General features: G+C 45.9%; 5 protein-coding genes across 5 annotated transcripts in view; 4 read left to right on the plus strand and 1 right to left on the minus strand.

The window, feature by feature from the left end:
* Nucleotides 1-28,203: 28,203 nt before the first annotated feature.
* On the plus strand, nucleotides 28,204-39,113 carry LOC140377873 (protein NLRC3-like). The gene is made up of 11 exons (XM_072463480.1): nucleotides 28,204-28,305; nucleotides 29,125-29,255; nucleotides 29,389-29,487; nucleotides 30,782-30,880; nucleotides 30,955-31,012; nucleotides 31,119-31,323; nucleotides 31,410-33,195; nucleotides 33,266-33,439; nucleotides 33,603-33,776; nucleotides 37,804-37,847; nucleotides 38,415-39,113. Exons 2-11 carry the CDS (start codon nucleotides 29,140-29,142, stop codon nucleotides 38,960-38,962), a joined length of 3,303 nt encoding a protein of 1,100 aa, XP_072319581.1. The 5' UTR covers nucleotides 28,204-28,305; nucleotides 29,125-29,139; the 3' UTR covers nucleotides 38,963-39,113.
* A 7,633-nt stretch (nucleotides 39,114-46,746) lies between these two features.
* LOC140377871 (uncharacterized) lies at nucleotides 46,747-99,349 on the plus strand. Its single transcript, XM_072463478.1, has 13 exons — nucleotides 46,747-46,925; nucleotides 47,740-47,832; nucleotides 50,426-50,439; nucleotides 55,013-55,068; nucleotides 55,174-55,378; nucleotides 55,465-57,250; nucleotides 57,321-57,494; nucleotides 59,093-59,230; nucleotides 59,338-59,511; nucleotides 95,342-95,515; nucleotides 95,679-95,852; nucleotides 98,029-98,072; nucleotides 98,640-99,349. Exons 2-13 carry the CDS (start codon nucleotides 47,801-47,803, stop codon nucleotides 99,185-99,187), a joined length of 3,519 nt encoding a protein of 1,172 aa, XP_072319579.1. The 5' UTR covers nucleotides 46,747-46,925; nucleotides 47,740-47,800; the 3' UTR covers nucleotides 99,188-99,349.
* Nucleotides 93,220-95,275, plus strand: LOC140377882 (protein NLRC3-like). Its single transcript, XM_072463489.1, has 2 exons — nucleotides 93,220-93,399; nucleotides 93,486-95,275. Exons 1-2 carry the CDS (start codon nucleotides 93,363-93,365, stop codon nucleotides 95,273-95,275), a joined length of 1,827 nt encoding a protein of 608 aa, XP_072319590.1. The 5' UTR covers nucleotides 93,220-93,362.
* An 86-nt stretch (nucleotides 99,350-99,435) lies between the features above and the next one.
* On the minus strand, nucleotides 99,436-117,819 carry rrp36 (ribosomal RNA processing 36). Its single transcript, XM_072463515.1, has 10 exons — nucleotides 117,676-117,819; nucleotides 117,637-117,643; nucleotides 117,335-117,566; nucleotides 112,167-112,302; nucleotides 105,641-105,707; nucleotides 103,732-103,836; nucleotides 103,397-103,471; nucleotides 103,045-103,162; nucleotides 100,358-100,562; nucleotides 99,436-99,631 (listed from the first exon to the last, which is right to left on the minus strand). Exons 1-9 carry the CDS (start codon nucleotides 117,810-117,812, stop codon nucleotides 100,402-100,404), a joined length of 1,038 nt encoding a protein of 345 aa, XP_072319616.1. The 5' UTR covers nucleotides 117,813-117,819; the 3' UTR covers nucleotides 99,436-99,631; nucleotides 100,358-100,401.
* A 7,806-nt stretch (nucleotides 117,820-125,625) lies between these two features.
* LOC140378052 (apoptosis-stimulating of p53 protein 2-like) overlaps nucleotides 125,626-141,880 on the plus strand; it is a 22,120-nt gene continuing 5,865 nt past the window's right edge. The window contains exons 1-12 of the mRNA XM_072463682.1: nucleotides 125,626-125,719; nucleotides 129,099-129,246; nucleotides 130,332-130,415; nucleotides 130,623-130,702; nucleotides 131,655-131,766; nucleotides 135,594-135,748; nucleotides 138,005-138,118; nucleotides 139,127-139,382; nucleotides 139,462-139,586; nucleotides 139,771-140,047; nucleotides 140,240-140,907; nucleotides 141,048-141,194. Coding sequence (XP_072319783.1) covers nucleotides 130,358-130,415; nucleotides 130,623-130,702; nucleotides 131,655-131,766; nucleotides 135,594-135,748; nucleotides 138,005-138,118; nucleotides 139,127-139,382; nucleotides 139,462-139,586; nucleotides 139,771-140,047; nucleotides 140,240-140,907; nucleotides 141,048-141,194 — 1,992 coding nt within the window. The 5' untranslated portion in view covers nucleotides 125,626-125,719; nucleotides 129,099-129,246; nucleotides 130,332-130,357. The remainder of the gene's footprint in view (nucleotides 125,720-129,098; nucleotides 129,247-130,331; nucleotides 130,416-130,622; nucleotides 130,703-131,654; nucleotides 131,767-135,593; nucleotides 135,749-138,004; nucleotides 138,119-139,126; nucleotides 139,383-139,461; nucleotides 139,587-139,770; nucleotides 140,048-140,239; nucleotides 140,908-141,047; nucleotides 141,195-141,880) is intronic.

The following is a 141,880-nucleotide window of genomic DNA, read 5'->3' on the forward strand; positions in this document are numbered from 1 at the left end:
AAGTTGTTGGATTATGTAGCATATTCTGAAAACCATGTCATTCAACATGCACTCTGGGGCGGTGAGCATCAACTTGGAAATTGGCTTTGATTTATCATCAAACACTTTTGAGTTTATGGGTTGTTTCCATCATGAATATGTGTCTCGAAAAAAAAAGTCTTATGTAAGCTTTACCACAAGTTTATCTTTAAGATACATGAGCTGACTGAACGTCATGCCAGATGTTTATTCAATTTTAACACTTAAGACGATATTTGTGATCTTGTGAAACACTTTAGATGTAACAAATCGCGATTATATGTTTATTGCTCATAACGCTGATGGCTTTGGTAACCACTTACTGTTGGAATATCTCACCACACAGAGTTAAATTCCTCTGCTTACAGTTAAAGGTAGTATTGTTGTACACGTATGACAAAAAAATCAAACAATGCTGGTCTGATTCCTTCAGTCTTCAGAGTTAATGACCTGAAAAAAGGACTTTTCCACCAATTATTCTTTAGCACTGACTTACGACTGGTATTATATTAGACAGAATATATGTTTCTTGAATGAATCAATGAAGTTGTTGGATTATGTAGCATATTCTGAAAACCATGTCTTTCAACATGCACTCTGGGGCGGTGAGCATCAACTTGGAAATTGGCTTTTATTCATCATCAAACACTTGATATGAGTTTATGGGTTGTATCCTTCATGGACATGCATTATCCCACCACAAAGGTCAAAAAATGTTGTCTGGAAAAAGTCTTATGTTAGCTTTTCCACAAGTACATGGTTAGGATCCATGAGCTCAACAATCATCATGGATTTATGTATTCAATTTTAACACTGAAGACTGAATTTGTGATCTTGTGAAAAGCTAAATACGTAATGGCGAATATAGGTTTAGTGCTCATAACGCTGCTAGATTTGATAACTAATTACTATCGGAATATCTCTCCAGTGATTTTAATCCCTCCGCTTACAGTTAAAGGTAATAGGGTTGTACATGTATGACAAAAAAATCAAACAATGCTGGTCTGATTCCTTCAGTCTTCAGAGGTAATGACCTCAAAAAAGGACTTTTCCACCAACTATACTTTAGCACTGACTTATGACTGGTATTATATTAGACTGAATAAATGTTTCTTGAATTAATCAATGAAGTTGTTGGATCATGTAGCATATTCTGAAAACCATGTCATTCAACATGCACTCTGGGGCGGTGAGCATCAACTTGGAAAATGGCTTTGATTTATCATCATCAAACACTTATGAGTTTATGGGTTGTTTCCATCATGAATATGCATTATCCCACCACAAAGGTGAAAAAAATTGTGTCTCAAAAAAAAAAATCTTTTGTAACCTTTACCACAAGTTTATCTTCAAGATACATGAGCTGACTGAACGTCATGCCAGATGTTTATTCAATTTTAACACTTAAGACGATATTTGTGATCTTGTGAAACACTTTAGACGTAACAAATCGCGATTATATGTTTATTGCTCATAACGCTGCTGGCTTTGATAACCACTTACTGTTGGAATATCTCACCACACAGAGTTAAATTCCTCTGCTTACTGTTAAAGGTAGTATTGTTGTACACGTATGACAAAAAATAAAAAAATGCTGGTCTGATTCCTTCAGTCTTCAGAGTTAATGACCTCAAAAAAGGACTTTTCCACCAATTATACTTTAGCATTGACTTACGACTGGTATTATAATAGACGGAATAAATGTTTCTTGAATTAATTAATGAAGTTGTTGGATTATGTAGCATATTCTGAAAACCATGTCATTCAACATGCACTCTGGGGCGGTGAGCATCAACTTGGAAAATGGCTTTGATTTATCATCAAACACTTATAAGTTTCTGGGTTGTTTCCATCATGAATATGTGTCTCGAAAAAAAAGTCTTATGTAAGCTTTACCACAAGTTTATCTTTAAGATACATGAGCTGACTGAACGTCATGGCATTTGTTTATTCAATTTTAACACTTAAGACGATAATTGTGATCTTATGAAACACTTTGGATGTAACAAATCGCGGTTATTTGTTTGTTGCTCATAACACTGCTGGCTTTAATAACCACTTACTATATTAGACTGAATAAATGTTTCTTGAATTAATCAATGAAGTTGTTGGATTATGTAGCATATTCTGAAAACCATGTCATTCAACATGCACTCTGGGGCGGTGAGCATCAACTTGGAAAATGGCTTTTATTCATCATCAAACACTTATGAGTTTATGGGTTGTTTTCATCATGAATATGTGTCTCGAAAAAAAAGTCTTATGTAAGCTTTACCACAAGTTTATATTTAAGATACATGAGCTGACTGAACGTCATGGCATTTGTTTATTCAATTTTTAACACTTAAGACGATATTTGTGATCTTGTGAAACACTTTAGATGTAACAAATCACGGTTAATTGTTTGTTGCTCATAACGGTACTGGCTTTGATAACCACTTACTGTTGGAAAATATCACCACACAGAGTTAAATTCCTCTGCTTACAGTTAAAGGTAGTATTCTTGTACACGTATGACAAAAAATCAAACAATGCTGGTCTGATTCCTTCAGTCTTCAGAGTTAATGACCTCAAAAAAGGACTTTTTCACCTATTATTCTTTAGCACTGACTTACGACTGGTATTATATAAGACAGAATATTTGTTTCTTGAATTAATCAATGAAGTTGTTGGATTATGTAGCATATTCTGAAAACCATGTCATTCAACATGCACTCTGGGGCGGTGAGCATCAACTTGGAAATTGGCTTTGATTTATCATCAAACACTTTTGAGTTTATGGGTTGTTTCCATCATGAATATGTGTCTCGAAAAAAAAAGTCTTATGTAAGCTTTACCACAAGTTTATCTTTAAGATACATGAGCTGACTGAACGTCATGCCAGATGTTTATTCAATTTTAACACTTAAGACGATATTTGTGATCTTGTGAAACACTTTAGATGTAACAAATCGCGATTATATGTTTATTGCTCATAACGCTGATGGCTTTGGTAACCACTTACTGTTGGAATATCTCACCACACAGAGTTAAATTCCTCTGCTTACAGTTAAAGGTAGTATTGTTGTACACGTATGACAAAAAAATCAAACAATGCTGGTCTGATTCCTTCAGTCTTCAGAGTTAATGACCTGAAAAAAGGACTTTTCCACCAATTATTCTTTAGCACTGACTTACGACTGGTATTATATTAGACAGAATATATGTTTCTTGAATGAATCAATGAAGTTGTTGGATTATGTAGCATATTCTGAAAACCATGTCTTTCAACATGCACTCTGGGGCGGTGAGCATCAACTTGGAAATTGGCTTTTATTCATCATCAAACACTTGATATGAGTTTATGGGTTGTATCTTTCATGGACATGCATTATCCCACCACAAAGGTCAAAAAATGTTGTCTGGAAAAAGTCTTATGTTAGCTTTTCCACAAGTACATGGTTAGGATCCATGAGCTCAACAATCATCATGGATTTATGTATTCAATTTTAACACTGAAGACTGAATTTGTGATCTTGTGAAAAGCTAAATACGTAATGGCGAATATAGGTTTAGTGCTCATAACGCTGCTAGATTTGATAACTAATTACTATCGGAATATCTCTCCAGTGATTTTAATCCCTCCGCTTACAGTTAAAGGTAATAGGGTTGTACATGTATGACAAAAAAATCAAACAATGCTGGTCTGATTCCTTCAGTCTTCAGAGTTAATGACCTCAAAAAAGGACTTTTCCACCAACTATACTTTAGCACTGACTTACGACTGGTATTATAATAGACGGAATAAATGTTTCTTGAATTAATTAATGAAGTTGTTGGATTATGTAGCATATTCTGAAAACCATGTCATTCAACATGCACTCTGGGGCGGTGAGCATCAACTTGGAAAATGGCTTTGATTTATCATCATCAAACACTTATGAGTTTATGGGTTGTTTCCATCATTAATATGCTTTATCCCACCACAAAGGGTAAAAAAATTGTGTCTCGAAAAAAAGTCTTATGTAAGCTTCACCACTAGTTTATCTTTAAGATACATAAGCTGACTGAACGTCATGGCATTTGTTTATTCAATTTTTAACATTTAAGACAATATTTGTGATCTTGTGAAACACTTTAGATGTAACAAATTGCGGTTATTTGTTTGTTGCTCATAACGCCGCTGGCTTTGATAACCACTTAGTTATGGAATATCTTACCATACAGAGTTAAATTCCTCTGCTTACAGTTAAAAGTAGTATTGTTGTACACGTATGACAAAAAATCCAACAATGCTGGTCTGATTCCTTCAGTCTTCAGAGTTAATGACCTGAAAAAAGGACTTTTCCACCAATTATACTTTAGCACTGACTTACGACTGGTATTATATTAGACAGAATATATGTTTCTTGAATTAATCAATGAAGTTGTTGGATTATGTAGCATATTCTGAAAACCATGTCATTCAACATGCACTCTGGGGCGGTGAGCATCAACTTGGAAAATGGCTTTTATTCATCATCAAACACTTGATATGAGTTTATGGGTTGTATCCTTCATGGACATGCATTATCCCACCACAAAGGTAAAAAAAATGTTGTCTGGAAAAAGTCTTATATTAGCTTTTCCACAAGTATATGGTTAGGGTCCATGAGCTCAACAATCATCATGGATTTATGTATTCAATTTGAAATCAAATCAAATCAAATCAATTTATTTTTGTAAGGCCCAAAATCACAACAACAGTTGCCTCTGAGGGCCACAGGGAGAAATGAATCAACAATGTCTGTGGTGGAGATGAAGTCAGACAATGTCTGTGGTGGCGAGGGAGTCAGACAATGTCTGTGGTGGCGAGGGACGATGTCCCAGGGTCCTCTGTCCTTAGACTCTCCTTCTCGGCCAGGAAAAACTACAAAAAAAACCTCTTTGGGAAAAAAGTGTAGAAACCTGGAGGAGTTCCAGTGAAGGAGAGATCCGACTCTCACAGACGGACAGACGGACACGAGGGAGACTGGAGCTGGACCCACTCTTCAGGCAGATGAGGGACCGACTGAGGCGAACTGGACCCACTCTTCAGGCAGATGAGGGACCGTCGGAGGCGAACTGGAGCCACTCTTCAGGCTGATGAGGGACCGTCGGAGTCGAGCTGGACCCACTCTTCAGGCAGATGAGGGACCGTCTGAGGCGAACTGGACCCACTCCTCAGGCAGATGAGGGACCGTGGGAGGCGAGCTGGAGCCACTCTTCAGGCAGATGAGGGACCGTCGGAGGCGAGCTGGACCCACTCCTCAGGCAGATGAGGGACCGTCCACACAGGGCAGGGACCACTTCACCAGGAGAGGGACATCTGTGTCCACAGGTCCTCAGGAGTGAGAGAAAGAAAAAGAAGGCGGTGAACAGTTTGCAAGTGGAATCAAAAAATAAATATTGTTTGATAGCATAAGTAGTCAGAAGAAGAGGATAGTGCTCAAGCTGTCATACTTCCCCCAGCATAGTTACTCCTAGGGCAGCGTAGCTAAAGCTGTGGGTTTATGTTTCTGTTCCTAACTAGTCTGACCATAAGCGATTTCGAAGAGGAACGTTTTAAGCCTGGACTTAAATGAAGAGACTGTGTCAGCATATTTAACATGGGTCGGGAGCTGATTCATAACACAGGAGCTTGGTAGCTAAACGCTCTACCTCCTACAGTACTTTTAGAGACTCTTGGCACCACCAGAAGGCCGGCATTCTGAGAGCGAAGAGCTCTGTTTGGATGATATGGTTCTATAGCATCTTTGAGGTAGGATGGGGCCATGTCATTTATGGCTTTGTAGGTCAAGAGTAGAATTTTAAATTTGATTCTAGACTCGACAGGAGCCAGTGAAGAGACTCCAGCACTGGCGTAATGTGCTCTCTTCTTTTTGTTCCTGTTAGTAATCTTGCTGCTGCATTTTGAACCAGTTGAAATTTTTTTATGGAGCTTTTAGGACCTGCTGTGAGCAGGAGTTACAGTCTAATCTAGTCGTTACAAATGCATGGATAAGTTTTTCAGCATCGCTTTTAGGCTGGATTCTTCAGATTTTGGCTCTTGTTGCGCAAATGGAAATAGGCTGTTTTACAAGCTTGATTTATATGAGCTTTAAATGAGAGCTCCTGGTCAAATAAGACTCCAAGATTTCTTACAGTAGAACAAGAGGCTACACTAACATTGTCCAGTGTGACTATCCGCTCAGATAGACCGTCTCGTAGATGCTTAGGGCCAAGCACAATGACCTCAGTTTTTTAACACTGAGGACTGAATTTGTGATCTTGTGAAAAGCTTAATACGTAATGGCGAATATAAGTTTAGTGCTTATAATGCCGCTGGATTTGATAACTACTTACTATCGGAATATCTCTCCAGAGATTTTAATCCCTCTGCTTACAGTTAAAGGTAAGAGGGTTGTACATGTATGACAGAAAAATCAAACAATGTTGGTCTGATTCCTTCAGTCTTCAGAGTTAATGACCTCAAAAAAGGACTTTTCCACCAATTATACTTTGGCACTGACTTATGACTGGTATTATATTTGACTGAATAAATGTTTCTTGAATTAATCAATGAAGTTGTTGGATTATGTAGCATATTCTGAAAACCATGTCATTCAACATGCACTCTGGGGCGGTGAGCATCAACTTGGAAAATGGCTTTGATTTATCATCATCAAACACCTTTGAGTTTATGGGTTGTTTCCATCATGAATATGTGTCTCGAAAAAAAAGTCTTATGTAAGCTTTACCACATGTTTATCTTTAAGATACATGAGCTGACTGAACGTCATGGCATTTGTTTATTCAATTTTAACACTTCAGACAATATTTGTGATCTTGTGAAACACTTTAGATGTAACAAATCGCGGTTATTTGTTTGTTGCTCATAACGCTGCTGGCTTTAATAACCACTTACTGTTGGAATATCTCACCACACAGAGTTAAATTCCTCTGCTTACAGTTAAAAGTAGTATTGTTCAGGAATCCACTCGACCGTCCAAGAGAAGGCACGGAAATTGGGATCAAGCCTCTTACCCGGCGCCAAGCCGAAGCTGGGACTCCAGCACCGCACTATACATATACACATACACACATACATACCTACGCACCTACACCTCTACACCCTTACACCCTTACACACCCCCTAAAAAGAGAGGAGAGGAGAAAGGGGGGGAAAAAATATATATATAATAATAATAATAATTCAAAATAATAATAAAAATAATAAAATACAATCATAATCATCATAATAATAAATAATAAATAAATACAAATAATAATAGTAAGTACTGTATTTTACATCTATAAGAGGTTTTGGAGCGGCACCAATTATGTTCTTTACCTTGAGTTCCATATCTACAGTAATATCTGCTCACCATGATCCCTTCAATTTATAAAGTTATAGCATATCTACTTTAATGATTAGTAAGTTTATCCCGTAAATTTAGTGATCGTTTTTGTTAATCTGAAAAGCCCATGGTAATCACCATATTCCATTCCTCTCCAAAAAAGGAGCCTAGTGGGGACCAGTTTTTAACGAAGGGTCCTACAGAGCCTTTCAGGACATGTGAGAGCCTCTCCAGTGGCATTAAGGACATGATCTTCTCCCTCCACATACGAAGATCTGGAGGTTCATCGTTTAGCCATCTTTGTAGGATTGTTAGGCGGGCTGCAAATAATAAAATTCTCAAAATATATTTATGTTTCTTCTCGGAATATGTGTCTAGTCCTAAAACAAAACAATAAGGATCTGCTGGAATATTTATGAGTAGGAGGCGTTTAATTTCTGTTCGGACACATTGCCAAAAATTTTGAACTTGGGGACAAAACTATATTAGATGAGAGTATGTGCCCAAACTGGCTTTACATTTTCCACACTGTGGAGAGCTTGTAGAATCATATTTACTGTGAATAACTGGTGTCACATGAAGCCTATGGATTATTTTGTATTGGGTTTCATAAGATCTATTAGAACATGTAATTTTCTTTGCATTTAATAATACTTGTTTCCATTTTGACTCGTCCAACTGGGCTCCAAAGTCATCGGTCCAAAGATTTTTACTTTTTATCAAAATGGGTTTGACAAACATACGTTTATACAAATAGCCCAAGCTTTTCTTTTTTAATTGAGCTGCCTGTTACCACCCACCTGCTCGCCGGCAAACATTTTCTATACCTCAAATATTCTCTTACATCATCACTTTTATTTCCGTGGTCAATACCAGCAAGCTATACATCATTTTAAAGCTTATTTTCTCAACAAAACGAATATGTCATTGATTTACATTGAAAAATATGCCCCAAGAAGCAATTGCCAATAGTTTGTGAGAAAGTCTCAACTTTTACAAACGCATGTCTGTTTGCTGTTTATGATGGACGAAACGGCTTTAATTCTGTTCATCCTTCTGCTCAGTCTGTCCGTAAGGAATCGTTGAAAAACAATATCCACTTGTATTTTTCCTCAAGTTATCCGATTTCGAGATATTGTCAAGTAAACAAACTTTTCTTCGTTTCTCACCGGACGAGAATGCGCTTGTCCGCCGCATTTCTCCGTCCATAACAAATGACCTGTTTGACTTTGAATTTTTCTGTCACCGGGTTTGTTTGCTACAGCCTCCGGAGGAAAAAAATTCGGCGCTTCCGAAGCGCGCGTCCATCTTTGTTTTTAGCCCTTAGCTTCTGCTAACAGGCTTTGAGTGACATATTATTCTAGCCAATGAGAATAGCTTTCTCCTGGTAGGCGGGACAAAGGCCTTATTGAAACAGAATTCTCCCTGTTCTCGTGCGTAAGGCTTGTCAGAGCCTAGATTTTTCTGCATTTTGCGACTAGATTTTACGCATCACGTTTCTTTTTTTTTTTTCATCTTTATATGGGAAATTCATGGGTAAACTCATAAATACACATTTTCACATACATTGTTTTTAACAGTTATAATAGATATTAGTGGCCTACAAAACATCAAAATGTATGTTTTATGATCATAGAGGAGCTAAAATTGTAATAAAACGTTTGGCACAGTTGGCACATATTTGGATCACTTGTTCCGAATATACTTTTTGATACAAAAAGGTCAACAGCACCAAAATGCCTGTTCTAGAGATCTGAAACTTTACACAGTTGTTGTCAACAAGATAAAAAGCATGTACAGTGAACAGCATAAGCACACAATGAAGTATGTCATGCTCAGGACCATTACAAATTGACAATATTCAGGCGAGACTAAAAAAGGATGTTTTGTTTATGTTTGGGCTTCTGTAGTGTAGGTTCTGAAGCCCTGACAGTGTTCATGTGCACATCTGCAGAAACTAGAAGGCCTAAGCTTTCTAATGATGCATCACACTTGCATGTGGGCTGTAATATCCTCTTTTAATAAGCAATGCCATTTGGGTATGTCCAACCATTGTGCACAGGGCGAAAATAGGTGGGTGGTAACAGGTTAAGTAGAATAGTTTCAAGTTCATTATTATAAGGGCCATTTTTATAGAATGGAATCGAAAAGATAAAGCTTCTTATCTGTAAATATCGATAGAAATGTGTCTGTGGGAGATTATATTCTAACTTAAGTTGAGAAAAAGATTTTAGGTTTCCACCAGAGAAGAGGTCTTGGATCTTATATATACCGGCGTCTCTCCACATTTTAAAGCCTGCATCTGTGTATGATCCTGGAAAATCGGGATTATCATAAATGGGTGCTAAAAATGAATATTGCTCCACTATTCTGAAGTGTCTGCGCACATTTTGCCAAGTTTTGAGGGTATTTTTCACAACAACATTATCATTTAGCCCTTTTATCAAGGAATTATTATTAATAAATGGTACGGCTGAGAGTGCTGTATTTAGTCCCAGCGCTTCAAGATCCAAATATGAAGAGTCAGTATCATTTCTAATCCATTCTAGTATATATTTAATTTGGGCTGCCCAGAAGTAGTATTTTATGTTTGGTAATGCTAAGCCTCCTTTGTCAACTGGTAATTGTAGTTTTTCTAATTTCAGTCTCGGGCGTTTCCCTTTCCAAAGAAATTTCCTGATTAGTTGGTGAATTGACTTAAAAAATATTTCAGGAACATGATTAGGTAAAAGCTGCATTGGATATAACAATCTTGGCAAGATTTTCATTTTAATGACGGCAACTCTCCCGGTCAATGATAATGGAAGAGGAGTCCATCTTTGTAAGTCTTTCTTAATTTTAGTCATGGCTTGATTTAGATTTAACTCTGCTATATCATTGATTTTGGGGGAGATATTTAGACCAAGATATTTAAAGCCTTCAGATGATAATTTAAAGGGTATATATTTAGTTAGTTCGGAATAATTATACTTTCCCAAGGGTAGTGCAGTAGATTTCTCGTAGTTAACCTTATAGCCTGATAACTCTCCAAATGTGTTTATAATATTGATTAGTGGAGGAACAGAGCCTATAGGATCATTTAAGAATAAAAGGACATCATCTGCATAGAGCGAGATCTTGTGTGTTTTGACTTCAGTTTGAATTCCTTTCACGAATGAGGAGATTCTTATCATTTCGGCCAAAGGTTCCACTGCTAAGACGAAAAGTAATGGTGACAGAGGGCAGCCTTGTTTACTGCCTTTACTTATTGAAAATGGAGATGATGTCACTCCGTTAATACATATTGAGGCTTGAGGTTTGGAGGAGGTGTGGAGGAGGTGTGGAGGAGGAGGAGGTGTGGAGTACAGAAGTCTTACCCAATCAGTAAACACTTCTCCAAAGGAGAATTCTTTTAAAGTGTAAAACAAATAAGGCCATTCAATATTATCAAATGCCTTTTCCACGTCCAATGTTACTATCATAGCATCTGATTGTTTCATCTTAATATATTGTAATATGTTAATTAGGCGCCTTATGTTGGTATATGAATTCCTATTTGCCACAAATCCTGTCTGGTCATTATTAATAATTTTAGGTACTATATTGTTAATTCTGGCTGCAAGCAGTTTGGCCAATATTTTACAGTCTATATTTTGAATGCTAATGGGTCGATACGAGGCAGGGTTGTTGGGGTCTTTATTTTCCTTTAAAATCACTTTTATAGTCGCCTGTTGCAGAGAAGGAGGAAGTGTTTTAATCAAAAAGGAGTGAATATACATTTTAGTTAATAAAGGGGCAAAAATATCTTTAAATATTTTATAAATTTCAGATGGTAGACCATCTGGCCCACATGCCTTCCCTGATGGAAGGTTGTCTATCATCTTCTCAACTTCCTCACAAGTTATGTCCTTCTCACAGCTCTGTTTGTCCACCTCTGAGATTTTAGTTAACTTTATTTGTTGAAAAAAATTGTGCATTTTTAATTGTGTGCCTGAAAATGTAGATGAATACAATATAGAATAATATTCACTAAATACTTTTGCAATTTCCATATTTGCATAACAGATCTTACCCTTTGGATCTTTAATTTGGGTCATTGCTTTGTTGAGAACAGTGTTATTAATGAGATTAGAAAGATACTTTCCAGATCTATTAGCTTGTTCATATACTTTATGTTTTTGATTAAATAAGTCTTTTTCTGCATTTTGAGTTATTAGGACATTCAAAGCTGTCCTTATTCTTCATAATTTAGCCCAATTTGCTTCGTTAACATTGTGTTTATGGTCAAGCGCTGCTTGTTTTAGTTCCTCTTCGAGGCGAGTTTGTTCATTCAGTTTCTTTTTCTTTTTAGCTGAGCAATAAGCAATTATTAATCCTCTTAAATAGGCCTTAGTTGTTTCCCACAAGTTTGAAGGGTTTTGTATATTCATTGTCATTCTCTTGTATAAAAAAATGTACTTCTTTACGAATCATAGAGCAAAACTCAGAGTGGGATAGAATGGATCCATTACAATTCCATGAACATGGACCTGAAGAGTTATGGGACATATTCATATACAAAAAAATGGGAGCAGGTCTGAGATGTGAATAGAACCGATAGTACATTTGTCAATCTTTTCAATTAGGTTTTGTGGAACTAGAAAATAGTCAATACGTGAATAGGTTTTATGAGGGCTTGAATAAAATGTGAAATTCTTATCAAGGGTTTTGTCGACGCCAGATCTCAATTATGCCCGTTTCCTGAAGCATTTGACGCATAAATTTCTGTCTGGGGTTTAAAGGGGTTTTACAGCTGGGGAGTTTATCTACATTACCATCTAAGAAACAATTCCAATCACCCCCTATAATAGTATTTGTATTTCCAGATTCCACAATTAATGATGTCAATTTAGAAAAAATATTCAATTCAATTTTTGGAGCTGCATAGACATTCAGGATGGTCACAGTTTGGCCATATAATGAACCGTGTACTAAAACAAAACATCCCCCTGGATCTGATTCAATGTGTTCAACTTTAAGTGGAAGATTTTTGTGGATCAAAATTGCAACTCCTCTGCTTTTGCTATTATAAGAGGAAAAATATATTTGGCCGCCCCAGTCTCTTTTCAGTTTGAAATGCTCCGATTTTGTCAAATGTCTCTCTTGTAGCAGTCCAATGGCTTCCCTTTCCTTTTTCATAAATGTTAATATTTTATTCCTTTTTGTCAAGTTATTGCACCCTTTAATATTCCAAGAACATGTTATGACTGTTTTGACATTTACCATGAAGTTATTCTAAAACATGTGAGCTTGTTCCATCTTTTCAGAAGCCACAAATTGCTCAGTAGATCATTGGATGCCGCTTTAATAATAAAGGTCAAAATAATCCAAATATATTTAAAAAAAAGAGTAAACACAAAATTTGAAAAAAATAAATAAAATGAAAAGTGAACACCTACACCAGCCCATCCCGTTCCCTCCCTCCCCCCCCCCCCAAGCACCAAATACAGCACAAACTGACTCCATGCTGTTGTGCTAAACTATCCCCTAACATTTAGAAGAGGCTCTTGTCGACCTTTTATATTTTAAGAGTATTAGTCCAAGAACGTTTCCATTTGTTTTATTAGTATAGGCATAAGTATAAGGCCTGAATGGTCAATAAGCCTACGGTAGTTGGTATTTAATATCCTTTAGGTTTGTTCTGATAGTGTCAGTGGAGAACGAAAATCCCAGCCCCGACCTCGACACACAGGAAGAGGCCCGATGTCCGGGACCAGCACTTCCCTGGACTCACAGGAAGAGGCCCGATGTCCGGGACCAGCACTTCCCTGGACAGCAGAGTGAAACCCTCGACACTAAACAGCAGAAGCCCCACTCACACCGCTCTGAGGTATATAGAAGCTCCAACAAGTATCAGGAAAACCCCAAAGCCACCAGTAAAGATCAGATCCTGTCCAACCCATGCGCCACCCCCGGCACCAATACCCATCCAGGTGAGTCACTCAGTCATGACACCCGTCTCCAAGCTCGAAGTCTGGGACGCAATATCCCAGCAACTCATTCTATGTATACATCGTGACACACGCCTTTTCTGTTGTGCACACATATATTTTACAATATGTTATAAGTTCACATGAGGAAAAGGCTGGTCGTCCATGGTCTAATACAAACAGGAGTTGAGGGATAGGACCAAGTTGACGTTGTAGATAGTTTTTTTTAATGTTTATATATTATCGTAGGTGTGATTGTTCCATAGGTGATGGTTCACTAACCTGGGTCTGAGGCCGATACACTGTTCTGCCTCCGCAGGTGAATGAAATTGTTGATACTTGCCCCTGTATGTAAAGGACAATATGTAAAGGACAATATAGCTGGAAAATGCATAGTGTATCTTATGCCCAGTGTTTTGAGTTTCTTTTTCACCGAGAGAAAAGCTTTGCGTTTTCCTTGAACCGCTTCACTGAAATCTGGGAATACGTGGATCCGCTTGTGTTGGAACATTAAATCCCCTTTGGTGCTTGTCAGGTGAAGCTTCACTTTGTCCTGATGGATGAGAAGCTTCATTATGAGCGGGCGAGGATGTTTTCTAGCCTCGGCTCGTTCACGGTCCTGACTCGGTGGCACAGCTCCACGCGCAGCGTCTCCGAGAAGTTTTCTTTTCCGAATAAATCCGGAATAAAGCGCTGAACAAAAGCGGTGCAGTCCGTTCCCTCAGATCTTTCTGGGACTCCCACGATTAGCAAATTAGACTGCCTGCTTTTGTTCTCCAAATAGTCCATCTTCGACTGTAGTAAGGTTACGGTTTTCTCCAGGACTTTGACGTGTTTTTGCGTGTCATAGATGTCATCCTCCGTTTTGCTCACGCGTTGCTGGATTTCCGTAAACTGCTCGGCCAAACTACTCATTGAATTGTCCAGATGGTTCACAGATTGTTCAATGGTTCGTAGTCGACCAAGAACCTCTTGTTTGCTCCTGTATCGCCTGGAACAGAGACTCCAAAGTGCGTTCACCTGCCATTGATTGCGAGGACGCCACCGCAAACAGGCAGTGTAATGTTTCACCAATCAGACAGCAATAGGCTATAATATGAGGAGGATATAGTGTTGTCCATTCAATGCCTCATACTTAGCTTGTAGTCTTGTTCAAACGTTCATTTGATACAACATTTTAGGCGAGCCAAGGTGCGGAGCTCAGTCACGCACGCCCTTCACCTCCGCCATTTTAGTTAATCCGAGTGGATTCCTGGACACGGGATGAAGCCGGCCTTGTGAGCTCCGCATTTTGGATCAGTACTGGCTCCGGCATGGGTCGGGGCCGCCCTGAAGTTAATTGGGGGGGGTCCGGTGTTGGCTTGCCCGTGCGTTTGCCCTCGACACTGGTTCCAGTTGGGGTGGGCCTCAGTCTGGGATGCTAGGTTCCTCGGTCAAGTGGTGGGTACCAATGTTACAGCACCTGATGTGTATATACATGTACATGTACCGGTATATGTGTATATAGATAAGTATAAGTTTATGTAACTTATGATTATACTTGCTTTGATGTTTTGAGTGCACTATGGGGTGTCTTTTAAATGAAAAATCAATAAAAAAAATAAAATAAAAAAAAGTAGTATTGTTGTACACGTATGACAAAAAAATCAAACAATGCTGGTCTGATTCCTTCAGTCTTCAGAGTTAATGACCTCAAAAAAGGACTTTTCCACCAATTATACTTTAGCACTGACTTATGACTGGTATTATATTAGACTGAATACATGTTTCTTGAATGAATCAATGAAGTTGTTGGATTATGTAGCATATTCTGAAAACCATGTCATTCAACATGCACTCTGGGGCGGTGAGCATCAACTTGGAAAATGGCTTTTATTCATCATCAAACACTTGATATGAGTTTATGGGTTGTTTCCTTCATGGACATGCATTATCCCACCACAAAGGTCAAAAAATGTTGTCTGGAAAATGTCTTATGTTAGCTTTTCCACAAGTATATGGTTAGGATATATGAGCTCAACAATCATCATTGATTTATTTATTAAATTTTAACACTGAAGACTGAATTTGTGATCTTGTGAAAAGCTTAATACGTAATGGCGAATATAAGTTTATGGCTCATAACGCTGCTGGATTTTATAACTACTTACTATTGGAATATCTCGCCACAGAGATTTTAATCCCTCCGCTTACAGTTCTCTGAGGCAGTTCCAAAGTTCATGTTATCCTTTATTTATTACGATATTCTCAAAATCAATCCAAACAGTGCATCACTTCATATCAAAGATAAAATCCATATTCACAATATCGCATATCACATATCACAGTTCGCCGTAGGCGGTCGACAAACTGTGCTTGCCCGTCTAGCAACTCCCACCCAACACCAAAGTTCCTACTTAAATACACATTTCGCTTCTAACCGACAGCTACACCCTGTGGCCTCTCCCAACGCTGCACCATCATCAGAGATTTTGGCTCCTACTCATCGTTCCCATAATTGTTCACAGCTTTGAACAATTCTCCAAACTATCATTCCGAGGAGCCACAATTCAAATGGAATCAATAAGCACACAGAGCTTTGTGATTGGTCTCTCAATGGCTAAACATACCAATCGCACCAGCACATCTTTATCAAGAAAGACATCCAACACTCATCCCAATGTCTCCTGCTTTGAGATTCTGCTTCCTATCAGTCCAGCGTTGCCTGCAAGGGCAAAACTTACACAACTTTGAGATGACTTCTTTCTGGGATGATATACGGCATGGTGGAGAATGTACCATATTTTGTCCTCCCTTTCATCCTCCTGTAGTTATCTGCTCAGCATAGCCTTCACTAATCATTTCATTAATCTTGGCCTTATAGTAGGTGTAGAACTGCGCGTTTCTAAGAAACCCTTTTCTTGAGGCTAATTAGTCTTTGTCTCGCCACCATCACCTTATTTAGCAGAGAGATAAACTCCTCTTTAAAAGGCAGTTTTAAGCTGTAATGGCCCCCATCAAGAACTGCAGACTTCTCCATGAATCTTACATCTTTTCTTGATGGCCCCCTTTCCTTTGTGGTTCTTTCATTAAAGTCATGATCATACCGTTTCTGCAACAACTCTTCTAGCTTGTACACAGAGATTCGGTTGACCACTGCTGCAGGAATCTCATTCCCTAGACCATGATCACCTTGGAGAGGGCCATTAAATACCCAGCCCAAAACAGTCTTTATTACATAAGGCCCATTTTCTTGACTGTTTATTATTTCCCATGGTTCCAATACCTTCAGAGCGTTGCTGCCAATCTATAGGTCCACATTCGCTTGTATGCTTGGAATTTGAATTTTTGAGCGGTATGTCCATTTTTCCAAATCCTTTTCTGACACAATACAGTCATTGTTCACAGGCATTCTCTTCTGTATCAGGACGTCTGGCAGCTGGAAAAAATGACTGCTATCCAATCCTGACACTTCTAATCCCTTTAATGAGAAAGCAGGAACAACTCGTTCCTGCCCCATGGTCTGTAATAAGAACTGTGTTTTCATCTCAGTGATCTTGAGCTTGTGCATGAGTTCTTCTGAACAAAAACTTGCAGTACTGCCAGGGTCCAACCGAGCATAAGTGTTTATTAAGAGTATAAGATTGTAAAGCTTTCACGTCTTCTGATTTAACCTGTTACCATCCACCTATTTTCGCCCTGTGCACAATGGTCCAAATGGCATTGATTATTAAAAGAGGATCTTACAGCCCACATGTGAGTGTAATGCATCATTAGAAAGCTTAAGCCTTCTTGTTTCTGCAGATGTGCATATGACACTGTCAGGGCTTCAGAACTCACACTACAGAAACCCAAACATACAAAATGCATCCTTTTTTTTAGTCTCGCCTGAATATTGTCTGTTTGTAAAGGTCCTGAGTAAGACATACTTAATTGTGTGCTTATGCTGTTCACTGCACATGATGATTATCTTGTTGACAACAACTGTGTAAAGTTTCAGATCTCTGGGAACAGGCATTTTGGTGCTGTTGACATTTTTGTATCAAAAAGTATATTCGGAAGAAGTGATCCAAATATGTGCCAATTGTGCCAAACTGTTTTATTACAATTTTAGCTCATCTATGATCATAAAACATACATTTTGATGTTTTGTAGGCCACTAATACCTATTATAACTGCTAAAAACAATGTATGTGAAAATGTGTAAATTTGAGTTTACCCATGAATTTCCCATACAGAGGTGAAAAAAATATATATGTAATATATATACATATATATATATATATATATATATATATATATATATATATATATATATATATATATATATATATTATTGGTATAATAATACATATATCTAACAAAATGCGCGTCCAAAAGGCTAACAAAATCAGAAAACGTGATGCGTAAAATCTAGTTGCCTCCTGCCAAAAAATCTGGCTCATTACTGCCTTTACGCATGTGAATAGAGACAATTCTGTGTCAGGAATCCCTAAGTCCCACCCATCTTTCGAAAGCTATGCTATTTAGCTAAAATAATATGTCAATCAAAGTGGTCTACGTCATCTTAAGCACGCGCAATGTCGATGTCAACAAAGAAGACTGCGTGCGTTGGAAGCGGCACATTTTTTTTTGCTGAGGCTGTAAAAACAAACCCGTGGACAAAAAACTTCGTGGATGGTCTCATTCTGTAGCTAACAGTCTGAAGAAAAGATTGATGCCAAACACCATCTTATAAGTCAAACAGGTCATTTGTAATGGACGGAGAAATGCGCCGGACGAGCGTTCGTCGTGAATATTTTCACCAAAGAAAACATTGTTTATATGACAATATCTCGAAATTGGAACATTTCAGGAAAAATACAAGTGGATATTGTTTTTCTGTGGATTATTACAGACAGAACGAGTCCACTTACTGAAGGATTGAATGTTGATGAGGCCGTCATAATTTGCAAAGCAGTTAAGAAATTTTGATGAAAAGTTGAGACTTTATGACAAACTATTGGTAATTGCTTCTTGGGGCGTATTATTCAATGCAAATCAATGACATATTCGTTTTCTTGAGAAAATTATCTTTAAAATGATGTATAACTTGCTGGTATTGACCACGAAAATAAAAGTGATGATGTAATAGAACTTTTGAAATACGGTAATCGCCCGCAGGCGAGCGGGTGGATGTGAACAGGTTAAAGTATACAAACTGGTACCTGTTGTCGAGATAACTTTATAACCAAGAATAAGCAGCTCCTCTAAAGCCAGACTTCTTTTTTTATTAAGTAATATTTTATGATCAATTGTGTCAAAAGCTTTTTTTTTAAGTCAATAAATACACACACTGTGTATTTATTTTATCTACTGCATATGTAATATTATCTGTTCATTGCATTTGTGCCATTTATATTGTTGCTCATGTAAGAATTTCTATTTTTCTAAATGATCCATGATGAGTGGCTGCAGTGCCGCGGCGCGCGGCCGAAGCTGCCATGTTATTTTTGTGCCGGCCGCGCGCCGCGGCTCCTGAAACTGCATCGCTATTTGACCGCGTTTTAGCGCCGTTTTAAACCGTGCCGGGTTAAGGTTAGGGTTAGGGTTAAGGTTAGGGTTAGGGTTACGGTTACGGTTAAGGTTAAGGTTAAGGTTAGGGTTAAGGTTAGGGTTAGGGTTAGGGTTAGGGTTAAGGTTAAGGTTAAGGTTAAGGTTAGGGTTAGGGTTAGGGTTAGGGTTAAGGTTAGGGTTAGGGTTAGGGTTAGGGTTAAGGTTAAGGTTAAGGTTAAGGTTAAGGTTAAGGTTAGGGTTAGGGTTAGGGTTAGGGTTAGGGTTAGGGTTAAGGTTAGGGTTAGGGTTAGGGTTAGGGTTAGGGTTAGGGTTAAGGTTAGGGTTAGGGTTAGGGTTAGGGTTAGGGTTAGGGTTAAGGTTAAGGTTAAGGTTAGGGTTAAGGTTAGGGTTAGGGTTAGGGTTAGGGTTAGGGTTAGGGTTAGGGTTAGGGTTAGGGTTAGGGTTAGGGTTAAGGTTAAGGTTAAGGTTAGGGTTAGGGTTAGGGTTAGCCATGACGCTATAAGAGAAGTCCCGCGGTTCCTGAAACTGCGCGGCCATTTGACCTTTGTTAAAATGAACAAATTCTAATAAAAAATTTAAAATTTAAAATTGGGATAACAATGACTTTGGTCTAAACTTAAAAGGAGATCTCCTCTCTTGAAAATTGGTATAATTTTTACCATTTTCATATTATTTGGGAAAACACCCATTTTAAATAAATAAGTTAATATTTCAGCAGTGAACTCACTTGAATTTTTAACCAATAACATGTCAATATCCGTCCAATCTTTAGAGTTTTTGTTCTAAAACCTCTTTCACAATGTCCTGTATTTATTTTTTGTTCATATCTGATACAAACATTGAAAAAACATTTGTATTGATCCTATTATTCATTTCCTCATGTTGAATTTTTATTACCCACATTTGCTGTATCTTTTGAGTTTCTGATCACTATGAGATCAATGAAAAAAAACTTTGACAATCTTGTTTGTTGTTATCACTTTCCATGTCTTTTCCATATTGTGTCTCTGTTGTTCAAGTCACTTATGATAATATTCCTTTTTACTGTTTCTAGTGTTTTCTATTGCTTTGGTTTTCCATGGCTTTGTTTTATAAATCTCCTTTATCTTTATTTGTTGCAGGACAGTTGTTATGATGCAGCTCAATAAATCTGTGCAGGAAAGCATCATGTGCCACATCCACGTCTGTAGTTGAGTCACTTTCACTCCATCTTTGAGCACAAAGATCCTTCTGGAATGTTTCCATGTTTTCTGCCTTCTAAGTTTAGAGTGAGTCTGTGTCTGATTTCTCTTCCTAAAGACATTTTGAAACACTGTAAATACGGGCAGGTGGTCACTTCTATCACAAATGAACAGAGCCCTCCAAATGTTTCCTTCTGTTCTGTCAGTAAAAGTATGATCTATCAGTGTTGGCGTTTGCCTTGTTATCGGGCTTCTCTTATTGACATGGAATTGATCAAATCTGAGCTTGTTTTCAGTTGAAGTGGATTTACCAAGTCTAGATTAAAGTCTCCACCTGCTATTTGGACTTTGTCTGTGCCCGTCTTATTCAACATTTCTTCCATTTTCTCTTTAAAGGTGGTCACATTTGTTCCCGGTGGTCGACACACACAACTAAGCATTACATGTTTTAAACTTCACTTTCCACCGTGACACTTTCCAAAACATGATCAATAATGTGTGACGTCTGTTTTGCAGTCGTACTTCTTAATGTTTGATCCGTACACGAGGCCACTATTGTTCCTATTTGTTGTCTAAAAGTCAGAACTTGGAGATTGACTTGTGCCACTTTGTGCTTCTGAAGCCACGTCTGTGATACGGCGTCACATTCAGTTTGTTCAAAGACTTCAGAACATGTTTTATAGAGGAGAGTTTTTCCAGAGGCTTCTGCTGTTAAAGTGTGTGACTGACAAAGGCCCTTGAGGATCGACTCTGGTGTTCAATGGTTCCTCCCAGTAATATTCACATTTCATTTACAGATTGTTCTAGCAGTTTGTTTCAGGCTCAATGTCATTCTCAGTATCAGACGTCCTGTGTTCAGTCTGTGAAGAGACATGGACATTAGTCCCATTTATCATTTGATGCATGTTGTTTTCTTCTGTCTTTAGTCCATTGTCCTCAGTGTCTCTCTGTCCTCTGTGTCTCTGTCTTCAGTGTCTCTGTCTTCAGTGTCTCTGTCCTCAGTGTCTATGTCCTCAGTGTCTCTGTCCTCTGTGTCTCTGTCCTCAGTGTCTCTGTCCTCTGTGTCTCTGTCCTCTGTGTCTCTGTCCTCAGTGTCTCTGTCCTCAGTGTCTCTGTCCTCAGTGTCTATGTCCTCAGTGTCTCTGTCCTCAGTGTCTCTGTCCTCTGTGTCTCTGTCCTCATTGTCTCTGTCCTCTGTATCTCTGTCTTCAGTGTCTCTGTCCTCAGTGTCTCTGTCCTCTGTGTCTCTGTTCTCAGTGTCTCTGTCCTCTGTGCCTCTGTCCTCAGTGTCTCTGTCCTCAGTGTCTCTGTCCTCAGTGTCTCTGTCCTCTGTGTCTCTGTCCTCAGTGTCTCTGTCCTCTGTGTCTCTGTCCTCTGTGTCTCTGTCCTCAGTGTCTCTGTCCTCAGTGTCTCTGTCCTCAGTATCTATGTCCTCAGTGTCTCTGTCCTCAGTGTCTCTGTCCTCAGTTTCTTTTTCCTCAGTATCTATGTCCTCAGTGTCTCTGTCCTCAGTGTCTGTCCTCAGTATCTATGTCCTCAGTGTCTCTGTCCTCAGTGTCTCTGTCCTCAGTGTCTCTGTCCTCAGTATCTATGCCCTCAGTATATATGTCCTCAGTGTCTCTGTCCTCAGTGTCTCTGTCCTCAGTGTCTCTGTCCTCTGTGTCTCTGTCCTCTGTGTCTCTGTCCTCAGTGTCTCTGTCCTCTGTGTCTCTGTCCTCAGTGTCTCTGTCCTCTGTGTCTCTGTCCTCTGTGTCTCTGTCCTCAGTGTCTCTGTCCTCAGTGTCTCTGTCCTCAGTGTCTATGTCCTCAGTGTCTCTGTCCTCAGTGTCTCTGTCCTCTGTGTCTCTGTCCTCATTGTCTCTGTCCTCTGTATCTCTGTCTTCAGTGTCTCTGTCCTCAGTGTCTCTGTCCTCTGTGTCTCTGTTCTCAGTGTCTCTGTCCTCTGTGCCTCTGTCCTCAGTGTCTCTGTCCTCAGTGTCTCTGTCCTCAGTGTCTCTGTCCTCTGTGTCTCTGTCCTCAGTGTCTCTGTCCTCTGTGTCTCTGTCCTCTGTGTCTCTGTCCTCAGTGTCTCTGTCCTCAGTGTCTCTGTCCTCAGTATCTATGTCCTCAGTGTCTCTGTCCTCAGTGTCTCTGTCCTCAGTTTCTTTTTCCTCAGTATCTATGTCCTCAGTGTCTCTGTCCTCAGTGTCTGTCCTCAGTATCTATGTCCTCAGTGTCTCTGTCCTCAGTGTCTCTGTCCTCAGTGTCTCTGTCCTCAGTATCTATGCCCTCAGTATATATGTCCTCAGTGTCTCTGTCCTCAGTGTCTCTGTCCTCAGTGTCTCTGTCCTCTGTGTCTCTGTCCTCTGTGTCTCTGTCCTCAGTGTCTCTGTCCTCTGTGTCTCTGTCCTCAGTGTCTCTGTCCTCTGTGTCTCTGTCCTCAGTGTCTCTGTCCTCAGTGTCTCTGTCCTCTGTGTCTCTGTCCTCAGTGTCTCTGTCCTCAGTGTCTCTTTCCTCAGTGTCCCTGTCCTCTGTGTCTCTGTCCTCAGTGTCTATGTCCTCAGTGTCTCTGTCCTCAGTGTCTCTGTCCTCTGTGTCTCTGTCCTCTGTGTCTCTGTCCTCAGTGTTTCTGCCCTCTGTGTCTCTGTCCTCAGTGTCTCTGTCCTCTGTGTCTCTGTCCTCAGTGTTTCTGCCCTCTGTGTCTCTGTCCTCATTGTCTCTGTCCTCTGTGTTTCCGTCCTCAGTGTTTCTGTCCTCTGTGTCTCTGTCCTCTGTGTCTCTGTCCTCAATTTCTCTGTCCTCTGTGTCTCTGTCCTCAGTGTCTCTGTCATCTGTGTCTCTGTCCTCAGTGTCTCTGTCCTCTGTGTATCTGTCCTCAGTGTCTCTGTCCTCTGTGTCTCTGTCCTCAGTGTCTCTGTCCTCAGTGTCTCTGTCCTCAGTGTCTGTCCTCAGTATCTATGTCCTCAGTGTCTCTGTCCTCAGTGTCTCTGTCCTCAGTTTCTTTTTCCTCAGTATCTATGTCCTCAGTGTCTCTGTCCTCAGTGTCTGTCCTCAGTATCTATGTCCTCAGTGTCTCTGTCCTCAGTGTCTCTGTCCTCAGTATCTATGTACTCAGTATATATGTCCTCAGTGTCTCTGTCCTCTGTGTCTCTGTCCTCAGTGTCTCTGTCCTCAGTGTCTCTGTCCTCTGTGTCTCTGTCCTCTGTGTCTCTGTCCTCAGTGTCTCTGTCCTCTGTGTCTCTGTCCTCAGTGTCTCTGTCCTCTGTGTCTCTGTCCTCAGTGTGTCTGTGTCTTTGTCCTTAGTGTCTATGTTCTAGGTGTTTCTGTCGTCTGTGTCTCTGTCCTCAGTGTCTCTGTCCTCTGTGTCTCTGTCCTCAGTGTTTCTGCCCTCTGTGTCTCTGTCCTCATTGTCTCTGTCCTCTGTGTTTCCGTCCTCAGTGTTTCTGTCCTCTGTGTCTCTGTCCTCTGTGTCTCTGTCCTCAATTTCTCTGTCCTCTGTGTCTCTGTCCTCAGTGTCTCTGTCATCTGTGTCTCTGTCCTCAGTGTCTCTGTCCTCTGTGTATCTGTCCTCAGTGTCTCTGTCCTCTGTGTCTCTGTCCTCAGTGTCTCTGTCCTCAGTGTCTCTGTCCTCAGTGTCTGTCCTCAGTATCTATGTCCTCAGTGTCTCTGTCCTCAGTGTCTCTGTCCTCAGTTTCTTTTTCCTCAGTATCTATGTCCTCAGTGTCTCTGTCCTCAGTGTCTGTCCTCAGTATCTATGTCCTCAGTGTCTCTGTCCTCAGTGTCTCTGTCCTCAGTATCTATGTACTCAGTATATATGTCCTCAGTGTCTCTGTCCTCTGTGTCTCTGTCCTCAGTGTCTCTGTCCTCAGTGTCTCTGTCCTCTGTGTCTCTGTCCTCTGTGTCTCTGTCCTCAGTGTCTCTGTCCTCTGTGTCTCTGTCCTCAGTGTCTCTGTCCTCTGTGTCTCTGTCCTCAGTGTGTCTGTGTCTTTGTCCTTAGTGTCTATGTTCTAGGTGTTTCTGTCGTCTGTGTCTCTGTCCTCAGTGTCTCTGTCCTCTGTGTCTCTGTCCTCAGTGTTTCTGCCCTCTGTGTCTCTGTCCTCATTGTCTCTGTCCTCTGTGTTTCCGTCCTCAGTGTTTCTGTCTTCTGTGTCTCTGTCCTCTGTGTCTCTGTCCTCTCTGTCTCTGTCCTCAGTGTCTCTGTCCTCTGTGTATCTGTCCTCAGTGTCTCTGTCCTCTGTGTCTCTGTCCTCAGTGTCTCTGTCCTCAGTGTATCTGTCCTCAGTGTCTCTGTCCTCTGTGTCTCTGTCCTCAGTATCTATGTCCTCAGTGTCTCTGTCCTCAGTGTCTCTGTCCTCAGTTTCTTTTTCCTCAGTATCTATGTCCTCAGTGTCTCTGTCCTCAGTGTCTGTCCTCAGTATCTATGTCCTCAGTGTCTCTGTCCTCAGTGTCTCTGTCCTCAGTGTCTCTGTCCTCAGTATCTATGTCCTCAGTATATATGTCCTCTGTGTCTCTGTCCTCTGTGTCTCTGTCCTCTGTGTCTCTGTCCTCTGTGTCTCTGTCCTCAGTGTCTCTGTCCTCTGTGTCTCTGTCCTCAGTGTCTCTGTCCTCAGTGTCTTGTCCTCTGTGTCTCTGTCCTCAGTGTCTCTGTCCTCAGTGTGTCTGTGTCTTTGTCCTTAGTGTCTATGTTCTAGGTGTTTCTGTCGTCTGTGTCTCTGTCCTCGGTGTCTCTGTCCTCGGTTTCTCTGCCCTCGGTGTCTCTGTCCTCTGTGTCTCTGTCCTCAGTGTCTCTGTCCTCTGTGTCTCTGTCCTCAGTGTCTCTGTCCTCAGTGTCTGTCCTCAGTATCTATGTCCTCAGTGTCTCTGTCCTCAGTGTCTCTGTCCTCAGTGTCTCTGTCCTCAGTGTCTCTGTCCTCTGTGTCTCTGTCCTCTGTGTCTCTGTCCTCAGTGTCTCTGTCCTCTGTGTCTCTGTCCTCAGTGTCTCTGTCCTCAGTGTCTGTCCTCAGTATCTATGTCCTCAGTGTCTCTGTCCTCAGTGTCTCTGTCCTCAGTGTCTCTGTCCTCAGTGTCTCTGTCCTCAGTGTCTTGTCCTCTGTGTCTCTGTCCTCAGTGTCTCTGTCCTCAGTGTGTCTGTGTCTTTGTCCTTAGTGTCTATGTTCTAGGTGTTTCTGTCGTCTGTGTCTCTGTCCTCAGTGTCTCTGTCCTCTGTGTCTCTGTCCTCAGTGTCTCTGTCCTCTGTGTCTCTGTCCTCAGTGTCTCTGTCCTCTGTGTCTCTGTCCTCAGTGTCTCTGTCCTCAGTGTCTGTCCTCAGTATCTATGTCCTCAGTGTCTCTGTCCTCAGTGTCTCTGTCCTCAGTGTCTCTGTCCTCAGTATCTATGTCCTCAGTATATATGTCCTCTGTGTCTCTGTCCTCTGTGTCTCTGTCCTCGGTGTCTCTGTCCTCGGTTTCTCTGCCCTCGGTGTCTCTGTCCTCAGTGTCTCTGTCCTCAGTGTCTCTGTCCTCTGTGTCTCTGTCCTCAGTGTCTCTGTCCTCTGTGTCTCTGTCCTCAGTGTCTCTGTCCTCTGTGTCTCTGTCCTCAGTGTCTCTGTCCTCTGTGTCTCTGTCCTCTGTGTCTCTGTCCTCTGTGTCTCTGTCCTCAGTGTCTCTGCCCTCTGTGTCTCTGTCCTCAGTGTCTCTGTCCTCAGTGTCTCTGTCCTCAGTGTCTCTGTCCTCAGTGTCTCTGTCCTCTGTGTCTCTGTCCTCAGTGTCTCTGTCCTCCATCAGGCTTATTGTTTTTTTCTACAGAAATATAAAACATTGATTGATGTAAAGAGTCAAATTCATTTCGCCGTGTTTCAGACAGAGCCAGCAACGACAAATCATGATCTCAAGTCAATAAGTGCAGTATTAACAAATCACAATTATTTGCTAAACTACATACATTTAAGTGAAAGTGGAAAACACATTTTTTCCATGATTTGTTGGCATTTTAAACAAGGCATTAAAGTCGGCTTCATTCTCCTATTTATATGTCCCTTTTGATATTCAATTTCTGCCATTTGTGTGTGAATGGATCATGAAGTAAGGTCTAAATCACTTACTGAGGGAATATGTGAGAGTGACATCAACAGTTCTAAACTAAATGGAAGAGTAGAATCGCTGAAACTTGCAAAGGCATTTGAATTGGATGGTGGAGGGAGCACAAGCAGTTTCCTCACTCTTCTCTCTCTTTTGAGAGGAGTTCTTTGTGTTTCATGTGAACCTCGTCAGAGAAATCTTCATTTATAAAGATGGTTGTGCCTTTGAGGGACATTGCTCTCTTCAGTATTTCTTGTTTGTCCTTGAACTGAAGAAGTTCAATCAAAATAGATCTTGGTCGTCCAGTGGCTTTAGGTTTCCCGATCCCATGTCCTCAAATTCACTGAGCTTTGGATCTATTTTCAGATCTTCGACAGAAAGTTTCCTCACTTTGACTCTGTTTCAGTCCATATCTCAGACTATGTATCTGGAACTCCATCGATGATAATCTTCTCTTTTCTTGAGATGTTATCCATATAATCCAGTTTAGCTGTCAAGTTGTTTCAATACTCTTGGTAATCTCTAAGACTTCCAGAGATGACTTGATCTAGATCAGCTGGAGAAAACTGGAGGCTTGTTTTTAACTCCTGAATGTCTTTGGTCAGACTTGGGAGCAAACATGGAGTCCACAATCACTTGAACACATGAGCTAAAGCTTTTTCTCTTGTTGATAAAGAAGTTCTTTGAGTTGTTCCAGCAGCTCCTGAACCATAGGCAACGTAACAGAGTCGTCCTAAGTCTTTTGAGGAAAATCCAGCTCAGATATCAAAAAGCTGGAGTAGGCCTGATTCTCAATCTGCCTAATATAGCATTCATCACTGGCCATCCACTCTTCTTTTATCCAAGGTCCAGAAATATAAAGGATAAAGTCTGTACAAGTGTCAAAGTTGATGTTCAAAAGTGACTGAAATCATACAATTAATACATAAATAATAAAATGCATGTTCAGAATCTTGCTTCGGCTCATGCTGCTGCCAGACAGGAAACAGGAAGTCCCTGAGGTGAATTCAGTGTTTCTGTGTGAGAGCTGTGCCAAGTGTTCTGAGAAAGAGCCTGAAAAGTGTGACAACTGATGAGAAATGTTTGGAAAGAAACGACCACCAGAGCCTCTGTTCAGCGACATGAAAGCATCAAACTAAAGTAAAAGATACAAGGACTAAAGCAGGACTAAAGCAGGACTAAACCAGGGCTAAACCAGGACTAAACCGGGTCTAAACCGGGTCTAAACCAGGTCTAAACCAGGACTAAACCGGGACTAAACCAGGGCTAAACCAGGACTAAACCAGGACTAAAGCAGGACTAAACCAGGACTAAACCAGGGCTAAACCAGGACTAAACCAGGACTAAACCAGGACTAAAGCAGGTCTAAACCAGGACTAAACCGGGACTAAACCGGGTCAAAAACAGGACTGATCTGCTGTGTGTTTTGTCTTCTAATATAATTATATACTAGTTTTTTTCCAAACAAGGTCAAGGTGGAAAAAAAATCAAACTCATTTTCTAAAAAACAGTTTGAATTTTGGGTTTTAGTGCTGTTGTTTTTCTGAGCTCATTCATTGGTCACTGCAGCTCAGAAGCCTCAGTCCTGCTCTCAGGGACCAAAACTCTCACTGAGAAGATGAGCTCTGGAGAGGTGCTGATGGGGCGGAGGAGGGCTGCACCAGCTGAGAGCAAACTGGAGAGTCAGAGCGTCCAAACGATAGGATCAACTCTCATCTGAAAATGTGTCTTAATAACTGACGTACGAGGAGGAGGAGAGACAGAGGAGGAAACCACAACTATGGAGACTTTTGCTCTTTCTTCAACCTTTCTTCAGTTTGGAGAAGCTTTCGGAGCAACACCAAAGAAACTAAACCATGAACTGATGTGAAAATGTTCTAAAATATGAGTCTTAACGTGTTTTCAGCCACGAGTCAAAAGAGAAAAGTGAAAACAAATACTCTGGAGTGGTTTAAGCAGCAGCACATATGCCACAGTGTTGTGAGTTTGAATCCCGGCTACGACAATTTGCTGTATGTCCTCCCTCCTCTCTCGTCCCCATTTCACCTGTCCAATAAAGCCTACAGGTCCTGTCATATTTGTGTCCTCAGCAGCAGCCTCCTGTCACGCACCTGTGTGAAGCCCCGCCCACCTGGACCACAGCCAATAGAGGAGCGGCTCTGACTCACTCCAGGAAGAACACACAAACAGGTTTCTTCCTTCAGCCGCACACTTTTCTCTGGGACACTTTGGACTCTTTGGATCCGCTCAGGTTTGACTAGTTTGATTAGATTCAACACTGGCTTTAGTCCTGGTTTAGTCCTGGTTTAGTCCTGGTTTAGTCCTGGTTTAGTCCTGGTTTAGTCCTGGTTTAGTCCTGGTTTAATCCTGTGTTTCGTCCAGATTTTAGACGTAGTTTAGTCCTGATTTGGTACAGATTTAGTTTAGGCCTTGGTTTATTTCCTGGTTATAGGCCTTGTTATGTCATGAGTTTAATTATAATTTAAGATTGATTTTTACAAACAATTAATACATATATTCTGAATTATTTATTCTTTCACATTTGTTAGTCGTAGTTCTGTTTAGATTATTGACCTTTTTGTAGATTTATCCTCACTCATAATTGTCTAATTTCAGTTGTTGTTGTTTATCATTTCTCTGTAGAACTTGACTTGTGTCTGTAGGGGGCAGTGTAGGACTGATGATGTCACTTCCTCTAAACCCAAATAAATGCAGCTCAAATAAATGTTCCTGTTTTGGTCCTTTTGGTTCCCACTGAATTTGTGACTGGTTTTAGTTCAGTTTGAATCTCATATATTACAGTTTGATGTGAATGTGTTTTCTTGAGGCTCCATGAGATGAAACACTTGACTAAAGTGCAGACTGCACAGAACAGGCTGATGGCTCATGTAGTGTGTGTTTATTTCAATATAAGGACAAGTAAACAACCTGTTCATTTGTTTGTCCTTTAGTTTGATGTGACAGATCAGCACACATGTACAACCAGAACAACAGAAATGTACACACTTATTTTAGACTTTAAACCATGTGATGAGTGGGCGGGGTTAAACAGTGTGATGTCATTCTGTAGGACTCTGGACTGAGCATGGATCAGAGAGAGCACAGAGAGGACGCAGTACCTCCCACCACCAGCAGGGGAGAAGTGACAAGTGAAACCTCCATTGCACGAGATATGAACTTTAAAAAGAAACATGATCCACAGTAAGTCAGACACAATCATTAGATCTGATTATTGATGTGTGTTTATAGGACTGTTTTAGGAGTAACTGGAGTTAAGTCAAAGTCAAATGCTTTTAATCTTTTACATTTGATCTGTAATGTTTGTCTTTCCCAGGATCCACCAGAAACATCCTCGGTCTGAACCTGGTCCCAGCTGTGAGTCCCTCAGGAGTCACATGTCTAAGGACGCACCAATGACCTTCAGGACAGAGCCGTGAGTCACATCTGTGTGTTATGGGATATAATAATGACATTATAGGTATTAAAGCACTGCTTGATATTATAAGATCTGGAAGTGAGCTGCAACTACCACATAATCACCTCCGAGACACTAAACATCTTTAGTAAATGTGAGTTAAGAGACGCTGCAGGTGAAGAGGACAGAAAAGAAGACTTTACACATCTCAGTTTGAAACTTCTTTTGTAGTTTACTTCCATAAATGTAAAGAAATGTAAATATTTTTTATAAGGCATTTATGATTAAAAAGTGTCACATTTGAGACATTTTGATCTGGAAAAATGGTCAGAACCAAATGATTTGCTTCATTTTGTTTTTGTAAACATACAGAGGGAATTTTGGATTTCTGATTTACTGGATCTGTCTTAAAATGTGGTGTAAAATTCAAATTTACTTAAATTCTTGGAGTCAAAACTTAAAAGAAATCCAGCTTGGAATTAGATATCAACAAATCCTTGTGTACGATTCGTCAAAATCATGTTAAGTCCAAGTTTTGTAAAGTTTGGTGTGTGTAGGTGCTACTTTAGGCTGATCTTTGTGTCTCTGTGGGAGAAAACATTTACAGAAAAGGTCTTTGAAGTTACAATGTTCCAGAGAAATCTATGAACTTGATTTAATGAAATAATAAAACATCTTTAGGTGCAGAGTGGGCAATGTTGTTACTGCTTTTCTGTTGAGAGAGAAAAATGACAAGTCTTTAGTGAATTTTTTTGTAGTGTTTGGTTGAATATTTCAGAATTTCAAGGACATAGAGTCAGACAAGTGGAGTTCCATGGTTATTGTGTTGGTGGGTGTGGTCAATGTCCAGAGAGGGGAGGAGCCACTGTTCAGCAGCCTCACAGCAGGAGAATACAGGCTGTTGCTCAGTCTGGTGCTTCTGGTCTGTTTGGACCTGTACCTTCTCCCTGAGGGCAGCAGGTGGAGCAGGTGTGGAGCTGGTGGTGTGGCTCATGCAGGAGGTTGTGCTCTCTCTTCAGACAGCGGCTGGTGTAGATGGGACTGATCTCTGGGAGAGAAGTCCAAGCTGTTTTTACCACACGTTGGAAAACCAAACTAAAAATCCATAGGTCAGATCAGAACTGATGGCACAGTTGTAGAAGTTCACCATCAGCGTTCTGGGGATGTTGGTGCTCCTCAGTTTCTCTGGCTGTTCTAGTGTTTACTTCAACTATTTCAGTTTAGAGAGAAAATGTGTGATTCATCTAAATTGTCTTCTAAATCAGTGTTTTTAGTCAATAATTATTTTTCCACTGTTTATTAAATCCAACAGACTCGAGCATAAACCAGAATCTTCTGCAGAATTCCCCAGCTGTGAGTCCTTCAGGAGTGACCGGTCTATGGAACCTCCAATTGTTTTTGGATCAGAGATGTGAGTTTGTGGTGGTGGAAAAACAAATTAGATTGAAAAAAATATAAATGTTAAATTAGTCTTTTTGACTCCAGAGGTCCAGAGGTCTCCAGTGGTCAGCACCATCAGACACAGCTGGACTCTATATTTAAGGTCTGTCATTCACTAAAGTTTGTAAATGTTCAGATGAATGAGAACTTGTTTCACATAGATCTGACTCTGACTGCATTTGTGTTGTTTATAATGTGTTCTGGAGCAGCTTCTGGAGAAGGACATCTTCACTTTTGTCCAGAAGGAGCTGAAGAAGCTCCATAAGGTTCTGAGTACGGATTACCCAGAATGCTTAGAGCCTCTGAAGGATGAAGATGAAGAGCAGAGGAGCAGCAGTGAGGCTGTTCTGAAAATCACACTGACCTTCCTGAGGAGGATGAAGCAGAAGGAGCTGGCTGAGCGTCTGTGGAGCAGTAGGACCATTTAACACATTTAACAAGGTTCTCACCTCATTTTATATTCTCTGAGACTCAGGGTTGTGTCTGTTGTCTTTATTCAGGGACTTATTCTGGAGTTTTTAGGCAAAAACTGAAGTGTAACCTGCAGCAGAAGTTTGAGTGTGTGTTTGAGGGCATCGCTAAAGCAGGAAGCCCCACCCTTCTGAAGCAGATCTACACAGAGCACTACATCACAGAGGGAGGGTCTTCAGAGGTCAACCAGGAACATGAGGTCAGACACATGGAAACAGCCTCCAGGAAACCAGGCCCAGCAGAGACAGCCATCACATGTGAAGACATCTTTAAAGGCCCAGCTGACACAGATGGACCAATCAGAACAGTGCTGACAAAGGGCGTGGCTGGCATCGGGAAAACAGTGCTCACTCAAAAGTTCAGTCTGGACTGGGCTGAAGGCAAAGCCAACCAGGACATACAGCTGCTGTTCCCGTTCACTTTCAGAGCACTCAATGTGCTGAAGGAGAGAAGCTTCAGCTTGATGACACTTGTTCATCACTTCTTTAGTCAAACACAAGCAGAACTCTGCAGCTTTGAAGACCTCCAGGTGCTCTTCATCTTTGACGGTCTGGACGAGTGCAGACTTCCTCTGGACTTCACCAAAACCAAGGCCCTGACTGACCCCTCAGAGTCTGTCTCAGTGGACGTGCTGCTGGTAAACCTCATCAGGGGGACCCTGCTTCCCTCCGCTCGCCTCTGGATAACCACACGACCCGCGGCGGCCAATCAGATCCCTGCTGAGTGCATCTCCATGGTGACAGAGGTCAGAGGGTTCACTGACCCACAGAAGGAGCTGTACTTCAGGAAGAGGTTCAGCGACCAGGCTGATACAATCATCTCCCACATCAAGAAGTCCAGAAGCCTTCACATCATGTGCCACATGCCAGTCTTCTGCTGGATCACTGCCACAGTCCTGGAGCATGTGTTGAAAAGCAGAGAGAGAGGAGAGCTGCCCAAGACCCTGACTCAGATGTATGTCCACTTCCTGGTGGTTCAGGCTAAAGTCAAGAACATCAAGTATGAAGGAGGAACTGAGACGGACCCACACTGGACTCCAGAGACCAGGAAGATGGTGAAGTCTCTGGGAAAACTGGCCTTTGAGCAGCTGCAGAAAGGAAACCTGATCTTCTACGAGAGTGACCTGAGCGAGTGTGGGCTGGACACTGCAGCGGCCTCAGTGTACTCTGGAGTGTTCACACAGGTCTTTAGGGAGGAGCCAGGCCTGTACCAGGACAAGGTCTACTGCTTCATCCATCTGAGTGTGCAAGAGTTTCTGGCTGCTCTTCACGTCCATCTGACCTTCATCAAAACTGGGATCAACCTGCTCTCAGAGAAAACACAGAAGTCGACGATATTCAGTGTGAAAAGAAAACTAAAGCATCTTCACCAGACGGCTGTGGACCAGGCCTTACAGAGTCCAAATGGACACCTGGACTTGCTCCTTCGCTTCCTATTGGGTCTTTCACTGTCGACAAATCAGAGCCTGCTACAAGATCTGCTGACACACACAGAAAATATCTCCCTGACCAGTGCAAAAACAGCTGAGTACATAAAGAAGAAGCTGAGTGAGGATGTGTCTGCAGAGAGGAGCATCAACCTGTTCCACTGTCTGAATGAACTGAATGAGCGTTCTCTGGTGGAGCAGATCCAACAGTACCTGAGTTCAGGACGTCTGTCCGAACGTGGACTGTCTCCTGCTCAGTGGTCAGCTCTGGCCTTCATCTTATTATCATCTGAAGAAGATCTGGACCAGTTTGAGCTGAAGAAATACTCTGCTTCAGAGGAGGCTCTCCTGAGGCTGCTGCCAGTGGTCAAAGCCTCCAACAAAGCTATGTGAGTAACCTTTATTTAACAGAGAATGCTTTGATTCAACTTCTAGATTAATAATGTTGTCTCTCTCCAGACTGAGCAGCTGTGACCTGTCGGAGAGAAGCTGTGAAGCTCTGTCCTCAGTCCTCAGCTCCCAGTCCTCTAGTCTGAGAGTCCTGGACCTCAGTCACAATGACTTGAAGGACTCAGGGCTGAAGATGTTGTCTGCTGGACTGAAGAGTCCTCACTGTAAACTGGAACAGCTCAGGTCAGAGAGTTTAATATTATTCACTGTTATTACATAACTTGTTGGCAGTTACATTTGAAAATAACAACATAAAAGTGACATAAAAATAGAGAACTTGTTATTTGTGTAATTTGGATTAAATTTTACAAATTCATTGACAGATTAGAATCAAATGTGTCCTCAGACTGTCAGGTTGTCTGGTCTCAGAGGAAGGCTGTTCTTCTCTAGCCTCAGCTCTAAGGTCCAACCCCTCCCATCTGAGAGAACTAGACCTGAGCTACAACCATCCAGGAGACACAGGAGTAAAGCTCCTGTCTGCTCTACAGGAGGACCCCCACTGCACACTTGACACTCTCAGGTATGGACCTGTTCTCACTGAGATGTGTAACACCTAAGAGTGCTATTTACAGGTTAATATCAGGTAACAGTTTGTTGGCCTGTTTTAATTCGGCCACTCTCAAGATTTTAGTTTTATATTCTTTAACTGTCTTAGCTATGTAACATGTGTCTGCACTTGTGTCCTAAAGAGGTTACATGAATACATCAAATAATAGATTCAATAGCCTCAGAGGAAAATAATTGCCCACCCCTGGTTTAACGTGAAATAAAAGACCACAGACCAGGAAATAAGTTTAAGATGTAAAGTCTGAACAGGATTAACTGACAACATTTAACATGAAATACCATTTTGTTTACTTTACTACATACTCCTTGACGGAGTAAACATTCACCTTTTCGTTGTAAGTGGCCCTTATGCTTAGGGCGTTCCACATGTGGGACGTTGGACTTTTTCTTTCTTTATTCCATTTTGTCCACATCTGATAAAAGGGACTCAAAAGCTGCTTGATGTGCTGTACTTAAAAATAAAGATATATCCCACTTATTTTCAGTCAAATCAATCATTCTGGGAAGAATCAGGGTCAGCTTGTTACCCTCCAAACTTACAAATGAAAAATAGACTCAAATTAAATTAAGTATGATAATACCTTTATAAACCTTCCACCTGGACATTTTTGCTTTATTATAAGTCCCTAAAATTCATTTTCAATGAATTTACCTTCAGCTTTTAAAAATAATGGTCAAAACTCAACAAAAACTCAAACTAGTGTCAGTCAAACATCCTCCAACTCCAGCTTTACTTATTCATATATTTAACAAAGAAAACCTAGGCAGAATTTAAACTCTGATTTCTTCTGTGCAGAGCTTGTTTCTACTTTTAATTAGAGTAAATCAGACATTAGAGTCCAAAACTACAGAGTCTCAGCTTCACAAAAGCTCCAGCCGATTGTTTGTGCTCCAAAGGTTCAGGAACAGCTTCAGTTTGAAATGGGACTGTGTTTTTTTCAGGTGTTTTAGGAAAAATAAACCCTAAGCAAAAAATGACTCAGTTTTCAAGTTATTTTCAAAGTTACTCATGAAGTTTACCTTTTTTTTTTTTCTACAACCATTTGCCATAGTCACTGTGGGCCCGTGGGTCACTGTGGACCCCGTGGTCACTGTTGGCCCCGTGGGTCACTGTGGACCCCGTGGTCACTGTTGGCCCCGTGGTCACTGTGGGCCCCTTTGGTCACTGTGGGTCCCGTGGGTCACTGTGGACCCCGTGGTCACTGTTGGCCCCGTGGTCACTGTGGGCCCCTTGAGTCACTGTGGGCCTCATGGGTCACTGTGGTTCCCTTTGGTCACTGTGGGTCACTGTTGGTCCCGTGGGTCACTGTGAGCCCGTGGGTCAATGTGGACCCCGTGGTCACTGTTGGCCCCTTGAGTCACTGTGGGCCCCTTGAGTCACTGTGGGCCCCTTGAGTGACTGTGGGCCCCTTGAGTCACTGTGGGCCCCTTGGGTCACTGTGGGCCCCTTATGTAACTCTGGGCCCCTTGGGAACTCTGGGCCCCATTGGTCACTGGGTCACTGTGGGTCCCGTGGATCACTGTGGGCCCCGTGGGTCACTGTGGGCCCCTTGGGTAACTGTGGGCCCCGTGGATCACTGGGTTACTCTGGGTCCCGTGGGTCATGTGGGCCCCGTTGGTCACTGGGCCCTATGGGTCATTTTGGGCCCCGTTGGTCACTCTGGGCTCCGTGGGTCACTGTGGGTCCCGTGCATCACTGTGGGCCCCTTGAGTCACTATGGGCCCCTTGGGTAACTGTGGGCCCCTTGGGTAACTCTGGGCCCATTGGGTAACTCTGGGCCCCTTGGATAACTCTGGGCCCCGTTGGTCACTGGGTCACTGTGGGTCCCATGGCTCACTGTGGGCCCCGTGGGTCACTGTGGACCCTGTGGGTCACTGTGTGCCCCCTGGGTCACTGGGCCCTATCGGTCACTGTGGGCCCTTTTGGTCACTGTGAGCCCGTGGGTCATTGTGGGTCCCGTGGGTCACTATGGGCCCCCTGGGTCACTGGGCCCTATCAGTCACTTTGGGCCCCTTTGGTCACTGTGGGTCACTGTGGGCCCCTTTGGTCACTGTGGGTCACTGTGGGTCCCGCGGGTCACTGTTGGCCCTGTGAGTGTCTCTGCGCCTCATGGGTCACTGTGGGCCCCTTGAGTCACTCTGGGCCCCTTGGGTAACTCTGGGCCCCTTGGGTAACTCTGGGCCCTGTTGGTCACTGGTTCACTGAGGGTCCAGTGGGTCACAGTGGGCCCCTTGTGTCACTGTGGGCCCCTTGGGTCACTGTTGGCCCCCTGGGTAACTCTGGGCCCCCTGGGTCACAGGGCCCTATCGGTCACTGTGGGCCCCTTTGGTCACTAAGGGTCACTGTTGGTCCCGTGGGTCTCTCTGGGCCTCATGGGTCACTGTTGAACCCTTGAGTCACTGTTGGCCCCTTGGGTAACTGTGGGCCCCGTGGGTCACTGTGGGTCCCGTGGGTCATGTGGGCCCCGTGTGTCACTGTGGGCCCTGTTGGTTACTGTGGGTCATTTTGGGCACCGTGGGTCACTGTGGGTTACCTTGGGTCACTGTGGGCCCTGTGGGTCACTGTGGGCCCTGTGGGTCACTGTGGGTCACCGGGTTACTGTTGGTCCCCTGGGTCCCTGTGGGTCCTGTGGGTCACTCGGGGCCCCCTGAGTCACTGTGGGCCCCCTGGGTCACTGGGCCCTATCGGTCAATGTGGGCCCCTTTTGTCACTGTGGGCCCCTTTATCACTGTGGGACCGTTTGGTCACTCTGGGTCCCGTGGGTCACTGTGGGCCCCTTGAGTCACTGTGGGCCCCTTGAGTCACTGTGGGCCCCTTGAGTCACTGTGGGCCCCTTGAGTGACTGTGGGCCCCTTGAGTCACTGTGGGCCCCTTGGGTCACTGTGGGCCCCTTATGTAACTCTGGGCCCCTTGGGAACTCTGGGCCCCATTGGTCACTGGGTCACTGTGGGTCCCGTGGATCACTGTGGGCCCCGTGGGTCACTGTGGGCCCCTTGGGTAACTGTGGGCCCCGTGGATCACTGGGTTACTCTGGGTCCCGTGGGTCATGTGGGCCCCGTTGGTCACTGGGCCCTATGGGTCATTTTGGGCCCCGTTGGTCACTCTGGGCTCCGTGGGTCACTGTGGGTCCCGTGCATCACTGTGGGCCCCTTGAGTCACTATGGGCCCCTTGGGTAACTGTGGGCCCCTTGGGTAACTCTGGGCCCATTGGGTAACTCTGGGCCCCTTGGATAACTCTGGGCCCCGTTGGTCACTGGGTCACTGTGGGTCCCATGGCTCACTGTGGGCCCCGTGGGTCACTGTGGACCCTGTGGGTCACTGTGTGCCCCCTGGGTCACTGGGCCCTATCGGTCACTGTGGGCCCTTTTGGTCACTGTGAGCCCGTGGGTCATTGTGGGTCCCGTGGGTCACTATGGGCCCCCTGGGTCACTGGGCCCTATCAGTCACTTTGGGCCCCTTTGGTCACTGTGGGTCACTGTGGGCCCCTTTGGTCACTGTGGGTCACTGTGGGTCCCGCGGGTCACTGTTGGCCCTGTGAGTGTCTCTGCGCCTCATGGGTCACTGTGGGCCCCTTGAGTCACTCTGGGCCCCTTGGGTAACTCTGGGCCCCTTGGGTAACTCTGGGCCCTGTTGGTCACTGGTTCACTGAGGGTCCAGTGGGTCACAGTGGGCCCCTTGTGTCACTGTGGGCCCCTTGGGTCACTGTGGTCACCCTTGAGTCACTGTAACAAGGAGTCTAAATTATTTTTTATCTTTTACTGTTAAAAGTGATTTCCAGATGATTTGCCTCTTTGTTTGAAACAGGACATTTGTCAGACTAAAACATCAAAGTCACACTTACAGATCTAAATGATGTCTCCACATTGAAGGGCGTGTACCACAGGTTGAGAACCTCTGTCAGCTTCTACAGAACAAACCTTTCATCTCACATGAAGTGAAAATCCTCTGTGAAAAACACTGATGTGTGTGTTTCTTTCAGACTGAGGCCCAAAGGAGAACGATGGATGAATCCCATCTGGAGATGTAAGTCTGACTTAAGTCATTTCACACTGGTTAGTTTTAGGATGTTATTTCTGACACAAACAGCACCTTAATACTACACATGATTCTTATGATTGAACAGACTTTACTGTTGTTTTCTCATTGGCTCTCTCTCTTCTGTGGGCGTGGCCTCAGACTGTGTCCATCACTGAACACAGAGTTATTAAGACACTGACACAGACACAGCTGTTTGACTCAGCACAGGACTGTCTACACACAAGCACAAGTGACTGTGGATTCATATAGAGACATTTGAAAGGAGAAAGTGTGTGTCATGAAGCACTGAGGAGTGAAGCAATGTGTGTAGTGACCTCACACTGAGCTTTACTTTGTCCACTGCACCAACAAACTACTGACAATTCAACTCTTACACTCGACATGTCATGAAACACACTGGATTGGTGCAACTAATAAATATAGAAATGAGAACCATAATTAAATCCTGTACATTTGAAGACTAAATAGAGTCAAATCCTGATAAAGTGTGTGTCCACATGTTGAGACGCACAGGGGACTAACTGCTGCTGTGTTGTGTCTTCTCTCCATCAGATTTCTGTGATCTCACTCTGGATCCAAACACAGCTCACAGAGAACTCAAACTGTCTGACAACAACAAGAAGGTGACACGTGTGAGAGAGGAGCAGCTGTATCCACATCATCAGGACAGATTTGATGACTGTCCTCAGCTTCTGTGTGACACTGGTCTGACTGGTCGCTGTTACTGGGAGGTCCAGTGGAGTGGAAGTGTTTCTACATCAGTGTCTTACAGAGGAATCAGAAGGAAAGGAAACAGTTATGACAGTTTGTTTGGATGCAATGATCAGTCCTGGAGTCTGTTCTGTTCTAAAGATGGTTTCTCTGTTCATCATAATAAAGAACGCACCTCCCTCCCTCAGTCCTTGTCCTCCTCTTGTGGGACAGTAGCAGTGTTTGTGGACTGTCCTGCTGGCTCTCTGTCCTTCTACACAGTCTCCTCTGAGCGACTGATCCTCCTCCACACCTTCAACACCACATTCACTCACTCTCTGGTCCCTGGGTTTAGGGTCTGGTCTTATGGCTCCTCAGTGTCTCTGTGCGCTCCGACAGACTCGCTCTAATGTGTGTGAAATAAAACAAATCTGTACAAACTTCAGACATTTATTTGAGAAGAAAACAAACTTCAGACATCGGCCTCTGTTTTGAACAAATCACTGTTTGAATCAAATATGATCTTTACAAAATAATAAAGCACAATATTCAGTGAGTGAAGAGTTTTTTTTTGTTCACATCTGATACAAACATTGAAAACACATTTGTATTGATCCTATTATTCATTTCCTCATGTTTGTTTTTAGACTCTTTTATGTCATTTGTTCATTATTACCCACATTAGCAAAGTATTTGTTGAATTCATTTGCTGTGTCTTTTGAGTTTCTGATCACTATGAGATCCTTCTAAAATAACTTTGAATATCTTGTTTGTTGATGTTTTTATTAAATGATTTATCACTTTCCATGTCTTTTGCATATTGTGTCTCTGTTGTTCAAGTCACTTATGATAATATTCATTCTCACTGTTTCTAATTATACTTATTAGTTTAGTTTTGTGTTTTTTACATCTATTTTCTGCCTCTTTTGTTCTCTGCGTTACAAGTTCTTTATATAGTACTTTTTCTTCTTTTTACATGTGTTTTCTATTGCTTTGGTTTTCCATGGCTTTGTTTTATAAATCTCCTTTATCTTGATTTGTTGCAGGACAGTTGTTATGATGCAGCTCAATAAATCTGTGCAGGAAAGCATCATGTGCCACATCCACGTCTGTAGTTGAGTCACTTTCACTCCATCTTTGAGCACAAAGATCCTTCTGGAATGTTTCCATGTTTTCTGCCTTCTAAGTTTAGAGTGAGTCTGTGTCTGATTTCTCTTCCTAAAGACATTTTGAAACACTGTAAATACGGGCAGGTGGTCACTTCTATCACAAATGAACAGAGCCCTCCAAATGTTTCCTTCTGTTCTGTCAGTAAAAGTATGATCTATCAGTGTTGGCGTTTGCCTTGTTATCGGGCTTCTCTTATTGACATGGAATTGATCAAATCTGAGCTTGTTTTCAGTTGAAGTGGATTTACCAAGTCTAGATTAAAGTCTCCACCTGCTATTTGGACTTTGTCTGTGCCCGTCTTATTCAACATTTCTTCCATTTTCTCTTTAAAGGTGGTCACATTTGTTCCCGGTGGTCGACACACACAACTAAGCATTACATGTTTTAAACTTCACTTTCCACCGTGACACTTTCCAAAACATGATCAATAATGTGTGACGTCTGTTTTGCAGTCGTACTTCTTAATGTTTGATCCGTACACGAGGCCACTATTGTTCCTATTTGTTGTCTAAAAGTCAGAACTTGGAGATTGACTTGTGCCACTTTGTGCTTCTGAAGCCACGTCTGTGATACGGCGTCACATTCAGTTTGTTCAAAGACTTCAGAACATGTTTTATAGAGGAGAGTTTTTCCAGAGGCTTCTGCTGTTAAAGTGTGTGACTGACAAAGGCCCTTGAGGATCGACTCTGGTGTTCAATGGTTCCTCCCAGTAATATTCACATTTCATTTACAGATTGTTCTAGCAGTTTGTTTCAGGCTCAATGTCATTCTCAGTATCAGACGTCCTGTGTTCAGTCTGTGAAGAGACATGGACATTAGTCCCATTTATCATTTGATGCATGTTGTTTTCTTCTGTCTTTAGTCCATTGTCCTCAGTGTGTCTCTGTCCTCTGTGTCTCTGTCCTCATTGTCTCTGTCCTCTGTATCTCTGTCTTCAGTGTCTCTGTCCTCTGTGTCTCTGTTCTCAGTGTCTCTGTCCTCAGTGTCTCTGTCCTCTGTGTCTATGTGTCTTTGTTCTCTGTGTCTCTGCCCTCTGTGTCTCTGTCCTCAGTGTCTCTGTCCTCAGTGTCTCTGCCCTCTGTGTCTCTGTCCTCAGTGTCTCTGTCCTCTGTGTCTCTGTCCTCAGTGTCTCTGTCCTCAGTGTCTCTGTCCTCTGTGTCTCTGTCCTCAGTGTCTCTGTCCTCAGTGTCTCTGTCCTCGGTTTCTCTGTCCTCAGTGTCTCTGTCCTCTCTGTCTCTGTCCTCTGTGTTTCTGTCCTCAGTGTCTCTGTCCTCAGTGTCTCTGTCCTCTGTGTCTCTGTCCTCAGTGTCTCTGTCCTCAGTGTCTCTGTCCTCGGTTTCTCTGTCCTCAGTGTCTCTGTCCTCTCTGTCTCTGTCCTCTGTGTTTCTGTCCTCAGTGTCTCTGTCCTCTGTGTCTCTGTCCTCTGTGTCTCTGTCCTCAGTGTCTCTGTCCTCAGTGTCTCTGTCCTCTGTGTCTCTGTCCTCTGTGTCTCTGTTCTCTGTGTCTCTGTCCTCAGTGTCTCTGTCCTCTGTGTCTCTGTCCTCAGTGTCTCTGTCCTCAGTGTCTCTGTCCTCAGTATCTCTGTCCTCAGTGTCTCTGTCCTCTGTGTCTCTGTCCTCTTTGTCTCTGTCCTCAATTTCTCTGTCCTCTGTGTCTCTGTCCTCAGTGTCTCTGTCCTCTCTGTCTCTGTCCCCAGTGTCTATTATGTCCTCAGTGTCTCTGTCCTCAGTGTCTCTGTCCTCTTTGTCTCTGTCCTCTGTGTCTCTGTCCTCAGTGTTTCTGTCCTCTGTGTCTCTGTCCTCTGTGTCTCTGTCCTCTGTGCCTCTGTCCTCAGTGTCTCTGTCCTCAGTGTCTCTGTCCTCAGTGTCTCTGTCCTCAGTGTCTCTGTCCTCTGTGTCTCTGTCCTCTCTGTCTCTGTCCTCTGTGTCTCTGTCCTCAGTGTCTCTGTCCTCAGTGTCTCTGTCCTCAGTGTCTCTGTCCTCAGTATCTATGTCCTCAGTATATATGTCCTCTGTGTCTCTGTCCTCTGTGTCTCTGTCCTCGGTGTCTCTGTCCTCGGTTTCTCTGCCCTCGGTGTCTCTGTCCTCAGTGTCTCTGTCCTCAGTGTCTCTGTCCTCTGTGTCTCTGTCCTCAGTGTCTCTGTCCTCTGTGTCTCTGTCCTCAGTGTCTCTGTCCTCTGTGTCTCTGTCCTCAGTGTCTCTGTCCTCTGTGTCTCTGTCCTCTGTGTCTCTGTCCTCTGTGTCTCTGTCCTCAGTGTCTCTGCCCTCTGTGTCTCTGTCCTCAGTGTCTCTGTCCTCAGTGTCTCTGTCCTCAGTGTCTCTGTCCTCCATCAGGCTTATTGTTTTGTTCTACAGAAATATAAAACATTGATTGATGTAAAGAGTCAAATTCATGTAGCCGTGTTTCAGACAGAGCCAGCAACGACAAATCATGATCTCAAGTCAATAAGTGCAGTATTAACAAATCACAATTATTTGCTAAACTACATACATTTAAGTGAAAGTGGAAAACACATTTTTTCCATGATTTGTTGGCATTTTAAACAAGGCATTAAAGTCGGCTTCATTCTCCTATTTATATGTCCCTTTTGATATTCAATTTCTGCCATTTGTGTGTGAATGGATCATGAAGTAAGGTCTAAATCACTTACTGAGGGAATATGTGAGAGTGACATCAAAAGTTCTAAACTAAATGGAAGAGTAGAATCGCTGAAACTTGCAAAGGCATTTGAATTGGATGGTGGAGGGAGCACAAGCAGTTTCCTCACTCTTCTCTCTCTTTTGAGAGGAGTTCTTTGTGTTTCATGTGAACCTCGTCAGAGAAATCTTCATTTATAAAGATGTTTGTGCCTTTGAGGGACATTGCTCTCTTCAGTATTTCTTGTTTGTCCTTGAACTGAAGAAGTTCAATCAAAATAGATCTTGGTCGTCCAGTGGCTTTAGGTTTCCCGATCCCATGTCCTCAAATTCACTGAGCTTTGGATCTATTTTCAGATCTTCGACAGAAAGTTTCCTCACTTTGACTCTGTTTCAGTCCATATCTCAGACTATGTATCTGGAACTCCATCGATGATAATCTTCTCTTTTCTTGAGATGTTATCCATATAATCCAGTTTAGCTGTCAAGTTGTTTCAATACTCTTGGTAATCTCTAAGACTTCCAGAGATGACTTGATCTAGATCAGCTGGAGAAAACTGGAGGCTTGTTTTTAACTCCTGAATGTCTTTGGTCAGACTTGGGAGCAAACATGGAGTCCACAATCACTTGAACACATGAGCTAAAGCTTTTTCTCTTGTTGATAAAGAAGTTCTTTGAGTTGTTCCAGCAGCTCCTGAACCATAGGCAACGTAACAGAGTCGTCCTAAGTCTTTTGAGGAAAATCCAGCTCAGATATCAAAAAGCTGGAGTAGGCCTGATTCTCAATCTGCCTAATATAGCATTCATCACTGGCCATCCACTCTTCTTTTATCCAAGGTCCAGAAATATAAAGGATAAAGTCTGTACAAGTGTCAAAGTTGATGTTCAAAAGTGACTGAAATCATACAATTAATACATAAATAATAAAATGCATGTTCAGAATCTTGCTTCGGCTCATGCTGCTGCCAGACAGGAAACAGGAAGTCCCTGAGGTGAATTCAGTGTTTCTGTGTGAGAGCTGTGCCAAGTGTTCTGAGAAAGAGCCTGAAAAGTGTGACAACTGATGAGAAATGTTTGAAAAGAAACGACCACCAGAGCCTCTGTTCAGCGACATGAAAGCATCAAACTAAAGTAAAAGATACAAGGACTAAAGCAGGACTAAAGCAGGACTAAACCAGGGCTAAACCAGGACTAAACCGGGTCTAAACCGGGTCTAAACCAGGTCTAAACCAGGACTAAACCGGGACTAAACCAGGGCTAAACCAGGACTAAACCAGGACTAAAGCAGGACTAAACCAGGACTAAACCAGGGCTAAACCAGGACTAAACCAGGACTAAAGCAGGACTAAAGCAGGACTAAAGCAGGACTAAACCGGGTCTAAACCGGGTCTAAACCAGGTCTAAACCAGGACTAAACCGGGACTAAACCAGGTCTAAACCAGGGCTAAAGCAGGACTAAACCAGGACTAAACCAGGGCTAAACCAGGACTAAAGCAGGACTAAAGCAGGACTAAACCAGGACTAAACCAGGGCTAAACCAGGACTAAACCAGGGCTAAACCAGGGCTAAACCAGGTCTAAACCAGGGCTAAACCAGGGCTAAACCAGGACTAAACCAGGACTAAACCAGGGCTAAACCAGGACTAAACCAGGACTAAACCAGGACTAAACCAGGGCTAAACCAGGACTAAACCAGGGCTAAACCAGGGCTAAACCGGGACTAAACCGGGACTAAACCAGGTCTAAACCAGGACTAAACCAGGACTAAACCAGGGCTAAACCAGGGCTAAACCAGGACTAAACCAGGACTAAACCGGGACTAAACCAGGGCTAAACCAGGGCTAAACCAGGACTAAACCAGGACTAAACCGGGACTAAACCGGGACTAAACCAGGGCTAAACCAGGGCTAAACCAGGACTAAACCAGGACTAAACCAGGACTAAACCGGGACTAAACCAGGTCTAAACCAGGACTAAACCAGGACTAAACCAGGGCTAAACCAGGGCTAAACCGGGACTAAACCGGGACTAAACCAGGGCTAAACCAGGGCTAAACCAGGACTAAAGCAGGACTAAACCAGGACTAAACCAGGGCTAAACCAGGACTAAAGCAGGACTAAACCAGGACTAAACCAGGACTAAACCAGGGCTAAACCAGGACTAAACCAGGACTAAACCAGGACTAAACCAGGACTAAACCAGGGCTAAACCAGGACTAAAGCAGGACTAAACCAGGACTAAACCAGGGCTAAACCAGGGCTAAACCATGACTAAACCAGGACTAAAGCAGGACTAAACCAGGACTAAACCAGGACTAAACCAGGGCTAAACCAGGACTAAACCAGGACTAAACCAGGGCTAAACCAGGGCTAAACCAGGACTAAACCAGGACTAAACCAGGTCTAAACCAGGACTAAACCAGGACTAAACCAGGGCTAAACCAGGGCTAAACCAGGACTAAAGAAGGACTAAACCAGGACTAAAGAAGGACTAAACCAGGACTAAAGAAGGACTAAACCAGGACTAAAGAAGGACTAAACCAGGACTAAAGAAGGACTAAACCAGGACTAAAGAAGGACTAAACCAGGACTAAAGAAGGACTAAACCAGGTCCAAACTGGGACTAAAGAAGGACTAAAGCAGGACTAAACCAGGACTAAAGAAGGACTAAACCAGGTCTAAACCGGGGATAAGGGTCTGGACTTCATCAGGTCTAAACCAGGAACGAGGTCTAAACCAGGAACGAGATCTAAACCAGGTCTAAACCGGGACCAAACCCCAGGACTAAACCAGGACTAGACCCCAGGATTAAACCAGGTCCAAACCAGATCTAAACCAGCTCTAAACCAGGACTAAACCAGCTCTAAACCAGGATTAAACCAGGATTAAACCAGGATTAAACTGGATCTAAACTGGATCTAAACTGGGTCTAAACCAGGACTAAACCAGGCATAAGGGTCTGGACTTCATCAGGTCTAAATCAGGAACGAGGTCTAAACCAGGACTAAACCGGGACCAAACCCGAGGACTAAACCAGGACTAAACCGGGTCTAAACTAGGTCTAAACCAAATCTAAACCAGGACTAAACCAGGTCTAAGGGTCTTGACTAAACCAGAACTAAACAAGGTCTAAACCAGGACTAGACCAGGACTAAACCAGATCCAAACCAGGACTAAACCAGATCTAAACCAGGACTAAACCAGATCTAAACCAGGACTAAAGCCAGTGTTGAATCTAATCAAACTAGTCAAACCTGAAGAGTCACAAGTCCCAGAGAAAAGGGTGCGGCTGAAGGAAGAGGCTTTTTGTCTTTGACTTTTATTTTGCGTCACTTTGACAAACTTCTCCTTTCCAGATTGACATCAGCAAAAATGATCCCACAAAATCCTAAACACGGTTTCACTTTTTTTAAAAAGAACTCAACAATATGTCATTTTACAAAACTCATCAGAATCAGAATCATGAAGAGTGCGATTAGGTTCATTAGATCTTCTGATATAATTACATAACAGTTTTTGATGAACAAAGTCAATGTGGGAAAAAAAGTCAAAAGTCATTTTCTAAAAAACAGTTTGAACTTTGGGTTTTAGTGCTGTTGTTTTTCTGAGCTCATTCATTGGTCACTGCAGCTCAGCCTCAGTCCTGCTCTCAGGGACCAAAACTCTCACTGGTTTAGTTCACTTTGTGTTTGTTTCACACTTTACACTAAAGAATCTGGGACTGAAGAGCTGTGGATGTTCTAAAACCACTCTATATATTTAAACGTGACGACGTCTTCAACATGTCAGAAAAGCAAATCCATCAACACGTTTGTGGACTGTCCTGCTGGCTCTCTGTCTGTCAATCAAATCTGTTGTTTGCAGAATAATAAACAGGCCACAATCTGCAGTAGCTCTAGACACTGGTGAAGGAAGAGAAGGTCCAAATATGAGAAGATGAGCTCTGGAGAGGTGCTGATGGGGCGGAGGAGGGCTGCACCAGCTGAGAGCAAACTGGAGAGTCAGAGCGTCCAAACGTTAGGATCAACTCTCATCTGAAAATGTGTCTTAATAACTGACGTACGAGGAGGAGGAGAGACAGAGGAGGAAACCACAACTATGGAGACTTTTGCTCTTTCTTCAACCTTTCTTCAGTTTGGAGAAGCTTTCGGAGCAACACCAAAGAAACTAAACCATGAACTGATGTGAAAATGTTCTAAAATATGAGTCTTAACATGTTTTCAGCCACGAGTCAAAAGTGAAAAGTGAAAACAAATACTCTGGAGTGGTTTAGGCAGCAGCACATATGCCACAGTGTTGTGAGTTTGAATCCCGGCTACGACAATTTGCTGCATGTCCTCCCTCCTCTCTCGTCCCCATTTCACCTGTCTAATAAAGCCTACAGGTCCTGTCATATTTGTGTCCTCAGCAGCAGCCTCCTGTCACGCACCTGTGTGAAGCCCCGCCCACCTGGACCACAGCCAATAGAGGAGCGGCTCTGACTCACTCCAGGAAGAACACACAAACAGGTTTCTTCCTTCAGCCGCACACTTTTCTCTGGGACACTTTGGACTCTTTGGATCCGCTCAGGTTTGACTAGTTTGATTAGATTCAACACTGGCTTTAGTCCTGGTTTAGTCCTGGTTTAGTCCTGGTTTAGAACTGGTTTAGTCCTGGTTTAGTCCTGGTTTAGAGCTGGTTTAGTCCTGGTTTAGTCCTGGTTTAGTCCTGGTTTAGTCCTGCTTTAGTCCTGGTTTAGTCCTGGTTTTCGTCTAGATTTTAGACCTGGTTTAGTCCTGGTTTAATCCTGTGTTTCGTCCAGATTTTAGACGTAGTTTAGTCCTGATTTGGTACAGATTTAGTTTAGGTCTTGGTTTATTTCCTGGTTATAGGCCTTGTTATGTCATGAGTTTAATCATAACTTAAGATTGATTTTTACTTACAATTAATACATGTATTCTGAATTATTTATTCTTTCACATTTGTTAGTCGTAGTTCTGTTTAGATTATTGACCTTTTTGTAGATTTTGCCTCACTCATAATCGTCTGATTTCAGTTGTTGTTGTTTATCATTTCCCTGTAGAACTTGACTTGTGTCTGTAGGGGGCAGTGTAGGACTGATGATGTCACTTCCTCTAAACCCAAATAAATGCAGCTCAAATAAATGTTCCTGTTTTGGTCCTTTTGGTTCCCACTGAATTTGTGACTGGTTTTAGTTCAGTTTGAATCTCATATATTACAGTTTGATGTGAATGTGTTTTCTTGAGGCTCCATGAGATGAAACACTTGACTAAAGTGCAGACTGCACAGAACAGGCTGATGGCTCAAACTGTCCTGCACAAAACACTGACCTTTGTCATAATGGCACGTCTTTTACTGAAGTGCGTCTTCTTCTGTGTCTCAGGATCAAACATCTTCGGTCTGAACCTGGTCCCAGCTGTGAGTCCCTCAGGAGTCACTGGTCTATGGGAGAACGAGGACACTTCAGGAGAAAGCTGTGAGTGATCTGTGTGTAATGGGAAAGTGTCATTACATTGTCGAAGTGGAACTACTGCAGGATCTTACAAGGATCTGAACGTGAGCAGAACTTACCACATATTGACCTCCCATGAATATGAGGAGTATTTCACTTGTTTCTCTAGAGTAAATCATCTCAAACTATTTGCAAAATGTCATGTTTAGAGAAAGGTAAGACAAGTTTATTTGTCGAGCACATTTCCTACACAAGGCAATTCAAAGTGCTTCACAAAACAGGAAAAAATCAAGCATTAAAATCACAAAACAGTGTAAGACGAGTGCAAAGAAAATCCTTTCAGTCTGAATAAAACTGAAACGCAGATTCCTCATGTTTAGTCCTGACTCTAGCACCAGCAGGAGGCCGGTCCATGTTTAGTCCTGACTCTGGCACCAGCAGGAGGCCGGTCCATGTTTAGTCCTGACACTGACACCAGCAGGAGGCCGGTCCATGTTTAGTCCTGACTCTAGCACCAGCAGGAGGCCGGTCCATGTTTAGTCCTGACTCTGGCACCAGCAGGAGGCCGCTCCATGTTTAGTCCTGACTCTAGCACCAGCAGGAGGCCGGTCCATGTTTAGTCCTGACTCTGGCACCAGCAGGAGGCCGGTCCATGTTTAGTCCTGACTCTGGCACCAGCAGGAGGCCGGTCCATGTTTAGTCCTGACTCTGGCACCAGCAGGAGGCCGGTCCATGTTTAGTCCTGACTCTGGCACCAGCAGGAGGCCGGTCCATGTTAAGTCCTGACTCTGGCACCAGCAGGAGGCCGGTCCATGTTTAGTCCTGACTCTGGCACCAGCAGGAGGCCGGTCCATGTTTAGTCCTGACTCTGGCACCAGCAGGAGGCCGGTCCATGTTTAGTCCCAGTGCATGTTTAGTCCTGACACTGGCACCAGCAGGAGGCCGGTCCCTGAGAACAGGACTAATGTGATGGTACTTCCTGGTTCTAGTCAGGACCCGAGCAGCAGCGTTCTGGATGTACTGCAGCTGTTTTACAGCTCGTTTGGAGAGACCAGTGAGCGGCCGTTACAGTAGTCTAATCTACTGGAGACAAACGCATGGATAAGTCTCTCTAAATCTGGTTTTGACACTATATTTTTGATTTTGGCAATGTTTTTTAGATGGTAAAAAGCTGCTGATGTTATTGATGTGATGTGGCTATTAAAGTTCAAGTCTGAGTCCATTATTACCCCCAGATTTCTAACTTGGTTTGTAGGTTTTAGAGCGAGACTCTGGAGGTGACGCTGACACTTTCTCTTTGTTTCTGTGACAAAGACGATGATTTCAGTCTTGTCTGAGTTCAGCTGGAGAAAGTTGTTTTGCATCCACAAACTGATCTGTTGGATGCAGTGACAGAGTGAATCTACTGGTCCATAGTCACCTGCCGATAGTGAAACATAGATCTGATCAGTCATTTAATGGGCTATAAGTCTAGTTCGATAGAAAACAAAGACGTTTAGTTTCTGTTGATACCCGGTGTGCAGGGAATACCCAGAGTGGGATGAATATCTGAGTTCCCGCTCCTGATTTGCAGATTGAGAATGACTCTTGGATGAGAGTCGAACCATTTCGTTTTTTTTCTTCAAAAAACAGAGTCCAGATGAAACAACTGAATATTTTTCTACAATGGAACACTTCTGGATGAATGAGGGATTACACCGACATAAAATCATGATTATAAGAAGAAATAAAATGATTCTTTGAGAATGATTTGTTACATAAGGATCTGACATTTAGCACAGCAAGTTTCAGACTAGTTTCAGTGGGACTGGGCTTTATCTTTTCACAGGAAATATGAATCACATTTCTCAGATTGGGCCTGACTCGCATTTTGTTTTTCCATCTGTGTGATGATGTGACTACAGAAATAGCACTAGGGGGGGCTCTTTTTACACATGGTTTGGTATGATTTTTAATGACTATTAAGTCCCGGCAACGCTGAGACCCAGTGAATCTTATCTATGGGAGATACCAGGTGAAAGGGGAGGGGGGATGGGTGGTGGGGCTTTTGTAGCCGGGGAGAGTTTGGGACCAGGTGAAAGGCGAGGGGGGATGGGTGGTGGGGCTTTTGTTGGTGTAGTCGGCTTGTTTGGGGAAGAGTTGATAAGTGTTGAAATAACTCTTGGTCTTGCCATATTGGGTGTGAGTGGAGCCATCTTATGGCCTGATTTGTTCACACATTCAAGATGGCTGGGAAGGCCCATGGGTGAGGGTGGAGATGGGAAGGAGAGTGAGGAAGTGGGAGTAGGTGTTTCAGGGGGGACCCAAGGATGCTGTCGGGCCCTTCAGAGATGGGTCCACGGCCTTTGATGAGGACCCTATGGGGAATAATTTGAATGACTCCTGTGCTGGCCGTGGTAGATTGTTGTCCTTCACTGGAGGCGGTGGAGGTGATTGTGGAGCAGCTGGAGCTGAATCCTTTGCTGGTGGTGGTGGAGCGGCTGAATGAGATCTCTGAAGTGTTTCCAGCTGTGAGTCCTTCAGGAGTGACCGGTCGATGGGTCATACACTTGATTTTGAAACAGAGCTGTGAGTTTCCATAAGTGTTGGATAAAAGTTAAATCAGTGTCTTTGACAGAGTGGAGCAGCCGGGTCCAGAGGTCTCCAGTGGTCAGCACCATCAGAAGTGGTCAGCACCATCAGAAGTGGTCAGCACCATCAGAAGTGGTCAGCACCATCAGAAGTGGTCAGCACCATCAGAAGTGGTCAGCACCATCAGAAGTGGTCAGCACCATCAGACACAGCTGGTCTCCATATTTAAGGTCTGTCAATCACTAAAGTTTGGAAATGTTCAGAAGTTTCAAATGTTCAGAAGGAGAACTTGTTTCACACAGATCTGACTAAACCAGGACTAAACCTGTACTAAACCGGGTCTAAACCGGGTCTAAACCAGGTCTAAACCAGAACTAACCCTAGACTAAACAAGGGCAAAACCAGGGCTAAACCAGGATTAAACCAGGATTAAACTGGATCTAAACTGGATCTAAACTGGGTCTAAACCAGGACTAAACCAGGCATAAGGGTCTGGACTTCATCAGGTCTAAATCAGGAACGAGGTCTAAACCAGGACTAAACCGGGACCAAACCCGAGGACTAAACCAGGTCTAAACCAGGACTAGACCAGGACTAAACCAGATCCAAACCAGGACTAAACCAGATCTAAACCAGGACTAAACCAGATCTAAACCAGGACTAAAGCCAGTGTTGAATCTAATCAAACTAGTCAAACCTGAAGAGTCACAAGTCCCAGAGAAAAGGGTGCGGCTGAAGGAAGAGGCTTTTTGTCTTTGACTTTTATTTTGCGTCACTTTGACAAACTTCTCCTTTCCAGATTGACATCAGCAAAAATGATCCCACAAAATCCTAAACACGGTTTCACTTTTTTTAAAAAGAACTCAACAATATGTCATTTTACAAAACTCATCAGAATCAGAATCATGAAGAGTGCGATTAGGTTCATTAGATCTTCTGATATAATTACATAACAGTTTTTGATGAACAAAGTCAATGTGGGATAAAAAGTCAAAAGTCATTTTCTAAAAAACAGTTTGAACTTTGGGTTTTAGTGCTGTTGTTTTTCTGAGCTCATTCATTGGTCACTGCAGCTCAGAAGCCTCAGTCCTGCTCTCAGGGACCAAAACTCTCACTGAGAAGATGAGCTCTGGAGAGGTGCTGATGGGGCGGAGGAGGGCTGCACCAGCTGAGAGCAAACTGGAGAGTCAGAGCGTCCAAACGATAGGATCAACTCTTATCTGAAAATGTGTCTTAATAACTGACGTACGAGGAGGAGGAGAGACAGAGGAGGAAACCACAACTATGGAGACTTTTGCTCTTTCTTCAACCTTTCTTCAGTTTGGAGAAGCTTTCGGAGCAACACCAAAGAAACTAAACCATGAACTGATGTGAAAATGTTCTAAAATATGAGTCTTAACGTGTTTTCAGCCACGAGTCAAAAGAGAAAAGTGAAAACAAATACTCTGGAGTGGTTTAAGCAGCAGCACATATGCCACAGTGTTGTGAGTTTGAATCCCGGCTACGACAATTTGCTGCATGTCCTCCCTCCTCTCTCGTCCCCATTTCACCTGTCTAATAAAGCCTACAGGTCCTGTCATATTTGTGTCCTCAGCAGCAGCCTCCTGTCACGCACCTGTGTGAAGCCCCGCCCACCTGGACCACAGCCAATAGAGGAGCGGCTCTGACTCACTCCAGGAAGAACACACAAACAGGTTTCTTCCTTCAGCCGCACACTTTTCTCTGGGACACTTTGGACTCTTTGGATCCGCTCAGGTTTGACTAGTTTGATTAGATTCAACACTGGCTTTAGTCCTGGTTTAGTCCTGGTTTAGTCCTGGTTTAGTCCTGGTTTAGTCCTGGTTTAATCCTGGTTTAGTCCTGGTTTAGTCCTGGTTTAGTCCTGGTTTAGTCCTGGTTTAATCCTGTGTTTAGTCCTGGTTTAGTCCTGGTTTAGACCTGGTTTAGTCCTGGTTTAGACCTGGTTTAGTCCTGGTTTAATCCTGGTTTAGTCCTGCTTTAGACCTGGTTTAGTCCTGGTTTAGGCCTGGTTTAGTCCTGGTTTAGTCCTGGTTTAGTCCTGGTTTAGTCCTGGTTTAGACCTGATTTAATCCTGGTTTAATCCTGTGTTTCGTCCAGATTTTAGACGTAGTTTAGTCCTGATTTGGTACAGATTTACTTTAGGCCTTGGTTTAGTTCCTGGTTATAGGCCTTGTTATGTCATGAGTTTAATTATAACTTAAGATTGATTTTTACTAACAATTAATACATGTATTCTGAATTATTTATTCTTTCACATTTGTTAGTCGTAGTTCTGTTTAGATTATTGACCTTTTTGTAGATTTATCCTCACTCATAATTGTCTGATTTCAGTTGTTTATCATTTCTCTGTAGAACTTGACTTGTGTCTGTAGGGGGCAGTGTAGGACTGATGATGTCACTTCCTCTAAACCCAAATAAATGCAGCTCAAATAAATGTTCCTGTTTTGGTCCTTTTGGTTCCCACTGAATTTGTGACTGGTTTTAGTTCAGTTTGAATCTCATATATTACAGTTTGATGTGAATGTGTTTTCTTGAGGCTCCATGAGATGAAACACTTGACTAAAGTGCAGACTGCACAGAACAGGCTGATGGCTCATGTAGTGTGTGTTTATTTCAATATAAGGACAAGTAAACAACCTGTTCATTTGTTTGTCCTTTAGTTTGTGACAGATCAGCACACATGTACAACCAGAACAACAGAAATGTACACACTTATTTTAGACTTTAAACCATGTGATGAGTGGGCGGGGTTAAACAGTGTGATGTCATTCTGTAGGACTCTGGACTGAGCATGGATCAGAGAGAGCACAGAGAGGACGCAGTACCTCCCACCACCAGCAGGGGAGAAGGGACAAGTGAAACCTCCATTGCACGAGATATGAACTTTAAAAAGAAACATGATCCACAGTAAGTCAGACACAATCATTAGATCTGATTATTGATGTGTGTTTATAGGACTGTTTTAGGAGTAACTGGAGTTAAGTCAAAGTCAAATGCTTTTAATCTTTTACATTTGATCTGTAATGTTTGTCTTTACCAGGATCCACCAGAAACATCCTCGGTCTGAACCTGGTCCCAGCTGTGAGTCCCTCAGGAGTCACATGTCTAAGGACGCACCAATGAACTTCAGGACAGAGCCGTGAGTCACATTTGTGTGTTATGGGATATAATAATGACATTATAGGTATTAAAGCACTGCTTGATATTATAAGATCTGGAAGTGAGCTGCAACTACCACATAATCACCTCCGAGACACTAAACATCTTTAGTAAATGTGAGTTAAGAGACGCTGCAGGTGAAGAGGACAGAAAAGAAGACTTTACACATATCAGTTTGAAACTTCTTTTGTAGTTTACTTCCATAAATGTAAAGAAATGTAAACGTTTTTTATAAGGCATTTTTGATTAAAAAGTGTCACATTTGAGACATTTTGATCTGGAAAAATGGTCAGAACCAAATGATTTGCTTCATTTTGTTTTTGTAAACATACAGAGGGAATTTTGGATTTCTGATTTACTGGATCTGTCTTAAAATGTGGTGTAAAATTCAAATTTACTTAAATTCTTGGAGTCAAAACTTAAAAGAAATCCAGCTTGGAATTAGATATCAACAAATCCTTGTGTACGATTCGTCAAAATCATGTTAAGTCCAAGTTTTGTAAAGTTTGGTGTGTGTAGGTGCTACTTTAGGCTGATCTTTGTGTCTCTGTGGGAGAAAACATTTACAGAAAAGGTCTTTGAAGTTACAATGTTCCAGAGAAATCTATGAACTTGATTTAATGAAATAATAAAACATCTTTAGGTGCAGAGTGGGCAATGTTGTTACTGCTTTTCTGTTGAGAGAGAAAAATGACAAGTCTTTAGTGAATTTTTTTGTAGTGTTTGGTTGAATATTTCAGAATTTCAAGGACATAGAGTCAGACAAGTGGAGTTCCATGATTGTTATTGTGTTGGTGGGTGTGGTCAATGTCCAGAGAGGGGAGGAGCCACTGTGCAGCAGCCTCACAGCAGGAGGATACAGGCTGTTGCTCAGTCTGGTGCTTCTGGTCTGTTTGGACCTGTACCTTCTCCCTGAGGGCAGCAGGTGGAGCAGGTGTGGAGCTGGTGGTGTGGCTCATGCAGGAGGTTGTGCTCTCTCTTCAGACAGCGGCTGGTGTAGATGGGACTGATCTCTGGGAGAGAAGTCCAAGCTGTTTTTACCACACGTTGGAAAACCAAACTAAAAATCCATAGGTCAGATCAGAACTGATGGCACAGTTGTAGAAGTTCACCATCAGCGTTCTGGGGATGTTGGTGCTCCTCAGTTTCTCTGGCTGTTCTAGTGTTTACTTCAACTATTTCAGTTTAGAGAGAAAATGTGTGATTCATCTAAATTGTCTTCTAAATCAGTGTTTTTAGTCAATAATTATTTTTCCATTGTTTATTAAATCCACCAGACTCGAGCACAAACCAGAATCTTCTGCAGAATTCCCCAGCTGTGAGTCCTTCAGGAGTGACTGGTCTATGGAACCTCCAATTGCTTTTGGATCAGAGATGTGAGTTTGTGGTGGTGGAAAAACAAATTAGATTGAAAAAAAATATAAATGTTAAATTAGTCTCTTTGACTCCAGAGGTCCAGAGGTCTCCAGTGGTCAGCACCATCAGACACAGCTGGACTCCATATTTAAGGTCTGTCATTCACTAAAGTTTGAAATGTTCAGATGAATGAGAACTTGTTTCACACAGATCTGACTCTGACTGCATTTGTGTTGTTTATAATGTGTTCTGGAGCAGCTTCTGGAGAAGGACATCTTCACTTTTGTCCAGAAGGAGCTGAAGAAGCTCCACAAGGTTCTGAGTACAGATTACCCAGAATGCTTAGAGCCTCTGAAGGATGAGGATGAAGAGCAGAGGAGCAGCAGTGAGGCTGTTCTGAAAATCACACTGACCTTCCTGAGGAGGATGAAGCAGAAGGAGCTGGCTGAGCGTCTGTGGAGCAGTAGGACCATTTAACACATTTAACAAGGTTCTCACCTCATTTTATATTCTCTGAGACTCAGGGCTGTGTCTTTTGTCTTCATTCAGGGACTTATTCTGGAGTTTGTGGGCGTAAACTGAAGTGTAACCTGCAGCAGAAGTTTGAGTGTGTGTTTGAGGGCATCGCTAAAGCAGGAAACCCCACCCTTCTGAAGCAGATCTACACAGAGCTCTACATCACAGAGGGAGGGTCTTCAGAGGTCAACCAGGAACATGAGGTCAGACACATGGAAACAGCCTCCAGGAAACCAGGCCCAGCAGAGACAGCCATCACATGTGAAGACATCTTTAAAGGCCCAGCTGACACAGATGGACCAATCAGAACAGTGCTGACAAAGGGCGTGGCTGGCATCGGGAAAACAGTGCTCACTCAGAAGTTCAGTCTGGACTGGGCTGAAGGCAAAGCCAACCAGGACATACAGCTGCTGTTCCCGTTCACTTTCAGAGCACTCAATGTGCTGAAGGAGAGAAGCTTCAGCTTAATCACACTTGTTCATCACTTCTTTAGTCAAACACATGAAGAACTCTGCAGCTTTGAAGACCTCCAGGTGCTCTTCATCTTTGATGGTCTGGACGAGTGCAGACTTCCTCTGGACTTCACCAAAACCAAGGCCCTGACTGACCCCTCAGAGTCCGTCTCAGTGGATGTGCTGCTGGTAAACCTCATCAGGGGGAGCCTGCTTCCCTCCGCTCGCCTCTGGATAACCACAAGACCCGCGGCGGCCAATCAGATCCCTGCTGAGTGCATCTCCATGGTAACAGAGGTCAGAGGGTTCACTGACTCACAGAAGGAGCTGTACTTCAGGAAGAGGTTCAGAGACCAGGCCGACATAATCATCTCCCACATCAAGACGTCCAGAAGCCTCCACATCATGTGCCACATGCCAGTCTTCTGCTGGATCACTGCCACAGTCCTGGAGCATGTGTTGAAAAGCAGAGAGAGAGGAGAGCTGCCCAAGACCCTGACTCAGATGTACATCCACCTCCTGGTGGTTCAGGCCAAAGTCAAGAACATCAAGTATGAAGGAGGATCTGAGACAGACCCACACTGGACTCCAGAGACCAGGAAGATGGTGGAGTCTCTGGGAAAACTGGCCTTTGAGCAGCTGCAGAAAGGAAACCTGATCTTCTACGAGAGTGACCTGAGCGAGTGTGGACTGGACACTGCAGCGGCCTCAGTGTACTCTGGAGTGTTCACACAGGTCTTCAGAGAGGAGCCAGGCCTGTACCAGGACAAGGTCTACTGCTTCATCCATCTGAGTGTGCAGGAGTTTCTGGCTGCTCTTCACGTCCATCTGACCTTCATCAACACTGGGATCAACCTGCTCTCAGAGAAAACACAGAAGTCGACGATATTCAGTGTGAAAAGAAAACTAAAGCATCTTCACCAGACGGCTGTGGACCAGGCCTTACAGAGTCCAAATGGACACCTGGACTTGCTCCTTCGCTTCCTATTGGGTCTTTCACTGTCGACCAATCAGGGCCTTCTACAAGGTCTAGTGGCACAGACAGGAAGTAGCTCCCAGACCAATCAGAAAACAGCTGAGTACATAAAGAAGAAGCTGAGTGAGGATGTGTCTGCAGAGAGGAGCATCAACCTGCTCCACTGTCTGAATGAACTGAATGAGCGTTCTCTGGTGGAGCAGATCCAACAGTACCTGAGTTCAGGACGTCTGTCTGAAGGTGGACTGTCTCCTGCTCAGTGGTCAGCTGTGGCCTTCATCTTATTATCATCTGAAGAAGATCTGGACCAGTTTGAGCTGAAGAAATACTCTGCTTCAGAGGAGGCTCTCCTGAGGCTGCTGCCAGTGGTCAAAGCCTCCAACAAAGCTCTGTGAGTAACCTTTGTTTAACAGAGAATGCTTTGATTCAACTTGAACATGAATAATGTTTTTTCTCTCCAGACTGAGCAGCTGTAACCTGTCAGAGAGAAGCTGTGAAGCTCTGTCCTCAGTCCTCAGCTCCCAGTCCTCTAGTCTGAGAGTCCTGGACCTCAGTCACAATGACTTGAAGGACTCAGGCCTGAAGATGTTGTCTTCTGGACTGAAGAGTCCTCACTGTAAACTGGAACAGCTCAGGTCAGAAACAAATACACTGGTTTGTACAATGTACTTATATTATTTAAATACTATTTACTATGTACTAATATATTCTGGATTACTGTTTCTAGACATTTTTCAACCCAAAATAACAAAAAATGGGTTAGGGTTGGTAATAATTATATATATATTTTTTTTAATGTTTAATGTTTCATTTGCGAGAATGAATACATATTGTATCTACATTTACAACTGTATTTGAAGATTTTAAAATCTTCTTTAAAACTAATGCATGAATTCTAAATATTTTCTCTTCATCATCTCGATTCTCTCTGAAATCATTCCTCTTTTCTCTCGAGCTGCAGGTTTAGAATCGTGTAGAAAAACAAAGTCATGTTTAATCGCAGGGCGTTCCACGCGTGGAATGTTGGACTTTTTATTTATTTATTCTGTTTTGTCCACATTTATAAAAGGGACTCAAGCTGCTTGATATGCTGTTTTTAAAAATAAAGCTGTAATTCACTTATTTTCAGTCAAATCAATCATTCTGAGAAGAATCAGGCTCAGTTTTCACAAAGTAAAAAATTACCTTAAAATTAAATGAAAAATTAATTGTACTTTTATATGGATTCTGCCTGGATATTTTTGCTTTAGTACGAGTCCCTTAAACACATTTTTAGTGAAAGTATCTTCAGCTTTCTCATGATGCTCATTTTAGAGTGAATCAGCCGATCCTCCAGAAACCAGCTTTACTCATTTATATACAAAGAAAATCTAGGCGGAATTAAAAATTAGAATTCCTCTGTCCAGAGCTTGTTTCTACTTATAATTAGAGTAAAACAGACATCAGAGTCTAAAACAAGAATGAGCTTTTTCCCGTGAGGGTACGCTGGTGACTGAAGCCTGTCCCAGTGACTTTAAACTCATATTTACACATTTTCACATACATTGTTTTTAGCAGTTATAATAGATATTAGTGGTCTACAAATCATCAAAATGTTTTATGATCATAGAGGAACAAAATTTGTAATAAAACAGTTTGGCACAGTTGGCACATATTTGGATCACTTGTTCTGAATATACTTTTTGATACAAAAAGGTCAACAGCACCAAAATGCCTGAAACTTGACACAAAATGTACAGTGAACAGCATACGCACACATACGTATGTCCTGCTCAGGACCATTACAAATTGACAATATTCAGGAGAGACTAAAACAATGATGTGTTTTGTATGTTTGGGCTTCTGTAGTGTAAGTTCTGAAGTCCTGACCGTGTTTACATGCACTGTATGCACATCTGCAGAAACTAGAAGGCCTAAGCTTTCTAATGATGCATCACACTCACATGTGGGCTGTAAGATCCTCTTTTAATAAGCAATGCCATTTGGGTCCAACCATTGTCCACAGGGAGAAATAGGCGGATGGTAACAGGTCATATTCATATTCAATTTGCCCCAGAGTTTTTTAAAGTCTTTTTAAGAGCTGTGACGCGGGCGAACTGTGTGTGTTGACTCGTGTACTCTAATGCACCAGACATGGGTGTGCGGTGGCCTTAAGAGATTGTACTCTCAATGGGACTTTCCTGGTTAAATAAAGGTTCCATAAAATAAAAAGTGTCCATGTGTCCTCTTCCAGGCTGAGCAGCTGTGACCTGTCAGAGAGAAGCTGTGAAGCTCTGTCCTCAGTCCTCAGCTCCCAGTCCTCTAGTCTGAGAGTCCTGGACCTCAGTCACAACGACTTGAAGGACTCAGGGCTGAAGATGTTGCAGCTCAGGTGAGTAACAACCTGAAAGTGACATAAAGATAGAGGATTTGTTAAACGTGTCATTTGGGTTTAATGTTACTAATTCATTGACTGATTAGAACAACATGTGTCCTCAGACTGTCAGGTTGTCTGGTCTCAGAGGAAGGCTGTTCTTCTCTGACCTCAGCTCTGAGGTCAAACCCCTCCCATCTGAGGGAACTGGATCTGGGCTACAACCATCCAGGAGACACAGGAGTAAAGCTCCTGTCTGCTCTACAGGAGGACCCCCACTGCACACTGGACACTCTCAGGTATGGACCTGTTCTCACTGAGATTTATAACACCTGAGAGTGCTTTTTACAGGTTGATATCAGGTAAAAGTGTGTTCACTATGGTATCCTAGATAGCAAAAAGACGTTGAATTAACGTTGATGTTACATCAGGGTTTCGGTTGAATCCACGTTGATATCTGACATTGAATCAGCCACATTTTGCTCGTGTTGATCAGCATTGAAATAGCGTAGATATTAACACATATCTGTACATTGAAACAACGTCAGATAAACTATAATTTTCAACGTTCAATCAAAGTTGAATGAACGTTAAAAAAAATTACATAGAATTATTATTTTCTTATCCATCGAATCTAGTGAAATATTTTTCATTCGATGTAAAAAAATATGTGTAAAAAACAAATTAAATTTGATGTAAAAATAAATATCTTGTCAAAAATATAATTTAATTCGATGTAAAAAAATAATAATTCAATGTGACATTTTTTTAATTCAATGTAAAAAAAGGCCCATGCTTGGTTAGGCTGCACGTTGTCTTCATATGAGGTCCATGCTTGGTTAGGCTGCATGTTGTCTTCATATGAGGTCCATGCTTGGTTAGGCTGCATGTTGTCTTCATATGAGGTCCATGCTTGGTTAGGCTGCACGTTGTCTTCATATGAGGTCCATGCTTGGTTAGGCTGCACGTTGTCTTCATATGAGGTCCATGCTTGGTTAGGCTGCACGTTGTCATCATATGAGGCCCATGCTTGGTTAGGCTGCACGTTGTCTTCATATGAGGTCCATGCTTGGTTAGGCTGCACGTTGTCTTCATATGAGGTCCATGCTTGGTTAGGCTGCATGTTGTCTTCATATGAGGTCCATGCTTGGTTAGGCTGCACGTTGTCTTCATATGAGGTCCATGCTTGGTTAGGCTGCATGTTGTCTTCATATGAGGTCCATGCTTGGTTAGGCTGCACGTTGTCTTCATATGAGGTCCATGCTTGGTTAGGCTGCACATTGTCATCATATGAGGTCCATGCTTGGTTAGGCTGCACGTTGTCATCATATGAGGTCCATGCTTGGTTAGGCTGCACGTTGTCTTCATATGAGGTCCATGCTTGGTTAGGCTGCACGTTGTCTTCATATGAGGTCCATGCTTGGTTAGGCTGCACGTTGTCTTCATATGAGGTCCATGCTTGGTTAGGCTGCACGTTGTCTTCATATGAGGTCCATGCTTGGTTAGGCTGCACGTTGTCTTCATATGAGGTCCATGCTTGGTTAGGCTGCACGTTGTCTTCATATGAGGTCCATGCTTGGTTAGGCTGCACGTTGTCTTCATATGAGGTCCATGCTTGGTTAGGCTGCACGTTGTCTTCATATGAGGTCCATGCTTGGTTAGGCTGCACGTTGTCTTCATATGAGGTCCATGCTTGGTTAGGCTGCACGTTGTCATCATATGAGGTCCATGCTTGGTTAGGCTGCATGTTGTCATCATATGAGGTCCATGCTTGGTTAGGCTGCACGTTGTCTTCATATGAGGTCCATGCTTGGTTAGGCTGCATGTTGTCTTCATATGAGGTCCATGCTTGGTTAGGCTGCACGTTGTCATCATATGAGGTCCATGCTTGGTTAGGCTGCACGTTGTCATCATATGAGGTCCATGCTTGGTTAGGCTGCATGTTGTCTTCATATGAGGTCCATGCTTGGTTAGGCTGCACGTTGTCTTCATATGAGGTCCATGCTTGGTTAGGCTGCACGTTGTCTTCATATGAAGTCCATGCTTGGTTAGGCTGCATGTTGTCTTCATATGAGGTCCATGCTTGGTTAGGCTGCACGTTGTCATCATATGAGGTCCATGCTTGGTTAGGCTGCACGTTGTCTTCATATGAGGTCCATGCTTGGTTAGGCTGCATGTTGTCTTCATATGAGGTCCATGCTTGGTTAGGCTGCACGTTGTCTTCATATGAGGTCCATGCTTGGTTAGGCTGCACGTTGTCTTCATATGAGGTCCATGCTTGGTTAGGGTGCACGTTGTCTTCATATGAGGTCCATGCTTGGTTAGGCTGTCCGTTGTCTTCATATGAGGTCCATGCTTGGTTAGGGTGCACGTTGTCTTCATATGAGGTCCATGCTTGGTTAGGCTGCACGTTGTCTTCATATGAGGTCCATGCTTGGTTAGGCTGCACGTTGTCATCGTATGAGGTCCATGCTTGGTTTGGCTGCACGTTGTCTTCATATGAGGTCCATGCTTGGTTAGGCTGCACGTTGTCTTCATATGAGGTCCATGCTTGGTTAGGCTGCACGTTGTCATCATATGAGGTCCATGCTTGGTTAGGCTGCATGTTGTCATCATATGAGGTCCATGCTTGGTTAGGCTGCACGTTGTCTTCATATGAGGTCCATGCTTGGTTAGGCTGCACGTTGTCTTCATATGAGGTCCATGCTTGGTTAGGCTGCACGTTGTCTTCATATGAGGTCCATGCTTGGTTAGGCTGCACGTTGTCTTCATATGAGGTCCATGCTTGGTTAGGCTGCACGTTGTCTTCATATGAGGTCCATGCTTGGTTAGGCTGCATGTTGTCTTCATATGAAGTCCATGCTTGGTTAGGCTGCACGTTGTCTTCATATGAGGTCCATGCTTGGTTAGGCTGCATGTTGTCTTCATATGAGGTCCATGCTTGGTTAGGCTGCACGTTGTCATCATATGAGGTCCATGCTTGGTTAGGCTGCACGTTGTCTTCATATGAGGTCCATGCTTGGTTAGGCTGCACGTTGTCTTCATATGAGGTCCATGCTTGGTTAGGCTGCACGTTGTCTTCATATGAGGTCCATGCTTGGTTAGGCTGCACGTTGTCATCATATGAGGTCCATGCTTGGTTAGGCTGCACGTTGTCTTCATATGAGGTCCATGCTTGGTTAGGCTGCACGTTCTCTTCATATGAGGTCCATGCTTGGTTAGGCTGCACGTTGTCTTCATATGAGGTCCATGGCCACATCACTGTTTTCTGACCTTACCTCTTTTACTCCAATCGGACATGATAAAATGGAGGCTGAGGTTGTCATGGTAACTGTACAGTAATTCTTTGATTGTCTTTAGTTTGGTGAATGATCTTTGTCCAAATCAGTTGCAGCACGGCCTGAAAGTGGAAGAAAGTTAAATTAGTAATGTAACAAAATGTATTTAATTGACCATAAAACATAATTACCCACTAAATAAACTAAAAAAACAGAAGCATCATAAGTTTGGCAGAATAATGAGAAAACATAAAATAAATAATACAAAGCACAAGTTGAACAGCTGCAGAGCTCAAGAAACAAGCAACACAAAAGTTTGACCTTGTAACTTGCAGGTCGTTTGTTTGCTGTTGTATGAATGGATTTAAGTGAGAACAGCATAAAAGTGAATCATATTGATGAGAAAAATAACATGTTTGTTTTAAAGCCACATTAAGCAATCGTTACATTTCCATTATTTGGTCTTCACTTTAGGCAGTTCATACATTTTCAAAAGGAAACATTTTGCCAAATCAACTAGAGAACATCAAATAATAACATATAAATGGCAAAATACATCACAGGATTGTTTTTTCTATCTGTTATTCATTTTATTTCATTTCATTTAATTTCATTTCATTTCTTTATACAGGGAAACCAATGAGAAAAGTTGTTAAAACACAACACAAAATACACAACACACATAGAATACTAAAACACAAATAAACCAATCAATACAATTAATCAATAAATGAAAACACATTTAAACATAGAATCTGAGACACAGTTACATAAAACAAGTGCATTGACCCTGAGGATAGTCCTTGACCAGAGCTTTATAAATCATTAAAAGGCATAAAATGATTTAATTAAAAAAGTCTCAGTGTTTTGTTGATGAAAGCCTTTTTTCCTGTCTCTGTGTCGACACGATGTGATTGTGAGATAAACATGTCCTGAACCTTAAACAGTGAAAACTTGAACTAATGTGCAACAAACTGGATAAATAATCAGGCAAAATGCCAAAAAGAGCTTTAAACACAAACAAAAGACAGAACTGTTCTCGTCTGTAATGAACCTCAGAGCTGAACCTCAGAGCTGAACCTCAGAGCTGAACCTCAGAGCTGAACCTTAGAGCTGAACCTCAGAGCTGAACCTCAGAGCTGAACCTTAGAGCTGAACCTCAGAGCTGAACCTCAGAGCTGAACCTTAGAGCTGAACCTTAGAGCTGAACCTCAGAGCTGAACCTCAGAACTGAACCTCAGAGCTGAACCTTAGAGCTGAACCTCAGAGCTGAACCTTAGAGCTGAACCTCAGAGCTGAACCTCAGAGCTGAACCTTAGAGCTGAACCTCAGAGCTGAACCTCAGAGCTGAACCTCAGAGCTGAACCTCAGAGCTGAACCTCAGAGCTGAACCTCAGAGCTGAACCTCAGAGCTGAACCTCAGAATTGAACCTCAGAGTTGAACCTCAGACCTGAACCTTAGAGCTGAACCTCAGAGCTGAACCTCAGAACTGAACCTCAGAGCTGAACCTTAGAGCTGAACCTCAGAGCTGAACCTTAGAGCTGAACCTCAGAGCTGAACCTCAGAGCTGAACCTTAGAGCTGAACCTCAGAGCTGAACCTCAGAGCTGAACCTCAGAGCTGAACCTCAGAGCTGAACCTCAGAGCTGAACCTCAGAATTGAACCTCAGAGTTGAACCTCAGACCTGAACCTTAGAGCTGAACCTTAGAGCTGAACCTCAGAGCTGAACCTCAGAGCTGAACCTCAGAGCTGAACCTTAGAGCTGAACCTTAGAGCTGAACCTCAGAGCTGAACCTCAGAGCTGAACCTCAGAGTTGAACCTCAGAGCTGAACCTTAGAGCTGAACCTCAGAGCTGAACTTCAGAGCTGAACCTCAGAGCTGAACCTCAGAGCTGAACTTCAGAGCTGAACCTTAGAGCTGAACCTGAGCTGAACCTCAGAGCTGAACCTTAGAGCTGAACCTTAGAGCTGAACCTCAGAGCTGAACCTCAGAGCTGAACCTCAGAGTTGAACCTCAGAACTGAACCTTAGAGCTGAACCTTAGAGCTGAACCTCAGAGCTGAACCTTAGAGCTGAACCTCAGAGCTCAACCTTAGAGCTGAACCTTAGAGCTGAACCTCAGAGCTGAACCTCAGAGCTGAACCTCAGAGCTGAACCTCAGAGCTGAACCTCAGAGCTGAACCTTAGAGCTGAACCTCAGAGCTGAACCTTAGAGCTGAACCTCAGAGCTGAACCTCAGAACTGAACCTCAGAGTTGAACCTCAGAGTTGAACCTCAGAGCTGAACCTCAGAGTTGAACCTTAGAGTTGAGTGATAATCAGAGTTGAGAGGTTTTAACACTGCTGCTGTAGAATGCATATATATAATATCACTATAATCTAGAAGTGAAAGAAATGTTTCCTGGATTCACTGTTTTCTACCAGCATCTGGTACTCGTACTTTCAGAAAACAATCAAGTTATGGAAAATCATGAAAACCATATTTGTTTGGAGTATTTGTAGATTGTATGGATCTGGAAAGTACACAGGAGCGCGGTGCTTCACCTGCCACACGCCTCAGGTCCTAAAGGACACGTGATGTTTCAAATAAGATTGTTTTCTGCAGATTGCAGACAAAAAGAGTGAGTTCTGAGTTTACAAGATCCAAGTGTTTTATGTCCCAAAGAGCAAGTTTCCTCTCTGACTGCTGTTCTTCTCGTCCTTCTCCAAGTGTTCATTCGTGCTCGTCGGCCACAGAGCAGAGATCTGTCTATTCTCACGGGAAAAGTGCAAAAAGCCTGTGTTTTCAGCCGCGCCGGATCTGTGCCTCACAGCCTCATGTTCTGGGTCACAGCGGAAGCCGGAGTTTTAAACCAGCTCGAGGCTCGCGCAGTGAAGCGGTTTTCAGTCAAAACACATACATTTGGACGTTTGGAGTGACACTACACGCCTGTCACTCATTATGAAACATCAGAAGGAAGACCAGCTCTGACTTGAATTAACACATTTTTCTATTTCAAAGTCAAAGCGTCAAAGCAGAAACAGTGAAGCTGATTCAGACGTCTGCTTAAGTAAAGGTTCTATGAGCTGTTCTCTGTGCCAGACGTTACCATGGACACCGCTCCCCGTGAGGCCCCTGAGGGTCATTACACTGCTCCTCGTGAGGCAGGTCGGCCCCTGAGGGTCATCACACTGCTCCTCGTGAGGCAGGTCGGCCCCTGAGGGTCATCACACTGCTCCCCATGAGGCAGGTCGGCCCCTGAGGGTCATCACACCGCTCCCCATGAGGCAGGTCGGCCCCTGAGGGTCATCACACCGCTCCCCGTGAGGCCCCTGAGGGTCATCACACCGCTCCCCGTGAGGCCCCTGAGGGTCATCACACTGCTCCTCATGAGGCAGGTCGGCCCCTGAGGGTCATCACACTGCTCCTCATGAGGCAGGTCGGCCCCTGAGGGTCATCACACTGCTCCCCATGAGGCAGGTCGGCCCCTGAGGGTCATCACACTGCTCCCCATGAGGCAGGTCGGCCCCTGAGGGTCATCACACTGCTCCTCATGAGGCAGGTCGGCCCCTGAGGGTCATCACACCGCTCCTCATGAGGCAGGTCGGCCCCTGAAGGTCATCACACCGCTCCTCATGAGGCAGGTCGGCCCCTGAGGGTCATCACACCGCTCCCCGTGAGGCCCCTGAGGGTCATCACACCGCTCCCCGTGAGGCAGGTCGGCCCCTGAGGGTCATCACACTGCTCCCCATGAGGCAGGTCGGCCCCTGAGGGTCATCACACTGCTCCTCATGAGGCAGGTCGGCCCCTGAGGGTCATCACACCGCTCCTCATGAGGCAGGTCGGCCCCTGAGGGTCATCACACCGCTCCCCGTGAGGCCCCTGAGGGTCATCACACCGCTCCCCGTGAGGCCCCTGAGGGTCATCACACTGCTCCTCATGAGGCAGGTCGGCCCCTGAGGGTCATCACACTGCTCCTCATGAGGCAGGTCGGCCCCTGAGGGTCATCACACTGCTCCCCATGAGGCAGGTCGGCCCCTGAGGGTCATCACACTGCTCCCCATGAGGCAGGTCGGCCCCTGAGGGTCATCACACTGCTCCTCATGAGGCAGGTCGGCCCCTGAGGGTCATCACACCGCTCCTCATGAGGCAGGTCGGCCCCTGAGGGTCATCACACCGCTCCCCGTGAGGCCCCTGAGGGTCATCACACCGCTCCCCGTGAGGCAGGTCGGCCCCTGAGGGTCATCACACTGCTCCCCATGAGGCAGGTCGTCCCCTGAGGGTCATCACACTGCTCCTCATGAGGCAGGTCGGCCCCTGAGGGTCATCACACCGCTCCTCATGAGGCAGGTCGGCCCCTGAGGGTCATCACACCGCTCCTCATGAGGCAGGTCGGCCCCTGAGGGTCATCACACCGCTCCTCATGAGGCAGGTCGGCCCCTGAGGGTCATCACACCGCTCCCCGTGAGGCCCCTGAGGGTCATCACACCGCTCCCCGTGAGGCCCCTGAGGGTCATCACACTGCTCCTCATGAGGCAGATCGGCCCCTGAGGGTCATCACACTGCTCCTCATGAGGCAGGTCGGCCCCTGAGGGTCATCACACTGCTCCCCATGAGGCAGGTCGGCCCCTGAGGGTCATCACACCGCTCCTCATGAGGCAGGTCGGCCCCTGAGGGTAATCACACCACTCCCCGTGAGGCCCCTGAGGGTCATCACACCGCTCCCCGTGAGGCCCCTGAGGCCCCTGAGGGTCAACACACTGCTCCCCGTGAGGCAAGTCGGCCCCTGAGGGTCATCACACCGCTCCCCGTGAGGCAGGTCGGCCCCTGAGGGCCATCACACCGCTCCTCGTGAGGCAAGTCGGCCCCTGAGGGTCATCACACTGCTCCTCGTGAGGCAGGTCGGCCCCTGAGGGTCACCACACTGCTCCCTGTGAGGCAGGTCGGCCCCTGAGGGTCATCACACTGCTCCCCGTGAGGCAGGTTGGCCCCTGAGGGTCATCACACTGCTCCTCATGAGGCAGGTCGGCCCCTGAGGGTCATCACACTGCTCCTCGTGAGGCAGGTCGGCCCCTGAGGGTCACCACACTGCTCCCCGTGAGGCAGGTCGGCCTCTGAGGGTCATCACACTGCTCCCCGTGAGTCAGGTCGGCCCCTGAGGGTCATCACACTGCTCCCTGTGAGGCAGGTCGGCCCCTGAGGGTCATCACACCGCTCTCCGTGAGGTAGGTCGACCCCTGAGGGTCATCACACTGCTCCCCGTGAGGCAGGTCGGCCCCTGAGGGTCACCACACCTCTCCCCGTGAGGCCCCAGTGCTCCATGATATAATGAGGTGGTCAACACCTCCTTAACTGGAGGCAGGTGTGACGGGGCCAATGCGTGAAAAGTTTAATATGAAATGTGGGGACCAGAGAGGATCTACTTTAAGTAAAGGATGAACCAGACGCTGCTGTGATCTGGCCTTGGTCCGTGGTGAGGATTAAGTCCTGAGAAGAAGTGCCACTTGAAAACCTGTCGCAAGATCCAGGAAGATTACAAAGAGGCTCAGAATAGATTTAGCTTGAACAAGTCAAACGTGTTTGAACTACAACTGTGAACTTGCTTCTTTTAGGGGAAGACTAAGCGTCACTGCGGGCCCCGTGGGTCACTGTGGGCCCCGTGTGTCACTGTGGGCCCCGTGGGTCATTGTGGGCCCCATGGGTCACTCTGGGCCCCGTGAGTCACTGTGGGTCCCGTGGGTCACTGTGGGTCCCGTGGGTCACTGTGGGCCCCGTGGGTCACTGTGGGCCCCGTGGGTCAATGTGGGCCCCGTGGGTCACTGTGGGTCCCGTGGGTAACTGTGGGCCCCGTGGGTCACTGTGGGCCCCATGGGTCACTCTGGGCCCCGTGAGTCACTGTGTCACTGTGGGCCCCGTGGGTCACTGTAGGTCCCGAGGGTCACTATGGGCCCCGTGGGTCACTGTGGGCCCCGTGAGTCACTGTGGGTCCCGTGGGTCACTGTGGGTCCCGTGGGTCACTGTGGGCCCCGTGGGTCAATGTGGGCCCCGTGGGTCAATGTGGGCCCCGTGGGTCACTGTGGGTCCCGTGGGTCACTGTGGGCCCCGTGGGTCACTGTGGGCCCCGTGGGTCACTGTGGGTCCCGTGGGTCACTGGGTCAGGTGGGCCCCATGGGTCACTGTGGGCCCTGTGGGTCAATATGGGCCCCGTGGCTCACTGGGTCACTGTGGGCCCTGTGGGTCACTGTAGGTCCCGAAGGTCACTATGAGCCCCATGGGTCACTGTGGGCCCCGTAGATAACTGTGGGTCACTAGGTCACTGCGGGCTTTTTGGATCACTGTGGGCCCCGTGGGTCAATCTGGGCCCAGTGTGTCTCTGTGGGCCCAGAAGGGTCACTGTGGGTCAATGTGGGTCATTGCGTCACTTTGGGGCCTCTGGATCACTGTGGGCCCCAAGGGTCTCTCTGGGCTCCTCGGGACACTGTGGGTCATTGGGTCATATGGGCTCCGTTGGTCACTGTGGGTCCCGTGGGTCACTGGGTAATGTGGGTCTTGTGGGTCACTGTGGGCCCCGTGGGTCAATATGGTCCCCTTGGTTCACTGGGTCACTGCTGGCCCTGTGGGTCTATGTAGGTCCAAAGGGTCACTATGGGCCCCATGGGTCACACTGGGTCACTGTGAGCCCCGTGGATAACTGTGGGTCACTAGGTCACTACGGGCCTTTTAGATCACTGTGGGCCCCGTGGGTCAATCTGGGCCCAGTGTGTCCCTGTGGGCCCAGAAGGGTCAATTTGGGTCAATATGGGTCATTGCGTCACTTTGGGGCCTCTGGGTCACTGTGGGCCCAAAGGGTCTCCTTGGGACACTGTGGGTCATTTGGGCTCCGTTGGTCACTGTGGGTCACTGTGGGTCCCGTGGGTCACAGGGTAATGTGGGTCCCGTGGGTCACTGTGGGCCCCGTGGGTCAATATGGTCCCCGTGGTTCACTGGGTCACTGCTGGCCCTGTGGGTCTATGTAGGTCCCAAGGGTCACTATGGGCCCCTTGGGTCACTGTGGGTCACTGTGGGCCCCGTGGATAACCGTGGGTCATTGGGTCACTGCAGGCCTTGTGGGTCACTGTGGGCCCCGTTGGTCAACCTGGGCCCAGTGGGTCTCTGTAGGCCCAGAAGGGTCACTGTGGGTCAATGTGGGCCCCGTGGGTCACTCTGGGCCCTCTGGGTCACTGTGGCCCCCGTAAGTCACTGTGGGTCCCGTGGGTCACTGTGGGTCCCGTGGGTCACTGTGGGCCCAGTGGGTCACTCTGGGCCCCATAGGTCACTCTGGAACCTCTGGTTCACTGCGTCACTGTGGGCTCACTTGGTCACTGTGGGCCTCTTGGGTCACTGTGGGTCCCTTGGGTTACTTTGTTTCCTGTGGGTCACTTTGGTTCTAGTGGGTCATGATAGGCCTTGTGGTTCACTGCGTCACTCTAGGCCCTCTGGGTCACTGTAGGCCCTGTGGTTCACTGCGTCACTCTGGGCCCTCTGGATAACTGTGGGCCCTGTGGGTCACTGTGGGTCCTGTGGGTCCCGTGGGTCATTGTGTCATGTCGGCCCTGTGGGTCACTGTGGGTCCTGTGGGTCAATCTGGGCCCAGTGGGTCTCTGTAGGCCCAGAAGGGTCACTGTGGGTCAATGTGGGCCCTCTGGGTCACTGTGGCCCCCGTAGGTCACTGTGGGTCACTGTGTCACTGTGGGCCCCGTGTGGGTCTCTGTGGGCCCTGTGGGTCACTGTTGGCCCGTGGGTCACTGTGGGCCCCGTGAGTCACTGCGGGTCAAGTGGGTCACTGCGGGTCACTGGGTCATGTGGGCCCCGTTGGTCACTGTGGGTCCCGTGGGTCACTGTGGGCCCTGTGGGTCAATATAGGCCCCGTGGCTCACTGGGTCACAGTGGGCCCTGTGGGTCACTGTAGGTCCCGAAGGTCACTATGAGCCCCATGGGTCACTGTGGGCCCCGTAGACAACTGTGGGTCACTAGGTCACTGCGGGCCTTTTGGATCACTGTGGGCCCCGTGGGTCAATCTGGGCCCAGTGTGTCCCTGTGGGCCCAGAAGGGTCACTGTGGGTCAATGTGGGTCATTGCGTCACTTTGGGGCCTCTGGGTCACTGTGAGCCCCAAGGGTCTCTCTGGGCTCCTTGGGACACTGTTGGTCATTGGGTCATATGGGCTCCGTTGGTCACTGTGGGTCCCGTGGGTCACTGGGTAATGTGGGTCCCGTGGGTCAATATGGTCCCCGTGGTTCACTGGGTCACTGCTGGCCCTGTGTGTCTATGTAGGTCCCAAGGGTCACTATGGGCCCCATGGGTCACTGTGGGTCACTGTGGGCCCCATGGATAACTGTGGGTCATTGGGTCACTGCGGGCCTTGTGGGTCACTGTGGGCCCCGTTGGTCAATCTGGGCCCAGCGGGTCTCTGTAGGCCCAGAAGGGTCACTGTGGGTCAATGTGGGCCCCGTGGGTCACTCTGGGCCCTCTGGGTCACTGTGGCCCCCGTAAGTCACTGTGGGTCACTGTGGGTCCCGTGGGTCACTGTGGGCCCCGTGGGTCACTCTGGGCCCCGTGGGTCACTCTGGGCCCCATAGGTCACTCTGGAACCTCTGGTTCACTGCGTCTCTGTGGGCTCACTTGGTCACTGTGGGCCTCTTGGGTCACTGTGGGTCAATATGGGCCCTCTGGGTCACTGTGGCCCCCGTAGGTCACAGTGGGTCACAGTGTCACTGTGGACCCCGTGTGGGTCTCTGTGGGTCACTGTTGGCCTTTTGGGTCATTGTGGGCCCCGTGGGTCAATATGGGCCCAGTGTGTCCCTGTGGGCCCAGAAGGGTCACTGTGGGTTAATGTGGGTCATTGCGGCACTTTGGGGCCTCTGGGTCACTTTGGGCCCCAAGGGTCTCTCTGGGCTCCTTGGGACACTGTGGGTCATTGGGTCATATGGGCTCCGTTGGTCACTGTGGGTCCCGTGGGTCACTGGGTAATGTGGGTCCCGTGGGTCACTGTGGGCCCCGTGGGTCAATATGGTCCCCGTGGCTCACTGGGTCACTGTTGGCCCTGTGGGTCTATGTAGGTCCCAAAGGTCACTATGGGTCACCGTGGGTCACTGTGGTTCCCGTGGATAACTGTGGGTCATTGGGTCACTGTGGGCCTTGTGGGTCACTGTGGGCCCCGTGGGTCAATCTGGGCCCAGTGGGTCTCTGTAGGCCCAGAAGGGTCACTCTGGGTCAATGTGGGCCCCGTGGGTCACTGTGGGCCCCGTGGGTCACTCTGGGCCCCATGGGTCACTCTGGGCCCTGTGGTTCACTGCGTCACTGTGGGCTCACTTGGTCACTGTGGGCCCCTTGGGTCACTGTGGGTCCCTTGGGTTACTTTGTTTCCTGTGGGTCACTTTGGTTCTAGTGGGTCACTATAGGCCCTGTTGTTCACTGCGTCACTCTAGGCCCTCTGGGCCACTGTGGGCCCCGTGGGTCACTGTGGGTCCCGTGGGTCATTGTGGGTCCTGTGGGTCACTATGTCATGTGGGCCCAGTGGGTCACTGTAGGTCCCATGGCTCACTGTGGACCCCTTTGGTAACTGTGGGCCCCCTGGGTCACTGGGCCGTATCGGTCACTGTGGGCCCCTTTGGTCAATGTGGGCCCTTTTGATCACTCTGGGCCCCTTTGGTCACTCTAGGCCCCCTGGGTCACTGGGCCCTTTGGTCACTGGGTCCCTTTGGTCACTGTGGGCCCCCTGGGTCACTGTGGGTCCCTTTGGTCACTGTGGGCCCCTTTGGTCACTGTGGGTCCCTTTGGTCACTGTGGGCCCCCTGGGTCACAGTGGGCCCCTTGTGTCACTGTGGGCCCCCTGGGTCACTGTGGTCACCCTTGAGTCACTGTAACAAATGAGTCTAAATTATTTTTTTATCTTTTACTGTTAAAAGTGAGTTTCAGATGATTTGCCTCTTTGTTTGAAACAGGACATTTGTCAGACTAAAACATCAAAGTCACACTTACAGATCTAAATGATGTCTCCACATTGAAGGGCGTGTACCACAGGTTGAGAACCTCTGTCAGCTTCTACAGAACAAACCTTTCATCTCACATGAAGTGAAAATCCTCTGTGAAAAACACTGATGTGTGTGTTTCTTTCAGACTGAGGCCCAAAGGAGAACGATGGATGAATCCCATCTGGAGATGTAAGTCTGACTTAAGTCATTTCACACTGGTTAGTTTTAGGATGTTATTTCTGACACAAACAGCACTTTAATACTACACATGATTCTTATGATTGAACAGACTTTACTGTTGTTTTCTCATTGGCTCTCTCTCTTCTGTGGGCGTGGCCTCAGACTGTGTCCATCACTGAACACAGAGTTATTAAGACACTGACACAGACACAGCTGTTTGACTCAGCACAGGACTGTCTACACACAAGCACAAGTGACTGTGGATTCATATAGAGACATTTGAAAGGAGAAAGTGCGTGTCATGAAGCACTGAGGAGTGAAGCAATGTGTGTAGTGACCTCACACTGAGCTTTACTTTGTCCACTGCACCAACAAACTACTGACAATTCAACTCTTACACTCGACATGTCATGAAACACACTGGATTGGTGCAACTAATAAATATAGAAATGAGAATCATAATTAAATCCTGTACATTTGAAGAATAAATAGAGTCAAATCCTGATAAAGTGTGTGTCCACATGTTGAGACGCACAGGGGACTAACTGCTGCTGTGTTGTGTCTTCTCTCCATCAGATTTCTGTGATCTCACTCTGGATCCAAACACAGCTCACAGAGAACTCAAACTGTCTGACAACAACAAGAAGGTGACACGTGTGAGAGAGGAGCAGCTGTATCCACATCATCAGGACAGATTTGATGACTGTCCTCAGCTTCTGTGTGACACTGGTCTGACTGGTCGCTGTTACTGGGAGGTCCAGTGGAGTGGAAGGGTTTATATATCAGTGTCTTACAGAGGAATCAGAAGGAAAGGAAACAGTAATGACAGTTGGTTTGGATGCAATGATCAGTCCTGGAGTCTGGTCTGTTCTAAAGATGGTTTCTTTGTTCATCATAATAAAGAACTCACCTCCGTCCCTCAGTCCTTGTCCTCCTCTTGTGGGACAGTAGCAGTGTTTGTGGACTGTCCTGCTGGCTCTCTGTCCTTCTACACAGTCTCCTCTGAGCGACTGATCCTCCTCCACACCTTCAACACCACATTCACTCACTCTCTGGTCCCTGGGTTTGGGGTCTGCTCTTATGGCTCCTCAGTGTCTCTGTGCGCTCCGACAGACTCGCTCTAATGTGTGTGAAATAAAACAAATCTGTACAAACTTCAGACACTTATTTGAGAAGAAAACAAACTTCAGACATCGGCCTCACACAAGTGTCTGTTTTGAACAAATCACTGTTTGAATCAAATATGATCTTTACAAAATAATAAAGCACAATATTCAGTGAGTGAAGAGTTTTTTTTGTTCACATCTGATACAAACATTGAAAACACATTTGTATTGATCCTATTATTCATTTCCTCATGTTTGTTTTTAGACTCTTTTATGTCATTTGTTCATTATTACCCACATTAGCAAAGTATTTGTTGAATTCATTTGCTGTGTCTTTTGAGTTTCTGATCACTATGAGATCCTTCTAAAATAACTTTGAATATCTTGTTTGTTGATGTTTATATTAAATGATTTATCACTTTCCATGTCTTTTGCATATTGTGTCTCTGTTGTTCAAGTCACTTATGATAATATTCATTCTCACTGTTTCTAATTATACTTATTAGTTTAGTTTTGTGTTTTTTACATCTATTTTCTGCCTCTTTTGTTCTCTGCGTTACAAGTTCTTTATATAGTACTTTTTCTTCTTTTTACATGTGTTTTCTATTGCTTTGGTTTTCCATGGCTTTGTTTTATAAATCTCCTTTATCTTGATTTGTTGCAGGACAGTTGTTATGATGCAGCTCAATAAATCTGTGCAGGAAAGCATCATGTGCCACATCCACGTCTGTAGTTGAGTCACTTTCACTCCATCTTTGAGCACAAAGATCCTTCTGGAATGTTTCCATGTTTTCTGCCTTCTAAGTTTAGAGTGAGTCTATGTCTGATTTCTCTTCCTAAAGACATTTTGAAACACTGTAAATACGGGCAGGTGGTCACTTCTATCACAAATGAACAGAGCCCTCCAAATGTTTCCTTCTGTTCTGTCAGTAAAAGTATGATCTATCAGTGTTGGCGTTTGCCTTGTTATCGGGCTTCTCTTATTGACATGGAATTGATCAAATCTGAGCTTGTTTTCAGTTGAAGTGGATTTACCAAGTCTAGATTAAAGTCTCCACCTGCTATTTGGACTTTGTCTGTGCCCGTCTTATTCAACATTTCTTCCATTTTCTCTTTAAAGGTGGTCACATTTGTTCCCGGTGGTCGACACACACAACTAAGCATTACATGTTTTAAACTTCACTTTCCACCGTGACACTTTCCAAAACATGATCAATAATGTGTGACGTCTGTTTTGCAGTCGTACTTCTTAATGTTTGATCCGTACACGAGGCCACTATTGTTCCTATTTGTTGTCTAAAAGTCAGAACTTGGAGATTGACTTGTGCCACTTTGTGCTTCTGAAGCCACGTCTGTGATACGGCGTCACATTCAGTTTGTTCAAAGACTTCAGAACATGTTTTATAGAGGAGAGTTTTTCCAGAGGCTTCTGCTGTTAAAGTGTGTGACTGACAAAGGCCCTTGAGGATCGACTCTGGTGTTCAATGGTTCCTCCCAGTAATATTCACATTTCATTTACAGATTGTTCTAGCAGTTTGTTTCAGGCTCAATGTCATTCTCAGTATCAGACGTCCTGTGTTCAGTCTGTGAAGAGACATGGACATTAGTCCCATTTATCATTTGATGCATGTTGTTTTCTTCTGTCTTTAGTCCATTGTCCTCAGTGTCTCTGTCCTCTGTGTCTGTCCTCTGTGTCTCTGTCCTCAGTGTCTCTGTCCTCAGTGTCTCTGTCCTCAGTGTCTCTGTCCTCTGTGTCTCTGTCCTCTGTGTCTCTGTCCTCTGTGTCTCTGTTCTCTGTGTCTCTGTCCTCAGTGTCTCTGTCCTCTGTGTCTCTGTCCTCAGTGTCTCTGTCCTCAGTGTCTCTGTCCAGTTCTTTCAGGTTTCTTGAGTCAATGGCTCTCTTTAGTTCATCTTCGTTGTGTCGGATGTAAACTTTCACATTCCTTGTCCAGGTCGCTTGTCTTTTGTCTCGTTTCCTGAGAAAGCGTCCACATTTAGCCACTTCTGTATTTTTCTTGCTTAAATGTTGCTTCATGTCGACTCTTGTGCCTTTAGTTCTCTAGATTGTCGCAGTCGGTCAATCTTTTGCTTTTTTGACTCCAGCCACAAGGACCAGTAGAGACATGTTTTGTACCTGTTTGGCCCTGTAGTTGAGAGCTGTACAGTGCAGCTCCGTTTTTGCTTCTGAAATGTTCCGGATGAATAAAGTGGACTGGATTTGAACCTGTTGATATTCCCAGGTCGCAGAAAGCGCTCATGACCACGCTCAGCTCGCAACGTAAAGCCGTTAAAGGTGCTCCCGCTCGCTCCTCGTCCGCCTCCGTCCCTCGCTGCAGCGCCGCTTCGTGAGGACCCGCTCCAAAGCTGCAGGATCGGGCCTTTGACTCTTCTGGACGGTGAATAATCAGTCTGGGGACAGAAACACGCCTCAGACCTCTTTGTTTTTCAGGGCGGCCATGTTCCCTCTTCAGTCACTAAAGGACCGCTCAGTCTGCGTCCACACAACACGTTTGCACTCAACGGCATCGCACGACGGAAACGATCTGATCATAAATGTCACTGAAAGCTGCAGATGCTTAACTGCTTTACTTTCTGTCCTTGTAGAGAGAAAAGGTCCCTCAGAACTGTAAGTGCCTCATTAGCGTTTGATTTGTGCCGGGGTTTGATGAGGCTGTTGTAGACTGAGGGGAGGTTGTATCTCAGACCATTCCTGTTTAAAGAAGGGTTTTCTTTCTTGACCAAATGGCCTACATCACTCCTTTTGCAAACCGTCCCCGCTCCTGCTTATGTGTAATGATTATATTACAGATTATCAATGCCGCTGCTCAAACCATCTCATCAGATTGAAAATGACCTTCAGATTGAAGTCGCAATGTTTGATGACACCTTTGAAACCTTTTCTACCACTGACCACTGCTGCTTGTTTCCAAGAATGTTACAACCCGGCTGTGCTAGGCTAGGCCTAAGGAGAAAGGAGACAGGAAAGTAGGGATGGGCTTATCTGGATTCTTTTTTTTAACCAATACCGATCCATATCCTTTTCGCTTATGAATAAATACTAACTAAAATAATAAGAACATATATTTATCTGCCATACAAAATAATGTTTTTCATGATTGTGTAAACATATGGCCATATGTTCTATTCCCATTTTTACCTATTTGTCTTTAAAAAACAATGACTGAATTTGAGTTTTTTTCAAGTTTCTGGCACCCTCTTGTCTCCATGGAGATGACATTGCTTTGCCTGGAATGTTCCACAGTATGCCATCAGACTTATAATTCTCAATGGAGACAAGAAAGTGAAATCACCAAATAAAGTTATAGGTCATATCTGTGGTAAGGCGACCTGCACACAGTAAAAATGTCAGCGTAAAAAATAATGTTCCAGAAATACTATTCAACATTTTTCAAAAAGGCAAGTGGGAAGAACATGTAAACTTCCCACCCCTTTCTCCAAGTTTACATTTTCTCTAAGGTTTCCACGTGTCCTGGAAAACCTGGAATTATATACTTACACATTTAATCCTTGAAAATATATTGACCCTTTTCCTCGCTTTATTTTTGAAAATGACTAGAAACTGCTCCTGCAATCGTCACAGTAACAAGAGCAGTTGAGTTTTTTGGGGAGAAGAACTCTAAAACCCACCAGAATGCAAGAAATGGCACTTCTTTAGTACAAAATGTCTTGAGGGAGGACCCCCAGACCCCCCTTCACCTCTTTCTCTCATCTGCTAGACATGACCATCACATTTATACCTCCCTTATTTTCCAGTGTTAAAAGTGTAACATAGGAAGAATATGTATCAAAACTACAGTAAATTAGTCAATATGTTTGGGTTCACAAGTGTTTTCCATCTAATTTGAGCGAACAGTGATGTTTGCCGTGTGAACTTCAGGTGATGCCTTAGACTACATATTTATGATCAAAACTATAATAAGCTGGTAATTTCTTTGTAAATGCCGTAATGACAAAACTAAAAATGTCCTGGAAAATGTGAGGGAACCTGTAATATCATCCAGCTTCCTTCAAATGTTTTGGGATGAGACAAATGTTCAAGGTCATTTCAAGCCATAAAAATCACATATTGTGGAAAAATCCTGGCAGAATGATGACGAGTGCATGGAGGAGCAGTTTTCCGTGCCCTTTTATGGTTTCTTATGCGTCCAGATAGTTCCTCGTACAATGCTGTTTCCAGTGTAAACGTGCTGCTGTGGGCGTGACCTTTCCCACGGACAGTGCACTTCTCTGTGGGCTTCCTGTGCTGCGCTCTTTGCCCTGGTGCTAGCTGCTGCCTCCGACCCTGCTCAAACCAACTCTGGAAACAACAATCCAAATTCTGTTTACGGCGTCCGAGCAAAAACTGAACCGAGCGATGGACAAAAGGACGACGCTGCAAAAAAACCTGTGACGCCAAAATATAAAAACTGTAAACAACAGGGTCAAGCCGGCGCTGTCTGGCTTTCTCTCAGCTGCAGATGTTGCGCCCTCTGCTCTGACAGTTTGGGAGAGGTACGTGGTGCTTTTTGAATGGGAAAAGAGAAGGACAGAGACGGTCACGTCCTTACTCTTCCGTTTTATTTCAGGAAAGAACACTGAAAACTTTGCGCAGGCGCATATTACACATTTCCGCCAGCCAATAGAAATAAACATTTTTAACAGGTTATATGTACATTTTTATCATTTACACTTTTTGTACTGAACACAGTCTTGACCACAATAATTAACTAAAAGGTGAAAATAGTGTCTTGTGACAAATTTCAAATCTGTGACTCGCTTTTTAACCTGTCACATACTCCCCCTCAAAATAGATGTTGTCCCCAACATAAGCATCTGAACAAAAAAATGAATGGGCACATACCACAATCATAACCAATATCAGAATTTCAATCAAGTGCATACTCCCAATTCCAATATTTTGTTTGAACAGAAAATCAAGTCTTTTACAGTGTCCATCTCACATAAGGTGCCATTGTTTATATACCTGGTATATAAAGAAAACAAAAACACAGTACTTGTGGCGAATCACAGCCTGTACCTGAAGAATAACCAATTACAGTCTCAATTCAATAATGAAGAATAAACCCAAAATCAATATGAGTAAAATGTAGACACATCAACCCAAACTCTAGGTAATTAACCCAATCAATGTATTAACATTGTCCATAAAACTCTTGAAAACAATAGGGATGTACACCGTACAACCATGGCATATTCTGCTCTGCACGAAAAGGAAATGTCATAATGTTGTGACAAGTTGGTGTACCAAGTCTATCATAGGTGAATATCTTTGGTTTCCTGTGTTCTCTTCTTGGTCGCTGAATCTCTCCATCAGTATCACTGTGGGTAGGAGAAGGTAGTAGTTGAGGTTCCTCCTCAGGTGGAGCTTCCACCAAGACAACTTCAGGCAGATGACATTCTTCTTCAGCTTCCGGCTCGTGCTCTGGCAGTGCATCTGCAGGCTGGTTATTGTCATGAGACAATTCTGTGGTCCCCTCTTGAGTATTTGGATAGTGTGGCACTAGATAATACTCATCTTCCTCATCATCATCCTCTTCTGACTGGATACTTTCTGGTGTTGTCTCGGATTGTCTTGCAGTTGTCTTCCTTTTTGATTGTAATGATGTCTCTAACGGCAAGTGGTCACATGGCAAAAGGAGATTACGATGTAATGTTCTGGAAATGCCCTTTCCTCTCTCAGGTTTCAGTTCATAAACAGGAATGTCCTTGTTTACTTGACGAACCACTGTATGCACAACGTCTTCCCAGTGACTTCTCAATTTGCCTGGACCCCCGCGTGGAGTCAAATTCCTAACTAAAACTCGATCTCCAGGTAACAGAGTAGAATACCTCAGTTTGTTGTCATACAGTCTCTTGCTCCTAACAGCAGCTTTGTTTGTATTTTCTCGTGTGACCTCATAAGCATCTTTCATACCCTGTTTCCACTTGAACATGTAACTCTGATGATCACAGTCACTCTGGTCTTGGTTTGGGGTTAAACTAAACAACATGTCCACTGGTAACCGTGGTGATCGTCCATAAAGTAAATAGAAGGGAGAAAACCCTGTCACCTCACTTTTAGTACAGTTGTAGGCATAGATCAGTTTGTTTAGTGAGTCCTTCCAATTGCTCTTTTGTTTCTCTGTAAGCGTCTTTAACATCTGAATCAAAGTCCGGTTGAACCTCTCGGCCTGGCCATTACCCTGGGGATGGTAAGGAGTTGTCCTAGAGCCAGCAACCCCACAGTACTCTTTCAATTGGGCAAAAAGATGGTTCTCAAATTCACCACCCTGATCATGGTGAAGCCTCAGTGGAAACCCAAACTTTAAAGCATAGTCATTAAAGATTTTGTCTGCAGCGGTTTTACCAGACTTGGACGTGGTGGCATAAGCCTGGGCAAAACGCGTAAAATGGTCAACAACAACAAGAATGTACTCATAACCACCCTTACATTTGTCCAAGTGTAAAAAACGTAGATGTGTCCACAGCGCTGCACCGTGTGAGCAGGTCAACATCACACTGCCGTGAGCTCATGTCATACGGGATTCAATCGCTCAGTGAGTTTGGAACGACTAAACATCGGACTCTTCTTCCTGTCATTTATTTCTATCAGGAATGTCGTCCACAACAGCGGACAAACCAGGCACAAAAATAATAGATATTTTACCCGTACTACCATGAGGCCGCGGTTATTTATTACCTGGTTTACGGATTTTTAAATGAAATATATTGCACCGGCGTTTCCGTGTCCGATCACCGGCTCCACCACGAGCGGCACGCACCACCACGAGCCGCACGCACCACGAGCGAGCGGCGCCGCTTCTCCTCCGCTGCACCGGCGTTTCCGTGTCCGATCACCGGCTCCACCACGAGCGGCACGCACCACCACGAGCCGCACGCACCACGAGCGAGCGGCGCCGCTTCTCCTCCGCTGCACCGGCGTTTCCACGTCCGAACACCGGCTCCGCGCTCCCGCACCCGCCGCCCCGGAGGTCTGTACCTGGGCGAAGGTGTGGCCCCAGCCCGCCACAGGAGCAGACACGGAGAGCGGGGCACCGGCTCCACCCGGAGAAAAGCAGCCCCATACAACCAAGGTACAGCCCCGTTTCTCTGCTTTCCCCGCTCCACAGACGGGGGCGATCTGGTCACAAAACTGGACTCAAATGCGTCTTGATTGGGCTAGAGCAACGCCGGCGTCTGGTATGTGGACTGCCGCTTCTGTCCCAACGTCTTTGTTTTGTTAGTCGTTTCCATTGTTTTGTTTTGTTCCCGCGTCTCTGTGTTGTCTTCTGTCTACATCCCTGTTCCTTAACTTCATCGGACATTACTGCACCGTCCATCGCTCATCTCCTCCCTCACTCCTGGACTATCTACTGCCCTAGCCGCCAGCTAACAGCTGGCTTAACACCTGCGGAGGTCCGTCATGGTATCGCGGGGCCTCCCTGCCGTGCAGACAAGGTCTGGGGCAACCAACGCCACTCACTCCACCAGCTTCAACACCCGGTCCACTGCTGCTTTTTCACAACTCTCTGCCCACCAGCTTCTAGTTAACCAGCCTCTAGCCACCGCCAACATTCTAACTGGATTACTCTCATCTGCTGCTACGTTCCATCTCCTCCTCGGACTATCACTCCCACGCCTCCAGGCCACCGCTCCACCAACTTCTCGCCTACTCACCTACACCGCTGCTGACCTTCACCTCCTCAACCATAACCACCATCTCCCAGCTGCTGCTGCCTCTGCAGCTAGCTCAGCTGGGATCCTTCGCCGGCCCCGCTACATCCACAGGGGCTCTGGTCTCTCCCATAACCAACACTCCAACGACGGCTCACCTATCCCCTCACTCTGGACTAGTTCCCTGTCACCCCCACCTGCCGCACTGCCAACCTCAGCAACCTCCACCCCCCCACCCCTGCGCCCCCATCCATCTCCGCGCCCCCATCCATCTCCCTTGCACTGCTGAACTGCCGCTCCCTCTCCAACAAATCACCTGTTATATCTGAACTGCTACTGGACAATAACATTGATCTGCTTCTCCTCTGTGAAACATGGCAACAGCCCCTGGACTTCTATGCTCTCAACCAAGCCACTCCCTCCAACTACACTTACACTGCCAAACCCCGCCTCTCTGGGCGTGGGGGAGGTCTTGCTGTTATTCATAAAAAATCTACATCCATCACTGAACTGAACCTCAACCTTCCATCCATCTCATCATTTGAATACCTCGCCTTCTCCCTCCCCAACTCTATCACCGCTATCCTGATCTATCGTCCCCCAAAGCCCCACCCCTCTTTCCTCACTGAATTGTCTGAACTCCTCACCATCGCATCCTCTCTCTCTGCCCGCCTCCTACTCACTGGTGACTTCAACATCCACATTGACTGCCCCAACGCCCCACTGACATCCGACTTCCTCTCTCTCCTGGACTGCTTCCATCTCACCCAACATATTGACTTCCCCACCCATACCAAAGGCCACACTCTGGACTTAGTCTGTTCCTCTCTCCTACCCATATCTAAGCCCCACCCCACTTCCACCTCCGCCGCATCGCCAAAATCCGACACTGCCTCACCCTCCCCGCTGCTGAATCCCTCATCCATGCCTTCATCTCCTCCCGCCTTGACTACTGCAACTCCCTCCTCACTGGCATCTCCTCCCATTCCCTCCATAGACTCCAAATGGTCCAAAACTCCGCTGCCCGCCTCCTCACCCACACCCGCCTCCTCACCCACACCCGCCTCCTCACCCACACCCGCCTCCTCACCCACACCCGCCTCCTCACCCACACCCGGTCCCGTGATCACATCACTCCCGTTCTCCGCTCTCTCCACTGGCTCCCCATCAAGCAGCGCATAAACTTTAAAATACTCCTCCTCACCTTCAAAGCTCTTCACCACCTTACCCCCCCCTACCTGTCTGACCTCCTCATCCCCCACCGCCCCTCCCGAGCTCTCCGATCCTCCTCCTCTCTCACCCTGACTGCACCAACATCCCGACTCAAAACTTTTGGCGACAGAGCATTCTCCCGAACAGCACCCCGACTCTGGAACTCCCTCCCCCAACCTGTCCGCCACTCTCCCTCACTCACAACATTCAAATCCCGCCTAAAAACATACCTCTTCACCCAAGCCTATGACCTCCCCTACCCCTAGCCTCCTCTACCCCATTGCCTACACTTCTACCCCCTGTTACATCCCAATCTTTTTCTCTCTACTTCTTCTGTCTTGTTCATTTTATCTGTATATTAATGTGTTCTGTACGTGTTGTCCCCCCTGTCTGTAAATACCCCCCCCATTTTTATTATGTTCAGCGTCTTTGGGTCACTGAAAAGCGCTATATAAATAAAAGTTATTATTATTATTATTATTATTGAACTTGGTGCATTCATAACAAAGTCACAGTGCTTTTCTGCCCGATAGGATTTCACTCTCTCATTGTCCATTTCACTTAAAGCTTTTTCTAGTTCACGTTTAGCTCCTGTGAAATTTGTTCCTTGGTCTGACCTGATCCGTCGCACAGGTCCACGAATAGCTATAACGCATCTTAAAGCATTAATGAACGTATCGGTTGTCATATCATCTAACATTTCAATATGAATTGCTCTACTACTTAAACATGTAAACAGAAGACCATACCGCTTGTACACTTTACGACCTTGTTTGGTATTAAAGGGTCCAAAACAGTCCATGCCACAATAAGTGAACGGTGGCGAAGGGTCGATGCGGTCGAAGGGTAGATCTGCCATTCTTTGTTGTTCAGGTGGTGCACGAGCTCTCCTACACCACACGCACTTCTGATGTACTGAGCTACTGCTTTACTTCCACCCACAATCCAGTAGCCGTTTGCTCTTATCTCATTCAACGTTTGTCCTCTGCCTTGATGTTGGGTCTTGTTATGATAATGTGCAATAATGAGACGGGTAACATCACAGTCTTTTGGAAGGACAACAGGATGTCTCAATTCAAAACGTGTGGAAGCCTTTCTTAGCCTTCCTCCTACTCTCATTACGCCGTCCTGTAGGAATGGATCAAGTTCAAAGAGTCTGTGGTTGCAGGGCAACTTCTGTTATTGAGTCAATTTGTTAATGACCTTGTCAAACACATCCTTCTGTGCAAGTTTGACTAGTGTTAACACCGCTTGTTGTCTTTCCTCCACATTTGGAGGGTCTGTTGTCTTAATTCTCTTGGCCATCCGTTTGATGCGAGCAATGACACCGACTGCCGTCGTCCATTTTGAGAATCTTGCCAAGTGCTCCTTTATGTCACTTTGCTGTGCTGACTCAGTTTTTAGCACTTGTATTGTTTTTATTTCAGGATCTCCCACCATGAGCTCTGGGGGTGTGCTTTGTTCTGCGACAATGTCTCTATCATTTGGTTTGGTGTTCGCAAAATCTGACTCTAGTGTATTAATAATGGCTGAAGGAGTCACCGGAGGAACCTTTTTAACAGACACTCTCTGACATAAACCAGTTACATCACTAGCATCTACAAGCTTAGGTGCCCCGCCCCCTACAATGCTCCAACCTAGATCGGTCCTAATAGCATAAGGCTCACTGTCACCACCAACGATGACCTCTCTGGGGGCTAGGGCTCTGGAACAATCATACCCTATCAAGAGTCCGACAGCACAGTCCATTAAAGGGGGCATCTTTTGAGCTAAGTCTGCAAGGTGTCTCCATTTACTGGCTGTTTGACGAGTAGGGATATGAGCACGCTCAAGCGGAATAAAGTCTCTGGTGTAAGCTGGGGGTAACTCAAACTTAGTGTCTGAGTAGAACCCTCTAATCCTAAGTCCTCTTACTCTTTGACTTTTCACTATAGAGTCTCTTTTGACCATAGTGGCAAGCTTTAGTCTAACTGGCTCTGTAGCTACCTGCAGATTTTCACACACTTCCTGATCAACGAAGGTGTGAGTACTTTGAGTGTCCAATAAAGCGTACACCAACGTTTCACTGTCGGAATTATTAACTGATGAGATCCACACAGGAACAATCATTGATGTGCTGCAATGCTCACACTCTCCCACCGAGCACGAGAGTGAGGTGTTGGCTTCATTTATTATGTTCTTGGAAGGGGACTTATCTGCTGAGGCGCGGTCCTCATGCAGTGGAGTTGGGTGGCTCTTTTTGCATATGCCACATGTTGCTCTGTTTTTACAGTCTTTTGAAATGTGCCCCTTTCTCAAACACGCAAAACACAGTTTGTTTTCAAATACGCACCTTTTCTTGTCGTCTATGGACATTTCTCTAAGCTTTTGGCACTTGTGTATGATGTGATCCTCTCCACAGCACATACATTTGCTTGAGTTTTGCAGTAGAAAGTCTCTATCTTTTGAGCCTTTGGATTTTACTTGCTCCGCTGACTCTACATTAGTGACAAAGGTATTTGCCTTTGTGCTTCTGGTTTCTCTGATTTGGCTGTCTACATGTGGTTTTAGGGCATACAAGGACGACACTGGGTTGCACGCAATGCGAGCCTCTTTAGAGATAAAGGACGAAAACTCTTTAAAGCTCGGGTAGTCCTTACTTTTGTCTAGTGCCTCAGTGACATAACGATTCCACCTTGACGTGATCCAATCTGGGAGTTTTGTTAGCAACTTCTGGTTTTCCTCACAGTCATTGAGCACTTGTAGACCTTTTATGTGGGGCATGGCATGACAACATGTGTGCAGAAAGTCACTAAACTCTCTTAGCTTAACATATTCCTTTCCATTTATCTTTGGCCATTTGTTAAGCTTCTCTCTAAATGCACGCTGCACTACAAATGAATGCCCATATCTATCATTCAGCCTCTCCCACGCCTGTTGATATGCCTCCTCATCCTTTCTATAGAACGTGCCTCCTAAAGTAGATTTAGCCTCTCCTGCTATGTACCTTTGCAGATAAAATAACCTGTCCGCAGGATTTGAGCACCGCCGTTCTATGAGCGCTTTGAAACTTGTGCTCCATTCTATGAACTTAAGAGGGTCACCTGAAAACACAGTGGGCTCTGGAGCAGGAAGTCTAGTGAGAGCAACTGACTCATGAAAATCCTTAACAAATGATTCACTCTGCATTGCTGGCTCTACACGTTTAGCATGAGATAATAGCTTAGCACTGCCTTTGCTATGTACAGACCAAATCTCTCATCTATCACTTTCATCTCTTCATCAGTATACACTCTCAACTTAGCCTGCATTCCCATAATCTCTTTCTGTTTTTTCAAGTTTTCTAAGTTCTTGACGTTGCACGTCAATAGCCTCTTCCATGTCATTTTCAGCTTGCTTTGCAGCTAACTCTGCAGCTACTTCTGCTCTCTTTAATGAGATACTAAGAGTTTCTGAGGGATGTTCTGAACGACAGTTACGTGAAGAAGCTCTGGTGGCTGTAGACCCAAATATAGATCTTGCATAATCATTGTCCAAAAGTGCACGTAAATTTGCCTTCACTGCCACCGCATCAAACTCTCCAGCTTCTTCAATCAGTCGGTCTCTCATTAAGCGCATTAAATCAATGTTAACAGCTGTGCATGCATCCATTTTCCTTCTTATTTCTTGACTTGGAGCTGACAGTTTTCTAATGTTATCATATAGTCCTGTTAGTTCACTGTCAAACTTTTCAACTTCATCCATCATATTGTACAAATCCTTTTCGGCGCATTCTTCTTTTAATATTGTTCGAATGTCTTTTATTCTTGTTTTCCATTTGTCATACACTGCAATGAACTTTTTTACTTTACGAGCTAGTTCTTGCTCCTTTAGCTCCAGCGCTTTTGGAGTTAAACGTCTTTTACGGGAAGATTTCCTTATTTTTGATTCAACTTTGTCTTGTTCTGGAAAACTTTCTTCCTCTTTAGCATTTGTTTCAGTTTGTGCTTGAGACTCAACTTCCTCTTCACTCTCACTTGAAGAGGACTTATTGTCTTCAGATGTCATTTTGCATTTATTGTGTCCTTTATCTTACTTTATTCATCCGTGGTTGAGTCCGACATTCCCAGTTGCACCTGACGTCGAGTTTTTCAGCTCCGCAGACGACAGACGTTGTAGCTTGTTGTAAGGCGAAGATCATGGACTCTGGCGCCGCCGTCAGGATGCGAAGGGAAGCGCAGTCACAGCCACACACGTGCGATGAATCAGCTCACGTTTTCACTGTAACTACCGTGGTTTTCTTGGTCTAAAAAAAGGACATCACGCTCCATACTGATGTTTGTGTCCAGTCAGGTTTAATTGTAGATTTGACACCATGACACCATGACACCGTGAAAACTAAACAAAAACAGAAAATGCATCAGCAATAACGAATTACAAAACAGTATGATAAACAAACATAAGCATATTTACCGTGTTCGCCAACATGTGACCATTGGTAGTTAAGTGGTTTTCTGGCAGACACTTGTCTTTTTCTTTCTCTAGCCAGTCTTTTCTTTTACCGTTCTGTTTCACGGCTTCTCTCCCCCTATCTCTCTCCCGGTCTCTATTTATACTTCCGGGGCTACGCCCGTGGTCACATGATGACTTACAACGGTAAATATCAAATTAAATAAATAAACAAATAAATAACAAACAACTACAATGATGCCTGAACCAACTTGGCGAGACATAAAATAATAATGAAATAAAAACTCCCATGAAAATAAAAGTGTTTGAAAATACTGACAAATAGCGTCAGCTACAGTGTCTCTGTCCTCAGTGTCTCTGTCCTCAGTGTCTGTCCTCAGTATCTATGTCCTCAGTGTTTCTGTCCTCAGTGTCTCTGTCCTCAGTGTTTCTGTCCTCAGTGTCTCTGTCCTCAGTGTCTCTGTCCTCAGTATCTATGTCCTCAGTATCTATGTCCTCAGTGTTTCTGTCCTCAGTGTCTCTGTCCTCAGTGTCTGTCCTCAGTATCTATGTCCTCAGTGTTTCTGTCCTCAGTGTCTCTGTCCTCAGTGTCTCTGTCCTCAGTGTCTCTGTCCTCAGTATCTATGTCCTCAGTATCTATGTCCTCAGTGTCTCTGTCCTCAGTGTCTCTGTCCTCTGTGTCTCTGCCCTCTGTGTCTCTGTCCTCAGTGTCTCTGTCCTCAGTGTCTCTGCCCTCTGTTTCTCTGTCCTCAGTGTCTCTGTCCTCAGTGTCTCTGCCCTCAGTGTCTCTGCCCTCTGTGTCTCTGTCCTCATTGTCTCTGTCCTCTGTATCTCTGTCTTCAGTGTCTCTGTCCTCTGTGTCTCTGTTCTCAGTGTCTCTGTCCTCTGTGCCTCTGTCCTCAGTGTCTCTGTCCTCAGTGTCTCTGTCCTCTGTGTCTATGTGTCTTTGTTCTCTGTGTCTCTGCCCTCTGTGTCTCTGTCCTCTGTGTCTCTGTCCTCTGTGTCTCTGTCCTCAGTGTCTATGTCCTCAGTGTCTCTGTCCTCAGTGTCTCTGTCCTCAGTGTCTCTGTCCTCCATCAGGCTTATTGTTTTTTTCTACAGAAATATAAAACATTGATTGATGTAAAGAGTCAAATTCATGTAGCCGTGTTTCAGACAGAGCCAGCAACGACAAATCATGATCTCAAGTCAATAAGTGCAGTATTAACAAATCACAATTATTTGCTAAACTACATACATTTAAGTGAAAGTGGAAAACACATTTTTTCCATGATTTGTTGGCATTTTAAACAAGGCATTAAAGTCGGCTTCATTCTCCTATTTATATGTCCCTTTTGATATTCAATTTCTGCAATTTGTGTGTGAATGGATCATGAAGTAAGGTCTAAATCACTTACTGAGGGAATATGTGAGAGTGACATCAAAAGTTCTAAACTAAATGGAAGAGTAGAATCGCTGAAACTTGCAAAGGCATTTGAATTGGATGGTGGAGGGAGCACAAGCAGTTTCCTCACTCTTCTCTCACTTTTGAGAGGAGTTCTTTGTGTTTCATGTGAACCTCGTCAGAGAAATCTTCATTTATAAAGATGGTTGTGCCTTTGAGGGACATTGCTCTCTTCAGTATTTCTTGTTTGTCCTTGAACTGAAGAAGTTCAATCAAAATAGATCTTGGTCGTCCAGTGGCTTTAGGTTTCCCGATCCCATGTCCTCAAATTCACTGAGCTTTGGATCTATTTTCAGATCTTCGACAGAAAGTTTCCTCACTTTGACTCTGTTTCAGTCCATATCTCAGACTATGTATCTGGAACTCCATCGATGATAATCTTCTCTTTTCTTGAGATGTTATCCATATAATCCAGTTTAGCTGTCAAGTTGTTTCAATACTCTTGGTAATCTCTAAGACTTCCAGAGATGACTTGATCTAGATCAGCTGGAGAAAACTGGAGGCTTGTTTTTAACTCCTGAATGTCTTTGGTCAGACTTGGGAGCAAACATGGAGTCCACAATCACTTGAACACATGAGCTAAAGCTTTTTCTCTTGTTGATAAAGAAGTTCTTTGAGTTGTTCCAGCAGCTCCTGAACCATAGGCAACGTAACAGAGTCGTCCTAAGTCTTTTGAGGAAAATCCAGCTCAGATATCAAAAAGCTGGAGTAGGCCTGATTCTCAATCTGCCTAATATAGCATTCATCACTGGCCATCCACTCTTCTTTTATCCAAGGTCCAGAAATATAAAGGATAAAGTCTGTACAAGTGTCAAAGTTGATGTTCAAAAGTGACTGAAATCATACAATTAATACATAAATAATAAAATGCATGTTCAGAATCTTGTTTTTTTCCAAACAAGGTCAAGGTGGAATAAAAAATCCAACTCATTTTCTAAAAAACAGTTTGAACTTTGGGTTTTAGTGCTGTTGTTTTTCTGAGCTCATTCATTGGTCACTGCAGCTCAGAAGCCTCAGTCCTGCTCTCAGGGACCAAAACTCTCACTGAGAAGATGAGCTCTGGAGAGGTGCTGATGGGGCGGAGGAGGGCTGCACCAGCTGAGAGCAAACTGGAGAGTCAGAGCGTCCAAACGATAGGATCAACTCTCATCTGAAAATGTGTCTTAATAACTGACGTACGAGGAGGAGGAGAGACAGAGGAGGAAACCACAACTATGGAGACTTTTGCTCTTTCTTCAACCTTTCTTCAGTTTGGAGAAGCTTTCGGAGCAACACCAAAGAAACTAAACCATGAACTGATGTGAAAATGTTCTAAAATATGAGTCTTAACATGTTTTCAGCCAAAAGTGAAAACAAATACTCTGGAGTGGTTTAAGCAGCAGCACATATGCCACAGTGTTGTGAGTTTGAATCCCGGCTACGACAATTTGCTGCATGTCCTCCCTCCTCTCTCGTCCCCATTTCACCTGTCTAATAAAGCCTACAGGTCCTGTCATATTTGTGTCCTCAGCAGCAGCCTCCTGTCACGCACCTGTGTGAAGCCCCGCCCACCTGGACCACAGCCAATAGAGGAGCGGCTCTGACTCACTCCAGGAAGAACACACAAACAGGTTTCTTCCTTCAGCCGCACACTTTTCTCTGGGACACTTTGGACTCTTTGGATCCGCTCAGGTTTGACTAGTTTGATTAGATTCAACACTGGCTTTAGACCTGGTTTAGTCCTGGTTTAGTCCTGGTTTAGTCCTGGTTTAGACCTGTTTAGTCCTGGTTTAGTCCTGGTTTAGTCCTGGTTTAATCCTGGTTTAGTCCTGGTTTAGTCCTGGTTTAGAACTGGTTTAGTCCTGGTTTAGTCCTGGTTTAGAACTGGTTTAGTCCTGGTTTAGTCCTGGTTTAGTCCTGCTTTAGACCTGGTTTAGTCCTGGTTTAATCCTGGTTTAGTCCTGGTTTAATCCTGTGTTTTGTCCAGATTTTAGACGTAGTTTAGTCCTGATTTGGTACAGATTTACTTTAGGCCTTGGTTTATTTCCTGGTTATAGGCCTTGTTATGTCATGAGTTTAATCATAATTTAAGATTGATTTTACTAACAATTAATACATGTATTCTGAATTATTTATTCTTTCACATTTGTTAGTCGTAGTTCTGTTTAGATTATTGACCTTTTTGTAGATTTATCCTAACTCATAATTGTCTAATTTCAGTTGTTGTTGTTTATCATTTCTCTGTAGAACTTGACTTGTGTCTGTAGGGGGCAGTGTAGGACTGATGATGTCACTTCCTCTAAACCCAAATAAATGCAGCTCAAATAAATGTTCCTGTTTTGGTCCTTTTGGTTCCCACTGAATTTGTGACTGGTTTTAGTTCAGTTTGAATCTCATATGTTACAGTTTGATGTGAATGTGTTTTCTTGAGGCTCCATGAGATGAAACACTTGACTAAAGTGCAGACTGCACAGAACAGGCTGATGGCTCATGTAGTCTGTGTTTATTTCAATATAAGGACAAGTAAACAACCTGTTCATTTGTTTGTCCTTTAGTTTGTGACAGATCAGCACACATGTACAACCAGAACAACAGAAATGTACACACTTATTTTAGACTTTAAACCATGTGATGAGTGGGCGGGGTTAAACAGTGTGATGTCATTCTGTAGGACTCTGGACTGAGCATGGATCAGAGAGAGCACAGAGAGGACGCAGTACCTCCCACCACCAGCAGGGGAGAAGGGACAAGTGAAACCTCTTTTGGACGATTTATTAACTTATTTAAGAAACATGATCCACAGTAAGTCAGACACAATCATTAGATCTGATTATTGATGTGTGTTTATAGGACTGTTTTAGGAGTAACTGGAGTTAAGTCAAAGTCAAATGCTTTTAATCTTTTACATTTGATCTGTAATGTTTGTCTTTACCAGGATCCACCAGAAACATCCTCGGTCTGAACCTGGTCCCAGCTGTGAGTCCCTCAGGAGTCACATGTCTAAGGACGCACCAATGACCTTCAGGACAGAGCCGTGAGTCACATCTGTGTGTTATGGGATATAATAATGACATTATAGGTATTAAAGCACTGCTTGATATTATAAGATCTGGAAGTGAGCTGCAACTACCACATAATCACCTCCGAGACACTAAACATCTTTAGTAAATGTGAGTTAAGAGACGCTGCAGGTGAAGAGGACAGAAAAGAAGACTTTACACATCTCAGTTTGAAACTTCTTTTGTAGTTTACTTCCATAAATGTAAAGAAATGTAAATATTTTTTATAAGGCATTTTTGATTAAAAAGTGTCACATTTGAGACATTTTGATCTGGAAAAATGGTCAGAACCAAATGATTTGCTTCATTTTGTTTTTGTAAACATACAGAGGGAATTTTGGATTTCTGATTTACTGGATCTGTCTTAAAATGTGGTGTAAAAATTCAAATTTACTTAAATTCCTGGAGTCAAAACTTCAAAAAAAAAATCAAGCTTGGAATTAGATATCAACAAATCCTTGTGTACGATTCGTCAAAATCATGTTAAGTCCAAGTTTTGTAAAGTTTGGTGTGTGTAGGTGCTACTTTAGGCTGATCTTTGTGTCTCTGTGGGAGAAAACATTTACAGAAAAGGTCTTTGAAGTTACAATGTTCCAGAGAAATCTATGAACTTGATTTAATGAAATAATAAAACATCTTTAGGTGCAGAGTGGGCAATGTTGTTACTGATTTTCTGTTGAGAGAGAAAATTGACAAAAAAAAAACAATTTAAAGTCTTTAGTGAATTTTTTTGTAGTGTTTGGTTGAATATTTCAGAATTTCAAGGACATAGAGTCAGACAAGTGGAGTTCCATGATTGTTATTGTGTTGGTGGGTGTGGTCAATGTCCAGAGAGGGGAGGAGCCACTGTGCAGCAGCCTCACAGCAGGAGGATACAGGCTGTTGCTCAGTCTGGTGCTTCTGGTCTGTTTGGACCTGTACCTTCTCCCTGAGGGCAGCAGGTGGAGCAGGTGTGGAGCTGGTGGTGTGGCTCATGCAGGAGGTTGTGCTCTCTCTTCAGACAGCGGCTGGTGTAGATGGGACTGATCTCTGGGAGAGAAGTCCAAGCTGTTTTTACCACACGTTGGAAAACCAAACTAAAAATCCATAGGTCAGATCAGAACTGATGGCACAGTTGTAGAAGTTCACCATCAGCGTTCTGGGGATGTTGGTGCTCCTCAGTTTCTCTGGCTGTTCTAGTGTTTACTTCAACTATTTCAGTTTAGAGAGAAAATGTGTGATTCATCTAAATTGTCTTCTAAATCAGTGTTTTTAGTCAATAATTATTTTTCCATTGTTTATTAAATCCAACAGACTCGAGCATAAACCAGAATCTTCTGCAGAATTCCCCAGCTGTGAGTCCTTCAGGAGTGACCGGTCTATGGAACCTCCAATTGTTTTTGGATCAGAGATGTGAGTTTGTGGTGGTGGAAAAACAAATTAGATTGAAAAAAATATAAATGTTAAATTAGTCTTTTTGACTCCAGAGGTCCAGAGGTCTCCAGTGGTCAGCACCATCAGACACAGCTGGACTCTATATTTAAGGTCTGTCATTCACTAAAGTTTGTAAATGTTCAGATGAATGAGAACTTGTTTCACATAGATCTGACTCTGACTGCATTTGTGTTGTTTATAATGTGTTCTGGAGCAGCTTCTGGAGAAGGACATCTTCACTTTTGTCCAGAAGGAGCTGAAGAAGCTCCATAAGGTTCTGAGTACGGATTACCCAGAATGCTTAGAGCCTCTGAAGGATGAGGATGAAGAGCAGAGGAGCAGCAGTGAGGCTGTTCTGAAGATCACACTGACCTTCCTGAGGAGGATGAAGCAGAAGGAGCTGGCTGAGCGTCTGTGGAGCAGTAGGACCATTTAACACATTTAACAAGGTTCTCACCTCATTTTATATTCTCAGAGACTCAGGGCTGTGTCTTTTGTCTTCATTCAGGGACTTATTCTGGAGTTTTTAGGCGTAAACTGAAGTGTGACCTGCAGCAGAAGTTTGAGTGTGTGTTTGAGGGCATCGCTAAAGCAGGAAGCCCCACCCTTCTGAAGCAGATCTACACAGAGCTCTACATCACAGAGGGAGGGTCTTCAGAGGTCAACCAGGAACATGAGGTCAGACACATGGAAACAGCCTCCAGGAAACCAGGCCCAGCAGAGACAGCCATCACATGTGAAGACATCTTTAAAGGCCCAGCTGACACAGATGGACCAATCAGAACAGTGCTGACAAAGGGCGTGGCTGGCATCGGGAAAACAGTGCTCACTCAGAAGTTCAGTCTGGACTGGGCTGAAGGCAAAGCCAACCAGGACATACAGCTGCTGTTCCCGTTCACTTTCAGAGCACTCAATGTGCTGAAGGAGAGAAGCTTCAGCTTGATGACACTTGTTCATCACTTCTTTAGTCAAACACAAGCAGAACTCTGCAGCTTTGAAGACCTCCAGGTGCTCTTCATCTTTGATGGTCTGGACGAGTGCAGACTTCCTCTGGACTTCACCAAAACCAAGGCCCTGACTGACCCCTCAGAGTCCGTCTCAGTGGACGTGCTGCTGGTTAACCTCATCAGGGGGAGCCTGCTTCCCTCCGCTCGCCTCTGGATAACTACACGACCCGCGGCGGCCAATCAGATCCCTGCTGAGTGTGTCTCCATGGTAACAGAGGTCAGAGGGTTCACTGACCCACAGAAGGAGCTGTACTTCAGGAAGAGGTTCAGAGACCAGGCCGACACAATCATCTCCCACATCAAGACGTCCAGAAGCCTCCACATCATGTGCCACATGCCAGTCTTCTGCTGGATCACTGCCACAGTCCTGGAGCATGTGTTGAAAAGCAGAGAGAGGGGAGAGCTGCCCAAGACCCTGACTCAGATGTACATCCACTTCCTTGTGGTTCAGGCCAAAGTCAAGAACATCAAGTATGAAGGAGGAACTGAGACAGACCCACACTGGACTCCAGAGACCAGGAAGATGGTGGAGTCTCTGGGAAAACTGGCCTTTGAGCAGCTGCAGAAAGGAAACCTGATCTTCTACGAGAGTGACCTGAGCGAGTGTGGGCTGGACACTGCAGCGGCCTCAGTGTACTCTGGAGTGTTCACACAGGTCTTCAGAGAGGAGCCAGGCCTGTACCAGGACAAGGTCTACTGCTTCATCCATCTGAGTGTGCAGGAGTTTCTGGCTGCTCTTCACGTCCATCTGACCTTCATCAAAACTGGGATCAACCTGTTCTCAGAGAAAACACAGAAGTCGACGATATTCAGTGTGAAAAGAAAACTAAAGCACCTTCACCAGACAGCTGTGGACCAGGCCTTACAGAGTCCAAATGGACACCTGGACTTGCTCCTTCGCTTCCTATTGGGTCTTTCACTGTCGACAAATCAGAGCCTGCTACAAGATCTGCTGACACACACAGAAAATATCTCCCAGACCAATCAGAACACAGCTGAGTACATAAAGAAGAAGCTGAGTGAGGATGTTTCTGCAGAGAGGAGCATCAACCTGCTCCACTGTCTGAATGAACTGAATGAGCGTTCTCTGGTGGAGCAGATCCAACAGTACCTGAGTTCAGGACGTCTGTCTGAAGGTGGACTGTCTCCTGCTCAGTGGTCAGCTCTGGCCTTCATCTTACTGTCATCAGAAGAAGATCTGGACCAGTTTGAGCTTAAAAAATACTCTGCTTCAGAGGAGGCTCTCCTGAGGCTGCTGCCAGTGGTCAAAGCCTCCAACAAAGCTCTGTGAGTAACCTTTATTTAACAGAGAATGCTTTGATTCAACTTCTAGATTAATAATGTTGTCTCTCTCCAGACTGAGCAGCTGTGACCTGTCGGAGAGAAGCTGTGAAGCTCTGTCCTCAGTCCTCAGCTCCCAGTCCTCTAGTCTGAGAGTCCTGGACCTCAGTCACAATGACTTGAAGGACTCAGGGCTGAAGATGTTGTCTGCTGGACTGAAGAGTCCTCACTGTAAACTGGAACAGCTCAGGTCAGAGAGTTTAATATTATTCACTGTTATTACATAACTTGTTGGCAGTTACATTTGAAAATAACAACATAAAAGTGACATAAAAATAGAGAACTTGTTATTTGTGTAATTTGGATTAAATTTTACAAATTCATTGACAGATTAGAATCATATGTGTCCTCAGACTGTCAGGTTGTCTGGTCTCAGAGGAAGGCTGTTCTTCTCTAGCCTCAGCTCTAAGGTCCAACCCCTCCCATCTGAGAGAACTAGACCTGAGCTACAACCATCCAGGAGACACAGGAGTAAAGCTCCTGTCTGCTCTACAGGAGGACCCCCACTGCACACTTGACACTCTCAGGTATGGACCTGTTCTCACTGAGATGTGTAACACCTAAGTGTGCTATTTACAGGTTAATATCAGGTAACAGTTTGTTGGCCTGTTTTAATTCGGCCACTCTCAAGATTTTAGTTTTATATTCTTTAACTGTCTTAGCTATGTAACATGTGTCTGCACTTGTGTCCTAAAGAGGTTACATGAATACATCAAATAATAGATTCAATAGCCTTGGAGGAAAATAATTGCCCACCCCTGGTTTAACGTGAAATAAAAGACCACAGACCAGGAAATAAGTTTAAGATGTAAAGTCTGAACAGGATTAACTGACAACATTTAACATGAAATACCATTTTGTTTACTTTACTACATACTCCTTGACGGAGTAAACATTCACCTTTTCGTTGTAAGTGGCCCTTATGCTTAGGGCGTTCCACATGTGGGACGTTGGACTTTTTCTTTTTTTATTCCATTTTGTCCACATCTGATAAAAGGGACTCAAAAGCTGCTTGATGTGCTGTACTTAAAAATAAAGATATATCCCACTTATTTTCAGTCAAATCAATCATTCTGGGAAGAATCAGGGTCAGCTTGTTACCCTCCAAACTTACAAATAAAAAATATACTCAAATTAAATTAAGTAATGATAATACCTTTATAAACCTTCCACCTGGACATTTTTGCTTTATTATAAGTCCCTAAAATTCATTTTCAATGAATTTACCTTCAGCTTTTAAAAATAATGGTCAAAACTCAACAAAAACTCAAACTAGTGTCAGTCAAACATCCTCCAACTCCAGCTTTACTTATTCATATATTTAACAAAGAAAACCTAGGCAGAGTTTAAACTCTGATTTCTTCTGTGCAGAGCTTGTTTCTACTTTTAATTAGAGTAAATCAGACATTAGAGTCCAAAACTACAGAGTCTCAGCTTCACAAAAGCTCCAGCCGATTGTTTGTGCTCCAAAGATTCAGGAACAGCTTCAGTTTGAAATGGGACTGTGTTTTTTTCAGGTGTTTTAGGAAAAATAAACCCTAAGCAAAAAATGACTCAGTTTTCAAGTTATTTTCAAAGTTACTCATGAAGTTTACCTTTTTTTTTTTCTACAACCATTTGCCATAGTCACTGTGGGCCCGTGGGTCACTGTGGACCCCGTGGTCACTGTTGGCCCCGTGGTCACTGTGGGCCCCTTTGGTCACTGTGGGTCCCGTGGGTAACTGTGGGCCCCGTGGATCACTGGGTTACTCTGGGTCCCGTGGGTCATGTGGGCCCCGTTGGTCACTGGGCCCTATGGGTCATTTTGGGCCCCGTTGGTCACTCTGGGCTCCGTGGGTCACTGTGGGTCCCGTGCGTCACTGTGGGCCCCTTGAGTCACTATGGGCCCCTTGGGTAACTGTGGGCCCCTTGGGTAACTCTGGGCCCATTGGGTAACTCTGGGCCCCTTGGATAACTCTGGGCCCCGTTGGTCACTGGGTCACTGTGGGTCCCATGGCTCACTGTGGGCCCCGTGGGTCACTGTGGACCCTGTGGGTCACTGTGTGCCCCCTGGGTCACTGGGCCCTATCGGTCACTGTGGGCCCTTTTGGTCACTGTGAGCCCGTGGGTCATTGTGGGTCCCGTGGGTCACTATGGGCCCCCTGGGTCACTGGGCCCTATCAGTCACTTTGGGCCCCTTTGGTCACTGTGGGTCACTGTGGGCCCCTTTGGTCACTGTGGGTCACTGTGGGTCCCGCGGGTCACTGTTGGCCCTGTGAGTGTCTCTGCGCCTCATGGGTCACTGTGGGCCCCTTGAGTCACTCTGGGCCCCTTGGGTAACTCTGGGCCCCTTGGGTAACTCTGGGCCCTGTTGGTCACTGGTTCACTGAGGGTCCAGTGGGTCACAGTGGGCCCCTTGTGTCACTGTGGGCCCCTTGGGTCACTGTGGTCACCCTTGAGTCACTGTAATAAAAAGAGACTAAATATGTATTTGTTTTTTCCTCTGATAAAAGTGAGTTTCAGATGATTTGCCTCTTTGTTTGAAACAGGACATTTGTCAGACTAAAACATCAAAGTCACACTTACAGATCTAAATGATGTCTCCACATTGAAGGGCGTGTACCACAGGTTGAGAACCTCTGTCAGCTTCTACAGAACAAACCTTTCATCTCACATGAAGTGAAAATCCTCTGTGAAAAACACTGATGTGTGTGTTTCTTTCAGACTGAGGCCCAAAGGAGAACGATGGATGAATCCCATCTGGAGATGTAAGTCTGACTTAAGTCATTTCACACTGGTTAGTTTTAGGATGTTATTTCTGACACAAACAGCACTTTAATACTACACATGATTCTTATGATTGAACAGACTTTACTGTTGTTTTCTCATTGGCTCTCTCTCTTCTGTGGGCGTGGCCTCAGACTGTGTCCATCACTGAACACAGAGTTATTAAGACACTGACACAGACACAGCTGTTTGACTCAGCACAGGACTGTCTACACACAAGCACAAGTGACTGTGGATTCATATAGAGACATTTGAAAGGAGAAAGTGTGTGTCATGAAGCACTGAGGAGTGAAGCAATGTGTGTAGTGACCTCACACTGAGCTTTACTTTGTCCACTGCACCAACAAACTACTGACAATTCAACTCTTACACTCGACATGTCATGAAACACACTGGATTGGTGCAACTAATAAATATAGAAATGAGAATCATAATTAAATCCTGTACATTTGAAGAGTAAATAGAGTCAAATCCTGATAAAGTGTGTGTCCACATGTTGAGACGCACAGGGGACTAACTGCTGCTGTGTTGTGTCTTCTCTCCATCAGATTTCTGTGATCTCACTCTGGATCCAAACACAGCTCACAGAGAACTCAAACTGTCTGACAACAACAAGAAGGTGACACGTGTGAGAGAGGAGCAGCTGTATCCACATCATCAGGACAGATTTGATGACTGTCCTCAGCTTCTGTGTGACACTGGTCTGACTGGTCGCTGTTACTGGGAGGTCCAGTGGAGTGGAAGGGTTTATATATCAGTGTCTTACAGAGGAATCAGAAGGAAAGGAAACAGTGATGACAGTTTGTTTGGATGGAATGATCAGTCCTGGAGTCTGTTCTGTTCTAAAGATGGTTTCTCTGTTCTTCATAATAACAAACACACCTCCGTCCCTCAGTCCTTGTCCTCCTCTTGTGGGACAGTAGCAGTGTTTGTGGACTGTCCTGCTGGCTCTCTGTCCTTCTACACAGTCTCCTCTGAGCGACTGATCCTCCTCCACACCTTCAACACCACATTCACTCACTCTCTGGTCCCTGGGTTTGGGGTCTGCTCTTATGGCTCCTCAGTGTCTCTGTGCGCTCCGACAGACTCGCTCTAATGTGTGTGAAATAAAACAAATCTGTACAAACTTCAGACATTTATTTGAGAAGAAAACAAACTTCAGACATCGGCCTCACACAAGTGTCTGTTTTGAACAAATCACTGTTTGAATCAAATATGATCTTTACAAAATAATAAAGCACAATATTCAGTGAGTGAAGAGTTTTTACTTATTTTCACTTTTAAAATTGTCTTCAGAAAATGTGATGAACAATTGAATCCTAAAATGCTCCACAGTTCAGTCGGTTTGTGGAAAAACAAGACGTTTCTCCCAAATTTGATCAAACTTCCTAAACAAATGTCTTTTTCCCTGCGGCGCCTCCTGATCCTGACTAGAATCAGACTCTGGGCCTCATTATTAAACCTCAAACCTGTTCAATCAGAATGACTGTTGAAAATGTCCCCTGAAGTGTCCGAGTCCCTCTGGCTCTGGCAGGAGCAGGTGACTGTCCCTCTGGCTCTGGCAGGAGCAGGTGACTGTCCCTCTGGCTCTGGCAGGAGCAGGTGACTGTCCCTCTGGCTCTGGCAGGAGCAGGTGACTGTCCCTCTGGCTCTGGCAGGAGCAGGTGACTGTCCCTCTGGCTCTGGCAGGAGCAGGTGACCGTCCCTCTGGCTCTGGCAGGAGCAGGTGACTGTCCCTCTGGCTCTGGCAGGAGCAGGTGACCGTCCCTCTGGCTCCGGCAGGAGCAGGTGATCGTCCCTCTGGCTCCGGCAGGAGCAGGTGACCGTCCCTCTGGCTCTGGCAGGAGCAGGTGACTGTCCCTCTGGCAGGAGCAGGTTACTGTCCTTCTGGCTCTGGCAGGAGCAGGTGACTGTCCTTCTGGCTCTGGCAGGAGCAGGTGACTGTCCTTCTGGCTCTGGCAGGAGCAGGTGACTGTCCCTCTGGCAGGAGCAGGTTACTGTCCTTCTGGCTCTGGCAGGAGCAGGTGACTGTCCTTCTGGCTCTGGCAGGAGCAGGTGACTGTCCTTCTGGCTCTGGCAGGAGCAGGTGACTGTCCCTCTGGCAGGAGCAGGTTACTGTCCTTCTGGCTCTGGCAGGAGCAGGTGACTGTCCTTCTGGCTCTGGCAGGAGCAGGTGACTGTCCTTCTGGCTCTGGCAGGAGCAGGTTACTGTCCCTCTGGCTCTGGCAGGAGCAGGTGACCGTCCCTCTGGCTCTGGCAGGAGCAGGTGACCGTCCCTTCAGGAGCAGACCTGCTGCTTTCTTAGAGAGCTCAGTGAAAGCCTCGTTGTGCGTTCGAGTGCGGCTCTGGAGGCAGTTTCTTTCTGTCTTTGGTTGCGTTCCTCTTCCTCTTTTTGCTCAGGAAGTTTTCTAGTTTCCCGCTTCTCTTCAGATCCTGGTATTTCTCCAACAACTGCAGCTTCTTCCTCTCAGCTGCAAAAGACACGATTATATACTTTATACAGAGTCTGAACCAGGTCTAAAGCCGCTCGAGAGCCCTTCTAAAGCCGCCCTAAACCCGCTCTAAAGCCGCTCTAAAGCCTCTCTAAAGCCGCTCTAAAGCCTCTCTAAAGCCGCTCTAAAGCCGCTCTAAAGCCGCTCTAAAGCCGCTCTAAAGCCGCTCTAAAGCCTCTCTAAAGCCGCTCTAAAGCCGCTCTAAAGCCGCCCTAAAGCCGCTCTAAAGCCTCTCTAAAGCCGCTCTAAAGCCTCTCTAAAGCCTCTCTAAAGCCGCTCTAAAGCCGCTCTAAAGCCTCTCTAAAGCCGCTCTAAAGCCTCTCTAAAGCCGCTCTAAAGCCTCTCTAAAGCCTCTCTAAAGCCGCTCTAAAGCCGCTCTAAAGCCGCCCTAAAGCCGCCCTAAAGCCGCCCTAAAGCCGCTCTAAAGCCGCTCTAAAGCCGCCCTAAAGCCGCTCTAAAGCCGCCCTAAAGCCGCCCTAAAGCCGCTCTAAAGCCTCTCTAAAGCCGCCCTAAAGCCGCCCTAAAGCCGCCCTAAAGCCTCTCTAAAGCCGCTCTAAAGCCGCTCTAAAGCCCCTCTAAAGCCGCTCTAAAGCCTCTCTAAAGCCTCTCTAAAGCCGCTCTAAAGCCGCTCTAAAGCCTCTCTAAAGCCTCTCTAAAGCCTCTCTAAAGCCGCTCTAAAGCCGCTCTAAAGCCTCTCTAAAGCCGCTCTAAAGCCCCTCTAAAGCCCCTCTAAAGCCGCTCTAAAGCCTCTCTAAAGCCCCTCTAAAGCCGCTCTAAAGCCTCTCTAAAGCCGCTCTAAAGCCTCTCTAAAGCCGCTCTAAAGCCTCTCTAAAGCCTCTCTAAAGCCGCTCTAAAGCCTCTCTAAAGCCTCTCTAAAGCCTCTCTAAAGCCTCTCTAAAGCCCCTCTAAAGCCCCTCTAAAGCCCCTCTAAAGCCGCTCTAAAGCCGCTCTAAAGCCGCTCTAAAGCCTCTCTAAAGCCGCTCTAAAGCCGCCCTAAAGCCGCTCTAAAGCCTCTCTAAAGCCTCTCTAAAGCCGCTCTAAAGCCTCTCTAAAGCCTCTCTAAAGCCGCTCTAAAGCCTCTCTAAAGCCTCTCTAAAGCCGCTCTAAAGCCTCTCTAAAGCCTCTCTAAAGCCGCTCTAAAGCCCCTCTAAAGCCGCTCTAAAGCCGCTCTAAAGCCTCTCTAAAGCCGCTCTAAAGCCGCTCTAAAGCCCCTCTAAAGCCCCTCTAAAGCCGCTCCAAAGCCGCCCTAAAGCCGCTCTAAAGCCTCTCTAAAGCCTCTCTAAAGCCTCTCTAAAGCCGCTCTAAAGCCGCTCTAAAGCCGCTCTAAAGCCCCTCTAAAGCCGCTCTAAAGCCCCTCTAAAGCCTCTCTAAAGCCGCTCTAAAGCCGCTCTAAAGCCGCTCTAAAGCCTCTCTAAAGCCTCTCTAAAGCCTCTCTAAAGCCGCCCTAAAGCCTCTCTAAAGCCTCTCTAAAGCCGCTCTAAAGCCTCTCTAAAGCCGCTCTAAAGCCGCTCTAAAGCCTCTCTAAAGCCGCTCTAAAGCCTCTCTAAAGCTGCTCTAAAGCCGCCCTAAAGCCGCTCTAAAGCCTCTCTAAAGCCGCTCTAAAGCCTCTCTAAAGCCTCTCTAAAGCCTCTCTAAAGCCTCTCTAAAGCCGCTCTAAAGCCTCTCTAAAGCCGCTCTAAAGCCTCTCTAAAGCCGCTCTAAAGCCTCTCTAAAGCCTCTCTAAAGCCTCTCTAAAGCCTCTCTAAAGCCGCTCTAAAGCCTCTCTAAAGCCGCCCTAAAGCCTCCCTAAAGCCTCTCTAAAGCCGCTCTAAAGCCTCTCTAAAGCCACTCTAAAGCCGCTGTAAAGCCTCTCTAAAGCCGCTCTAAAGCCTCTCTAAAGCTGCTCTAAAGCCGCCCTAAAGCCGCTCTAAAGCCGCTCTAAAGCCGCCCTAAAGCCTCTCTAAAGCCTCTCTAAAGCCTCTCTAAAGCCGCCCTAAAGCCTCTCTAAAGCCTCTCTAAAGCCGCTCTAAAGCCGCTCTAAAGCCGCTCTAAAGCCTCTCTAAAGCCTCTCTAAAGCCGCCCTAAAGCCGCTCTAAAGCCGCTCTAAAGCCTCTCTAAAGCCGCTCTAAAGCCTCTCTAAAGCTGCTCTAAAGCCGCCCTAAAGCCGCTCTAAAGCCTCTCTAAAGCCGCTCTAAAGCCTCTCTAAAGCCTCTCTAAAGCCGCTCTAAAGCCTCTCTAAAGCCTCTCTAAAGCCGCTCTAAAGCCTCTCTAAAGCCTCTCTAAAGCCGCTCTAAAGCCGCTCTAAAGCCGCTCTAAAGCCTCTCTAAAGCCTCTCTAAAGCCTCTCTAAAGCCGCTCTAAAGCCGCTCTAAAGCCCCTCTAAAGCCTCTCTAAAGCCGCTCTAAAGCCGCTCTAAAGCCGCTCTAAAGCCTCTCTAAAGCCGCTCTAAAGCCGCTCTAAAGCCGCTCTGCTGTCACACTCACAGTTGTTGAGGAAGAGCGGTGCTTGTCCCTGATTGGCTCGTTGTCTCTGTTGTCTCTTGAACTCCAGCTCTCTGTTTCTCTGCTGCTCACGGCTCAGTGTCGCCCTCTCCTGGTTCTCCTGTCAATCACAACATTTCATCTGGATTAAACATGGACACGTCCTCTAGTGAGGCTGAACCATGGACACAAAGAGACATTTGAACTGTTCTGGTGGCAAAGGCTGCAGTTCTTTAGCTCAAATCTAATGCCCTCCACAGAGAAGTAAATGTCCTCAACATAAACGTGAACAATCACAATTACAATCGGTGTAAAAGCATCACTTTTAGAAACATTTGTCCAAACTCAGACGCACCATTCTCTTCACCAGGAACTGCAGCTCCTCCTTCTTTTTCTCACTTTTGGTTTTCTTCAGCTTTTTCTTGATGACCTGCAGAAACAGCACATGATTCAAACACCTGACAGAGCAGAGTCTCATCTCTGTAGTTCAGGACTGTGACTCCATCTCCAGACACAGGAGAGCGTCAGCGCCCTCTGGTGTCCAGGAGGAAAAGGACCAAACTGAGACTGCAGTGTCAGTGTCTAAAGTGTGTGTGCAGTAGCAGGTAAAGCCTCTGCGCTCAAATGCAGACGACACATTTGTGTCGGCCACAATAACGTCTACAAACAGTTCTCAGAGTCACTCTTCACCTCTTTCTCTTGGTGCTTGATGTTGTTGATGAAGCCGTAGGTTTTCTCAAAGATGTCCGCCTTGTATTCTCCAGAGAGATGGTCAAACCTGGGGTCTCTGAGCGTCTGAAAGAACAAACTGCAGCGTTATTTACCTCATCACTAGAACTAACACAACTCACATTCATTAAAGGAGCAATGGACGATTTTTCGGCGATTTGAGAACTCAGGCAGAAGTGTACATGCCCCTCCCCCGTGCACATGCCCCTCCCCCGTGCACATGCCCCTCCCCATGCCCCTCCCCATGCCCCTCCCCCGTGCACATGCCCCTCCCCCGTGCACATGCCCCTCCCCCGTGCACATGCCCCTCCCCCGTGCACATGCCCCTCCCCCGTGCACATGCCCCTCCCCCGTGCACATGCCCCTCCCCCGTGCACATGCCCCTCCCCCGTGCACATGCCCCTCCCCCGTGCACATGCCACTCCCCCGTGCACATGCCCCTCCCCCGTGCACATGCCACTCCCCCGTGCACATGCCACTCCCCCGTGCACATGCCACTCCCCCGTGCACATGCCACTCCCCCGTGCACATGCCACTCCCCCGTGCACATGCCACTCCCCCGTGCACATGCCACTCCCCCGTGCACATGCCACTCCCCCGTGCACATGCCACTCCCCCGTGCACATGCCCCTCCCCCGTGCACATGCCACTCCCCCGTGCACATGCCACTCCCCCGTGCACATGCCCCTCCCCCGTGCACATGCCACTCCCCCGTGCACATGCCACTCCCCCGTGCACATGCCACTCCCCCGTGCACATGCCCCTCCCCCGTGCACATGCCCCTCCCCCGTGCACATGCCACTCCCCCGTGCACATGCCCCTCCCCCGTGCACATGCCACTCCCCCGTGCACATGCCACTCCCCCGTGCACATGCCACTCCCCCGTGCACATGCCCCTCCCCCGTGCACATGCCCCTCCCCCGTGCACATGCCACTCCCCCGTGCACATGCCACTCCCCCGTGCACATGCCACTCCCCCGTGCACATGCCACTCCCCCGTGCACATGCCACTCCCCCGTGCACATGCCACTCCCCCGTGCACATGCCACTCCCCCGTGCACATGCCACTCCCCCGTGCGGACTGATACAACACACACGTGCGTTTGTTTATTAGCGCATCGCATCTCTCGTCTCCCGTAGATTTCTGTCACTTCTGCGTCAGATCGAACTGTCTTTCTCCGTCTTCATTTTGCCCCGTACACTGAGGGAACTATATTATGATAGATCAATGCGCTTAGGCACGCGGAAACGTGGGGACGAGCCTGACGCGGCTGTAGGTGAGCGACAGGTGCGTTTTATGATTGACACGTGGCAGGACAAATGATTTATCCACGACACGAGGAAATATGATAAAAAAAATTGCTGAAAAAAATCGTCCATTCCACCTTTAATAAATAAAAATATTAAAGGTTGAATGGACGATTTTTTTGGCCCAAATTTAAGTCATATTTCCATATTTGTCCTGCCACGTGTCAATCATAAAACGCACCTGTCGCTCACCTACAGCCGCGTGCGGTTCGTCCTCACGTTTCCGCGTGCCTAAGCGCATTGATCTATCATAATATAGTTCCCTCAGTGTACGGGGCAAAATGAAGACGGAGAAAGACAGTTCGATCTGACGCAGAAGTGACAGAAATCTACGGGAGACGAGAGATGATGCGCTAATAAACAAACGCATGTGTGTGTTGTATCAGTCCACACGGGGGAGTGGCATGTGCACGGGGGAGTGGCATGAGCACTTCCGCCTGCGTTCTCAAATCGCCAAAAAATTGTCCATACCGCCTTTAATATATATATATATATATATATATATATAAATAAATACATACATCATGTTCAGGTCACGTCGTGCGTCTAGAGTCAAACTTACAGACTTGTTCACTGACACCACCTGACGCAGAAACGCCACAGGCTTCTTCGCCGACATTTCCATCGGTCTGAAAGACACAAGAGTCAGAGGAGCGCAGGGAACAATAGAGCGACAGAGCAGAGGGGAACAATAGAGCGACAGAGCAGAGGGGAACAATAGAGCGACAGAGCAGAGGGGAACAATAGAGCGACAGAGCAGAGGGGAACAATAGAGCGACAGAGCAGAGGGGAACAATAGAGCGACAGAGCAGAGGGGAACAATAGAGCGACAGAGCAGAGGGGAACAATAGAGCGACAGAGCAGAGGGGAACAATAGAGCGACAGAGCAGAGGGGAACAATAGAGCGACAGAGCAGAGGGGAACAATAGAGCGACAGAGCAGAGGGGAACAATAGAGCGACAGAGCAGAGGGGAACAATAGAGCGACAGAGCAGAGGGGAACAATAGAGCGACAGAGCAGAGGGGAACAATAGAGCGACAGAGCAGCGGGGAACAATAGAGCGACAGAGCAGCGGGGAACAATAGAGCGACAGAGCAGCGGGGAACAATAGAGCGACAGAGCAGAGGGGAACAATAGAGCGACAGAGCAGAGGGGAACAATAGAGCGACAGAGCAGAGGGGAACAATAGAGCGACAGAGCAGAGGGGAACAATAGAGCGACAGAGCAGAGGGGAACAATAGAGCGACAGAGCAGAGGGGAACAATAGAGCGACAGAGCAGAGGGGAACAATAGAGCGACAGAGCAGAGGGGAACAATAGAGCGACAGAGCAGAGGGGAACAATAGAGCGACAGAGCAGAGGGGAACAATAGAGCGACAGAGCAGAGGGGAACAATAGAGCGACAGAGCAGAGGGGAACAATAGAGCGACAGAGCAGAGGGGAACAATAGAGCGACAGAGCAGAGGGGAACAATAGAGCGACAGAGCAGAGGGGAACAATAGAGCGACAGAGCAGAGGGGAACAATAGAGCGACAGAGCAGAGGGGAACAATAGAGCGACAGAGCAGAGGGGAACAATAGAGCGACAGAGCAGAGGGGAACAATAGAGCGACAGAGCAGAGGGGAACAATAGAGCGACAGAGCAGAGGGGAACAATAGAGCGACAGAGCAGAGGGGAACAATAGAGCGACAGAGCAGAGGGGAACAATAGAGCGACAGAGCAGAGGGGAACAATAGAGCGACAGAGCAGAGGGGAACAATAGAGCGACAGAGCAGAGGGGAACAATAGAGCGACAGAGCAGAGGGGAACAATAGAGCGACAGAGCAGAGGGGAACAATAGAGCGACAGAGCAGAGGGGAACAATAGAGCGACAGAGCAGCGGGGAACAATAGAGCGACAGAGCAGCGGGGAACAATAGAGCGACAGAGCAGCGGGGAACAATAGAGCGACAGAGCAGAGGGGAACAATAGAGCGACAGAGCAGAGGGGAACAATAGAGCGACAGAGCAGAGGGGAACAATAGAGCGACAGAGCAGAGGGGAACAATAGAGCGACAGAGCAGAGGGGAACAATAGAGCGACAGAGCAGAGGGGAACAATAGAGCGACAGAGCAGAGGGGAACAATAGAGCGACAGAGCAGAGGGGAACAATAGAGCGACAGAGCAGAGGGGAACAATAGAGCGACAGAGCAGAGGGGAACAATAGAGCGACAGAGCAGAGGGGAACAATAGAGCGACAGAGCAGAGGGGAACAATAGAGCGACAGAGCAGAGGGGAACAATAGAGCGACAGAGCAGAGGGGAACAATAGAGCGACAGAGCAGAGGGGAACAATAGAGCGACAGAGCAGAGGGGAACAATAGAGCGACAGAGCAGAGGGGAACAATAGAGCGACAGAGCAGAGGGGAACAATAGAGCGACAGAGCAGAGGGGAACAATAGAGCGACAGAGCAGAGGGGAACAATAGAGCGACAGAGCAGAGGGGAACAATAGAGCGACAGAGCAGAGGGGAACAATAGAGCGACAGAGCAGAGGGGAACAATAGAGCGACAGAGCAGCGGGGAACAATAGAGCGACAGAGCAGAGGGGAACAATAGAGCGACAGAGCAGAGGGGAACAATAGAGCGACAGAGCAGAGGGGAACAATAGAGCGACAGAGCAGAGGGGAACAATAGAGCGACAGAGCAGAGGGGAACAATAGAGCGACAGAGCAGAGGGGAACAATAGAGCGACAGAGCAGAGGGGAACAATAGAGCGACAGAGCAGAGGGGAACAATAGAGCGACAGAGCAGAGGGGAACAATAGAGCGACAGAGCAGAGGGGAACAATAGAGCGACAGAGCAGAGGGGAACAATAGAGCGACAGAGCAGAGGGGAACAATAGAGCGACAGAGCAGAGGGGAACAATAGAGCGACAGAGCAGAGGGGAACAATAGAGCGACAGAGCAGAGGGGAACAATAGAGCGACAGAGCAGAGGGGAACAATAGAGCGACAGAGCAGAGGGGAACAATAGAGCGACAGAGCAGAGGGGAACAATAGAGCGACAGAGCAGCGGGGAACAATAGAGCGACAGAGCAGCGGGGAACAATAGAGCGACAGAGCAGAGGGGAACAATAGAGCGACAGAGCAGAGGGGAACAATAGAGCGACAGAGCAGAGGGGAACAATAGAGCGACAGAGCAGAGGGGAACAATAGAGCGACAGAGCAGAGGGGAACAATAGAGCGACAGAGCAGAGGGGAACAATAGAGCGACAGAGCAGAGGGGAACAATAGAGCGACAGAGCAGAGGGGAACAATAGAGCGACAGAGCAGAGGGGAACAATAGAGCGACAGAGCAGAGGGGAACAATAGAGCGACAGAGCAGAGGGGAACAATAGAGCGACAGAGCAGAGGGGAACAATAGAGCGACAGAGCAGAGGGGAACAATAGAGCGACAGAGCAGAGGGGAACAATAGAGCGACAGAGCAGAGGGGAACAATAGAGCGACAGAGCAGAGGGGAACAATAGAGCGACAGAGCAGAGGGGAACAATAGAGCGACAGAGCAGAGGGGAACAATAGAGCGACAGAGCAGAGGGGAACAATAGAGCGACAGAGCAGAGGGGAACAATAGAGCGACAGAGCAGAGGGGAACAATAGAGCGACAGAGCAGAGGGGAACAATAGAGCGACAGAGCAGAGGGGAACAATAGAGCGACAGAGCAGCGGGGAACAATAGAGCGACAGAGCAGCGGGGAACAATAGAGCGACAGAGCAGCGGGGAACAATAGAGCGACAGAGCAGAGGGGAACAATAGAGCGACAGAGCAGAGGGGAACAATAGAGCGACAGAGCAGAGGGGAACAATAGAGCGACAGAGCAGAGGGGAACAATAGAGCGACAGAGCAGAGGGGAACAATAGAGCGACAGAGCAGAGGGGAACAATAGAGCGACAGAGCAGAGGGGAACAATAGAGCGACAGAGCAGAGGGGAACAATAGAGCGACAGAGCAGAGGGGAACAATAGAGCGACAGAGCAGAGGGGAACAATAGAGCGACAGAGCAGAGGGGAACAATAGAGCGACAGAGCAGAGGGGAACAATAGAGCGACAGAGCAGAGGGGAACAATAGAGCGACAGAGCAGAGGGGAACAATAGAGCGACAGAGCAGAGGGGAACAATAGAGCGACAGAGCAGAGGGGAACAATAGAGCGACAGAGCAGAGGGGAACAATAGAGCGACAGAGCAGAGGGGAACAATAGAGCGACAGAGCAGAGGGGAACAATAGAGCGACAGAGCAGAGGGGAACAATAGAGCGACAGAGCAGCGGGGAACAATAGAGCGACAGAGCAGAGGGGAACAATAGAGCGACAGAGCAGAGGGGAACAATAGAGCGACAGAGCAGAGGGGAACAATAGAGCGACAGAGCAGAGGGGAACAATAGAGCGACAGAGCAGAGGGGAACAATAGAGCGACAGAGCAGAGGGGAACAATAGAGCGACAGAGCAGAGGGGAACAATAGAGCGACAGAGCAGAGGGGAACAATAGAGCGACAGAGCAGAGGGGAACAATAGAGCGACAGAGCAGAGGGGAACAATAGAGCGACAGAGCAGAGGGGAACAATAGAGCGACAGAGCAGAGGGGAACAATAGAGCGACAGAGCAGCGGGGAACAATAGAGCGACAGAGCAGAGGGGAACAATAGAGCGACAGAGCAGAGGGGAACAATAGAGCGACAGAGCAGAGGGGAACAATAGAGCGACAGAGCAGAGGGGAACAATAGAGCGACAGAGCAGAGGGGAACAATAGAGCGACAGAGCAGAGGGGAACAATAGAGCGACAGAGCAGAGGGGAACAATAGAGCGACAGAGCAGAGGGGAACAATAGAGCGACAGAGCAGAGGGGAACAATAGAGCGACAGAGCAGAGGGGAACAATAGAGCGACAGAGCAGAGGGGAACAATAGAGCGACAGAGCAGCGGGGAACAATAGAGCGACAGAGCAGCAGGGAACAATAGAGAAGGAGGGGAGCAAAAGGCCAGGGGGAACAATAGAATAGAGTGAGAACAATAGAACAGGAGGAGAACATCATCAACTTAAGAACAATCTTCACCTGGAAACAGCTTCTCTAGTTTAACAGTGTAAATTATCCAGAGGAGTTTTGTCATAAATCTGTTGAAGGAACTGCACTATTCCAGCTGCAGCTCCTCGTCGGGGACTCGACCTGGACCAGGACTAAACCAGGTCTAAACCAGGACTAACCCAGGACTAAACCAGGTCTAAACCAGGACTAACCCAGGACTAAACCAGATCTAAACCAGGACTAACCCAGGACTAAACCAGATCTAAACCAGGACTAACCCAGGACTAAACCAGGACTAACCCAGGACTAAACCAGATCTAAACCAGGACTAAACCAGGACTAACCCAGGACTAAACCAGATCTAAACCAGGACTAACCCAGGACTAAACCAGATCTAAACCAGGACTAACCCAGGACTAAACCAGATCTAAACCAGGACTAACCCAGGACTAAACCAGGACTAACCCAGGACTAAACCAGATCTAAACCAGGACTAACCCAGGACTAACCCAGGACTAAACCAGATCTAAACCAGGACTAACCCAGGACTAAACCAGATCTAAACCAGGTCTAAACCAGGTCTAAACCAGATCTAAACCAGATCTAAACCAGGTCTAAACCAGGTCTAACCCAGGTCTAAACCAGATCTAAACCAGGTCTAAACCAGATCTAAACCAGATCTAAACCAGGTCTAAACCAGATCTAAACCAGGACTAAACCAGGTCTAAACCAGATCTAAACCAGGACTAACCCAGGACTAAACCAGATCTAAACCAGGACTAACCCAGGACTAAACCAGATCTAAACCAGGTCTAAACCAGGACTAACCCAGGACTAAACCAGGTCTAAACCAGATCTAAACCAGGACTAAACCAGGACTAAACCAGATCTAAACCAGGACTAACCCAGGACTAAACCAGGTCTAAACCAGATCTAAACCAGGACTAACCCAGGACTAAACCAGATCTAAACCAGGACTAACCCAGGACTAAACCAGATCTAAACCAGGACTAACCCAGATCTAAACCAGGACTAACCCAGGACTAAACCAGATCTAAACCAGGACTAACCCAGGACTAAACCAGGACTAACCCAGGACTAAACCAGATCTAAACCAGGACTAAACCAGGACTAACCCAGGACTAAACCAGATCTAAACCAGGACTAACCCAGGACTAAACCAGATCTAAACCAGGTCTAAACCAGGTCTAAACCAGATCTAAACCAGGTCTAAACCAGGTCTAAACCAGGTCTAACCCAGGTCTAAACCAGGACTAACCCAGGACTAAACCAGATCTAAACCAGATCTAAACCAGGTCTAAACCAGATCTAAACCAGGACTAAACCAGGTCTAAACCAGATCTAAACCAGGACTAACCCAGGACTAAACCAGATCTAAACCAGGACTAACCCAGGACTAAACCAGATCTAAACCAGGTCTAAACCAGGACTAACCCAGGACTAAACCAGGTCTAAACCAGATCTAAACCAGGACTAAACCAGGACTAAACCAGATCTAAACCAGGACTAACCCAGGACTAAACCAGGTCTAAACCAGATCTAAACCAGGACTAACCCAGGACTAAACCAGATCTAAACCAGGACTAACCCAGGACTAAACCAGATCTAAACCAGGACTAACCCAGATCTAAACCAGGACTAACCCAGGACTAAACCAGATCTAAACCAGGACTAACCCAGGACTAAACCAGATCTAAACCAGGTCTAAACCAGATCTAAACCAGGTCTAAACCAGGACTAAACCAGGACTAAACCAGATCTAAACCAGGACTAAACCAGGACTAAACCAGGACTAACCCAGGACTAAACCAGATCTAAACCAGATCTAAACCAGGTCTAAACCAGGACTAAACCAGGACTAAACCAGGTCTAAACCAGGTCTAAACCAGGTCTAAACCAGGTCTAAACCAGGTCTAAACCAGGACTAAACCAGCTCCTCGTCGGGGACTCGACCTGACTGCAGCTCCTCTGACACAGGGATGGCGCAGGAGGGTGGGAGGGCATCTGAGTGAGTTACCGGTTCTTGTTGAGGCGTTTGCGTTTGGCGCCCGGTGCTGATCCGGCGCCGCCGTCGTGTTTCACCCGGTTGTAAACTTTGGTTCCGACTTGGTTCTGCAGCTTCAAAACGTCCTCGAACGACATGTGGGACAGCTCTGGACGAGAGGGACAGGTCAAGGTCAGAGGTCAAAGGTCAAAGGTAACAACAACCAGCTCCTGAGGCGATCCAAATGCGGAGCTTTAACTGGGACATTTCTGTTTCAAAAGAGTCACAATAACAAAGCCGGTGGGATTTTTTGAGCTGATATTTAGATTTACGCATTAACCCTTCGGGGTCCGGAGCTTTTTTGGCCGTTTTTGGGTACCTTCAATTTTGCCCTGATATACTACATTAAGAAATGTCGGTGTAATCCCTCATTGGTCCAGGCGTGTTCCATAGTAGAAAAAGCTTCAGTTGTTTCATCTGGACTCCGTTTGAAAAAGTAGACGTTTCGACTCTCATCCAAGAGTCATTGTCAATAAAAGAATTTAGATCGAGAACTCCGATATTAATACTGTTCAAACGCCCTCTCAGCCTGTGGTTACCCCGCTTGGGCTCTCAACAGAGTGAAGAGAACCAAGAAGCAGGACAAAAGGGAAACTGAACAGAGAAGGAAGGTGTTTCTATCCCTTATGTGTCTGGCCTCTCGGAAAAACTGCAGAGAATTTTTAGACAACACAAAGTCCCTGTTTATTTTAAACCAGGAAACACTTTAAGACAAAAACTGGTTCATCCTAAGGACAAGATGCCGACTCAAAAACAGAGCAATGTAGTTTATTCTGTCCAATGCAGTGAAGAAAGCTGTAAAGAACGTTACATAGAGAGACTAAACAGCCTCTGCACAAGAGGCTCTATCAGCACAGAAGACACTGGAGTTCAGGACCACAGAGCGACGTGCATCTCTATCTTGAAGCCTCTAATCACTCGTTTGAAGACGTGAGGTGAAGGTTTTAAGCAGGAGAAAAGATGGTTTGAAAGAGGAGTTAAAGAAGCTATTTTTGTTAAAAAGAAAGACCTTCTTTAAACAGAAATGGAGGGCTAAGGTTTAATCTTCCTGTTATCTATAATGGGTTACTGAACCCCTGGAGAGGTAGAGGACCAGGACATTTAGATGTCCTCAGGTCCTCAGGGTGAGCCAGGGTCTCACAAAGACAAAGAGGACTCTAATAGCCCATTAAGATTCTGAATAGGCTCGGTAGATACAAGGGGGAGTTTCTGTTGAAACAAACAACTCTTTCTACTTCAGGAAGGCTCCTCCCAATGGGCGGGTCTTACCACAGAACAGTATTAATATCGGAGTTCTCGACCTAAATTCTTTTATTGACAATGACTCTTGGATGAAGTCGAAACGTCTATTTTTTCAAACTGAGTCCAGATGAAACAACTGAAGCTTTTTCTACTATACATTAAGAAATGTTTACCAGACAAATGTTGGGTATCTTTTTTTTCAGCACAACCTCATCAATATGATCTGTTAGTTAGTTTTTCACTTTGACAAACTATTTCAACATAACTGGACCTAAACACACACAGAAAACAAAGTCCGTCAAGAAAAATTATGTTTTTTTCATTGTGAAACCCTCAAACATGCTCAACCAAGCGTTTAAAAAGGTTCAAACTGAACCACAAGGTGCAAATATGAACATATAAAGTATTATTGTGATATATACAAGCAATAAACCACTATTTAGAATAAAAAGTAGGCAAATCCTCAGGCGTTTTTCTATTTGTGCCACTTCTCAAAACAGTTTCTGTCCAAAATGACAGAGAGCCACATCAGAAGGAGCTCTAAACCAGGTCTAAACCAGGTCTAAACCAGGACTAAACCAGGTCTAAACCAGGACTAACCCAGGACTAACCCAGGTCTAAACCAGGTCTAAACCAGGTCTAACCCAGGTCTAACCCAGGTCTAAACCAGGTCTAAACCAGGTCTAAACCAGGTCTAAACCAGGTCTAAACCAGGTCTAAACCAGGTCTAAACCAGGACTAACCCAGGACTAACCCAGGTCTAAACCAGGTCTAAACCAGGTCTAACCCAGGTCTAAACCAGGTCTAAACCAGGTCTAAACCAGGTCTAAACCAGGTCTAAACCAGGTCTAAACCAGGTCTAAACCAGGTCTAAACCAGGTCTAACCCAGGACTAAACCAGGTCTAAACCAGATCTAAACCAGGACTAAACCAGATCTAAACCAGGTCTAAACCAGGACTAACCCAGGACTAACCGAGGACTAACCCAGGACTAAACCAGATCTAAACCAGATCTAAACCAGGACTAACCCAGGACTAAACCAGATCTAAACCAGGTCTAAACCAGGTCTAAACCAGGTCTAAACCAGGACTAAACCAGATCTAACCCAGGTCTAAACCAGGTCTAAACCAGGTCTAAACCAGGTCTAAACCAGGACTAAACCAGGACTAAACCAGATCTAAACCAGGACTAAACCAGGTCTAAACCAGGACTAACCCAGGACTAACCCAGGACTAACCCAGGACTAAACCAGATCTAAACCAGGACTAACCCAGGACTAAACCAGATCTAAACCAGGTCTAAACCAGGTCTAAACCAGGACTAACCCAGGACTAAACCAGATCTAAACCAGGACTAAACCAGGACTAAACCAGGTCTAAACCAGGTCTAAACCAGGTCTAACCCAGGACTAAACCAGGTCTAAACCAGATCTAAACCAGGACTAAACCAGATCTAAACCAGGACTAAACCAGGTCTAAACCAGGTCTAACCCAGGTCTAAACCAGGTCTAACCCAGGACTAAACCAGGTCTAACCCAGGACTAAACCAGGACTAAACCAGGACTAAACCAGGACTAAACCAGGTCTAAACCAGGTCTAAACCAGGACTAAACCAGGACTAACCCAGATCTAAACCAGGACTAAACCAGATCTAAACCAGGACTAAACCAGGTCTAAACCAGGTCTAAACCAGGTCTAAACCAGGTCTAACCCAGGACTAAACCAGGTCTAACCCAGGACTAAACCAGGTCTAAACCAGGACTAAACCAGGACTAAACCAGGACTAAACCAGGACTAAACCAGGTCTAAACCAGGTCTAAACCAGGACTAAACCAGGACTAACCCAGGACTAACCCAGGACTAAACCAGGACTAAACCAGGACTAAACCAGGTCTAAACCAGGACTAACCCAGGACTAACCCAGGACTAACCCAGGACTAAACCAGATCTAAACCAGATCTAAACCAGGTCTAAACCAGGACTAACCCAGGACTAACCCAGGACTAAACCAGATCTAAACCAGGTCTAAACCAGGTCTAAACCAGGTCTAAACCAGGACTAACCCAGGACTAAACCAGGTCTAAACCAGGACTAAACCAGGACTAAACCAGGACTAAAGCAGGTCTAAACCAGGACTAAACCAGGTCTAAACTAGGTCTAACCCAGGACTAAACCAGGTCTAAACCAGATCTAAACCAGGACTAAACCAGATCTAAACCAGGACTAAACCAGATCTAAACCAGGTCTAAACCAGGACTAAACCAGGACTAAACCAGGACTAAACCAGGACTAAACCAGGTCTAAACCAGGTCTAAACCAGGTCTAAACCAGGTCTAAACCAGGACTAAACCAGATCTAAACCAGATCTAAACCAGGACAAAACCAGGTCTAACCCAGGACTAAACCAGATCTAAACCAGGACTAAACCAGGTCTAAACCAGGTCTAAACCAGGACTAAACCAGGTCTAAACCAGGACTAAACCAGATCTAAACCAGGTCTAAACCAGATCTAAACCAGGTCTAAACAGGACTAAACCAGGACTAAACCAGGACTAAACCAGATCTAAACCAGGACTAAACCAGGTCTAACCCAGATCTAAACCAGATCTAAACCAGATCTAAACCAGGTCTAAACCAGGTCTAAACCAGGTCTAAACCAGGACTAAACCAGGACTAAACCAGGTCTAAACCAGGACTAAACCAGGTCTAAACAGGACTAAACCAGGACTAACCCTGGACTAAACCAGGACTAAACCAGGTCTAAACCAGGTCCAAACCAGGACTAAACCAGATCTAAACCAGGACTAAACCAGGTCTAAACCAGGACTAAACCAGATCTAACCCAGGACTAAACCAGGACTAAACCAGGACTAAACCAGGACTAAACCAGGACTAAACCAGATCTAAACCAGGTCTAAACCAGGACTAAACCAGATCTAAACCAGATCTAAACCAGGTCTAAACCAGGTCTAAACCAGGACTAAACCAGGTCTAAACCAGGACTGAACCAGGTCTAAACCAGGACTAAACCAGGTCTAAACAGGACTAAACCAGGTCTAAACCAGGACTAAACCAGGACTAAACCAGGTCTAAACCAGGACTAAACCAGGACTAAACCAGGACTAAACCAGGTCTAAACCAGGACTAAACCAGGTCTAAACAGGACTAAACCAGGACTAAACCAGGTCTAAACCAGGACTAAACCAGGTATAAACCAGGACTAAACCAGGTCTAAACTGGACTAAACCAGGACTAAAGCAGGTCTAAACCAGGTCTAAACATGATCAACATGAAGTGTGCCCCTCATTTTGCTTCACAACTATTCTACTGACAATGAAATACTTGAAATACTAAAACTCTCCAAAACTACTCAAAAACAGCATAATTCCTCTCGTTCCTTCTTCCTCTTTGACTAATTGTCATTTGACTAATGTTTACGTTCCTCGTGTGCGTCCTGAACATCCGTGTTAGCACAAGGCTAACGTTTTTTTCCGTTTCGTTTTATCACAAAAGACAACAAAGTTATTATAAGAAATGTAACGCGCGCAGAAAAGAGCGCATATTTTTGCGCAAATTTTTAATGGAATTGAAACGTTCATAACTTTGGTTTTATCGGGTGAATTCAAATAAAACAAACTCAGACGTTGCTACGGGCCTCCACTTCCGTATGACGTCAACCGTCTACGTTGCTTGGTTTTCATGCTACAGGGTCCTAAAGCCGACCATTTTTTCACACGCGCCGGCGCAGGCGTCGACCCCGAAGGGTTAATAAGGGCGACAAATCTGTTACGTAAAGTTCAAATGTATCGGTTTAATTAATTAAAAAAAACAGCCATAACTTTATATTCAATCTAACGCCATAAAAAGAACTGTAAAACTATAAAACATTTGGCACAAACCTTTCTGGACGTCCGCTCTGGTCCGGAGCTCTTCACCGCCTCCAACTCCCTGTTCTGACTCCGCCTCCGCTTCATCAGACTCCCCCCCCTCCTGTTCTGACTCCGCCTCCGCTTCATCAGACTCCTCCCCCTCCTGCTCAGACTCCACCTCCTCTTCATTAGTCTCCTCCCCCTCCTGCACAGAACCCTCTACGTCTTCGTTAGACTCGCTCTCTTCCTGCCCCGACCCCTCCTCTTCCTGCCCCGACCCCTCCTCTTCCTGCCCCGACCCCTCCTCTGACCCCTCCTCTTCCTGCACTGACCTCTCCCCTTTGTGCTCCGGCCCCTCCCCTTTCTGCAACGACTCCTCCCCTTCCTGGCCCTCCCCCTCCGCCCCTTCGTCCGCTTCCGTCCGTCGTCTCTCGGTGAAAAGAGCGAAGTTTCGTTCCACGTCCGAGTCTTCGTCGCTGCTCACCGGACGCTTCTGCTTCCTCTTCATCCTGGATCTGAACCAAACATAAATATGGTTTCAACTTAAATAAACTTCAACACTCATAACACAACTCATGGACTCATAACATAGACTGTACAGGAAGAGCCAGAGTCGGCTCTACCTCCTGAGGAGAGCTTTTGGAGTGACAGGGCCACTCCTGACAGGGCCGCTCCTGTCACTCCTGAAGACTTTCTATGACTCTGTGGTGCATCAGCTCCTGTAGGTGTGGTCTGCTGGAGCAGCAGCATCACAGAGAGGGAGAGGAAGAGGCTGGACAAAGCTCTGTCCTCTGGACTCGGTGCAGGGGGTGGGGGACAGAAGGGTCCTGGCTAAACTCACATCTATGCTGGACCATGAGTGTCGCCCCCTGCAGGACACTGTCCCCTGCAGGACACTCTGTCCCCTGCAGGACACTCTGTCCCCTGCAGGACACTCTGTCCCCTGCAGGACACTCTGTCCCCTGCAGGACAGGACACTCTGTCCCCTGCAGGACACTCTGTCCCCTGCAGGACAGGACACTCTGTCCCCTGCAGGACACTCTGCAGGACACTCTGTCCCCTGCAGGACACTCTGCAGGACACTCTGTCCCCTGCAGGACACTCTGCAGGACACTCTGTCCCCTGCAGGACACTCTGCAAGATACTCTGCAGGACACTCTGTCCCCTGCAGGACACTCTGTCCGCTCTGGAGAGCAGCTTCAGTGACAGACTGATCCACCCTCGCTGTGTGAAGGAAAGGTTTCGCAGGTCTTTCCTTCTGCTGCTGTCAGACTTTATAACAAACACTGTTAGTCCTGAGCATGTGCAATACTGATATAACCATGTGCAATACCATCATATTCATGTGCAATACCTGTAAATAAGAGTGTTCTATTTTGTTTTTTTATACGGTTTACTTACCTGCTAATAGTATTACCTAGTCTTGTGCTAGTTATTTTTACTTTATTTTATTATCATTATTTTATCATTATTATTATCTGATTTGTATCTTTATTTTGTATTTTTATTATATATTTTATTTTATTTCCCCCCCTCCATTCTCTATTAAGAGAGGAGAGGAGTTTTGTTCATAAGAGTTTTTCTTCTATTAAGAGTGTGTTTGAAACTTCCTCTAATCTGTCCTTTCCTCCTGTTTCTACTGCAGTGCAACAACGAAATTTCCCCTTGTGTGACATTAAAGGATTATCTTATCTTAAAAGTCCACCAGATCAGATGTGATCACGGCGGTGCAAAACGTTCTAATGCAAAGTGACAGAGGGCAAAAAAACACAAACCAAATCAATATCACGACATTGTTCACGAGATCGAGGCTTTTTGAACACGAGGTCTTGTCCATCTCCGGTGTGGTCACAATTTAACAGAGATTTGTGTTTTAATGTTAGCGCCGGAGATATTGACAAAAATATTGTAGTGGCATTTCTGCTGACGATATAAGAATCAAACAGAAATGTGTTAAAACTTGATGTCAAACGTATCACGTGGAGGTTTATAATAAATTAAACATTCACAATGATCATTTAATCAAGTGTCAATCTGAATTGACTTTAATCATTAGTTCGGTTACAGACATAATGTAATTAAATGTACACGCTTGATATAATAATAAATAGAAAGTCGTCTTGGTTGAACTCTATAAAGCACGTTAAAGTACAAGTTTGACAGAATAACATTCAAGGCTAATGCTAAAGCTAAAGGCTTGAACGAGGCAATGCTTTCTGTTTTTAATCAAGAAAACTGACGAAAACACTGAGTTTTCTCCGGCCGAATTGAAGAGCACATCCGCGTTTAACACAATACATGTTAAATTACAACTACATATACACTGAATCTAAAATGTCTGTAAACAAACCTTTAGTGGTATTGTTTCGCAGCGGAGTCCGCTTTTAAACTGAATTGCGTCTTTTTACGTCCAGCTTTGACTTTATTTCTCTCTGAAATAACGTCCCAAACGAGCCCTCTGCATCACGCAGCGCTTGAAGGCGTTTAGAAGCCAAAAAACACGCGATTCTTGGTGGTTTTGTGGCGATTCTGTTCAGAGTCTGCGCGGCCCACGTGTCGCCATGTTGGACGCGCTCTTCTTCTGCTGTTTGTGTGTGTCAGGCGCGCGCTACCGCCGCCACCAGGAGGAGGGCCGCCAGCGCAACACATGATATCACGTGACCAATGTCACATGAGCAATATCACATGACCAGGATCACATGACCAGTGTCACGTGACCAATGTCACATGACGAATATCACATGACCGATATCACATGGCCGATATCAAGTGACCAATATCACGTGAGCAATATCACATGACCGATATCACATGACCGATATCACATGACCGATATCACATGACCGATATCACATGACCGATATCAGATGGCCGATATCACATGGCCGATATCACATGACCAATATCACGTGAGCAATATCACATGACGAATATCACATGGCCGATATCACATGGCCGATATCACATGACCGATATCACATGACCAATATCACGTGAGCAATATCACATGACCAGTGTCACATGACCAATATCACATGACGAATATCACATGACGAATATCACATGACCAATATCACGTGAGCAATATCACATGACAAGTGTCACATGACCAATATCAAGTGACCAATATCACGTGAGCAATATCACATGACCGATATCACATGACCGATATCACATGACCAGTGTCACATGAGCAGTAACGTTTGGCCAAAGACTGTAGTGAAAGTAAAAGTGCAGTAACACATGTACACGACCTGCCGCCAACAGAAATATGAAATGTACCGTGTTTTCTCCTTAAAACTGTAACTTTTAACATTTCTTTCTGGACTCAAGCCGTCTCTGGACAGAGGTCAGGAACAGGGACAGGGGTCAGGGACAGGGGTCAGGGGTCAGGGACAGGGGTCAGGGGTCAGGGACAGGGACAGGGGTCAGGGACAGGGGACAGGGGTAAGGGACAGGGGTCAGAGACAAGGGTCAGGGACAGGGGTCAGGGACAGGGGACAGGGATCAGGGACAGGGACAGGGGTCAGGGATAGGAGAGAGGGGTCAGGGACAGGGGTCAGGGGTCAGGGACAGGTTTAACCCAGCGTGATTGCTATGTTTAAATACTTGAATGAAACAGTGAATAAATCCAACAGGACTGACAGGAACAGCAGGCTGTAACTGGAGCCTGAACCATGCTTCTGATGTAGAGACTTAATGCCACACTGCGGAACATTCCAGCCAAAGGAACAACATTGCCATGGAAACAGGCAGGAGGAGGCTGGAGGCGTGCCGTAAAAACACAGACAAATGTTTTGATTTCAGTCATTTTGTCGTCATTGTATTATATTTTTGGTGAAAAGTTATGTACTGTGTTTTAGGTAAAAGCGCGAGTAAAAGTCAAAGTACACAAAGTAATACGAGTTTTTTTTTCTACAAGAGAGTTTTTTATAAGTTATCTGTTTTTTACTATTTACTTCTGTACCTACTTTGTGTTGCAACTCTGGAATTTCCCTATTCTGGGACAAATGAAGGCTTATTTTATCTGAAACACAATCATGACTTATTTAAATTAAAATTCAAACATTTAATTTTCTCACATGTTTAATGTCAATTATAATCTCAGTCCTTGATCGTTGTGATGTTTGTGTCCATTTATTTTATCTTTTATTATCTTTTATTCTGCTGCAAAAAGTACATTCAAAAGTACATTCAAAAGTACACTCCAAAAGTACATTCAAAAGTACATTCAAAAGTACACTCCAAAAGTACATTCAAAAGTACATTCAAAAGTACACTCCAAAAGTACATTCAAAAGTACATTCAAAAGTACATTCAAAAGTACACTCCAAAAGTACATTCAAAAGTACATTCAAAAGTACATTCAAAAGTACATTCCAAAAGTACATTCAAAAGTACATTCAAAAGTACACTCCAAAAGTACATTCAAAAGTACATTCAAAAGTACATTCAAAAAGTACATTCAAAAGTACATTCCAAAAGTACATTCAAAAGTACATTCAAAAGTACACTCCAAAAGTACATTCAAAAGTACATTCCAAAAGTACATTCAAAAGTACATTCCAAAAGTACATTCAAAAGTACATTCAAAAGTACATTCCAAAAGTACATTCAAAAGTACATTCAAAAGTACACTCCAAAAGTACATTCAAAAGTACATTCAAAAGTACATTCCAAAAGTACATTCAAAAGTACATTCAAAAGTACATTCCAAAAGTACATTCTAAAGTGCATTCAAAAGTACATTCCAAAAGTACATTCTAAAGTGCATTCAAAAGTACACTCCAAAAGTACATTCTAAAGTGCATTCAAAAGTACATTCCAAAAGTAAAATTCTTAAGTATATTCAAAAGTACATTCCAAAAGTACATTCTAAAGTGCATTCAAAAGTACATTCCAAAAGTAAAATTCTTAAGTATATTCAAAAGTACATTCAAAAGTACATTCATACTTTTGAATGTACTTTTGGAATGTACTTTTGAATGGACTTTTGGAGTGTACTTTTGAATGTGTAAGTACATTCCAAAAGTACGTTCCAAAAGTACATTCTAAAGTACATTCTAAAGTATCCATGTATTGTGTCCATGGCAGGAGTTCATAGTAGTAAAGTTCAGGGGTAAATGCTGTATCAGTGGCAGAGCGTGGTGAACTTCACTCACGTGTGATTGACAGTCCCAGGTCATGTGACAGTGGTTTGCCTCCTGGTGGCGCTGTTTCTACAACAGTTGCATTTGAGAAGAATGAGACCTTTGACCTTTGACCTGGAGTTAGGAAGAAACATGACACATTTTTAAAACCAAACTCCCTCCAGACTGTGACTTTGAGCTCCTCCACTCTTAGGTTAGGGTTAGGGGTTAGGGATATGGGGTTAGGGGTTAGGGATAGGGGGTTAGGGTTTAAGGTTAGGGGTTAGGGATAGGGGTTAAGGTTAGGGGTTAGGGGTTAGGGTTAGGGGTTAAGGTTAGGGGTTAGGGATATGGGGTTAGGGGTTAGGGTTTAAGGTTAGGGGTTAGGGATATGGGGTTAGGGGATAGGGGTTAGGGATAGGGGGTTAGGGGTTTGGGGTTAGGGGGTTAAGGTTAGGGGTTAGGGGTTAAGGTTAGGGTTAGGGGTTAAGGTTAGGGGTTAGGGATAGGGGGTTAGGGGTTAGGGTTTAAGGTTAGGGGTTAGGGGTTAGGGATATGGGGTTAGGGGGTTAGGGGTTAGGGTTTAAGGTTAGGGGTTAGGGATATCGGGTTAGGGGTTAGGGATAGGGGGTTAGGGATAGGGGGTTAGGGGTTTGGGGTTAGGGGGTTAAGGTTAGGGGTTAAGGTTAGGGTTAGGGGTTAAGGTTGAGGTTAGGGGTTAAGGTTAAGCTTAAGGTTAGGGTGACTGTATTGCACATGGGTATGACAGTATTGCACATGAATGTGACAGTATAGCATATGGGTATGACAGTATTGCACATGGGTATGTCAGTATTGCACATGGGTATGACTGGGTACGTCAGTATTGCACATGGGTATGACAGTATTGCACATGAGTATGACAGTATTGCACATGGGTATGACAGTATTACACATGGGTATAACAGTATTGCACATGGGTATGACAGTATTGCACATGGGTATAACAATATTGCACATGGATACGTCAGTATTGCACATGGGTATGTCAGTATTGCACATGGGTATGTCAGTATTGCACATGGGTATGACAGTATTGCACATGGGTATGACAGTATTGCACATGAATGTGACGGTATTGCACATGGGTATGACGGTATTGCTCATGGGTATGACGGTATTGCTCATGGTATGTCGTATTGCACATGGGTATGACAGTATTGCACATGGGTATGACAGTATTGCACATGGGTTTGACGGTATTGCACATGGGTATGACAGCATTGCACATGGGTATGTCACTATTGCACATGGGTATGACAGTATTGCACATGGGTATGACAGTATTGCACATGGGTATGACAGCATTGCACATGAGTATGACAGTATTGCACATGGGTACGTCAGTATTGCACATGGGTACGTCAGTATTGCACATGGGTATGTCAGTATTGCACATGCGTATGACTGGGTATGACAGTATTGCACATGTGTATGACAGTATTGCACATGGGTTTGTCAGTATTGCACATGGGTATGTCAGTATTGCACATGGGTATGACTGGGTACGTCAGTATTGCACATGGGTATGACAGTATTGCACATGAGTATGACAGTATTGCACATGGATATGACAGTATTACACATGGGTATAACAGTATTGCACATGGGTATGACAGTATTGCACATGGGTAAGACAGCATTGCACATGGGTATAACAGTATTGCACATGGGTATAACAGTATTTCACATGGGTACGTCAGTATTGCAAATGGGTTTGACGGTATTGCACATGGGTATGACAGTATTGCACATGGGTATGACAGTATTGCACATAGATATGACAGTATTGCACATAGGTATGACAGTATTGCACATGGGTACGACAGTATTGCACATGGGTATGACAGTATTGCACATGGGTATGACAGTATTGCACATGGGTATGACTGGGTATGACACTATTGCACATGGGTATGACAGTATTGCACATGGGTATGACTGGGTATGACAGTATTGCACATGAGTACATCTGTATTGCACATGGGTAAGTCAGTATTGCACATGGGTAAGTATGTATTGCACATGGGTATGTCAGTATTGCATATGGGTATGACTGGGTATGACAGTATTGCACATGGGTGTGACTGTATTGCACATGGGTATGACAGTATTGCACATGGGTATGACAGTATTACACATGGGTATGACTGGGTGTGACAGTAATGCACATGGGTACGTCAGTATTGCACATGGGTACGTCAGTATTGCACATGGGTATGACTGGGTACGTCAGTATTGCACATGGGTATGTCAGTATTGCACATGGGTATGTCAGTATTGCACATGGGTATGTCAGTATTGCACATGGGTATAACTGGGTATGACAGTATTGCACATGAGTATGACAGTATTGCACATGGGTATGACAGTATTACACATGTGTATGACAGTATTGCACATGGGTATGTCAGTATTGCACATGGGTACGTCAGTATTGCACATGGGTATGACTGGGTATGACAGTATTGCACATGGGTATGACAGTATTACACATGGGTATAACAGTATTGCACATGGGTATGACAGTGTTTGTTGTAGAGTGTTACAGCAGCAGAAGGAAAGACCTGTGAAAGGTCTCCTTCACACAGCGAGGGTGGATCAGTCACTGAAGCTGCTCTCCAGAGTGGACAGAGTGTCCTGCAGGGGACAGAGTGTCCTGCAGGGGGCGACACTCATGGTCCAGCATAGATGTGAGTTTAGCCAGGACCCTTCTGTTCCCCACCCCCTGCACCGAGTCCAGAGGACAGCCCAGGACGGAGCTTTGTCCAGCTTCTTCCTCTCCCTCTCTGTCATGCTGCTGCTACAGCAGGCCACACCGTGAGGGTTAGTGGTTGGGGTTAGGGGTTAGGGGTTAGGGGTTAGGGGTTAGGGTTAGGGTGAGGGTTATCTATTTTATGGTCAAACACTATCTTTGAGCAGACTATACTACGTGTGAAGTAGAACAAGGGTTCTAACATGTCCATTGTCATTCTCTGTTTAGTTCATTCACGCGTCAGCTCAGGTTCTGTGGCGCTGAACTCCTGGGTGGATCTATTCTGGGTGGGAGGAGACCAGATTTTAGGTCAACTCCCACCCAGAAGCTGCTCACCCTCTGATTGGCTGAGTGTCAGAAGGCCCGGAGCAGAGCACACACGGCCCTCAGTCGCTCCGGAGCGGCCACGGCACCAGAGCTTCACCGCGGGACTCCAGGGCTCCGACAGCGGCGTCAGGACGAAGCGGCCCCGGCTTTGTGGCCCCGAGCTCTGTGGACATGATCCCGGTGAGGACGGGACCAGGTTAAGCCTCTGGGTCAGGTCCAGGTTCTAAATTAGACTGATTTATTCTGCAGCTTTACATGGACTTTCAATCAACTGTTAAACCTGCTTTAGTCCTGCTTTAGACCTGCTTTAGTCCTGCTTTAGTCCTGCTTTAGACCTGCTTTAGTCCTGCTTTAGTCCTGCTTTAGTCCTGCTTTAGTCCTGCTTTAGTCCTGCTTTAGACCTGCTTTAGTCCTGCTTTAGTCCTGCTTTAGTCCTGCTTTAGTCCTGCTTTAGACCTGCTTTAGTCCTGCTTTAGTCCTGCTTTAGTCCTGCTTTAGACCTGCTTTAGACCTGCTTTAGTCCTGCTTTAGACCTGCTTTAGACCTGCTTTAGACCTGCTTTAGTCCTGCTTTAGTCCTGCTTTAGTCCTGCTTTAGACCTGCTTTAGTCCTGCTTTAGTCCTGCTTTAGTCCTGCTTTAGTCCTGCTTTAGACCTGCTTTAGTCCTGCTTTAGACCTGCTTTAGTCCTGCTTTAGTCCTGCTTTAGACCTGCTTTAGACCTGCTTTAGACCTGCTTTAGTCCTGCTTTAGTCCTGCTTTAGTCCTGCTTTAGACCTGCTTTAGACCTGCTTTAGTCCTGCTTTAGACCTGCTTTAGTCCTGCTTTAGACCTGCTTTAGTCCTGCTTTAGTCCTGCTTTAGCTTTAGTCCTGCTTTAGTGCTGCTTTAGACCTGCTTTAGTCCTGCTTTAGTCCTGCTTTAGTCCTGCTTTAGTCCTGCTTTAGACCTGCTTTAGGCCTGCTTTAGTCCTGCTTTAGACCTGCTTTAGACCTGCTTTAGACCTGCTTTAGTCCTGCTTTAGACCTGCTTTAGACCTGCTTTAGACCTGCTTTAGTCCCGCTTTAGACCTGCTTTAGTCCTGCTTTAGTCCTGCTTTAGTCCTGCTTTAGTCCTGCATTAGTCCTGCTTTAGACCTGCTTTAGACCTGCTTTAGTCCTGCTTTAGACCTGCTTTAGTCCTGCTTTAGTCCTGCTTTAGACCTGCTTTAGACCTGCTTTAGACCTGCTTTAGACCTGCTTTAGTCCTGCTTTAGTCCTGCTTTAGTCCTGCTTTAGTCCTGCTTTAGTCCTGCTTTAGTCCTGCTTTAGACCTGCTTTAGACCTGCTGTAGACCTGCTTTAGGCCTGCTTTAGACCTGCTTTAGTCCTGCTTTAGTCCTGCTTTAGTCCTGCTTTAGTCCTGCTTTAGTCCTGCTTTAGTCCTGGTTTAGACCTGGTTTAGACCTGGTTTAGACCTGGTTCAGACCTGATTTAGACCTGGTTTGGACCTGCTTTAGACCTGGTTTAGACCTACTTTAGTCCTGGTTCAGACCTTTAGTCATTAGTTCTGGTTAAGTTCTGCTCTAGAGTCCTTGGTCCGTCCTGCATTCATCCACTTGCACTAGTTCTAGTCAGGTCCGGGGTTAGTCTTGGTTTAGTTCTTGTATAGTCCTACATTAGTCCTGGTTTAGACCTGGTTTGGACTTGTCCTGGTTTTGTTCTTTTTTTTTTCCATTTTGGATGTGTTTTTTTGAAGGTGACACTTCACACTTCAGAGACATGGCCCACTTACAAGTCCAGGACTAAACCAGGTCTAAACCAGGTCCAAACCAGGTCTAAATCAGGTCTGAACCAGGTCTAAACCAGGTCTAAACCAGGTCTAAACCAGGACTAAAGCAGGACTAAAGCAGGACTAAAGCAGGACTAAAGCAGGACTAAAGCAGGACTAAAGCAGGACTAAAGCAGGTCTAAAGCAGGTCTAAAGCAGGTCTAAACCAGGACTAAAGCAGGACTAAAGCAGGACTAAACCAGGACTAAAGCAGGACTAAAGCAGGACTAAAGCAGGACTAAACCAGGACTAAACCAAGACTAAACCAGATCTCATGCTGCTTGTTGTTGTGGATCATGTGACCAGATTACATACATATAATCTGAACAATATATTCCTAGGTCTTGGTTTAGACCTGGTTTAATCCTGGTTTAGACCTAATTCAGTCCTGGTTTAGACCTGGTTTAGACCTAATTTAGTCCTGGTTTAGACCTGGTTTAGACCTAATTCAGTCCTGGTTTAGTCCTGGTTTAGACCTAATTCAGTCCTGGTTTAGACCTGGTTTAGACCTAATTTAGTCCTGGTTTAGACCTGGTTTAGACCTAATTTAGTCCTGCTTTAGTCCTGCTTTAGTCCTTTGTCTTCAGGAGTTTGTTGTTGATCGAATGCGACAGATCGAGCCTTAATCCGGACAGGACTCAGACTAGACCGGATTAAGACCCCCTCTAATCCGGACCCCCGAAAACCTGGGACCTGCTCATTGTTTGTGCTCAGTCTGTCCACACCGGAACTAAACCAGGACCAAACCAGGACAAAACCAGGACTAAACCGGAACTAAACCGGAACTAAACCAGGACAAAACCAGGACAAAACCAGGACTAAACCAGGACAAAACCAGGACTAAACCAGGACAAAACCAGGACTAAACCGGAACTAAACCAGGACAAAACCAGGACAAAACCAGGACTAAACCAGGACTAAACCAGGACAAAACCAGGACTAAACCAGGACAAAACCAGGACAAAACCAGGACTAAATCAGGACTAAACCAGGTCTAAACCAGGACCAAACCAGGTCTAAACCAGGACTAAACCAGGACTAAACCAGGACTAAACCAGGACCAAACCAGGTCTAAACCAGGACTAAATCAAGAATAAACCAGGACAGAACAAGGACTAAACTAGGACTAAACCAGGTCTAAACCAGGACTAAACCAGGTCTAAACCAGGACCAAACCAGGACTAAACCAGGTCTAAACCAGGTCTAAACCAGGACCAAACCAGGACCAAACCAGGACCAAACCAGGACTAAACCAGGACTAAACCAGGTCTAAACCAGGTCTAAACCAGGACCAAACCAGGACCAAACCAGGACCAAACCAGGACCAAACCAGGACTAAACCAGGACTAAACCAGGACTAAACCAGGTCTAAACCAGGTCTAAACCAGGACCAAACCAGGACCAAACCAGGACCAAACCAGGACTAAACCAGGACTAAACCAGGTCTAAACCAGGTCTAAACCAGGACCAAACCAGGACCAAACCAGGACCAAACCAGGACCAAACCAGGACCAAACCAGGAGTTTTGCACCTTTAGACAGAAATCAACAACATTTTCTACAACAGTTAAAAAAAACAATCTGGTGGTAAAATAAGCAACGATCTTATTTGACGACAACATAAAACTATTATTTTCTTCCCTTTTTATTCATATTATATTTAGCCATATTATAGTTTCTTGCCCCATTTCTAATCGTGACAACCCGAGCTCTAACCGTGTCCTCTCTGGTTCTTCTCAGCTGGTCCTGAAGGTCTTCTTGGGTCCGGACCTGGAGGACTTCAGCGAGGTCCCACTGAGTCCAGAGACTTTGTGCCGAGACGTGGTGGAACTTTGTCTGGAACCTGGAGAGACGGGCGGGGTCCTGCTCCAGAGCTGCAGCCACTACGGTCAGCGCTTAGTCCTGGTTTAGTCCTGGTTTAGACCTGGTTTAGTCCTGATTTAGTCCTGCTTTAGTCCTGGTTTAGTCCTGGTTTAGTCCTGGTTTGGACCTGGTTTGGACCTGGTTTGGACCTGGTTTAGTCCTTGTTCTAACCTGGTTTACAGCTGGTTTAGTCCTGGTTTATTCCTGGTTTAGTCTTGGTTTAGTCCTGGTTTAGTCCTGGTTTAGTCCTGGTTTAGACCTGGTTTAGTCCTGGTTTAGTCCTGGTTTGGACCTGGTTTAGTCCTGGTTTAGTCCTGGTTTAGTCCTGCTTTAGTCCTGGTTTAGACCTGGTTTAGTCCTGGTTTAGTCCTGGTTTGGACCTGGTTTAGTCCTGGTTTAGTCCTGCTTTAGTCCTGGTTTAGTCCTGGTTTAGTCCTGGTTTGGACCTGGTTTGGACCTGGTTTGGACCTGGTTTAGTCCTTGTTCTAACCTGGTTTACAGCTGGTTTAGTCCTGGTTTATTCCTGGTTTAGTCTTGGTTTAGTCCTGGTTTAGTCCTGGTTTAGTCCTGGTTTAGACCTGGTTTAGTCCTGGTTTAGTCCTGGTTTGGACCTGGTTTAGTCCTGGTTTAGTCCTGGTTTAGTCCTGCTTTAGTCCTGGTTTAGTCCTGGTTTAGTCCTGGTTTGGACCTGGTTTGGACCTGGTTTGGACCTGGTTTAGTCCTTGTTCTAACCTGGTTTACAGCTGGTTTAGTCCTGGTTTATTCCTGGTTTAGTCTTGGTTTAGTCCTGGTTTAGTCCTGGTTTAGTCTTGGTTTAGTCCTGGTTTAGTCTTGGTTTAGTCCTGGTTTAGTCCTGGTTTGGTCTTGGTTTAGTCCTTGTTCTGACTTGGTTTAGTCCTGGTTTAGTCCTGGTTTAGTCCTGGTTTGGACCTGGTTTGGACCTGGTTTAGTCCTGGTTTAGTCCTGGTTTATTCCTGGTTTAGTCTTGGTTTAGTCCTGGTTTAGTCCTGGTTTAGTCTTGGTTTAGTCCTGGTTTAGTCCTGGTTTGGTCTTGGTTTAGTCCTTGTTCTGACTTGGTTTAGTCCTGGTTTAGTCCTGGTTTTGTTACAGATCGTGTGGTGGAGAAGGAGGAGAACATGTTGGAGCTGCTGCTCAGAGGAGACGCTCGCTATGTCCTGAGACACACACAGACCGGTGAGTCCTGGTTTAGACCTGGTTTAGACCTGGTTCAGACTTGGTTTAGACCTGGTTTAGTCCTGGTTTAGACCTGGTTTAGACCTGGTTTAGACCTGGTTTAGACCTGGTTTAGACCTGGATTAGTCCTGGATTAGTCCTGGTTTAGACCTTCACAAACTAAAGTAGTAGAAAAGTCACAGTAGAATGGTCCTTTTTGTGTTCCAGGTGTGGGCCGGGCGGATCACATGACCTCTGCGGATCACATGACCAGCGTGGGACAGGGGACAGGGGTGGACCAGGACCAGGTGAGCGCTTGCTGTGGTCAGAAGGTCAGAAGGTCAGGAGGTCAGAAGGTCAGGAGGTCAGAAGGTCAGAAGGTCAAAAGGTCAGGAGGTCAAAAGGTCAGATGGTCAGGAGGTCAAAAGGTCAGATGGTCAGAAGGTCAGATGGTCAGGAGGTCAGAAGGTCAGGAAGTCAGAAGGTCAGGAGGTCAGAAGGTCAAAAGGTCAGATGGTCAGAAGGTCAGATGGTCAAAAGGTCAAAAGGTCAGATGGTCAGGAGGTCAAAAGGTCAGATGGTCAGAAGGTCAGATGGTCAGGAGGTCAGAAGGTCAGGAAGTCAGAAGGTCAGGAGATCAGAAGGTCAAAAGGTCAGATGGTCAGAAGGTCAGGAGGTCAAAAGGTCAGAAGGTCAGATGGTCAGAAGGTCAAATGGTCAGAAGGTCAGAAGGTCAGATGGTCAGAAGGTCAGGAGGTCAAAAGGTCAGAAGGTCAGAAGGCCAGGAGGTCAGAAGGTCAGAAGGTCAGAAGGTCAAAAGGTCAAAAGGTCAGAGATTTGAACCAAACACAATCAGCGTTTGAATCTTTTTACAAAAACATCAAGAGAAAAGATGAGTAAATGGGATTTCTTTAGGAGAGACTCTCACGCCGTGACCAACGAGCAAAACAGAGACACAAGATGCTGAAAAAACAACAACTGAAATCCAAAGTGAAATAAAAAGACTAGAAAAGGATAAATGTTCGTGAGTGACGCACTGTCTCTGCTCTGATTGGCTGGTGTGGCCCGAGTACTGCTTCCTGTACTAACCCCAACCCTTAGTCCTGGTTTAGTCCTGGTTTAGTCCTGATTTAGACCTGGTTTAGTCCTGGTTTAGTCCTGGTTTAGACCTGGTTTAGTCCTGGTTTAGTCCTGGTTTAGTCCTGGTTTAGTCCTGGTTTAGTCCTGGTTTAGTTTATGTTTGTTGTGAATATTTTACAGGAAACGCTCCGAAAACTCAGAGAAAAAGCCCAAATCCACGAGGCCAAACTGCAGAAGATCAGAGCTGCACGAGGCCCCGCGGAGCCCAGGGGGGCCCGGCCCACTAAAGCAGGTCTGTGGAACATTCTGACACATGACACAGGCTAAAGCAGGTCTGTGGTCGCCCCAGTCCCGCTCCAGTCCAGTCCCGCTCCGGTCCAGGTCCAGTCCCGCTCCGGTCCAGGTCCAGTCCCGCTCCGGTCCTGGTTTGGATGTCCTGAACAGCTGCAGGGTCATGGTTATGGGCTATGTTCCTGATAAAGACCTCCTGTAATCCCTCTGCCCCGTGAACACAGCCCCATCTGGACCTGGTTTAGACCGGATTTAGACCCGGGTCACTCACGGCTACAGCTGTCCAGTGCTGAAATATCAGGTCAGAGATGTAAACAATCTTTAGTTTGAGACACTTTCTGAAAAGGGCGCGGCTCGGGATCCGGGTCGGGATCCTGGCCCGGATCCCGACTCGGTCCCGACCCGGATCCCGACCCGGATCCTGGCTCCATCACTTGATTTTCGTGCACATTGGAGCCACGTTTCGACCGGCCATGGTCATCACGTTTAGTTTTAGGACGACAAAAATATCTCCTTTTTCTGACCAATAATGCGACTGCGGTTTATATTTTATTAACAGGATTTTGAATTGATGAAAAGACGAAGTGAATAAAAGAATCACATGATTATTTCAGAACAAGTTTGGACGGATCTAAACTACAGAGAGTTGATGTTGCTTTTGTCATTCAAATCAGTTAAAATAACAATTTTGATTAGATTCATTGTTCACATCGATAAAGTGATTCCAACTTATGTTTTAGTCATTCCGAGTGCGCACGGGAAGAGTTTTGCCTCGTATCTTTGACTTCTCTGCATGTGAGGGGCGTGGCTAAAGCTAGTGTGTGTGAGAGGCGTGGCTAAACCTAGTGTGTGTGAGGGGCGTGGCTAAAGCTTGTGTGTGTGAGGGGCGTGGCTAAAGCTAGTGTGTGTGAGGGGCGTGTCTAAACCTAGTGTGTGAGGGGTGTGGCTAAAGCTTGTGTGTGTGAGGGGCGTGGCTAAAGCTAGTGTGTGTGAGGGGCGTGTCTAAACCTAGTGTGTGTAAGGGGCGTGGCTAAACCTAGTGTGTGAGGGGCGTGTCTAAACCTAGTGTGTGTGAGGGGCGTGTCTAAACCTAGCGTGTATGAGGGGCGTGGCTAAAGCTAGCGTGTGTGAGGGGCGTGTCTAAACCTAGTGTGTTTGAGGGGCGTGGCTAAAGCTAGCGTGTGTGAGGGGCGTGTCTAAACCTAGTGTGTGTGAGGGGCGTGGCTAAAGCTAGTGTGTGTGAGGGGCGTGGCTAAACCTAGTGTGTGTGAGGGGCGTGGCTAAAGCTTGTGTGTGTGAGGGGCGTGGCTAAAGCTAGTGTGTGTGAGGGGCGTGTCTAAACCTAGTGTGTGAGGGGTGTGGCTAAAGCTTGTGTGTGTGAGGGGCGTGGCTAAAGCTAGTGTGTGTGAGGGGCGTGTCTAAACCTAGTGTGTGTAAGGGGCGTGGCTAAACCTAGTGTGTGAGGGGCGTGTCTAAACCTAGTGTGTGTGAGGGGCGTGTCTAAACCTAGCGTGTATGAGGGGCGTGGCTAAAGCTAGCGTGTGTGAGGGGCGTGTCTAAACCTAGTGTGTTTGAGGGGCGTGGCTAAAGCTAGCGTGTGTGAGGGGCGTGTCTAAACCTAGTGTGTGTGAGGGGCGTGGCTAAAGCTAGTGTGTGTGAGGGGCGTGGCTAAACCTAGTGTGTGTGAGGGGCGTGGCTAAAGCTTGTGTGTGTGAGGGGCGTGGCTAAAGCTAGTGTGTGTGAGGGGCGTGTCTAAACCTAGTGTGTGAGGGGTGTGGCTAAAGCTTGTGTGTGTGAGGGGCGTGGCTAAAGCTAGTGTGTGTGAGGGGCGTGTCTAAACCTAGTGTGTGTAAGGGGCGTGGCTAAACCTAGTGTGTGAGGGGCGTGTCTAAACCTAGTGTGTGTGAGGGGCGTGTCTAAACCTAGCGTGTATGAGGGGCGTGGCTAAAGCTAGCGTGTGTGAGGGGCGTGTCTAAACCTAGTGTGTTTGAGGGGCGTGGCTAAAGCTAGTGTGTGTGAGGGGCGTGGCTAAAGCTAGTGTGTGTGAGGGGCGTGGCTAAAGCTAGTGTGTGAGGGGCGTGTCTAAACCTAGTGTGTGTGAGGGGCGTGGCTAAAGCTAATGTGTGAGGGGCGTGTCTAAACCTAGCGTGTGTGAGGGGCGTGTCTAAACCTAGCGTGTGTGAGGGGCGTGGCTAAAGCTAGCGTGTGTGAGGAGCGTGGCTAAAGCTAGTGTGTGTGAAGGGCGTGGCTAAAGCTAGTGTGTGTGAGGGGCGTGGCTAAAGCTAGTGTGTGTGAGGGGCGTGGCTAAAGCTAGTGTGTGTAAGGGGCGTGGCTAAAGCTAGTGTGTGTGAGGGGCGTGGCTAAAGCTAGTGTGTGTGAGGGGCGTGGCTAAAGCTAGTGTGTGTGAGGGGCGTGGCTAAAGCTAGTGTGATGGGCGTGGCTAAAACTAGCGTGTGTGAGGGGCGTGGCTAAAGCTAGTGTGTGTGAGGGGCGTGGCTAAAGCTAGTGTGTGTGAGGGGCGTGGCGTTTGAACCTCTCATTATGACATGCTAATGCTAATGCTAACGTCAGATGCTTTATGACCTAGAAATATCAGATTGTGGCTCTTGAAAAAGTGAGTGCTATAAACAGGAAACAGCTGTTGCTAACGCGCTATGCTAGCTTTGTGTTGATAACGTGCTTTGCTAGCTTTCTGTTGCTAACGTGTTTTGCTAGCTTTGGATTGCTAACGTGCAATGCTAGCTTTGTGTTGCTAACGTGCTTTGCTAGCTTTGTGTTGCTAACAGGCTTTGCTAGCTTTGCGTTGCTAACGTGCTACGCTAGCTTTGTGTTGCTAACATGCTTTGCTAGCTTTGTGTTGCTAACGTGCTTTTCTAGCTTTGCGTTGCTAACCTGCTATGCTAGCTTTGTGTTGCTAACATGCTACGCTAGCTTTGTGTTGCTAACGTGCTTTGCTAGCTTTGCGTTGCTAATGTGCTACGCTAGCTTTGTGTTGCTAATGTGCTTTGCCAGCTTTGTGTTGCTAACGTGCTTTGCTAGCTTTGCGTTGCTATTGTGCTTTGCTAGCTTTGCGTTGCTAAGGCTCCACAGAGTTGTTAGCGTCAGTTGAAACGCGGCGCTTTAGCTCTGAGTTTGAGACAAATGATTCTTTTGTGTTTCTTTTTGTCTCTTGTTTTGGCCTGAGTCTGTGTTCTCTCTCGTCCAATCATCTGGCTGTGCTGTGAGGCTCCTCCCCCTGAGATAAAGTCCTCCTGGAGCCCAAGAGCCAGAGCGCTTTAGGAGCCAGAACCTCTCAGGAGCCAGAACCTGTCAGGGGCCAGAACCTGTCAGGGGCCACTTTGAGTCCAAGACCAGAGACTTAAGACCCTATGGGACTGAAACACAAACTCTTCACTCACATTTATTTATGTGGCTCATTTTTAACAACGACCGACGTCCAAACGCTTCACACAGGAATCTGCACTTTCACCAGGAAGAAATGATGCAGAGGGTTCAGATTTAGACCCCGGTCGTAACCCGGTCTAACCCCGGTCTAACCCCGGTCTAACCCCGGTCTAAACCCGGTCTAAACCCGGTCTAAACCCGGTCTAACCCCGGTCTAACCCCGGTCTAAACCCGGTCTACACCCGGTCTACACCCGGTCTACACCCGGTCTAACCCCGGTCTAAACCCGGTCTACACCCGGTCTAACCCCGGTCTAAACCCGGTCTAAACCCGGTCTAACCCCGGTCTACACCCGGTCTACACCCGGTCTAACCCCGGTCTAAACCCGGTCTAAACCCGGTCTACACCCGGTCTAAACCCGGTCTAAACCCGGTCTTGTTGCAGAGGAGGTGGAGCAGATCACGGCTCTGTTCCAGATGAAGCGAGTGGAACTGGTCGACGCTGCGGCGACGGTGCAGAAACTTACCAATCAGCTGCAGTTGCTCCGGAGAACGCGATTGGACGGACAGCTCAGGATCCGCCTCCAGCAAGAGCTACAGGTCAGTCCTACTTTAGACCTGCTTTAGTCCTACTTTAGACCTGCTTTAGTCCTACTTTAGACCTGCTTTAGTCCTACTTTAGACCTGCTTTAGTCCTACTTTAGTCCTACTTTAGACCTGCTTTAGTCCTACTTTAGACCTGCTTTAGTCCTACTTTAGTCCTGCTTTAGTCCCGCTTTAGTCCTGCTTTAGTCCTACTTTAGACCTGCATTAGTCCTACTTTAGTCCTGCTTTAGTCCTGCTTTAGTCCTACTTTAGACCTGCTTTAGTCCTACTTTAGACCTGCTTTAGTCCTGCTTTAGTCCTACTTTAGTCCTGCTTTAGTCCTACTTTAGTCCTACTTTAGACCTGCTTTAGTCCTACTTTAGACCTGCTTTAGTCCTACTTTAGACCTGCTTTAGTCCTGCTTTAGACCTGCTTTAGTCCTGCTTTAGTCCTACTTTAGACCTGCTTTAGTCTTGCTTTAGTCCTACTTTAGTCCTGCTTTAGTCCCGCTTTAGTCCTGCTTTAGACCTGCTTTAGTCCTGCTTTAGTCCTGCTTTAGTCCTACTTTAGACCTGCTTTAGTCCTGCTTTAGTCCTACTTTAGACCTGCTTTAGACCTGCTTTAGTCCTGCTTTAGTCCTGCTTTAGTCCTACTTTGGACCTGCTTTAGTCCTACTTTAGACCTGCTTTAGTCCTACTTTAGACCTGCTTTAGTCCTACTTTAGACCTGCTTTAGTCCTGCTTTAGTCCTACTTTAGACCTGCTTTAGTCCTGCTTTACACCTGCTTTAGACCTGCTTTAGTCCTACTTTAGTCCTGCTTTAGTCCTACTTTAGACCTGCTTTAGTCCTACTTTAGACCTGCTTTAGTCCTACTTTAGATCTGCTTTATTCCTGCTTTAGTCCTACTTTAGTCCTGCTTTAGTCCTGCTTTAGTCCTACTTTAGTCCTGCTATAGACCTGCTTTAGACCTGCTTTAGTCCTACTTTAGTTCTGCTTTAGTCCTACTTTAGACCTGCTTTAGTCCTGCTTTAGACCTGCTTTAGTCCTACTTTAGTCCTGCTTTAGTCCTGCTTTAGTCCTGCTTTAGACCTGCTTTAGACCTGCTTTAGTCCTGCTTTAGTCCTGCTTTAGACCTGCTTTAGTCCTACTTTAGACCTGCTTTAGTCCTGCTTTAGTCCTACTTTAGACCTGCTTTAGACCTGCTTTAGTCCTACTTTAGTCCTGCTTTAGTCCTGCTTTAGTCCTGCTTTAGTCCTGCTTTAGTCCTGCTTTAGTCCTGCTTTAGACCTGAACACCCAGAGTCACGCCCACAGTCACGCCCACAGTCACGCCCACAGTCACGCCCACAGACACGCCCACAGTCACGCCCACAGTCACGCCCACAGACACGCCCACAGACACGCCCACAGTCACGCCCACAGTCACGCCCACAGTCACGCCCACAGACACGCCCACAGTCACGCCCACAGACACGCCCACAGTCACGCCCACAGTCACGCCCACAGTCACGCCCACAGTCACGCCCACAGTCACGCCCACAGACACGCCCACAGTCACGCCCACAGTCACGCCCACAGACACGCCCACAGTCACGCCCACAGACACGCCCACAGACACGCCCACAGTCACGCCCACAGTCACGCCCACAGACACGCCCACAGACACGCCCACAGTCACGCCCACAGTCACGCCCACAGTCACGCCCACAGACACGCCCACAGACACGCCCACAGTCACGCCCACAGACACGCCCACAGTCACGCCCACAGTCACGCCCACAGTCACGCCCACAGTCACGCCCACAGACACGCCCACAGTCACGCCCACAGTCACGCCCACAGACACGCCCACAGTCACGCCCACAGTCACGCCCACAGTCACGCCCACAGACACGCCCACAGACACGCCCACAGTCACGCCCACAGTCACGCCCACAGTCACGCCCACAGTCACGCCCACAGTCACGCCCACAGACACGCCCACAGACACGCCCACAGACACGCCCACAGTCACGCCCACAGTCACGCCCACAGTCACGCCCACAGCCACGCCCACAGTCACGCCCACAGTCACGCCCACAGACACGCCCACAGTCACGCCCACACGCCTGCACTAAACCCACATATGGATCCTACAATACCAATGAAATGCTACTTAAGACTTTATTGTAAATATTGAAGAAACGAGTCATGTGTCACTCCTTTTACAACACTGCACATAAGTGAAGTTTCCATAGCGATGGTTTGACCTGGTCTCTCTCTTTGGTCCTAGATCCGGACTATAAACCTGGACCATGGATCTGTTCTGGACCGTCAGAGGGACTCAGGGCTGACGGAGCAAAGACTGAACCAACTCAGACAGAAACTCTGGACCAGGAAGAACCAGGTCTGAACCAGGACTAAACCAGGTCTGAACCAGGACTAAACCAGGTCTGAACCAGGACTAAACCAGGTCTGAACCAGGACTAAACCAGGTCTGAACCAGGACTAAACCAGGTCTGAACCAGGACTAAACCAGGACTAAACCAGGACTAAACCAGGTCTGAACCAGGACTAAACCAGGTCTGAACCAGGACTAAACCAGGTCTGAACCAGGACTAAACCAGGACTAAACCAGGACTAAACCAGGACTAAACCAGGTCTAAACCAGGTCTGAACCAGGTCTAAACCAGGTCTAAACCAGGACTAAACCAGGTCTGAACCAGGACTAAACCAGGACTAAACCAGGTCTAAACCAGGTCTGAACCAGGTCTAAACCAGGTCTAAACCAGGACTAAACCAGGTCTGAACCAGGTCTAAACCAGGTCTAAACCAGGACTAAACCAGGTCTAAACCAGGTCTAAACCAGGACTAAACCAGGTCTGAACCAGGACTAAACCAGGACTAAACCAGGACTAAACCAGGACTAAACCAGGTCTAAACCAGGTCTGAACCAGGTCTAAACCAGGTCTAAACCAGGACTAAACCAGGTCTGAACCAGGACTAAACCAGGACTAAACCAGGTCTAAACCAGGTCTGAACCAGGACTAAACCAGGTCTAAACCAGGTCTGAACCAGGTCTAAACCAGGTCTAAACCAGGACTAAACCAGGTCTGAACCAGGTCTAAACCAGGTCTAAACCAGGACTAAACCAGGTCTGAACCAGGACTAAACCAGGACTAAACCAGGTCTAAACCAGGTCTGAACCAGGACTAAACCAGGTCTAAACCAGGTCTGAACCAGGTCTGAAGTTGGCCTTTGGTGGTCAGTAGGGCTGAAATAGAACCCGAGTGTGTTTAAAACCTCAGTTAATGTCCAAAGGTTTCGTGAAGTGGCCTTCAGCCCAGCACAGTATGTTCGGCCCAGACCTTTAGTCACAGTCTTAGGTCCTTTAATCTCTTTTGTTCTGTCCCAGGGGTCTCACCTCGGGCCTGGAGCCGGGTCTCACCTCGGGCCTGGAGCCGGGTCTCACCTCGGGCCTGGAGCCGGGTCTCACCTCGGGCCTGGAGCCGGGTCACACCTCGGGGCCGGGTCTGGCCTCGGGGCCGGGTCTGACCTCGGGGCCCGGTCTGGCCTCGGGGCCCGGTCTGGCGTGGCGGCGGTGGGGCCTTACCTTCAGGCCCTGGAGCCTGGACTGAGACCTCCTCCCAGGCCGGCTAAAGTCGGCTCAGGTAAAGTCCCGCTCCGGATTTCACCGCACAAACATTTGACAAGAACATTTGCAAACTTGTGCTGCTCTGTGTTCTGTAGTGAGTCAAGTCCCGCCCCCGCTGCCTGCGCGGGCCAATCTCAGGGAACCAAACCTGGATGAAGCCCCACCCCCTGTGCCCCTGCGGACCAATCCCATGGCAGCTCGACAGCACTGGGACAGACAGGTGACGTTTCACTTCCAAGTCACCCACGTCAAGTAGAAGCTGTGTTTGAGTTCAACAGTTCAGCGTCAGATCGTAACGAACCCAAAGGATCCTGGCCAAGTCCGAGACGCATTTCCCTCTCCCCAGACACTTCCTTTAGTATTATTTTAGGATGATGAATGTGTTGTTGTTTGTTCTCACTCAGCTGGAGTCCAACATGGCCGCCGTTGCTCCTCTTCTGCCCCGAAAGTCCGGCGAAGCTTCGGCGTTCAGGTCGAGCACGCTGCCTCTGCCCAAACACCGAGCCACGCCCTCCGCCGCCGTGCGACCGCTGATACCTGACGCCGACCAGGCCCCGCCCCCAGCGCAGACCACGCCTCCACAGACTGTTGCAGCGGCGTCCATCCTCTCGCTGTACACGACGGGGGGGAGGAGCAAGTACGAGCCGGGACAAGGCACTCTGCCCCGGAGCCGACCCAGAGGTGATGCTAATGCTAATGCTAGTCATCACTTTACACCAAAGTATGGCTGCTTTCCCCGGATTAGCTGTTAGCATTAGCATTATGCAAAATAGCTCATTAAGTGTACGATTCGCTCTTTAACCTGTTCTAAATGTGCACATCATGAGTGTTGGAGATATTGATCACTGATTGGTTGTTGGCTCGTGCCCACAGCTCGCTCTAAACCCGGCGGATCTGCGTCGGAGGCGGAGTTCTGTTTCCACGGCGATCCTGAGCCCGTTTCAATGGCGATGGGGGAGGAAGCGTGCCAGCCCCGCCCCCTGAGCCCAACAAAGCTCCTCCCATTCCTATCGGGGGGGCTGAGGGCGGGACTTCTCCACGCTCCACGCCCCCTGAAGAAACGCTCGTCGCTGTGCGAACCCGACGGCGCCCCCCAGCTGCTGCGCCTGCGCTACCAGAGGAGCACGCTGGCTGCACTGGAGGCGGGCACCCAGGGGAGAAGCACCCAGGGGAGCGGCACCCAGGGGAGAAGCACCCAGGGGAGCGGCACCCAGGGGAGCGGCACCCAGGGGAGCGGCACCCAGGGGAGAAGCACCCAGGGGAGCGGCACCCAGGGGAGCGGCACCCAGGGGAGCGGCACCCAGGGGAGAAGCACCCAGGGGAGCGGCACCCAGGGGAGAAGCACCCAGGGGAGCGGCACCCAGGGGAGCGGCACCCAGGGGAGCGGCACCCAGGGGAGCGGCACCCAGGGGAGAAGCACCCAGGGGAGCGGCACCCAGGGGAGCGGCACCCAGGGGAGAAGCACCCAGGGGAGAAGCACCCAGGGGAGGTTCCTGGAGGCATCTGGAAGTACTTCAGTGGAGAACGAGGTTCAGTCAGAAGTAAGTTCTGGTTTTTATTCCCGTTTGTCAGACGCAGATGGAACGAAATGTGAAGGTGCTGAACTTAAAGCAGAACTAAGGAACATTTGCACCTGAGTTCATCCTGTAAGTCTCTGGAAAACAAACTAATCCTGTTGCAGAGTCTGGACGAGACCTCGACTCCGCCCCCTCTGCCTCCACGAATCCCCATTGGTGGCCCCGCCCTCAGACACCTGCAGGCCCCGCCCCCTCCCCCAGGTGAGCCCGGACCCGACGGAGAAAAGGAATCATGGGACCCATCACTGCAAGTAAGTCCCGCTCTAGTCCCGTTTAACAGAGACACTTAAACAGAGACGCTTTAACAGAGACGCTTTAACAGAGACGCTTAAACAGAGACGCTTTAACAGAGAGACACTTAAACAGAGACGCTTAAACAGAGACGCTTTAACAGAGAGACACTTAAACAGAGACGCTTAAACAGAGACACTTTAACAGAGACACTTAAACAGAGACGCTTAAACAGAGACGCTTTAACAGAGAGACGCTTAAACAGAGACGCTTAAACAGAGACGCTTTAACACAGAGACACTTAAACAGAGACGCTTTAACACAGAGACACTTAAACAGAGACGCTTAAACAGAGACGCTTTAACAGAGAGACGCTTAAACAGAGACGCTTTAACAGAGACGCTTTAACAGAGACGCTTTAACAGAGACGCTTTAACAGAGACGCTTAAACAGAGACGCTTAAACAGAGACGCTTTAACAGAGACGCTTTAACAGAGACACTTAAACAGAGACGCTTAAACAGAGACGCTTTAACAGAGACGCTTTAACAGAGAGACGCTTTAACAGAGACGCTTTAACAGAGACGCTTTAACAGAGACGCTTTAACAGAGACGCTTTAACACAGAGACGCTTTAACAGAGAGACGCTTTAACAGAGACGCTTTCATGTGATTTGTTTGAAAAGAAGCAGGTAAACGATAAACAAG

This window comes from Eucyclogobius newberryi, unplaced genomic scaffold (assembly GCF_026437365.1).
Source record: "Eucyclogobius newberryi isolate DKJ021-1_F unplaced genomic scaffold, fEucNew1.0.hap1 SCAF_4, whole genome shotgun sequence".
Classification (NCBI taxonomy): Eukaryota; Metazoa; Chordata; class Actinopteri; order Gobiiformes; family Gobiidae; genus Eucyclogobius; species Eucyclogobius newberryi.

Excerpts from the sequence above, each read along its gene's own strand:
- LOC140377873 (XM_072463480.1), top strand. The coding sequence starts at position 29,140 with ATGGATCAGAGAGAGCACAGAGAGGACGCAGTACCTCCCACCACCAGC. Across the intron at positions 29,256-29,388 it reads AAAAAGAAACATGATCCACA|GATCCACCAGAAACATCCTC; the intron begins GTAAGTCAGACA and ends TGTCTTTCCCAG. Across the intron at positions 29,488-30,781 it reads ATGACCTTCAGGACAGAGCC|ACTCGAGCATAAACCAGAAT; the intron begins GTGAGTCACATC and ends TAAATCCAACAG.
- LOC140377871 (XM_072463478.1), top strand. The coding sequence starts at position 47,801 with ATGGGAGAACGAGGACACTTCAGGAGAAAGCT. Across the intron at positions 55,379-55,464 it reads GGCTGAGCGTCTGTGGAGCA|GGACTTATTCTGGAGTTTGT; the intron begins GTAGGACCATTT and ends GTCTTCATTCAG. Across the intron at positions 57,495-59,092 it reads TGTAAACTGGAACAGCTCAG|GCTGAGCAGCTGTGACCTGT; the intron begins GTCAGAAACAAA and ends GTCCTCTTCCAG.
- LOC140377882 (XM_072463489.1), top strand. The coding sequence starts at position 93,363 with ATGAAGCAGAAGGAGCTGGCTGAGCGTCTGTGGAGCA. Across the intron at positions 93,400-93,485 it reads GGCTGAGCGTCTGTGGAGCA|GGACTTATTCTGGAGTTTTT; the intron begins GTAGGACCATTT and ends GTCTTCATTCAG.
- rrp36 (XM_072463515.1), bottom strand. The coding sequence starts at position 117,812 with ATGAAGAGGAAGCAGAAGCGTCCGGTGAGCAGCGACGAAGACTCGGAC. Across the intron at positions 112,303-117,334 it reads CAGAGCGGACGTCCAGAAAG|AGCTGTCCCACATGTCGTTC; the intron begins GTTTGTGCCAAA and ends CCTCTCGTCCAG. Across the intron at positions 103,837-105,640 it reads TGGTGTCAGTGAACAAGTCT|ACGCTCAGAGACCCCAGGTT; the intron begins GTAAGTTTGACT and ends TTGTTCTTTCAG.